Source organism: Pleurodeles waltl, chromosome 3_2 (genome assembly GCF_031143425.1).
Source record: "Pleurodeles waltl isolate 20211129_DDA chromosome 3_2, aPleWal1.hap1.20221129, whole genome shotgun sequence".
Classification (NCBI taxonomy): Eukaryota; Metazoa; Chordata; class Amphibia; order Caudata; family Salamandridae; genus Pleurodeles; species Pleurodeles waltl.
Genome location: NC_090441.1, coordinates 2,721,305 through 2,865,483, shown reverse-complemented (window position 1 = coordinate 2,865,483; position 144,179 = coordinate 2,721,305).

Genomic DNA, 144,179 nt, shown 5'->3' with positions numbered 1-144,179 from the left:
GCTGCACCGCCGCGGGGATTCCGACCCCCCCTACCGCCATCCAGATCCCGGCGGTCGGACCGCCGAGATCCGGATGGCGGTAGGGGGGGTCGCGGGGCCCCTGGGGGCCCCTGCAGTGCCCATGCCACTGGCATGGGCATTGCAGGGGCCCCCGTAAGAGGGCCCCTACATGTATTTCACTGTCTGCTGCGCAGACAGTGAAATACGCGACGGGTGCAACTGCACCCGTCGCACAGCTTCCACTCCGCCGGCTCGATTCCGAGCCGGCTTCATCGTGGAAGCCTCTTTCCCGCTGGGCTGGCTGGCGGTCTGAAGGCGACCGCCCGCCAGCCCAGCGGGAAAGTCAGAATTACCGCCGCGGTCTTTCGACCGCGGAACGGTAACCTGACGGCGGGACTTTGGCGGGCGGCCTCCGCCGCCCGCCAAGGTCAGAATGAGGGCCATAGTCTGCATATGTATATATATATGTATGGGTGCTCCCGGAGTGTTAGCCCCCCCCTCCCAAACCGCGCGCACAGCAAAGTTAGACAATATTCACAGTGAGGAGGGATGAATTGTTCAAAAGATTCAGCAGCCACGGCATCCAGCAGAGCGGCTCTTGTAATGTCCCCCCTGCCTCCTGTCCGCTTGCCCCAGAGTTCGGGTAAGGGGGGGCGAGCTAGTTATTTGCGTTCACAGTGCATCAGCAGATCTGGGGGTAAAGTTCGGGCCCGAGCGTTTCTGTTATCGCGGAGTCTGAGCTAGCCGAGTCAGAGCTGGCCGCAGGGGGTCCCCCGGAGTACCCCAAACGAGTTCTGTGGTTTCTTTCAGCACTTTTGCCCTTTCCTCTGCTGCCTGTCTCTCCGTGGGTTGACCCTTGGGGGCGTCTCCTGGTACGCTTCCTCGATGAGGGGGTTAGCCATTCCTATCCTTCGTTCGTTCCCTGCTGGGATTATATTAGGCCTTTGGCATGCAGCCAGGTCCAGACATCTTCGGGGGAGGAAAATATGTGAGTGTGTTCTTCTGATATTACTCTCAATTTAGCAGGAAAAAGGAGAGCATATTTAATATTGTGCTCGCGGAGGCGTTGTTTAATTTTTACATAGGAGGTTCGTTGCTTCTGTACCTCCTGCGTAAAGTCTGGATAAGCATGAACCACTGAGCCTTCATGTCGAAATGGGCCTTTACTGCAGAATTGCTGCAGTATTAGGTCGCGGTCTCTGTAGTTTAAGAGTCTTGCTATCAGTGATCTGGGCGGCTGACCCGGCTGCGGCGGCCTCCCCGGGACTCTGTGCGCCCTTTCCACAGAGAAGAACTTTGATGGGGATCCATTCAGTACTTCTTTGATTAGCCATTGCTCTATGAATATTTCCGAGCTCTGTTCTGGTAGACTCTCAGGAAACCCTAGGAAGCGAACATTATTGCGCCGGGATCTGCTTTCTGCTTCTTCAGCTTGTCGCCATAGGGTCTTCACCTCTGCATCCAGACGCTGGATTTGTTTCTGATTATCTGAGACTATAGGATTTGTCGCGTTTAGTACATCTTCTGTCGACTTCACTCTCTCCGCCAGGTTGCGGTGGTCCACTCTAAGTAAATTCAGATCCTGTGATACTGTGTCTATTCTGAGTTCCAGCGAGGATTTAGGGGGCCAGGGTCGGCGGGAGCACCGCCAACAGGCCGGCGGTGCCCCGCAGGGCATTCTGACCGCGGCGGTTCGGCCGTGGTCAGAAGAGGCAAACCGGCGGTCTCCCGCCAGTTTACCGCTGCCCTTAGAATCCCCCATGGCGGCGCCATGGGGGATTCTGACACCCCCTACCGCCATCCTGTTCCTGGCGGTTCGCCCGCCAGGAACAGGATGGCGGTAGGGGGTGCCGCGGGGCCCCCGTAAGAGGGCCCCGAAAAGTATTTCAGTGTCTGCTAAGCAGACACTGAAATACGCGACGGGTGCAACTGCACCCGTCGCACCCCTGCAACTACGCCGGCTCAATTCTGAGCCGGCGTCCTCGTTGCAGGGGCATTTCCTCTGGGCCGGCGGGCGCTCTTTTGGAGAGCGCCTGCCGGCCCAGAGGAAATGTCTGAATGGCCGCCGCGGTCTTTTGACCGCGGTGCGGTCATTCAGCGGCGGTACCCTGGCGGATGGCCTCCGCCGTCCGCCAGGGTCAGAATGAGGCCCTTAGTGTCCATAATTTCCTGTAGCACTTTTTCAAATTTTGTAGAGTGGGCTTGGAGTGTGCTTTCCAGCGACTGTAGGGTTGGGATTAGCTGTTGGTCGCACGGCGCCGGACCAGGCGCATTTCGTTCCTGATTTTTTGCGGATTGGACTTTCCGGCCATGATTGTGACTATTGGACAGTACTAGCGATGTGGGGCAACGTTGTTTTGTGCTGCTTGGAAGTCCGGGTGCACTGGTGGCACGGGAGCACCCTCTGGTGTGTGGTTCCCCGCTGTAGCTCCGCCGGGCTTGCCCGAGCCCTCTCTTAGACGAGCCGGTCAGCGACAGCGCAGGACGAGGGCAGATGGGCAGGGGACCCTGCTACTGGTTATTAGCTGCTCTGGGATAGGAGTGTATATGACTACTCCTGCAGTGTGCCCGACCACCGACAGTCAAATTGAGTTTCGGGCAGCACAGGTGACCCCTTGCAGCCCACCCAAGACACTGTTCCCGTGCGTGTCCGTGGGCTCTGGCGGAGACTAAGAGGGGGGAGGCCGGATAAGGAGGCCGGCACAACAATGAAGATGGCGGGGCGGGGGGGGAGGCGAGCCCGGGCCCACCTGCCCGATCAGCCACCCGATCCGTGCAGCGTTATTGTTGCCCCCCGTTTTACGGGGGAGGATTTAACTTTTATATTATGCAGTGGGAGCGCCCTACAGGATGATTGCTGTAGGCCCGAGTCGGAGCTCGCCGATTAGGCGTCCGACGCGGCCGCCATTTTGGCTCCTCTCTACAACGTTGGGTAGTTCTAAGTATTTATTACTAACTGACAAAATGCTTTGTGTGCTATACGAGAGGGTATTACAATGTACATAAACCTTACATTTTAACAGAGCATGCACAGACCTAAACGTCTTGTAGACATACTGGACTCAATTTTGACACTGTAAAAAACTATCAGATCTCAGTTTATTTTTTAACAACATGAAAAGTGAATTGCTCCTTTTTTAACCTCGAAGTCTACCACACATCGAAGCTTTCTGCATGACTGATTCTACCTACCTCTGGCACTAGGAGTTCACACGTCTGTGACTATGCTGGAGGTCAAAAGGCAAATGAGCAATAAAGTGCCTTTTAAGTTTTGTTTTTATCTTGACACATTCGCTGTGCATTCAAGACAGAGTTCGAATGTCAGGCTGTGTCTCCTGAGATATTGTTGTTTGTATCTGTTAACCTCTTAGCTGCTGGGCCTTTCCCCCCCGTGCTGACCCCTTTTTTGGCTACTTGGGGTTGTTTGCGCTTAGGCCTTCATAACTTTTTGTCCACATAAGCTATCCATGCCAAATTTGCAGCCTTTTTTTCCAACATCCTAGGGATTCTAATGGTACCCAGAGTTTGTGGTTTCCCCTGGAGGAGACCAAGGATTTAGCCAAAATACAGTGACAATTTAGTTTTTTCCAAAAAAATGGGAAAAAAGGGCTGCCGAAGAAGGCTTGTGGTTTTTTCCCTGAAAATGGCATCAACAAAGGGTTTCTGGTGCTAAAATCACCATCTTCCCACCTTTCAGGAACAGGCATACTTGAATCAGAAAACCACATTTTTCAACACAATTTTGGCATTTTACTGGGACGTACCCCCTTTTTACTATTTTTGGTGCTTTCAGCCTCCTTCCAGTTAGTGACAGGAATGGGTGTGAAACCTGTGCTGGATCCCGGAAAGCTAAACATTTCTGAAAAGTAGACAAAATTCTGAATTCAGCAAGGGGTCATTTGTGTAAATCCTACAAGGTTTTCCTATAGAAAGTAACAGCTGAAATAAAAAAAAATATTGAAAGTGAGCTGAAAAAAACAGCAGTTTTTCTCCACTTTTTACTCTGTAACTTTTTCCTGCAATGTCAGATTTTTTAAAGCAATATACCGTTACGTGTGTTGGACTCTTCCGGCTGCGAGGATATATAGGGCTTGTAGGTTCATCAAGATCCCTAGGTACCCAGAGCCAATAAATGAGCTGCATCTTGCAATGGGATTTCATTCTATACCGGGTATACAGCAATTCATTTGCTGAAATATAAAGAGTGAAAAATAGGTATCAAGCAAACCTTTGTATTTCCAAAATGGGCATAAGATACGGTGTTGAGAAGCAGTGGTTATTTGCACATCTCTGAATTCCGGGGTGCCCATACTATCATGTGAATTACAGGCCATTTCTCAAATAGACGTCTTTTTTACACACTGTCTTACATTTGGAAGGAAAAAATGTAGAGAAAGACAAGGGGCAATAACACTTGTTTTGCTATTCTGTGTTCCCCCAAGTCTCCCGATAAAAATGGTACCTCACATGCGTGGGTAGGCCTAATGCTCGCGACAGGAAACGCAACATGGACACATCACATTTTTACATTGAAATCTGACGTGTTTTTTGCAAAGTGCCTAGCTGTAGATTTTGGCCTCTAGCTCAGCCGGCACCTAGGGAAACCTAGCAAACCTTGGCATTTTTGAAAACTAAACACCTAGGGGAATCCAAGATGAGGTGACTTGTGGTGCTCTGACCAGGTTCTGTTACCCAGAATCATTTGCAAACCTCAATATTTAGAAAAAAACATATTTTCCTCACATTTCGGTGACAGAAAGTTCTGGAATCTGAGAGGAGCCACAAATTTCCTTCCACCCAGCGTTTCCCCAAGTCTCCTGATAAAATTGATACCTCACTTGTGTGGGTAGGCCTAGCGCCCGCGACAGGAAATGCCCCAAAACACAACGTGGACACATCCCATTTATTGACAGAAAACAGAGGTGTTTTTTGCAGAGTCCCTACCTGTAGATTTTGGCCTCTAGCTCAGCCAGCATCTAGGGAAATCTACCAAACCTGTGCACTTTTGAAAACTAGAGACCTAGGGGAATCCAAGATGGGGTGGCTTGTGGGGCTCTGACCAGGTTCTGTTACCCAGAATCCTTTGCAAACCTCAAAATTTGGCCCCAAAAAAACTTTTCCTCACATTTCGGCAACAGAAAGTTCTGGAATCTGACAGGAGTCATACATTTCCTTCCACCCAGCGTTCCCCCAAGTCTCCCGATAAAAATGGTACCTCACTTGCATGGGTAGGCCTAGTGCCCACGAATGGAAATGGCCCAAAACACAACGTGGACACATCACATTTTTTCACAGAAAACAGAGGTGTTTATTGCAAAGTGCCTACCTGTAGATTTTGGCCTCTAGCTCAGCCGGCACCTAGGGAAACCTACCAAACCTGTGCATTTTTTAAAACTAGAGACCTAAGGGAATCCAAGATGGGGTGACTTGTAGGGCTCTGACCAGGTTCTGTTACCCAGAATCCTTTGCAAACCTCAAAATGTGGCTAAAAAAACACATTTTCCTCACATTTCGGTGACAGAAAGTTCTGGAATCTGACAGGAGCCACAAATTTCCTTCCACCCAGCGTTCCCCCTAGTCTCCCGATAAAAATGGTACCTCACTTGTGTGGGTAGGCCTGGTGCCCGCGACAGGAATAGATCACACAACGGTCAATGTTGGTCCTTACATGAGGCAGCTGTTGACCCTGGGGTGCTCCATTCCTGACACAGGCACTAGGTGTAGGCTCTCAAATGGGGTAGTGTTTTTATCAGGACAGGTGAGGAATCACTGGGTTGTAGGAATTTTGTGGATCCCAGCATATTCCTGTAGTTTGTGTGACCGAAATGCGAGAAAAATAGAGTTTTTATTCAACATTTCAGCTTTGCAGGGTATTCTGGGTAAGAAAACTTTGTGGAATCCACACAAGTCACACCTCTGTGGACTCCCCCGAATGTCTAGTTTCCAGAAATGTTTGGGTTTAGTGTGTTTCTCTATATGGCCGCCGAACCCAGGACCAAAAACACAGGTGCCTGCCTTACAAAACCAGTTTGTTTTGCGATAGATAATTTTGATGTCTCCACAATACGATTTGGGCGGTGGACTTTGGGGCTGAACTAAATTGGGGAGCTCCCAAGAGAGCACTCTCTCTCTCTGCTTGCCGCCGCATTCACCTGTTCTCTGGGTTGGGCTAACCCACTATTACCCCGTTGCACAGACTGCTTGCGAAGGGACAGCAGGACTGTCCTCATCACCTCCCTCATAATTTACTGGAATTGAAGTTATTGAATGGGACTCCTCCGACTGAAAAATCACTCCCAGAGTCTGCGCCATTGTCCTATCCCTCAGATGCTGTCTCAGTATCTGATGTCTCAGTCTCTGATCCTATGTCAGAGCTGTCCTCTATAACCCGAGTGATGGCAGCAGTCATCCATCAAGATGCCATCTCTGCTATTGGCTAAACTGTTGCTCTAAAACACTAGCCTACGTAGACAGTCACAAAATTGATGATGTGTGTGAGATACGTGCAACAGTAGAGGCCACCTTACCTGCGCTTCTTCCCTCAATCAGCACGTTCTTTCAAGACACTCAAAAAACACCTTGTCACATACCATTCGTCACAGTCTTTAGCACCTCCTGCGCCCAGTCCAACAATCATTATTGGTGCTCCCACTCCCTCCTCCTCGGATTCCCTCATTACCACCCAGCAAAAGTGCCCTTCATCTCTCCATAGCCGCCCTCCACCCCGCACATACATTTCATTTGTATTATAGCGCAGGTAATAGCTGACTTTACTAATGTACTCAGCTATTTACATAAAATACAGATTTGCTCTTTGCAGTAGGCATATAAACCTTCTGCGCTTCTTTGTGGCACTAAGCCACTAGACAAGTCTGACCCTTTTGTAGCAGAAACATAATCACAATACTTACTTGACATTTTTATTGCTGCCTAAAAGCTACAGTTGAAAAGCGTCAGTTGAAGTATATGCATTGCTTTGAAGACGCAAGCTGCAACTGCAAGACAACTGGTGGCAAATATATATATATATATATATATATATATATATATATATATAACTTTTATATGTGGGTCTGGTTTTCCTGGGGGCCGATCGCAGCCCCCAGGGAAACCACACACGTATTGACAAAAGTGATATATATATATATATATATATGCAAAAAACAAAGGAGAACTCTGGGAAGTTCCCAATTTTAGGTGGAGAGCTGCTCTAGTAAGGAGCACCCTGCAACACCAGCGACACTCTAGATTTGCTCACCTCAAATGTCTGCTTATCTAGCAAAGTCTTTAGGCATAGGATTAGCACAGTGCTATCCTCGCCGAGCTAGATAGTGACAAAGTCTTTTGCCATTTGTACAGCAAAATCTTTAAGCATAGGATTGACATAGTGTCATCCTTGCCGAGCTGTAAAATGACAAAAGCCATTTACCACTCCAGGCACAGTATTACAGCTTTGGACTGGTCAAATACCATCCAAGCCAACCTGGAATGAGTAAAGCAACCCCTGACACGTGTTTCGCTCTCATTTGAGCTCTTCAGAGGAGTATAGCTTTGTCCAGACACAAGGGAGCACCCAGTATAAGTCAAACCAAAACCCTTTCAGGGATAGAGCGACGCATAAATTATGCAAAAAACAAAGGAGAACTCTGGGAAGTTCCCAATTTTAGGTGGAGAGCTGCTCTAGTAAGAAGCACCCTGCAACACCAGCGACACTCTAGATTTGCTCACCTCAAATATTTCTCTCTCTATATATATATATATCTACATAGATATATCTATAGATAGATCTATATATATATATATATACATATATCTATATCTATCTATAGATCTATCTATGGATATATCCATGTAGATAGATATATCTACATAGATATATATATATATAGATCTATATATATATATATACATATATATATATATATATATATATATATATATATATATATATATATATATATATATATGTATATACAGTATATATATAGATCTATATTTTTTTTAGTTGTTGTTTGGTTTCCTTGGGGGCCAAAATGTTTTTTTTTTTTAAATATGCCCCCGGGGGGGGAGGCGGCCTGTTTTCCGAGGGGGCCGACCCCCCCAAGTGAAATCCCTGGTGTCTAGTGGTGTTTCCTGGCCCGAGCTCGCAGTTGTGCTGCGATCTGGGGCCAGGAAACACTTTCAGGAAGGCCTCGTGAGAAAGGGGAGACTCTCCCCTTTCTTAGGAGGCCTTCCCGAACGTGGGGAAAGCCGTTTGTGGCCGTTTCCCCCATCGGAGCAGGAAGCGGGCACAAGACCGCTTCCTGCTCCGATGGGGAAATCCACAAAGTGACGACGTCACAAAGGTGGCGAATGGTAGGCGGGGGGTGACACGGAAGAGCTTCCGTGTCTCCCGGGGAACAAAAAAAAAACAAATCCTCGGGTGCAACGCACCCGAGGATTTATTAACCCCCTCCCTGGTGTCGGCCACTGTTGTGACCCGCACCAGGGAGGTAGTGCGGGCATTGGCCAGTGGACGACGCCCGCATCCAAGGGGTTAAAAGAGAGGTTGTTGTTTACTTATTTTTCTCTGACTACAAAATGAGAGGATTTTGTAAAGTGAACTACGCAGCAATTTTGCCAGGTGCAGGGAGTGTAGAAGGAAAGGCTGCATGGTGTAATTTTTGTAACACACATCAAAATTGAAATACCTGTAACTAAACCATACAAATTTACCAGAAGACATCAGCAGTTGGGAAAGCACAACACTCACCTTTTTGTAATTCTGAAGTGTGGTGGAAACAAAGATTTAATAGGATCAAAACAAATCAATACACTTGGTGATGTGCAAAATAAATATTCACTGAAACACAATTTCCACACATTATCGTTTGTGTGCTAAATAGTTTTATCACTAAAACTGTATGCCTTTGCAAATTATGTGGTAATGTCAGTGAGAGTGGGTTGTCTGTAAATGACAGTGCACTATGACACCGTGCTTTAGTGATATATTTGTAACAGTGTGCTCTAAGACGTACAAACAACTCTGAAAATTGTTCTAGCACCGCTGGTGCACAACAATGGCAAAAATGTAATGTGTGCATGAGCTCTTGTTGCCACACTTCTTTTCAATTATCCTTTTTCTACGCAGGTTTTGAAGGAAGAAGAGTGCTGCAACTTAAATAGAATTTGCTCAAATAGCTTGTGTGCACATTGCAGCTTTTACATCAGTATTAAATGTTAACAACCAAGTGCTGAAAAGTACTAATCTTCATTGATGAAGATATGTACAAAATACTGTGCTACGATTGATAATTCACACGTCATAATAATAGGACCTGCTGAAAATAGAGCAGGGACACATTCAGAGGACTTTCAAAAAGAACCTAAACTGCACAGTGATATAATCGAAAGCAATAAAGAAATTATGTGCACTGACATAACAAGCAGCAGTTAGAAGAACCACCCGTCATGCTCCTTTTATCAACAACACTTATAGTATCTCTACAAAGGGGGGATCTTAGTCAAATACATTTTATAGCACTTGCTACCTTAACCGAGCCTGCTCCTAATGTTTACAGTTGAGAGACTAAAAGAAAGAGGACATTGTGAGGCCTAAGATTCTATTTCATTCCAACTCAATAATCAACTTACTTCCTTTACATAATTTACTCACTGGAAGTAGTGATAACAAGCAGAGAAGGGTTAGCCCAGGGTACCGTAGTTGGATCGGGACTAAGATACAGCATAACTCGATACTGCTAAACCTGTGTGTTCTATAACCTAGGGACATCATTTAGAGGGCAGTATGGAATAAAATCCTCAAATTAACACAACAACTCACACACCACAACATGTACTTCTCTGCTCCGCCTACATCAAACTTACATCCACCTGTCCTCTGAAATCCCACCCTGTTGGCATCAATGTGGCCCTTGGCTACAAGACCATACTATTTGGCCCCTGGGAAAATGTTTGTGAGTACCCATGGTATACAGCATCACTAAAAACCATTAGCAAAACCAGTAGGTCCCAAAGGTGAGACCTATAGGCTTTGCTAATGCTTGTTAGTGTTCCCTGATGGGCAGGCCTTAGGCTCCAGCTGTGTTCATTATGAGCTCCAGCTGCTCTGAGCCAGGACACAACTTGAACAAAGGCGGTTGACCTTCCTTTCGGGAGGAAGCTGCTGGTTCTCACTGTGATGCACGCAGAGAATGTTCACTGGCGCCTCTGCTGCAGGTCCTTATCTGCATATTTCTTCGAGATGCAATCGCTCAGATGTGTTGGGATCAGCCAGTATCCCACATCCAGCTCAGTGATAGCTGTGGGATGCAGAATATAGCTGGATGTCATGTAAATCGAGCACTGGTAACACCAGAATCCTTTAAATGTGCTTTATGCCTGTGAAGTATTTTGAACAGGCGCATAATAACGCCTGCTGTACAAACCAGCACTCTCTGTGCTGCAACATTTGTTGCCTTCATCCCAGCAACAATGAGGTTAGCCACACAGTCACACGTCAGCACCATAATGATGAAAGAGCTTTGTTTAGTGCTGAATTGCATCACAGGGGTAGAGCTAAGCTGACATTAACACGTAACATAGGCCCTCTTTACAACCTTTGCGGTTTGTGTAAAAGTGGCGGTAATACCGCCAACAGGCTGGTAGTAATTACTGCCAAAATATGACCATGGCGGATAGATCTCCGATAGACAGCCACTTTACCATAACGACTGCCAGGGGGGAAACAACAGGCACCACGGCGGTAGCCGCCTACAGCCAGGCAGAAGTCACTGTTCCACCCACCATATTATGACATGCCAATCAGCCACCTTTTCTGGGGAGGTACCAACGACATCAAAAGCCTGGCAGAAACACTACACAGAAGTGAAAGGACTCACTATTGGCGACACAGGGAACAACCACGCCGCCATGAAGCCCGAGCTGCATGTCTTCCCCATGGTCTTCTACATACTGCTCCACCACGAACACCAACGACGGCGAAGACGACGATGGTGAATACAGCTGCGTAGCACACAAGGGAGGGAGGGAGGAAAACGACAGTGACACACACACGCACCACACACACCCGACATACACACCCCATACACACAACCAGAAGCACAAGAAAACAAGTTATTCCCCCTAAATCGGCTAAATAATGCAAGGACAAAACAAATATACTAAAGTGAGTGTAATAAGATCAACACAGTATAAATAATAATGTAGCCAATGTAACAGATATTTACAAATGTACAGTTCAAGGGACACTGCCCAATCCTCAGTTTGCGTGGGCAACCTGGCCACAGGCCAAAGTCCAAGGCCACACTTGTCATCTGCATCAACACAGAGAGAACACTGCAGGGGCATCATTTGGTAAATAGGCAGGCACCTCAGGGGGACGGGGGTGGCACCTCAGCTGAGAGATGAAACAAGACCACTGGTTCTGGAGGGGGAAACATGCCCTGTGCATGGTCCTGGGGAGTGCAAGGCCACAGGCTCTTGAGTGGGTGATTTGCCCACATGCTCTGGAGGGGGCAACATGCCCTGTGCTTGGCCTGAGGGAGTGCATGCCCACAGTTTCTCAAGTGGTTGATTTGCCCACATTCTCTGGAGGGGGCAACATAACCTGTGCTTGGTCGGGGTAGTGCAAGCCCACAGTAAAAAACGTCACACTTGTATAGCGCACTACTCACCCGTTAGGGTCTCAAGGCGCTGTACACATACCGCTGTGGGACCCCTCCTGGCTTTTCCCTGTGAGGCGCCCACTCCTGGGCAACCTCCAGGATGAAGCCAGGCATCCAAGTGCTGTCAGGGACGTTGTGGAGATTAAGCAAGCTATTGCCCAGAGTTACAGAGTGGGACCCATTAATTAGATTAGGCATTGAGGCGAGAATTATGTGGTCCAAGGGAATTGAGCCCAAGACCCGCTGAGGAGGGAATTGAACCCTGGTCCCAGACCAGATCTCTGCATCAGAGGTCTGCCGCGCTAACCATTTTGCCACACTACTCCAGTCTGTTGAGTGGGTGATTTGCCCACATGCTCTGGAGGGGGCAACATGCCCTGTGCTTGGTCCTGGGAGTGCAAGGCCACAGTCTCTCAAGTGGGTGATTTGCCCACATGCTCTGGAGGGGGCATTGTGCCCTGTGCTCTTGATCCTGGGGAGGCTGGGGCAGGTGGGTGTCTTACCCACTGGTTCTGGAGGGGGCATTGTGCCCTGTGCTCTTGATCCTGGGGAGGCTGGGGTAGGTGGGGGTCTTACCCACTGGTTCTGGAGGGGGCATCGTGCCCTTGCTCTTGATCCTGGGGAGTGCAAGGTCACAGTCTCCCAGGTGGGTGTCATACCCACTGGTTTTGCAGGGGGCAGCACTCACAGCAACCCATGGAGGTAGGATAACATACCGTCCGCCGGTGGTGACGGCTGCTCACTGAAGGTGGCGGTGCTGGTGCTACTGGAGGGGGGAGGCTCCTGCCCATCCCATGCAGCCTCGGACGGCTGCCTACTGGAGATGGCGGTGCTGGTGCTGCTGGTGGGGGGAGGCTCCTGCCCATCACAGTTCCTGCCCCAGGCCCCTTGCCCTTTCTGCCTGATGGTGCTGGCTCCTTGCTCTTCCTGGCCGCTGGGGCAGGCTTTTTAGTCTTCCTGGCAGCAGCTGGGCCAGGCTCCTTAATCTTCCTGGCAGCAGCTGGGGCGGACTCCTTAGTCTTCCTGGCAGCAGCTGGGGCAGGCTCCTTTTCCTTCAGGCTGCCTGGTGCAGGCTCCTTAACCATAAGGACATCCACCCTGGATCCTTTCCCACCACGAGTGGGTATGGTGACGACTGGGCCCATGGACTGGGTGACTGAGGTGCTTGGCTGGGTTTTTGCCACCCTGGCCAGACGTGCATGACAGGGGGGGGGGAGAGGTAGGGAAGAGGTCAAGTTGGGCAAGGAAAAGCTTTTTAGGGACATTGGGGTGGGAAGAGGGAGAAGTAATGGGAGCGGATGAAGAGGGAGTGGTAGTTGGAGGTGTCTGTCTGCTGCTTTTGGGTGCAGGTGCATGGCCTGTATGCTGTTGTGAGGTGGATGGCTGTTGGGTGGCTGAGTGTTTGCATTTGTGTACCTTGGGGGGGGCAGACACAGTGGGAGAGGACACAGGGGATGTGTGCATGGCTGTTGTGGAGGTGTCTGCCAGTGTGGTGTGTGTTCTGCTAGGTGTGGTGGTGATGCTGGTAGTGGATGATGGTGTAGTGCATGCAGGGTTGAGTATTGACAGAACTGGGAAGGAGGTAGAGGAGGAGGAGGAGGAGGGGGACACAGTGGAAATTGTGGATGTTGGTATGTCTGCATCTGGATGGTGTTTGTGTGAGTGCCTGTGGGATAAAGTATGGTGCTTGTGTTTGCCTGAACCACTCTTGTGTGTTGGGTTGTGTGCATGCTCGTCTGCCCTAGTGCTTGGGATAGGTTGGGTTTGAGGAGTATGGGATTGGGAAGAGGAAGGTGGAGGGGGAGGGTGGAAACAGGAACAATGGCTGCCATCAGAGAGGAGGCCAGAGCCTGGATTGATCGCTGTTGGGCCGCCAATCGAGTGTGAATGCCCTCCAGGAATGCAGTAGTCTGTTGCATCTGGGCTGCCAGCCCCTGGATGGCATTCACAATTGTTGACTGCCCTACAGAGATGGATCTCAGGAGGTCAATAGCCTCCTCACTCAGGGCAGCAGGGCTCACTAGGGCAGGGCATGAGGTGCCTGGGGCGAAGGAGAGGCCCACCCTCCTGGGCAACTTGATGAGGGGCTGCTGGGAGGGCGGTGCTGGTAAGGGGGTTGGTGGCTGTACCTGTAGCTGGGGTGGTCACAGAGGTGTCCGCCACCACCAGGGAGCTTCCATCGGAGGAGGTATCTGTATCTGAACTGTCCCCTCCAGTCTCCGCTGTGGTGCTCCCCTCGCCCTCCATCCCACTGGTGCCCTAAGCGTTGGTGGATTCTGCCTCCTGGGTCCTGTGGGATGCAGCTCCCTCCGTCGCCTCTGCACCAGATGATGCTAATGCACATACGGACAGGGTGACAAAACAAGGAGGGGGGGAAGAGACAAAGGATACACTTGGTCAATGGCTGCACCAATACTACCGTTGGCGTACACAGCACCCTCACACACAGGGAACAGCCCTACGCACTATGCATTGCACTACCAGTGATATTGCTAGCCACCAAGGCATGGGGAGGGGCACACACCGCCAAATGCAGTACACCAGGGACCCACGCAGCCCTGACCAGTAGTGGATGCCTATGAGCTAGGTAGCTAAATTTGCCCTTCTGCACCCTAACCACCAGGGGACCTACGCTGCAATGTCAGGCCTGGCCTAAGGGCACCCACTGACACACATCCACCACCCAGATACCTCACCACCAGGCGTTAGTAGTAATGATGGGCTCTGTACTCACCCCCTTGTGGCTGCTGTGATGCCCTCAAGCGCCCATCCAGCTCAGGATAGGCCACCCCAGTACGCGAGCCATCAGGGGGGTCAGGGTTTGACAGGCACCCCTTCCTCATTGGGAGGCCATCCCCAGCTGGGCCTCCGCCGTCTTCCGGGCCCAACGTCTCAGGTCCTCCCACCGTTTCTAACAGTGGGCATTCCCCCTGCTGTAGACCCCTAGGGTCCGCACCTTCTTGGCGATGGTACGCCATATACCCTTCTTTTGATGGGCGCTGACCTGCAGAGGCAATACACACAGGAAAATAGTATTAGTCAGACAGTCCTGCCTGTTACACTTATGGCCCACCATATCCCTTCAAATCACCATTTGCACACACATGGCCCAGCACACAACCAATTCACTGCCCAGAGGACATCCACCCACCCCCCTTACATGAGGCCTTCACACACACCACCCCTTGCATTCATGCTACATGCATCATGCCCACAGTGTACCCACCTGTTGGTCTGGAGGCCCATACAGCAGTCCGAACTGAGGTAGGACCCCATCCACCAGGCTCTCCAACTCCGCCAAAGTGAAGGCAGGGGCCCTTTTCCCAGTCACACAGGCCATGGAAGGTTCCAGACACAGGTCACAGAAGTACATGCAGTGTAGGTCCTCTCCTGTTGAAGGTCAGATAGCAAGTGAGGAATCAGATAGAAAATGGCGGTCACGTCCGTGGAGGTGCATACCGTCACCGCCGGCGTAGATCACCATTGGCCACTGTAACCCATAGGGCCCAATGTTACCCAATGAGGAGTTGCACGGCGGTTCCCGACCGCCTCCCGCAACAGCATCCACCGTCAGCAGAATTACTTCAATTCCACCTGTTCCTCCACACAGTACAAGCGGACACCATTTCAGGGGTGGGGGGGCAAGCCCTGGATAATTGCTGCTTCACTGTCTACATTTGGACATACTGGACAATTCACACTGACCCATTACAAATTAACAGCATGCAATGTTCTGTTGTAGCCCGATTGTTCATTTTGTGACCGGCTCCCCACTCTTTTGCCCCATAGATTGCTACCGCTGCAGATGAATAGGAGACGGAGACATACCCCCGTGTACAGACCCCTGGTGAACTTGGCTACACTGGAGGACAGGCACATTATCCTCACCAATAGACTGGACAGGGCCACAATTACAGAGCTATGTGTCCAATTGGAGCCTGACCTGATATCTGCTATCTGTCTGCCCACTGTGATCCCCCCTCTTGTGCAAGTTCTACCTGTGCTCCATTTCCTGGAAAATGGTTCTTTCCAAGTGACAGTGGGCTTGACAGCTGGAATGTCACAGCCAATGTTCTCAATTGTGCTGACACGAGTGTTGGCTGCCCTGATTAAACACATGTGCATCTACATTGTATTTCCCCAGGTGGAAGATTTGGCCACAGTGAAGGCCGACTTCTATGCAATGGGACATAACGCCAACATAATAGGGGCGATTAATGGTACACATATTGCATTTGTCCCTCCGTCAAAATAAACAAGTGTACAGAAATCATAAGAGTTTCCACTCTATGAATGTACAGATGGTGTGCTTGGCGGACTAGTACATCTCCCACGTCAATGCTGAGTATCCTGGTTCAGTGCATGATGCCTTTGTCCTGAGGAATAGCAGCATTCCAAATGTGATGGGCCAACTACAGTGGCTAATAGGTGAGCCCTGGTCCCCATCCAGTATATGTTGGTGTATGGGTATGGTGTGGACCAAATGGGATAGTGTGTGGCTAAATGTAGTCCTTCAATATTTGCAGGTGACTCTGGTTACCCCAACCTATCTTGGCTGCTGACCCCTGTGAGGAATGCCAGGACAAGGGCAGAACGTTACAATGAGGCACATGGGCGAACCAGAAGAATTATAGAACTTACCTTTGGCCTCCTGAAGGCCAGGTTCCGGTGCCTACATCTAACAGGTGGATCCCTGAGCTACTCAGCCAAGAAGGTCTGCCAAATAATAGTGGCATGCTGCATGCTGCACAACCTTGCCCTGAGACACCATGGGGGTCAACTCTGGCGGGCGGCGGAGGCCGCCCGCCAGAGTTCCCCCCTCCGAAATACCGCTCCGCGGTCGAAAGACCGCGTAGGGTATTCTACGTTTTTCCCTGGGCTGGCGGGCGGTCGCCAAAAGACCGCCTGCCAGCCCAGGGAAAAACTCCCTTCCCACGAGGATGCCGGCTCGTAATCGAGCCGGCGGAGTGGGAAGGTGCGACGGGTGCTGTTGCACCCGTCGCGTATTTCACTGTCTGCCAAGCAGACAGTGAAATACTTGTAGGGGCCCTCTTACGGGGGCCCCTGCAGTGCCCATGCCAGTGGCATGGGCACTGCAGGGGCCCCCAGGGGCCCCGCGACCCCCCCTACCGCCATCCGGTTCCCGGCGGGCGGACCGCCGGGAACTGGATGGCGGTAGGGGGGGTCGGAATCCCCTCGGCGGCGCAGCTAGCTGCGCCGCCTTGGAGGATTCCAAAGGGCGGCGGTACACTGGCGGGAGACCGCCAGTGTTGCCGGTCCGACAGCGGCTTTACCGCCGCGGTCGGAATGCCCTTGGGAGCACCGCCGGCCTGTCAGCGGTGCTCCCGCGGTCCTCCAACCCGGCGGTCATTGACCGCCAGGGTTGGAATGACCCCCCCATGTGCCTTTTCTGTAGGAAGAGGAGGCTGGAGATGCCCGTGTGGAAGCAGTAGACCGTGTGGACATTGAGGATGAGGAGGCTGAGGATGAGGACAACAGAACAGCAGTCATCAGACAGTACTTCCAATGACACACAGGTAAGACAGTGTTACTTCACATTTCATTGTAATTATTTTTTATATCTGTGGCACTGGCATGCTGTTATTTCCCACCTCTATGCCCACTTTCATTACCCTTTGGCAATTCATTTTACAGATGTTGGTGCCTCACAATAGTTCCTGGTCTGAACACTGCAGCCAGCTACAGGTCATTAACATATGCTCATTTACTGTACAGTTGGATTGCATTGTTTGAACCTGGTAAAAATAATACATATTTGGAAAATGTGACATACTCCAAACGTCTATTTTTTCTAGGGGTGTTTATTTTAGTGCTAAGTAAAAGAGGGGCAAGTGCAATTGGCTGGGGTGTTAACGGAGGAAAGTCCAGGGTATTGTTCCAGTCTATTTGTAGCACAGATGCATTGTCCAAAGGGATATAGGAAGGGGAGCAATAGCAGTTCAAGGTGGACAGGGTGACAGAGTGGGACACAAGGGTGACAATTAGGAGAGTCTCATTTCCTGGCGGGGGTCTTGTCAATAGTCTCTGGCTTCAGTCTGGATCGCAGGGAACATTTGCGGGGTGGTTCTCCTTCTGCAGGCGGAGGGGTGCTGGTGGCCTGTTGGTCCTGTGGCGGGGCCTCCTGTCCACTAGCGGTAGCGGAGGTGGAAGGCAGTTCAGATGTGTGGCTAGTGGCAAGGACCCGCTGTTGTGTGACTGCCTCCCTCATAATATTGGCCATGTCTGCCAGCACCCCTGCTATGGAGACCAGGGTGTTGTTGATGGCCTGCACGTCTTCCCTGATCCCTGCTACTGTCCGTCCTGCAGCCGCCTGTTCTCCTGCACATTGTCCAGGATCTGGCCCATTGTGTCCTGGGAATGTTGATATGCTCCCAGAATCTCATAGAGTGCCTCCTGGAGAGTCGGTTCCCTGGGCCTGTCCTCCCCCTGGCGCACAGCAGTCCTCCCAGTGTCCCTTTTGGCCTGTGCCTCTGTCCCCTGAACCGTGTGCCCACTGCCACTGACCCCAGGTCCCTGATTGTCTTGGTTATGAGGTGCTGCCTGGGGTTCCTGTAGAGGTGGACACACTGCTGATTGACGTGTCCTAGGGACAGAGGTATGGGTACGCTGGGTGGGGGCTGATGGTTTCCTGATGGTGGAGGCTCTATGGTGGTGTGTGACTGGGCCTGGGTAACCGGCTGTCCTGAGGTCCCTGATGGGCCACATAGGTAATCCAGATCCTGAAGACCAGAGCTGCTGTCATCACTGTGGTCCTCTTCTGTTGGGGGACTGGATATTGCTGGCACCTCCTCTCTGCTGACATTGGCTGGGGTACCTGGGGGGATGTAAATGCTGTGTTATTGTTTCTGTGTCTGACATATTGTGCATCCATGGCTTGCCCTCTTTGGTTGTATTTGCCCTGGCAGTTTTCACTTGTGTACGTTGGTATGTGGTGGGATAGCTGATTCCCTGTAGTGTGCATGCTTTAGTGATAGGTGTCCATGCAGGGCTGTGAGTGGTGTCCTTGCATTGGTAGAGCATCCAGGGCTTGGCATTGGGATGAGTGAGATGTGATGGTGGGGTGTGTGGGAAGTGGTGGTGTGTTGGAAGTGAGGGTGAGGGTATGTGATAGCATGCAGGTAGGGAGGTAGTAACAGTATAGAGTTGACTTACCAGAGTCCAGTCCTCCTCCTACTCCAGCCAGGCCCTAAGGATGCATGATTGCCAAGACTTTCTCCTCCCATGTTGTTAGTTGTGGGGTAGGAGGTGGGGGTCCACCGCCAGTCCTCTGTATAACGAGTTGGTGTCTTGCTGCAATGGCACGTACCTTCCACCGTAGGTCATCCCTTCTTCTTGGGTGCTGTCCGACGGCATTGACCCTTTCCATGATTCTCCGCCATAGTTCCATCTTCCTAGCTATCGATATCTGCTGCACCTGTGCTCCAAATAGCTGTGGCTCTACCCTGATGATTTCCTCCACCAGGACCCTTAGCTCCTCCTCTGAGAATCGGGGGTGTCTTTGTGGTGCCATGGGTGTTGTGTGAGTTGTGTAGGTGAGGGTGATGTGTTGGGGTGTGTGATTTGGGGTGCGTGGGTGGTGTATAGGTGTAAGCAGTGTGTGGCTCTGGATTTGTCTGTGGTCGTGGTGTCTGTCTCATGCCAATGTTTTGTAGTCGTAAAGGGTTGTGGGTAATGTGGGTGTGTGTTTTATAGTGCTGTGGGTGTGTGTGTGTGTATGGATGTCAGGTGTAGGTGTTGTTTGAATTGTCCAATGTGGAGTTGTTTTGTTTGTGTGTGTGTATTTTGAGCGCAGCGGTATGTACCGCCAATGGTTTACTGCCATTCAATGTCCGCCGTGGTGATTCGTGGGTCATAATATGATAGGCGTAGTTCTGTTGGCGTAACAGTGTGGGTTTTGATACTGCCAGTTTATCACTGACCTTTGGGCTGGCGAATTGTGTCTGTGGCTGAATAGTGAAGGATTGGTGTATGTGTGTCATAATATGGTGAATGGATATCCGCGGTGGTGGCGGTAAGTGGGATTTACCGCCAATGTCATAATGAGGGCCATAGTGTTAGTGGTGCAAGATACAGGAGGGCTCACGGGCATGGTCGCGGTTATCCTGTACATAGATTCCAAATTTAAAGAGGTGTCGTTTTGTCTGGTACGAATCTCCATCCAGATTTGGTATCTCATGCCAGCACCGGTCTGCAGCCGACCTCACTTCAGGCCCTTCTTTCACCTTCACTGTGTACCAGTGAACCAGATGAAGGACTGTTAATAAACAGTACATCCAGGTCATTCCTCCCAGTCATTACTTATGATGTGAATCCCACACACAAACACAGACAGCAAACATCAAGAAATGCTGAAAATGTGAGCTCCCACCTACCCTAGACTGGTTACCATAAAAGGGCTGCCATTCCCAGTATCCCCTGCTTGTTTCCTGCCTAGACTGAAACCAGGAAGCAGGGAACAGAGGTCCCTTCTGGGATCAGGCTCCATCCTGATCGCTGGATGGGCCTTCCCTGCTGAAGTCCGGAGAAGGCTGTTGTCTATTCAGGTACTAGAGGTCGCAGGAGAACTGTGAAATAGATCCATGGCTGGGCAGACAAGAGTTATTAAAGGTAACTTACCATCATAGCTACCAGCTCACAGTAAATGAAGATGCAGTTGTAGAGATGCTTTCTTCCATTTATGAGAGTGGGAGAAGTGTTCGTACTTAACATTTGTGCAGCAGCGAGTAGAGTGCCACACCTGTGCTGCCTTTCGTTTTCGGACAGGAATACAGATGAAAGATTTGTGAGTCTCTGGGTTCTGTATAAGCAGAGCCTTACAGATGACATCCAAGTGTTGGATGTCATCCTTTGAAAAAGGAAGGATCGTTGCAGGAGAAATAAGTTGAAATTTGTGCCAAGGTTCTATCCTTCAGAAGTCATGGACACCAAGTTGTGTTACGTCATCCTGATTGACTTAGTTGTTGTCAGTCTTGTTGGAGGAACCTCAATATCTGAAGAAAATATTCTGAAGAATTCAACGGATACAAGTGATGATTTAGCCTTGAAAAAATGTATGCAGGTTCTCATCTTACAATAATACTCTGCATCTATAGTGCTTGTACCACACAATCATTAATACCAGATTTCAAGACATTGTCAGAAGCAGTTTAATATGGTATCAAATGCTCTGGGATGGAACACCAGATTGAACTTCTTTCTGCCATATCATTTGATGGGACAAGATCCTCAGCTTTGGCTAGTGGGACATCAGTAGGAGCTACAAGAAATTTAGCAATTGAAGGATTGGAATAGGGATACAGCCCAGAGATCCACAGCGTTACCAGTGCCCTTGATCGCGCTACCCTTTCTGGTTCTGAGCTTGAGTATAAAGTGCAAAGTATATTCAAAGAAACATTCCTAATACTTCAGATGCCAGCAATCTAAATCTCTTGGCTCTTATAAGCATATGTCTTCTTTTAGAAAACCATCAAGAAGGCAACAATAACCAGGGCATTTTCAAAATCCCAAGGAAAGAACTGATACTCCAATAAGGAGAAACAAGTTTTTCCTGAGATGCCAGCTCCCAGGCAGACATTGGTCCTAAACTGCCAATTGGCTATCATATTCTGTGTTTTCTACAGGAATGGAACATTCAACTTCAATGTCTGGGTGATGAGGACAGGTCAGAAGGGCTCTAGAACGCAATTTCTGTCACAGGATACAGGGGCCATACCTGCTCCCTGGCTGAAATGCCCATCAGGAAAGAGTCAATCAAGTGGGAGATAGATAGCAGGTGGAAAACAAATGGTAATCACTGTTACTATATCAGCAATAGGGAAATAATCTTCCTGGTTCAAGGACAAGTATGGCAAAGAGTAATGAAGATTACAGGTAAGTAATCCGACCACTCTTTCTCTTTATATTGTATTGGTATTCTTTGCCCTATTTCGATGAATCAAAATGCAGGTAGAGAATAGACTGCAATTCTCCATCGCCGTAGCAGCCAGTGTGACAGGAGATGGCAGTAAAGAGAGGGCAGGGCACAGGAGAACATGGTCCAAGACTGACCATCTCTCTCCTCAGCTCGCTGTCAGAGGTCCTCCCTCTGGAGTGTCTCAACCTCTCAGGCGGCCCACAGTGAGAGCTCCTAGCCCCCGCATCATCGGGCTGGAGCCCAAGATAAGGTGATCATGAGAAAGGGTGATTGGAGGGTGGAATGAAAAAGAAAGAGAGCAACACACAGCTTTGCTTTGGGGTTTGATACCTTCAATATCAAGTAACTTTGTGTTTAGAATGTTTGTAAGTTGATGTGTACTTCTTTTTGAAATGTTGAAATATCAAATTTATTGGAGTATACTTTACAACTTGAACTACAAATTAAAGATCAGTTCCTTCAGCATCTCTCTCAATCTCTCTTTCCGAGGAAAGGTTCTATTTGCGTGAGTTGTTATATAATAAACCTAACACAGCTATTACCAGGTAACATGATTGTCTACTGCTTGGCATTGCTACAAATTGACGTGTTTATTATTTATCTGTGTGCCCATGCCTACGCTCTGTAGCAATGTATGTGAAACTCAGAGAGATATCATATAAAGAGTCTTATTTCAGCAGTAAGTAGGCTCTTGTGGCATCCTGTCAGCCATGAGTATGTATCTTTATCATACCACAGAAAGGGCAGAGGAGGAGATCCATTGTCAAATGGCATTCCTACTTAAAAGTAAAATTAGCTGCAGAATGCAACATGCAGTTTCAGAAGTCTGGATCCACCTAAGAGCAAAAGACACTTGCAGACTACATCCAAAAATACAAGAAACAGAAAATAAAATCACTTTCTTGTTTTCCTCCTTTCAGAAGTAAATGATATTCCTTTTGTAGTCATTTTTAAACATTTCCTTGAGAAGAGCTGTGCAGTGCAAAGGGCACAGCCGGTGGGGCAGGTGGTGACATGAAGTAGGGGGCAACTTGCACCACCACCAAAAGCGTACAGGTAGAGAACTCTTCTATTTACCAAGAAGCACAGGCAAGAAGTTGAGGAATTAATCCAAAAACGCACAACATCTTCTCCAGCTCTAGAGCTGGGACACAGCTTCCCGAGCTCCTGGAAAGACCTGTAACCAATGAGCCAGTTGTGTTGACCATCGAAGCACCCTCCTCTGCCCATGCCTCCGGGAAGTGCCTGTATTCCTATGCTTTCTCTGAAACTTACCAGAGAAATCCCCCTGAATATTCTAGGACAGGATTATTTACTAGTGCTATTCCAGTATTTGAATATTTGAGTAAAGTGTTACTGTTCTTTAAGCAAATAAGAAGATTTAAAATACATGCATAACAGTGTGCATGCTTAAAACACATTGGCATGTGTATCAGAGGTTATGGGTACTGGCAAATGGAGAGCCAAAATAGGCAAAACACCTGATCCCTGGCACAATGCCCACACCAAGGTTAAGGCTGTGGAGGGGCTACAATGATTAGGAGAGTCGACCTCTGGGCAATGACATAGGCCCTGATTTAGATCTTGGCGGTAATGGTCCCACTGTCGATTTTCCATCCATCTACTAGGCGGTCTGCCAGCTTTATTTAGATGTTGGCGGGTCCATAGACTAACGACTGCTGACAAACCACTGCCATTGCCATGAATCACCACCTGCATCACTGGCGCTATAGGCAAAAGCATCTGGTAGTGGGAATTCAGCCACTTTTACCACTGAGCCAATCATAATGTGCCTTCCCGCCAATGCAAATTTAGCGACTAAACCTCCACACCTGAGTTGGCGAACTGGGAGGGATAAAGGGACGAAACTCACCATCTTCCAAGTTTTCTAATTTCCTGCTGCCATGAACCTGGTCATACAAGTCCTGCCATTGCTGCTGCTCCTGGACCAAGATGAAAATCAATCCTGTTGTCGCCAGAACAGAAGGTAAGTCAATGTATTACCTGTCATACTTGGAATTGCTGGAATACAGTAGCACAGGATTCACAAATGTTTATCAAATACTCACAAGTAAGAGTACAGTGATGTGCAAAGCATATGTCTGCAATGTTGTAGTTACTAAAATGTTTGAAAACACCTCGATATATCAGAAACACTCACCAATTTGTTACTAACCGCCTTCATAGCAATGGACTGTTACCCAAAAAGTCACATCAATCCCAACTCAAAATGTGTCAATACAGGTGTGTGCAATAACTTTCCCTAAACTATCATATCATAAACATAAACAGTATACCTAATAGGAAATACAGAAATCCATGATAATGTAGCAATTGCACGACAAAATATTGCAAGTGGGTGTACAAAGAATATACACCTAATGTTAACTCTAAACTGCAAACATGTCAGATATGTATGAAGGGCACGTGTTCCATTGGTTTGTGCAATTTATGACAAACAATATATGTAATTTAAATTTAAACTGTCAGGTACCCTTTGTAATGCATGGTTGTATTTTCTAGACACACCACGTTTAAATAAACAAACCTGCATCTTCTAGTCATAAAAACAGAAACACATATAGGGCCTGATTCTAACTTTGGAGGACGGTGTTAAACCGTCCCAAAAGTGGCGGATATACCACCTACCGTATTACGAGTTCCATAGGATATAATGGACTCGTAATACGGTAGGTGGTATATCCGCCACTTTTGGGACGGTTTAACACCGTCCTCCAAAGTTAGAATCAGGCCCATAATGTTGGTGTAAGTGTCCAGTAACATGATGAAGGCTTGCACCAAAATGAACATGTCTGTCACAAGTACACAACACTAATGCTTGCATTCCAAAGATATCTAACCTGTGCTTGACACTGTTATAAATGAGAGTATGTGCATGGCACACACATTAGCAGAAATAACATCATTAGAAAACAATTACTAACAATCCAAAATTAAGGCAGGACTAAGGTAATCAAAATTACATTAATTTTAATATTAGAATGACATACTTCTCTTATTGTATCTAATTTTATTATCAACAAGTAATGTCAAAATTGTCCCCAATTGGACATGTGGGCTTCAGACCCTGAATGTGCCTCCTAATTTCACTGTCAGGTACAACCTCTTCAGGAAGGGGCTATTGGGCAGAGAGTGGGCACCTCAATGATAATACTTTTTAGGGGGGAGGGTCCTTGGGCTTGGGAGCGGTGGGTTTGGGAGTGGTGAGTTTGGGTTTGGCAGGGGTGGGTTGGGATTTGGAAGGGGTGGGTTTGGGTTTGGAAGGGGTGGTTGGGAAGTAGAAGAGGTGGGTTGGAGTGTTTAAGGGGTGGAAAGATGTTTAGGGGTGGATTGACGTCTGGGAGGGATGGTTTGGGATGTGGAAGGGGTGGGTTGAGGTGTGGAAGGGGTGGAAAGATGTTTAGGAGGGGTGGTTTGGGATGCGGAAGGGGTCAGGGCAAAAAGAAGGACTTCCTTGAGAAAATGGGTAGGGTTGTTGGCAGGGAGATCAAGTTGGGAGTTGAGGGAGTGATAGTGTCTGATGTGCATGTGTCTGTTGATGGTGCTGGTGGGTCTGGTGTATGTAGTATACATGTTGGTTTGTGCCTCTTCCTGGGTGTCTGTTGCATGGGTGAGTGTGGGTGTTTGTGTACCGTGTGTGTAGTGTGCAATGTATGTGGATGGGTGTGCTGTGGAGTTGCTGTGTGTGGTGCCTGTGGATGTGCTGCTGCATGTGTGTGGTGGTTGGTGTGTCTGTTTGTGTCATGGTGGGTGTCATGTCTGCAGGTGTGTTAGTGGAGGGTGTGGATGTTTTGTCATTGAGGGTGTCATGTCTGCAGGTGTCGTGGTGGATATGGATATTTGTGTCATGGTTGATGTCATGTCTGCAGGTGTGTTGGGTGTCATTGTTCGCGGTGGGTGTGGTGTCAGTGGGTTTGTTTGTGTGGAGTCTGTATAAGTGTGTGTGTGTGTCTGTGTTTCTTGCTCTGTCTGTGTGTGGTTGTGCTGCTTTTCTGTGTGTGTTTCAGTGGGTGCGTGAAAATGTCTGTGTGTGTGTGTGTGCTTTGGATAGGGCTGAGAAGAGGGATTTGGGATGGGGAAGTGGTGGGAGTTGGGACAGGAGGTTGGGATGAGTGGGAGGCTGAGGTGAATGAGGAGGCCAGACCCTGAATGACCTCTGTAAGCAAGAATGGCACCTTGAATGCCATCCAGGTAGGTTAGCCTGTGTGTCATCTGTCCACTAAGCCCCTGGATGGCATTCAGTAGTGCAGTCTGTTCTACAGAGATAGCCTGTAATAGTTCAATAGCCTCCTCATTAAGTGCAGCCTGGGAGACAGGGGAAGGGGGGAAGTGCCCGCAGCAAAGGTGATGCCACCCCTTCTAGGGACATGGCTACGGCCAACTGGGGGGGGAGTAAGACAGAGGGTGGAGATGTCATACTAGGGTCCACCACCACCAGGGACTGGTCTTTTATGGAGGCCTCCAAAGATTATGTTGAGTCACTGGTGGCCTCCGTGGCAGTCCCCTCACCCTTCGTGGCACTGGGCCCCTCTGTATCAGTGGTGTCTGCACTAGTACCACAGTGCCTAGCTTATTTCCCGCCGACATGGCCACTGTCATCTTCGCCTTGCCCAGAAGATGCACAAAAAACAGATACAACAGCTTGAGTGTATCTTTGTAAAAAGAATGGAACATGAATTTTGCTCACAAAACATTTGCCAAGTCTATATATTAAACTAGCTTCAAGGACCCCAAACTTGGCTTCTTTATCATCAGTATCTCATACATGTGGGGAAGAATTCCACAAACCATTTGCTTACAGTCTAGAAATTCCCAATGCTAGCTCCCATATCATTTATGCCTTTTGCCTCTCATTCACTTTTACTTCTCTGCATTGCAAATGGCTTCAAGAGTATGAGTAAATACATAGGTCTGGATACATTCCTAATCCACTTCAGTACAGAGCAAAAACATATCCACATTCCCAAAAGAGTCATGTTTTGCGTCTGATATTGACTCATCATGATGTGCCCTTCCATCTGCAAATGTTCTTTTAAGTATCACTTTCTCACTATCATTGATTTCTCATCTGGACATAAGTAATGACACTTAAATGTCATTTGAGAACGTGTACCTCTTTCACCAATGTGGACACATTCCTGTATGTTTCATTCAATACAGTTTGGCACAATAATTCATGTTGGTTAACACAGACTGGCTTACATGCACATTTGTGAAGGACTAAGGCTTTATGACAATCTGCTACTGTCTACATGAATTGACTTGGATCTTGCTGTGAAAACACATTTCTAACATATGTCAGATAATGAATGATGCCATTGTACACGTTTCTAGTCCTTTTGGAGCAGATGCTCATGATCATATTGTCATTGTACCAACTTATCAATGTAAAAACTGAAACTTCAACTGTATCATAAGTGGATACTATGCTATGTAAGCAGTAATAGGGCCAACATTACCTACTCAGATTAGTGATAGAGCATCACCCCTGACACAATCTTCAAATGGGGCATTTTGGTACAGATGTCCCTCATAACATGAAGAAAATGCAGGTATTCCTTTTTCGCATGCAGACATGTGCCTGCTCAAAACAGTATGTGGCCTGTGACAAGGAAGCTAGTGAAAACCTTTAGCACATAACAATGCACCAAGCACAGCATCAAACACCGTCTGAAAAACCTACACCTCCGGAAATTCTTGTCTGTGTTAGATGTGTGCCAACCGTCATGTTAATGCCAAACAACATTGCTGTAAATTAAAAAGGTTAAACAACAACAAGAGTTACATTAAAAAAACCATCCTCTTGGTCCTGCTATTGGGCCTACAACTGCCCATCAACCTCCAGGGAGGCCAGCGCAAGGATGCGGGCCATCATGGGGGTCAGGCTGCAGCGCACACGCTTGCCTCGTTGATAGGCCTGGCCAAGCTAAACTTGGGCTGACTTTCTGGTTCAGTGTTGAATGCCCCTACACGTCTTCCTGCAATGCAGGCTATGCCACTTATGGACCCCCAGGGTCTGCATCTTCTTTGCGATGGCCTTCCATATGTTCCACTTTTGATGGGCATTGACCTGTATGGCTAAGAAAAATAATCAATAAAAGAGGTTTTGAGTGATTGTTTGTCTGGAGTGGTGTGACACAAGTCTGTTGCATCTCTCACATGCATTCCCAAAACAGTCAGTACATATTTTATTCAAACATTTCAAATTCCCTTGGAAATACTAATTGCCAGTGATCTGTTGATTACCCTCAACACTTTCTATATCTTCGTGTTACCAATCCTGGCTACAAACATCATCTAGGCCAGGGCTAGGAAACCTTTCCTGCAGTGAGAGGCAATCCTGCTTAGATCAAATCATTGGGAGACCCTAAAGGCCAAGCAACTTGTACATTATTTGCACATAACCCCATGCAGAGCTACATTGGCTTCATGCCTAATTTTCAAAGAGCCAGATACTATGGTTTGCACCACATACAGTGACTAAGGGCAGTATGGAAGGGCTGCCATGTGTCAGTGAGAGCATGGTTGGGTGATGCATGAACATCTGTTGTTATTCATGGGACACACTTGTATGGATGATTGAGAGCCTGTATCATTCAGACTTAAAGCGCAGGAAATACCTATCCCCATATGTGGCACAATGACATGTTTGAAACACACAGATGCTCTTATTTCTAATTATGGAATATAATTTCACTTGACAGAGCAGCATCAGACAACTCCACAACTTTGAAGATTGTTCATGCCCTTTACATTTCACTCTGTTCGACGTGGGCTGTACGTTTTCACTTATAATAGTGATACAGTGTCCAGTAGGGGGCCTGCATTTTGTCTAATGAAATCTGGAATTGTGAGTAACATGAACTGAAAAATTAGCTTACTCCTTAGGTGACTTTTCATTTCAATGTACAGACATTTCTAACATTGTCAAACAACATTCTGTACCCAGCTAATTCATTCAGTTCAGTACACTCCAATAATAACATTTCACTCATGAACAAAAAGGGACAAATTAGCCTGTGTACAAAGGAGGAAAAAGCCACTTTAACAAACATTTCCACTTACACCTGTACCTGTTGCTCATGGTTTTTATACAGCTGGCTTTACAGGGACAGCACCAACTCCTCAGGGGAGAGGGCAGGCGCCCCATCACCTGGCTCCCAGAGGTTGGTAACAACAGCAAAAGTCGAGGAGGTGTGGTTGGCTGAAGTGTTAGGAGGCAAGTGAGATTTCCTCCAGATGCTGCATTTCCAAGATCTCAAGATGTGGCCAATGTGAAGGGAGAATTTTATGGTTTGGATGGCCTACCACATGTGGCTAGAGACGTTGATGGCACACCTGTTGCCTTGGTGCCACCACACGCCAGGGAACAGGTCTACCACAATCGGAAGAATTTCTATTCCATCAATCTGCAACTTGTCTGCTTATTGTATTTATAAATCTCAAGTGTGTGTGCCCACTTTCCAGGGTCAACACATTATTCAGAGCAGCACCATACCCTTGCAAATGTCACAACTTAGACCTGAGAGGACCTGGCTTGTTGGTAAGTACAATATGACTTGAGGATCATTTGCCTTTATCCTTGTTTAAGAATGTACAATGGCTTGATATGATTTTAATCTATCAATGTATTGCTTCCATGTAGGAGACTCAGCGTATCCTAACTGACCATGGCTGTTGACATCGCTGAGGAATCCAACAACACCAGGGGAGATCTGCTTCAGTGAGGCCGATTGAAGAGCACGGAGGTAAGTGGAGCTGGATTTTGGACTCCTGAAGGTCAGATTTAGGTGTCTAAACAAGACCGTTGGAGCCCTCCTCTACTCACCCGATAAAATGTGCCAAATCACAGCTGACTGCTGCATGCTGCATGCTGCACTACATCACCCTGCAATGGAACATTCCAATCATCGCAGAGGATGGAGACCATGAAGAGCCACCAAATTAAGATGTTAAAAAGCCTAATGAAGATGACAGTTGTGAAGAGGAAGGAATTGACTTACGTCAAGTAGTCATTGATCACTTCTTCACCTGAGTGGAAGTGTACGAAGCCTTACATATTGTGACATTCAATGTCAGAACAACTTGTGACATACTGAACATATCAGTCCATGATGGTAATTACTTAGGAATGGTCCTTTCAGGAAAGTCCAGTGCAAAGATGTTTGTGGATCAAAGGTTCCCTACATTGACTACTGTATTTATTGACATAGATTAACTTTGCTTGTGCTAAAGTGTTCTCCTAGCTTATCATTTGAGTCAAATTTATTATTGTTAATCTTCCCTTGTTATTCTGCTTTAGGGTCCTTTACCATGTCATCTTTATTTGGACATTTCAAAGCTGTGACATTTGCAGTGATATGTTGCTGTTGGAAAGTACAAAGGGGACATGGGTTGATCCTGGGACAGACACCCACTTTGGGCGGACAGATCTTGTACAGAGACAACTTGCACTGTGATTGAATAGAAGTTCTTGAGATTGTATCATACATGTTTTCTGTTGGATGTTGCCACCAAGGCAATATGTGTTGCATAACTTGCTCTAACCACATGTATATGTCAAGCCACAGTACACTGGTCTCCCTTCACACTGGCTAAATCTTAAATTTGGGTTCAGTGTAGGAAGCTGTTGATGTTTCTCTACATAGTTGAAAGCACTATTTTAGAACACTACTGAATGGTGTTTGTGACATTGCACAAGATACTGCCACCGTGTCCTGAAAGGGTCATGTGGCCTCAATGTATGTCACTGCCATGATGTAGGTTACTGATGTAAAATTCCTATTGTGAGGGCAGGATGCCTGGCTCAAAATGAGGTCATGAATCAATCATAGTTTGCCCATTTAATCTGATTTTATGAAATATTCCCTTTCTTCCATGGTATCAAGGTTCTGGAGTGTCACCTTCTAAATGGCACAGACTGTTTGGCTTCTGCATGGTTTGTGAAAATTATTTTTGATTTTAGCATAGACTTGTTAAATACAAGTGTATGACACCAATACATTGTGAATTTGATTTGTTATGTTTGAATTAAATGGATAACACAGTACCTATTTGTCATATCTAATTCTTCTTTGGAACTAAGTGATGGCAGAAGACAGACAGGACAAAGGAAATACCACAATAAATACAATGTGTCAGTAGCATGTATTTTCATGAAGGAAAATGTGTCACTGAAATAGTCCACAGAGTGAATGGTAGATACACACTGGAGAAAATTAGGATGACCGTCCCCTTTGGCAAGTGAGGGGTAGGTGTAGGGATTGGGGTGTGTGGACAAGTCTCCTGTTGTAACATGGCCTCCCTGTCTGTGGCTGACATAGGTGTATAGCTGTAGAAGGACAAAGGCAGGGGCTGAGGGCCCCGGAAAAGCCCTGCACATAGGTTTGTAGATGTAAAAAAGGACCCTAGTTAGGGAACTCATTTTGTCGTTGTGATTACGTATTTATAATATGAGTTCCCTCTGGACCGGCTTAATGTCCTGGAGCTCTGTTATGGACTGGCTCATCATGTCTTGGTACTGTTGTAGTGCTCCCAAGACTCAGTCAAATGTGGCCTGGGTGACAATGATTCCAGTGGCCTCACTTTGCTGGCCCACAGATTCCCTCCCACGACCCCTGTAGGAGGCTGGCCTGGTTTGTAGTGGGTACCAGGTCCAGTTATCCCTTATTAGTGAAATGTAGGCAGTGTTCTTGCAGCTTAGGCTGTCTAGAGGTAGCTGTGGCAAAGCAGTTTAGGCTGAACTAGGAGACATGCAAAGCTCCTGCAATACTACTATAGTTACACAGTACTTATACACAATAGAAGACAATACTCAGTGTTACCAAAAATAAAGGTACTTTATTTTAGTGACACAAGGCCAAAAATATCTTAGAGGTAATACTCCTTCTGGAGGTAAGTATTATACACAATATACAGACTAGTAACAAAAATCAGGTAAGTAAACAGTCATAGAATAGTGCAAACAGTAGAAAATACAATAGATTGCAATGGGCCTACGGGCAACACAAACTATATACTAAGAAAGTGGAATGCAAATCACAAATTCCCCCCTAGGCAAGTGTAGTGTGTAGAGGGGCGCTGGGTGTGTAAGAAAACACCAAAGGTAAGTAAAGTACCCCACCCCAGAGCCCAGGAAAGCAGGAGAAAAGTACAGCAAGTTTCCTCAGGACACTCTACAAGTCGTGAGAAGAGATTTTGCAATTGCAAGAACTAAGCAAGACTGCAAGCAACAAATGATGGATTCCTGGACCTGAAGACCTGTGGAGAGAGGTGACCAAGTCCAGAACTCGAAGAAGAGTACAGGAAGGACAGGAGCCCCTGCCAACCTAGAAGATGGTGCAAAAGTAGATTGTCCGGTAAGAAGAAGAGTACAGAAGAGCACCAAAGAAGATGGCTGCAGGTTCCTGCTTGGTGCAGGTGATGTCCCACGTCAAGTTGTTGGATGCAGGCTGTTTGTATCGCTGGATTCCACCAACAAGCCTTGGTTCACGCAAGTACGCAGTTTGCATCAAAATGGAGCTGCCTGAACCCAGGAGGGACCGGGGGTCTCAACTCAGACTGAGGAGACAGAGGGGGCTCTCAGCACTTCAGAGAGCCCAGAGAAGACCAGGCAGAACCCATGGGGGTCCCAGGACATGGAGACAAAGAAGATGCAAAGTGCGGTCATCGCAGCACAACAAAGGAAGGTCCCTCGCTGCCGGAGAACAACTCAGCCAGTTGTGCTTCACAGGATGGAGTGCTGGGGACCTGGGCTACACTGTGCACAAAGGATTCTTGGAAGAAGTGCACAGAAGCCCAAGAAGCTGGAGATGACACGGTGCAAAGGGATACTGTCGCAGCATGGGAAGGCAAGCTCTTACCTCCACCAAATTAGGACAGCTGGAACTTAGGACAGTCTGGGTCACGTTGGTCCACCACCTTTGTTCCAGGGAGCATGCTCGTCGTCAGGAGAGGAGTCCCAGAGTACCGGTTGTTGTCACAGAAGGGTGCCTGCAGAAGCAGGGAAGTGACTCTGTCACTCCACGGGAGATTCCTTCGGTTCTTCTGGTGCATAATGAAGACAGGCAGTCCTCAGAGCGTGCACACCTTGGAAACTGTTACAAATGCTGGCTGGAGCTGAAGTTGCAGGTCCCAGGAGTTGTCCTGGATACTTTGTTGCAGTTACAGCTTTTCCTGGAGCAGTCTGCGGTTGATCCGATGGTCAGAAGCTGAAGCAGAGGATGCAGAGGGTTCCTGGAGGAGTCTTGTAAGCTGAATCTGAGGAAACACCCAGAGGAGAGACCCTAAATAGCCCTGAGAGGGGAATTGGCTACCTACCCAGGTACGCACCTATCAGGAGGGGTCTCTGATGTCACCTGCTGGCACTGGCCACTCAGAGGTCTCCAGAGTGTCCCCACACCTTGGAATCCAAGATGGCTACGCCAGTGACAAACTGGCTGAGCTCTGGGCACCAACCCTGGGGTGGTGATGGGACAGGGGAGTGGTCACTCCCCTTTCCTTTGGCCAGTTGCATGCCAGAGCAGGGACTAGGGGTCCCAGAACTGGTGTAAACTGGCTTATGCAAGGAGGGCACCTTCTGTGCCCTTCAAAGCATTTCTAGAGGCTCTGGGAGGCTACCCCTCCCAAGCCTGTAACACCTATTTCCAAAGCGAGAGGGTGTAACACCCTCCTCCCAAAGGAAGTGCATTGTTCTGCCTCCTGGGATTGAGCTTCTCAGTCCCCAGGAGGGCAGAAACCTGCCTGTGAGGTGGCAGCAGCTGGGGCTGCAGTGGAAACCTGAGAGAGCTGGTTTGGCAGTACTGGGGGTCCATGGTGGAGCCCCCAGGGTGCATGGGATTGGCCCACCAATACCAGATTTGGAATGGGGGACAATTCCATGATCTTAAACACCTCACATGACCATACTGGCACACATAGTGGCTGGGAGTTACCATTATGAAGCTACATATATGTATTGACATATATGTAGTGCACGCGTGCAATGGTATCCCCACACTCACGAAGTCCAGGGAATTGGCCCTGGACAACGTGGGGGCATCTTTGCTAGTGCAAGGGTGCCCTCACACTTAGTAACTTTGCGCCTAGCCTTCAGTAAATGAAGGTGAGACATATAGGTGACTTATAAGTTACTTAAGTGCAGTGAAAATGGCTGTAAAATAGTGCATGTACTATTCCATTCGGGCTGCAGTGACAGTCCTGAAGAAATGTTTATCTGAGCTCCTTATGGGTGGCAAAAGAAATGCTGCAGCCCATAAGGATCTCCTGGAACCCCAATGCCCTGAGGACCTAGGTACCATATACAAGGGACTTATAAGGGGGATCCAGTGTGACAATCAGAATTGGAATATAAGTCACTAAACTGTAGAGACAAATTTGGTAAGTAGAGAGAACATAAGCACTGGAGCTCTGGTTAGCAGAACTTTAGTGACACAGTTAAGCGTACTAACAACAAGCACATAAGCCACAAACTATGAGCCCTGGGGTCCTGGCTAGCAGGATCCCAGTGAGGCAGGCAAAACACACTGACAAATAGGGTTTTAACTATGAGCACTGGGGTCCTGGCTAGCAGGATCCTAGTGAGACAGTAAAAACACACTGACAAACACTCACAAACAGGCCAAAAGTAGGGGTAACCATGCTAGAAAGAGACTACTTTCTCACAACCCCTACCCCCAATAGCCTGTGCCCTGGAGGCAGCGTGCTCCATCCCACAGGGTCCTGGCACAACTGAAGGTGGTGTTGGTGTTGTCGCAACAGCAGCCAGGACTGGGGGGGGGCACACAATTGGAGTTAAGTTCCTCTGTACACAGGAAGTGAAGGTATCCTGGGACTGAGTTGTGGTTGCAGCTGGGGTGTGAGGAGTAGGTGTGGGCCGAGTGTGACTCACTGGTGCTATCTGCCTAGATATACCAGATGGACCAGGCAGCTATCTAATATCCTGACTTGCAGGAGTGGAGTTTTCACCAAAGGCTTGATCCTGGTCTGGAGTGGAGGTGTCTTCCGTAGCAGAAGGAGGTCCACTGGTCCTGGGTGATGGACATGAAAAGAATACAGACAATATGAAATTAAAATCTGGATTGTTCCTCAAATGTGTCTCAGCTACAAATAAGCCAACCTAAAATTGTAAATTAACATTAATATTAAGATTGGGTTTTTGTGTGCTTTACATTATTTTACACATGCTGGCTGATTTACACAGATGTAAACTGCAGTAATAATGTTGAAGAGATGTCCTGAAATGCAAAAGGGTATTTATGAAGTGTACATTACATGTACCAGACATTCAACCCAACACAGTAGTGATGAGATTTGAGTATTAAACCATTCCAAGGTCAAGCAGGCTTAAAACATTATGGCCCTCATTCTGACCTTGGCGGGCGGCGGAGGCCGCCCGCCAAAGTCCCGCCGTCAGGTTACCGTTCCGCGGTCGAAAGACCGCGGCGGTAATTCTGACATTCCCGCTGGGCTGGCGGGCGGCCGCCTTCAGGCCGCCCGCCAGCCCAGCGGGAAAGAGGCTTCCACGATGAAGCCGGCTCGGAATCGAGCCGGCGGAGTGAAAGCTGTGCGACGGGTGCAGTTGCACCCGTCGCGTATTTCACTGTCTGCGCAGCAGACAGTGAAATACATTTAGGGGCCCTCTTACGGGGGCCCCTGCAGTGCCCATGCCAGTGGCATGGGCACTGCAGGGGCCCCCAGGGGCCCCGCGACCCCCCCCTACCGCCATCCGGTTCCCGGCGGGCGGACCGCCGGGAACTGGATGGCGGTAGGGGGGGTCGGAATCCCCTCGGCAGCGCAGCTAGCTGCGCCGCCTTGGAGGATTCCAATGGGCGGCGGTACACTGGCGGGTGACCGCCAGTGTTGCCGGTCCGACCGCGGCTTTACCGCCGCGGTCGGAATGCCCATTGGAGCACCGCCGGCCTGTCGGCGGTGCTCCCGCGGTCCTCCAACCCGGTGGTCATGGACCGCCAGGGTTGGAATGACCACCTATATACACTGTAGTACAACTTAAGGGCAATAATGGTATTGGTCATCATATGGACACTGCAAAGTAAATTGTGTGTTGATGCTACTTCTATTTAGCATGCCACGTACCATGGTATCAAATCTTGGAATACACAGACTATGAATTATGTGAGCAATTACATTAATTCAATGTAGTAAAAAGAAGGTGTTAGCATGCTTGGTGAATACAACTGACATTTGCATACATAGCATGACATGGTGACTGACAAATGCACAACATTTTGACATGTGTGCATATGTGGAAATAAAGGGAGATGGAGCAACATTATATTGCACTATTGTGTTGCAGATACAAAAACAAGGCATCATGGCAGTTGTAGTAATCTGTTAACACCATTGACAATACTTGCTAAAAAGTGGTATACACTTCCCTACTCCAGTGATCATAGTGGAGATGAACACACATTTACAACATGTACACACATATGGGTATAATGTGAATAGGTGAAAATACCACTTACAAGCACTGTACCTGCATGTGGAAATGGACGGAGTTTCTAACCTGTTTTCTGGAGTACACCAACATACATTGAGAGAAAGCAAGGGACCAGGCTACTGTAGGGGATGATCCATGGGGAACAACACACAATCTGACAAAGCATATTGCTCATTGTCAATACAAAAGATACAATCATGATGCTAGTACTTGGGATGTAACAATATTTTGTGGACTCAAGTTTAGATATATATGTTTTGGTAGGGTGCTGAAACATTCAGAACAACTCACTTAAGGGCAAACACTCCATTTGTGATTGATGAGACATTGCTAAGTGCAACTTACCAGTCTCCACTCCACCAAGGATTCCAGTCAAGCATTCAGGATGTAGAATCTGCAAATCATTCTCCTCTCAGGGAAAAAGTTGTAAATGGGTTGGGGAACCACTACCAGTCCTCTGGGCCTCTGGGTGACACTTGGAGGCCAGGGAATGGACTGTCCCCTGCAGGTCATTCCACCTATTCCTAATTTCCTCCTGTGTGTACAGTTTGTTAGCTACAGCATTCACTCTGTTGACTATTCTGGTCCACATTTCCCTTTCCTGAGATATGATTGTATTTTGTAATTGTGATCCAAACAATTGTGGCTCTACTCTAATAATTTCATCCACAATGACAGACAATTCTCACCCTGTGAAACGTGGATTCCCCCTCCCTGCCATAGTGAATACATGAAAAACATTGGTGCCCCAAAAATCCAAAAATTAATAGTGACAAAATGCACAGAGGGAGATAAACATAGAGGAAAAAAACGTGCTCTTTAGTGGCAATTTCTGCTTCAAAATGCTCTGTTGTAGTGGAATGTAATGGCAAAGTACCATGATTTGCAATGGGGTGTGTTTTATATTGTGTTTTGCAGGTGTTCACAATTATCCAATATATATATATATATATATATATATCAGGTGTGGGTTGCTTACTTCCAACCAATAGCCACTGCCATGGTACAATGCTGAATGGGTTCTGCGGCGGACTCCCACCATCATGAAACCACCGCTGATACACAGTCAGCATGGCTGTGTTATCTAAATATGGCCACAGGATCACACCATCAGGATGGAGACTGAGTGCTCACCACCAGCATTGAAGTGCACTGTGTCATCCATGGGATACAGCTGGCGCAACAGAGTACACTCAATTGACGCTGATTGCACCTAACCGCCATCGATCTAAATACAGTGGGTGGCCTGCCATCAGCTTGATGGAGTACTTGGGACCGCCGCCACAGCGGTTTGGCAGTATTACAGCCAAGATCTAAATCAGGCCCACAGTCTGGTATTGGGCCTTGTCATTACCACCACACAAATAAACCCTGATGCAGTGATTTCCCCCCCACTAATTCTTAGTCCCAATATGGTGCCACAACTTGGTACAATTGCCTGTCTGATCTTCCACTGGTTCATAATCCATAAGCATCTATATTTATAGGACATGGTACTTACAACAGCAAGACAATACAACACACCAACCCAGACCTTACAGTCAAATGTAGTCAGGTCGCCATAGTAATAGTGCACATTAGGGCAGTTACAGGGGGAGCCAGAGCAGGACCAATGCTGGGAGATGATGCTCTTTGACACTGCCTGTATAACCAAAGCAGCTTAGAGAAGACAGGGAGCTCTTTGTTCGTTCCTGTGATCTATGCACACAGGCACCCTTGTGCTGTGGGTCTTATTGATTATATACCTAGCACATACACCATGTCACCAAAGAGCCTAGGAATAAAGGTGTCCATGAAACCTGCTTTGCAGAGAAACAGTGGGAGAGATAAGCCAAAAGACCCCTGCTTGTCCAGTTTGCCCTCCATCTATACAAAGGGCCTATTGCTTTGAGGCCAATGACCTCTAAGTCATTACTATGGCTAAGGGCAAACTGGGAGGGGTTCGTGCACAAGGTATCTAAACCAGAGGGCCGGGCAAGGAAGCATGCAGTTATCTGCAGTGGCACAAAAATTCTAACAGCAGTAATCCTCTGGAACTAATGGTCAAGCTGTTAGATGATGCATAAGGCGTAACAAAACTAAGGACTAGGGGAGTACTTCAGATCCACAATTTGGATGACATAATTGCAACAAAGTTTGCTTCAGCAAAAAAATAAAAATTGGTATTAGTTCAATTGTGTGATTATAGAAGTTAGTCCCATGCGCTGGACAGATCAATATTTAATTCAATTTTATGCTAATGCCTATCAGAAAGAATTTGAATAACATGGTTTATTTCTTTTCTCCATGCCAGGATGTATAGGTCAAAGGTATCTACTTTATCTCTGAAAAGTCTGCAATAACATTACTAGTGTTACAAGGCTATCCCCTTACCAATACTTATTTTCAATGTGTATAACCACCACCTGATAGTGCTAATTAATTCCTTTGGCTATAAAGCTTATATAGCTTTAGTTCTCCAACATCTATTCATGCTTGTTTAAAGGTGGTTACCACTGGACGGATTTAGATTTCTTAAATAGTAAACGTTTTTGGGAAAAGCAATATCCCAGCAAAACAGAATGTTGGATTGTAAGTAGGGGACACCTCCTATCCCAACATTGAAAGTAAAATCTCTAGGGGTTATGACTGATAGAGATTTATCATTGTGTCCCATTGCGTCACTATTCATTTCTTGTGTAGCTCTGGATTTTGCATGTTACGTCTCCTTCAATGGGTCACTTCTTATCTTCCAAAGAAATTGCATCCATTAGTTGTTTCTGTGTATCGACAGCTCATGACTACTGCAGTAGCCTACTTGGAAGCCTTCTGCAGATCTTAGCATAAAGATAAAAGAGTCCAATGAAAAACTTTTTGCCTGCTGTTCTCTACCAACAAATATGATCACATGCTTGAGACTCAGACTCCCAATAAGCCAAATAGTTCATTTTACGTGCCTGTGTCTCATATATAAAGCATATTACACCACAAATTCTTGTTCAAGTTTAATTCAACATTATATACAAGTGTGTCTCATCAAATCTGAGAGACAATGACTACTTCAGATGCCAGTAATTAATAAGAAAACAATAGGAGGGCAAATCTTTCAGATTTCTGAAAGCAAGACTTTGGAATAACCTTCCATTAACTCCAAGACAGATTTCACAACTCATCACTTTTAGAAAGGCACTTTGTTTACGCTATATTATCAGATAATCTAAAGATAAAGCACCTACACAGGATTGGAAGCTTTGTTGTCCTCAAGAACATATGAGAAAATGTGCCAACCATGGATTAGATAAACCTTCTTCCGCCTCATCTACGACATGGTTCTTCAGCACCATAACAATACTGGAGATGTGTTCCTCACAGTCCAACATGGTATACTAGAATGACGGACTAAGTATGGAGGGAGGTCCAAGTATGATCCCCAACACATCTCAGAAAGAGGAATTCCTCTATCTACCAAAAGAGATCCAACACACAGCTGATCAGCACAAATACCTGAAGGCAATGCAACAACAGGGAAGGGAAAGTCAAGGTTATAGTTTGAGCTTATCCACCAAATGAAGCCACATTAGTGGCCACCAGATATCCCACATACATCAACCACTTCAGGTGAACCACACCACACCACAAGAGGAGCCAAAATATTACAGGACTGGAAACCAAAAAACTGAAAAAGACAAAAACAGAAGGCAAGCCTTTTCCACCTGAGCTCCCAAAATCTACAACAGCATCCCTTTCAGCATCAGAGCCACCCAGGTCAAGCTGCATTTCAGAATGAAGCTAAAGACCTGCCTCTTCATACAACATAATATCTCCGTCCATGCAGGGGTGAAAATGAAGACCTAGGAACAGCAGCAGTCCGCAGTCCCTGTTTAAATACAGGGCACACACATAGTGGCTGGGACTTGCATTCCTACCATTCCTAGCATGTTTTGAGAGCTCCTGTTGCATTGAGGAATACAGGGTAATAATACATTCCACAAGCTACAATACATATTTTCTAAGTATAGGTGACACATAACATGTTGTGTACACAGGCTCCGATCCATTTATAATATCTTGGGGGCTTACCTAATTCCAGTCGTTGGAACTAGGTGATGCCAGTGTCACTCCCAAGGTCAAATCAAGGGAGTGGGGTAGTGTTGAAGCACATCATATGATGGGTTGCATGCCTCGGCCTTGATACCCTAAGGAGGAGAAGGGTGTGTGTAGTGTTCATGCATTCAAGATATTAGAGAATCCCACTGCGCATGTTTATGGTGTTCTAGTGTTATTCTTCGCTTACGATTTGTTAATGTACTCCTCCCATATTGATCCATCCGAGCCTCTCCCACACCTCTGCCTACTCGCTATCATAACGTCTGCTTTGGCTTATTTGTGCAAATCCCGTAACCAGGTATTCATCTCCGGTAGAAAGCCTGGCCTTCCATGACTTGCAATGCATCTCTTCAACAACAGGAGGACAAAATCTATGAACCTGCACAAGTATTTATTGCTTTTTGATCTCAACCTTAAGCCCTGTAAATACAGTTCTGGCATATTGGACATTGTCTGACCCACCAGTTCAGACACCGTATTTGTCAATGCTCCTACATGTGATGCAGTCCCGGGCAAGCCCATACCATAAGACAGAAGCCAGCATCAATTTGGTGGCAGCTTAGGCATTCGGACAGTGCTCCTACAAACATACAGTGTAGGCACTTCGAAGTCAGATAGGTTTGGTGCAGATCATTAAATGGTGCATATTGGATTCTCGGCTTCAGAGATATCACTTTGCCTGACCGACAATTTTGTGCCATTGTTCCCCTGAAATTCCATGTCCCACATCTATTTTTCCATTTGTCTATGGGCAGCAAGTGGTTGTTGTAATTGTGTTTGTTTAGTGAATGGGCTTTCCTGCCCATGCAGTGAGACAATATCCCAAGTAAGGGTGCTGATGTGGCCACTTCCGCCGGTCTCTGAACCTAATGAGTACACAATGCATGTTGTATTGCGTTGAATGTTAAAAAGTGCAGGGTCTCTATATGAAATGTGGCATGCATAGTTTGAATCATATGTAAGCTACCATCTGACCATAAGTCTCCTGCCTGTTTTACTCCAGCCTCACTCCAGGTTTTCATGTTGTGCACCATTATACTGCCCACAATTCTAGGGCGTATGGCGGTACAGAGTCCGGCACCTGTATGTCTTTTTGCCAACATCTTCTGGCTATTAGCTGGGACTCCAGAAGAAGAGCAGAGGAGCGAGACGGCAGGCGGTGGCGACGGGAACAGGTTTTTTTTTTTATTATTTTTTTATTTCCCTCATCCCTCCCCTTGAGATTTGCAGCCGCTGTGTAATTCTCAAACTTGATTGCAATGTTATGAGCAAACTTGCTAACGGTCCTTTATGCAATGCTGTCATTGATAATATTTCCTACCAGGTCATGGCAGATTCGGGGTCACCCAAAACAATTTTAAGAGATACCACATTTTATGAACACTGGGGCAAAAACCATTCCATTGTTACCTTCAGATGTGAATCCCAAAGCATTTGGGGAGAAGGTCATCAACATGATAGGTTATTTTTTGTCAAAAATACAATGTTTAGGTAGGGAAACTCCTAGGAAAATGTATGGGGCCATGAAAGGTAAGAATATTAGAGGATGGCAAGACCTTGCAAGAATGGGCTTGTATCTGGTACCAGGTATCTGACACACCGGTGGTGGCAGGTGACCTAAACTTATGTGGGTTGTGACAGAAGTTCAGTGGATTAAATGTTGTCTGAGTTTCCTACACTGTTTAGTAATCAAGTGGGCATGGTGAAGAGATTTCAACATTACGTCAGATTGGTACCTCGTGCACAACCTGTTGCACACAAGGTCCGCCTGGTTCCTATAAGTGTTACAGAAGAGTTACAATCTTTGTGCTCACATGGCATCAGACAGCCAACTGATTCTGCACAGTTGGTGGCTCCCACTGTCGTGGCACAAACACATCTGGAGAGATTAGACTTTGTGCTGAGCTCTAAATAGAAATATTATTGTGCACTGTCACCCAATGCCCAAATTTCATGAGCTGCTAGCAAATTTAGGAAGTGCAAGATGGTTTTCTATAATAGATTTAAGATTGGCCTATCATTAGGTGTCGTTATCAACTGACTCTCAAGAACAAACAACATTTGTTATGCCATTTGGTGCTTTTAATTTTCTATGGCTACCTATCGGGTTGGCATCAGCTGCCAGTGTCTTCTAGAAATTAATGGACAGTTTATTTCAAGGGTGTCAAAGGGATATAGGCATACCAGGATGATATCCTAATTTTTGTGGAAAGTCTAGATGAGCATAATAAAATCTTGAAAGACACATTATCCATCTTAGCACAAAAAGGTATGACCATTAAAGCTGACAAGTGTAAGTTTGTCACTAGGGAGTAGGAATATTGGGACACACTGTATCTGATGCTGACATAAGACATGAATTCTCAGTTGTAAAAGCAATCAAAGATACGGAAGCACCAACAGATAAAGACACTTTATGATCTTAATTAGGATTAGCACATTTTGTAACCAATTATGCTTTAACTATTGAACATCTGTGTGTTTTACTTAGAAAGGGTCAAAGGTTTGAATGGACAGATGAGCAGGAAAGAGCATTTGTTAGGGTCAAAGAATAAATTGTTACAGCTACAGCTTTTAGCACCCTTCATGACGACTGCAAGTCCATCATAACAGGTGATTCAAGGATTCATGGGTTATGTGCTGTTTTGAGTCAGATGGTGGCCGGTCAAGAACAAACTGCAGCCTTTGCATCTAGAGCATTAAAACAGTTTCAATGTCAATGTAGCGTAATAGAGCGTGAAGCACTACCATGTGCGGGGACAGTGCATACATTTAAAATGTATATTTAGGTAAGAAAGTTTGCATTGCATACGGATCACAAATCTTTGGTTTACATCTTCACCAAATATGACAAAAATAACATGTCATCCAGACTTACAAGATTGGGTTCAAAATTACAGGAGTACGATTTTACAATAAAACAAATTCCTGGATGGAAAAACGTCTGGGCTGATTGTGTGTCATGCATGCCTTTGGAAGATGATGATGGTGATTTTCTCATAGATGACCTAGAGTGTGTGTGGCGCTCGTGGGTGCTATATCTGAATGTCAGCCAGCTATTACTGAAAACTATTGGGTGGTGGCTCAGTCTAAGGATCAGTCAGTATTAAAGGTAATTGAGTATATTACACATGAGTGGCCAAATGTCAGGTGCTTAAATGGAGATTTGAAAATTCTATCACAAGTGGCAGAGGATTTGTCAGTGGTGGATGGCATGGTGCTCCATGGTGATCGGTTTGTTCTATCAGTTACATTATGTCACTTGGTCATAGAAAAATTTCACTAGGGACACTTCGGCACCACAAAGACGTGTATGAAAGTAAAACAACGCTATTGGTGGCCAGTCATGGACAGTCAGGTTAAAAGTCTGGTGAGTAAGTGTTCTGAGAGTTTAATTTCGGACAAGCACTGGAAAGATATTCAAACACCTTTACATCCCACTCGTTTGCTAGATGCAGCATGGGAAAAATAGGTTTAAATGTTTCAGGATCTTATGCAACGTTACCTATTAGTATCAGGTACTTAATTCTAGCTGTTGACTCTGTTTCAAAGTGGATGTATTACGAATTCGTGGAGAACCCTGATACTAATGCAACTGTTGACTTTTCAGGGTGTATATTTTTATTAGAAGGTGCACCAAAATTCATTGTCACCGACAATGGCACACATTTTATATCAGAACGTATGTGCAAATTTGTATCCAATCATGACATCAAACACTTGAGAGTTGCACTATAATCACCTTCCTCCAACCGTTTGCTTGAGTGTGGTAACAGAATGATAAAAGGATGTGTACAAACTACCATTGCTTCAAGATTAGATGGAAGTAATTTTATTAAACATAAAGTGTGGAGTCACAACACAACACCACATTGTACTACAGGAGTCATACCTTTTTCGTTGTTAGGAGGTAGGGATTTTCACACATCTTTGTTTCCATCTTGGTTGATGGAAAAGATTAAAGACAATAAACATGAAAATATGGATATAGGAAAGATGACATGTAAGGTAATTGAAAAAAAAGCAAGTCTTTGACCATACACATAAATCAACTAATGTGTACTTATCTATAGGAGATTGGCTTTTGACTCTTTCCATCTTTGCTAGCCTGAAATTCTCAATCTCACGAGATGGAGTTTCCTTGTTTACATACAGATTTTATGACTGCATTTGCTGATCTCCCAGCCTTCCCAATCACTGTTCTTAAATGTGAATTCTTGGAACTTTTTTTTCTGGTATTGAGGTGAGCTCCTCCCACTCAGCATTTGGAAATGCATAAAGGGCAGTCAACTCCAACTACCCTCAGAGGTCCATCTGATCTTTTGACTCAGAGAAGAGTGTGATAATCAAATTCATCAATCCCAAACATTTCACATTAATATTAATCAAAACTTCAACAGGGAGACAGAAACTTTTAAGCATCATGACCTGTGTGTCCATAAAGCACCACACTAATTTAGTTCAAATTGTAAAACTTTATATCCCTATAACCACAATGTTAAGGTCACATAAATGGTGTGTAGAACTAAATTGTATAGATAAAGAAAGATCATAGGTTGTCCAAAACTCCTAAAGAACCCTAATCTAAATAAAGCTATAACTATCAAACATTCTAACAAAACAGCACACAATAATAATGAAATGATTTGAGCAATAGTAACAGATTTCAAAGTGTGAGCAGAAGAATCTAACATAATCACATTCATATAAAACGAATCAATCTATGAGCTGGGTCATACTTATAACTGTCAAGAATTTGGATTGGCATGTGCGGGACGGGCTGACACATACAACAAAAAGCAAAAAGCAAAAGACGACCAAAATAATTTAGAAAATCATCTGACTATGTAGCTACCTAAAATTGTGGCTATGTGCCTAAATACCTGTAAAAGAAAATGAAAGCATCAAATAATACCTCTTCTTAAATGACAACAGCCAGCAAGATTTCGTCAACAGAACAGGACATCATCAGGACATCAGCAGACTGATTCAAAGGTATGCAACACAATTAATTCAGTTGGTAACATTAACTGCAGTTCCCAGGAAGAATAGGACAATTGCAGCAGTTCCCACCCTATAATACATTAACTTCATAATAAGACAACATTAGGAACACATCACCTTATATTCAAGGTCATCTACTCTCCTTCCCAGACCCTAATACAATAGCAGATTCACTGACCCATGAACTAGCTGAGGAAAGAATTCAGGTCAAAGGGAGAATGATGAGAAAGCAATTTAATACAGCACAGCAAAAACGAACCAAAGGCTCAACTTACTAAGGCTGTTAATTTATTACATTGAAATCTGCATAATCTAGGCCTACTGCGTAATTTGCAATATAATTCAATTATGCATATTAAATTAATTTATAAATAAAACATTACTGTTGAATATTGTTAGGTCTAATATAGATATACAATTTTAAACAAAATCGTTTTGTTTTAGTACATGTTACAATCTTCACGTGAATCAATATAAATGCATCTTTGAACTAATGATCATTTTAAATTATTCCTATAAGTTCAATCATTACTGGTAATCATTTCCGTTAATAATTTCATGATTAGTCCATTCAAATGAATACATGACACTTAGGCCCTCATTCTGACCTTGGCGGGCGGCGGAGGCCGCCCGCCAAAGTCCCGCCGTCAGATTACCGTTCCGCGGTCGAAAGACCGCGGCGGTAATTCTGACTTTCCCGCTGGGCTGGCGGGCGGTCGCCTTCAGACCGCCCGCCAGCCCAGCGGGAAAGAGGCTTCCACGATGAAGCCGGCTCGGAATCGAGCCGGCGGAGTGGAAGCTGTGCGACGGGTGCAGTTGCACCCGTCGCGTATTTCACTGTCTGCGCAGCAGACAGTGAAATACATGTAGGGGCCCTCTTACGGGGGCCCCTGCAATGCCCATGCCAGTGGCATGGGCACTGCAGGGGCCCCCAGGGGCCCCGCGACCCCCCCTACCGCCATCCGGATCCCGGCGGTCCGACCGCCGGGATCTGGATGGCGGTAGGGGGGGTCGGAATCCCCGCGGCGGTGCAGCAAGCTGCGCCGCCGCGGAGGATTCAATGGGGCGGCGGTACACTGGCGGGACCCCGCCAGTGGTGCCGGTCCGACCGCGGCTTTACCGCCGCGGTCGGAATCCCCATTGGAGCACCGCCGGCCTGTCGGCGGTGCTCCCGCGGTCCTCCGCCCTGGCGGTCAAAGACCGCCAGGGTCAGAATGACCACCTTAATACTGTTACACACCGTGTTCAAAGTCGCAAAAGGACTCTTCTCACTTACAATGAGACAGATAAAAGCCTAGTTCTTTGATACGCATAGGTCTAGGTCTACAGAAATCTTCAAATCTCCTCAAGTCTTGATAATATCTGCTTCTCATGCTTTCCATTTCAACTGTCTCCCTCCTCTGTCTATTCTTTTTTCTCAGATTTTTCAGGATTGTATATGCTCTGCAATATCCAAGTGCACATATAATGCACACAGCCACAAATAGTCATAGTTTCAGTGTCATTCTTACAAACCCTTGTCTAAGGTTTCCAAACCAATTTCCCACTTTTGAGAACCCTTCTGCTATGTTTTCCCAAACTTTTGTCTGTTTCAGGTCAATTAAAGTCTTAAGACTAATAAGATTATTGATGTAGTTTTTTTATCTCCTCACTATTATCCGGTATGAAGGTACAACAGTGTTGTGCCTTCAAAACTCAGCAGACTCTTCCCTCTTTTGCTAAGAGGATGTCTAAAGCAAGATGGTTCTGAAGAACCAAGGAAGAACCATAGATCTTATTGCTACCATTTTCGTTTCCATCAGGAGCATTGCACCTGCCTAATCAGTTGAAATTTTTTCTACAATAATTAATGGCTTCCTTATTTTAATGTCATTCAAGATCACTCCCACTGATGGAATGATAGATCCAAATATATCTCCTGCAATTTCAGCAGCACTAGCACCCCTTTTTGGTCTCTACTTCCCCTTTCCAGTTAGGCTCATCAAGGTTGCCAACTTGATAAATTTTAGGAAACACTACTCTGAAATAACAAGTACCATACAAGCCTTTTGGCAAATGATAACAGGCATTTTTACCAGAAATGTAATAAACACACGGCATTGCAGGATCTTGTCCATTTAACATGAAATTCCACATGCTCATAAACAGGAACACATGTCTGCATTCACTCATTCCCACACAATTGTTATCATTCATTGATTGAGTCCTATATACACACAGTTTCCCTACAAGTTGATGATCTAAAGCTAAGCATCCTTGTGTATCTGTTGTGCTGTATGTGAAATCCTTTCTGTGATCACGTGTAACTAAACCCTTTTCTATCCTTTCCTTAATTACTTTTCTCCTGTCATCAGCTTGATTGAGGAAGTTTTTCTCCACTTGTGTGAGTAGGCATGTTAAATTATTCTTATGGTCATAAGGGGTTCCAAAGGTTAATGTAGGCTCCAAGAAACCACCTACAACATTTATTTTCCTAGTTTTAGCAATGCTGCTCAGGTATTGGTTAATTTGCACAAAAGGGAAAACAATCAAAATTAGAATACAAATATTGGATGTACTCCTGGTTGTAAAGACATGTTAATAAGACACTTCAACTAATCCCACATGTCAATGGCAAGCTATGGTAAGTAATCCCTTCCTGCACTGATGAAGGAATTTGGGTACACACATAACATCCTCTTGCATCCATTGTTTCCACATACTCATACAACAAACTATAATACACATTAGAAGACAGATCTCCCTCTGTACTGTCTAAATGTAAAAGTCTTTCATCTTTATAAAATGTATCTAGCTCAGAAAGTGTGGTTTCCTGTATGGGAACAGGTGTGGTTACAATCTTTTCTTTAACGGAAACACTCAAACCGACAATCAATAATATGCTCACAATCACAAACACAATGACTATAGTAATTCACACACACTTACATTAATTGTGGTTACCTTGTTTGGGATTCATGGCCTATATGGAATCAAAAAGGAAAAAAAAAAGAAAAGAAAAGGGAAAAACTTTAAGGATAAGCAGGACAGCCAAGAGCAAAACAAAATAGTCTTTAAAATTGTTTGCACGTATGTACAGAAGCTTTCATCCTCTGAAATTGTCATAAAGTTCTAGTTAACAACGCTGTCAAAAACATTTCACAGAATGTCTTTTAATAGATAACAGTTTGGTGGTCACCTATTAATACTTCCAGTGTATAAGGTCTTTCTTGATCAATTGGAGGTGTAACTTCAAAACTCAGTTCAAGTGCGATCTTAAGTTCCAAAATGTTTAGCTGTATTCTCACGGTTAAAACAAAAGGCCATGAATTTGTGTTCCCATTCACTTGCTGCAAGGTAAGTCCATTCAGGTGATGAGTATCTACAACTCGCCACTCTCTTCCTTTTTGATTTTTCGACCAGCACTGATTTCTCCTTCGCTCAGATCTGTTCCTTCCGCTGCTTCCACTATACTTGATAGTACATCAGAAACTTGTTCAAGTGCAGGTGTGGGTTATTTGTCTCCTTTCACAGGTTTTTCTATTGGTGCAACTGGACTTACAGCACTCCTTGGTCTGGGAGGAATCAGATGACATAGGTGGTTATTATGAACATGGCGGTCTGGTCCACCACGCCGGGGGTGGCGGTCATTACTGCCAATGGTATGGCGGCCCAGACCGCCATATTCTGAACATAGTAGTGAACTGGCTGCAAAGCAGTCAGTTCACTACCACCCACTGCCAGGCCACAGTCCACCGCCGGGCCAACTGTGAGCACACTCAGCCCAACGGTGGAGGCAGGCCAGGCGATGGGATTATGATCCCTATTCCACCAGGAATTCTTGGCAAATTACTCCGCCAGGGAATCCCTGGCGGAATGCATACGGGTGACAGAAATAATCATTCCTGTCACCTGTATGTGACATGCCTGGCCCCTCCCCCCTTCCCACTACACCTACCCAGCCCCCCAAGCCCCTAGTACAGCCCCCTCCCCAACCCCCGAACCTCAAAAACCGATCCCCCAACCCTCCACCCCGAAAAACCCAATGCAGGTCCCCCCACCCAACCCTCACCATCCCCCACCCTCCACCCCTACATACAGGTCCCCCCAAACCCCCACATTCACCCATTCATGGACATGCACACATGCATACATGCACCCAGACACACATCCCCCCATAGACACCCACGCACACCCCCATGCACCCACACACTCACACACACACCCTCCCTCCTTCCCTCTCAGACAGCACTTACCTTATCCGTCATGCTGCTCCGGGAGGGAACAGGCTCCCTGGATGCTGGTCAGCCACCATCGCCGCCTCTCCATACACCTCCACGCCTAAAACTGCTTCAGAATAGGCGTGGCGGTGTAGGGAGTGACGTGGTGGTGAGGGTGGAGCAGCATCCAACCCCCACCCACGACCACCAGCATGGCACATGGTGGGCCTCCCCGCCATCAATGGCTGTAAGCCAACATGCGCCATTTTTTGACGGGATGCCGGCTGCCAACACTGGCGGTCTTTTGTTGATCGCCGGCACGGTTGGCGCTGGGGCATCCCGCCATGTTCCCAATGAGGGCCTTTGTCTTTGACTTTGACTTGGTTCACCTGCATCTTTGACCACTTCAGAAGGAGTCAACAGGCTTTGACTTGTCTCACCTCCAGTCTCAGCAGCTTCAGGAAGTGACAGTTGACTCTGCTCACCTTCCCACTCAATTGCTTCAGAGAAAGCTGTTCGATCTTGGCTGGGCTCTCCTGCAATTTCAGCTGTCACTGAAGTACCTGGATCTTCACCAGTTTGCACAAGTTCTGCTGTGGTCACTTGCTCTGTCCCTTCTATCTGAGCTTCTTGAATCCCCACGCTTTCAGCTGGTGCTTTCAGAGGGACCAGCTCTTCATCATCCAAAGGACAAGGCACTTTATGAGTATGGCTCACATGGATACAATTCTGAAGACCAGCACACTTCACAGCTGTTGTTGTTACCAAGATTACCTGGTAGGGTTCCTTCCACTTTGGTTCAAGGCAAGACACCTGAAAGTGCATTTTCACAACCACCCAGTCTCCAGCTCTTAGGCTGTGACACTGCTCCTGAGTGGGTGGCACAGTTGCAGCTTCAATCTGACGAGACAAAGAGCGAACCATATCAACTAGTCCTTTGCAACAGTCCAGCACTGCAGCAATCATCTGTTATGCTCACAAATGCATTTGCTGGTACAGCTGGCAGTCTAATCGCTCTTCCATTTAATATTTCATGCGGGGACAGACCTGTTTTCCTATCAGAGGTACTACACATGCTCATCAAGGGCAACTCATCTGGCCATTTTAACTTTGTGGATGCACACACCTTTGCCAACCGTGCTTTCAAAGTACCGTTCATTTGCTCCACCAATCCAGATGCTTCTGGTTTGTAACTGCAATGAAGTCTCTGCTCAATGTTTAAGGCTGCACATAGCACTTTTCTGACCTCATTGCTAAAGTGAGAGCATCTGTCTGATTCCAAAGAGGTCGAGAATCCAAAACAAGGTATTAATTCTATGAGCAGCAGCTTAGCTACAATAAGGCTTTCAATTCTATGTGTAGGGTAAGCCTCTATCCAGTGAGAAAAGATACATACCACAACCAAAACATTTTAAACCATTACATGCAGGCCTCTCAATACAATCAAGTTGCATTCTGTTAAATGGACCTCCTGACCTATCTATATAGCTAAAATTAACCACCATTCTCTCTCCCACATTTATTTGTTGACATGTTATACCTCTATGGCAAACTTCCTCTCCAACCTGTCTGAATCTTGGATTGAACCATGACTGTTTAAAAGTTTGAACCATTGCATCTCTGCTAAGGTGAGTCTGACCATGATAGTATCTTGCCATTGGTGTCAATAGACAGTGTGGCAAAACAGTTTGCCCTTCATTTGAAATCCAGATTTTAACATCTTCCCTCTGGGCACAACCTACTTTAGCCCAACTCCTACGCTTCTCTTCTGGGGCTTCATCTTGTAACCTTTGAACCTCTTCACAAGTATCAACTACTGACAATAAGCAGCTTTGAGTTGTCCAGTACCAGTTCCATTGTTCCACTCTTCATTAAAGATGACACAGTGGAGGGTACAATATCTGGCGAGTTGGTTGGCATAGACATTGCCCAACTAGATATAATCATTAGTCCTTTTATGGGGAGCACATTTCACCACAGCTATTCTCTCGTGCAACTGTAAGGCTTTCAGTAAACCATAAATTTGTTCTTCATTTCAAATTGGTGAACCTGACAAGGTCATTAAGCCTCGCTGGGTTCATAACTGTCCAAAGTCATGCACAACACTAAATCCATATTAGTGGTCAGTGAAAATGATTTTTTTAAGCTGTGATGAAACACAGCAAGCTCTAGTAAGAGAAATCAGTTCAGCCACTGGTGTGGAGAAAACTCCTTGAAGCCAGGAAGCTTTAGCCACTCCTGAGATGGTACACACAGCATATCCAGCTCTCAGGGTTCCTGCACTGTCTCTCAAACAGGAGCAATCAACAAATACAACTTCATCATTCTCCTCTAGAGGGTTTGGTGTATAGTTCAGTGACATCAAGGCAGTCATGTTCCACTTCATTTACATCATTTGAATCACTAGCACTTGGTAACAATGTTGCTAGATTCAAAGCACTGCACCTTTTCAACGTGACATTGAGAGATCCAAGAATCAATAATTCATAAAGGGTCAAACGATCCGTGGTCAGGTATTGGATTTTGATGTGGGTTAAAAGCACCTCCACAGAGTGAGGGACAAAAACATCACAATTACTTCACTTTGGCTTATGCTGACACCAACCGCAGCCACATTTTTTAAGCAGCCGGGCAAAGCTACAGCAATGGTGTCCAAAGTGTCAGAAAAATATGCCACAGGATGATTCATGCTGCCATGTACCTGTGTCAAAACAGAAAGAGTACAGCCATCACATTCATGACATTACAATGAAAATGGCTTTGTGTAATCAGGCATTCCCATAGCCAGAGTTCTGCACAAACTCTCTCTCCACTCAGTGAAAACTTTCATGCATATTTTGTCAAAAAGGACTGGGTCAGTAATACCCCTATTTGTGTCAATCTTTGTAAGGGCTTGAAAATTACAGAACAATTGGGAATCCACTGGTGACAATAACTCACCATTCCTAAAAACATTCTGATGTCTCCCTGGGTGACTTGGGGATTCATTTGCATTATAGCTGAAACTTGTTCTGGGGACACTTTTTTTCTTGCATCCTTCCCTCTTTGGTGATCCAAGTACTTCACTTCTTTCTGACAGCACCGTAATTTAGTGGGGGAAACTTTATGCCCATTCTTGCCCAAGTGATTTAGGTAGGTAATGGCATCTTGCCTACAAGCCTCACACGTTTTTGCTGTAACCATTAGGTCATCAATGTATTGAAAACAAGTTGACTAAAAGGGCATTTGTAAAGGTTCTAGATTCTTTTTCAGGGTCTGATTGAAAATGGACGGTGATTCTGAATATCCTTGTGGAGTTCTACACCACGAATACACAGAGTGGCGGAATTTAAAAGGGAAAAGCATCTGACTTTGTTCATGCAGGGGCACTGAGAAAATGTCTTGAGACAAATCAATGACTGTGAACCAGTCAGCATCGTGAGTTATTTGAAACAAGATCACTGCTGGGTTGGGCACAACCAGGCAACATAATATCACAGTTTCATTCACCTTTCTCAGGTGTTAAACTATGCAATATTTTCCACTGGGCTTTCGCAGACCCAAAATTGGTGAGTTACACAGGCTGCTTATTACTTCCTTTAGGACTCCCTGTTTCAGAAAGTCTGAAATTATTGGAGTGATTCCTTCAATCACTTCAGGTGCCCTGTTATACTGTGGTGGTTTGGGGAAAACTGCATTTGGCTTAATGGCAACTTGGTCAACACCATGGATAAGTCAAATGTCTTTCCCCGATAGATCCCACACTTTTAGTGCCACGGTGTCTTGCAATTCACCAGGTAAATCTCTTATCGTGAATACAGGAATCAATTAATCAAGGGGGACATCTCACTGACTGGATTACAACTAATTGGACCACATAATTCTTCATCACCACTATTAGTTTGAATGGTTATCCCCTCATTTGAGCAGGTTATTGAGCATCTCAACTGACATAACAGATCTCTGTCTAACAGGCATACCAGAGTTGAGTCACAGACCACAAATCTATGCATTCCTTCAAAGGTTCCAATTTTGGATCAATTCTGTGATTATATCTATCAGGTGCAGACTTGCTACTCCTACTATCTGTACTGTTATTCCTGAAAGGGTCACATTTGGAACATCTGCAGTTCTGCCAGTAAAGTGAGTTGTTCCTGTCTCAACCAAGAATGAAACATTGTGACCCATAATAGTGACACTTAGGGACCAGTTTGATCAACTTCTAATAAGGCAGCCAACATACACTGTTCTTCACCTGAACTCTCACTCAGATATCCTTCACTCACTTCTTCATCACTATAACCAATCAACGGGCATTGTGTTATGAGTGGTGCATCTTGACTTGAAATGTGATTCACATTCTGCTGAGGAATCATTACCTGTTGCTGTGCCATCAGAGCTTGAGGTATTTGCAATTGCTGTGGAACCTGAAAATGCTGTTGGGGAATTTGGACCTGTTGCTGAAGAATTTGCATTTGCTATTGTGGAATCTGCATTTGGCCTGTCACATTCTGAGGATTCATGTTTGGAATACGAGTTCTCAGAGCTCTTTGATTTGGGAATGGATTAATGTCATTCATCTGCACAACAATGCCCTGGGCCAAATTATTCATGCCATTATAAGGACGCTCCCATCTCCAGTGTCCTATGTTGCCACACGCGTGACAAGGAAGCATTTTCTTCATCGACTCCACATCACCTGGGTGATCAACTCGACCTCCACGTCCTCTGCCTCTAGGCTGAGCCTGAGCATTTCCTTGCTGTTGCATCCCCTGCATTTCTGCTGCCTGAGCCATCTTAATCTGCATCCCCATTGCTTTCTCCTTCAGCCTCTTTTGTCTCATTTCAATCTCATTGCTACAGTACTTAGCAAATTGTGATACTTCATTAATCGGTTTTGCTTGCCAGCAAATCAAGTTATTTCTAATCATATTGCTGATTTACGGTCTCAATCATTGCACAAGCCTGAACACAAAATGAATCATATCTTTGAGCTCAATCGTATCTGTACCACTATAATGTTTAAATGCCAATAACAACCTCTCACAATAAGCATGTATGGACTCCTTCAGTTCCTGGGCTGTCCTGTCAATTCTATGCCAATCAATATCCTTAGGGGAAACTTTGTTTTTTAGAAATTCAGTCACTTTATAGTAGCTTTTCATCACCTCTTCAGACGGCGCACCTGTCACAGGGTCTCTTGGCGGTTCACAATTTGGCCAGTTAACACTCTGTTTGCACTCAATCCACAAGTCAACTGGTACCACAATCTCAAAAAGTGTATTTGGAACTTCCCACAAACACTTTGCAAGCTTCACAAATCTGTCTGTCTGTCGGTATCATTCCACTGGTTTCTCTCTCAGCCTCGGATACTCATTTGTAAATGGACCAAGGGACATGTATATAATTTCCTCTGGGTATTTCTCTTCTGGGCATCATTTTTATTGAACTCTCAGCTTGCTGAGCATCAGTAGAAGTACTATGCTGTTGTTTATTCTGATCTCTTTTCTTTGCCCATCTTATCTAACGCTCCCTATGTTTGAGTACTTTGAATTAATTCCTTAACGTGGATTTTCATGCCGGACGATCTCCTGTTTGCACTGCCTTTGGAATCAAATTCCAGTCTGTAACTTCTTTTAAGTGGTTTGAATTTTCCCAAATCCATTTAATATTTTTCAGCTAGATTTGACAATTTCTAATAGGCCTGTCCTTCCCTATTTGTCACATCCTTATACATGAAACGTAATTCACTTTCATTATATGAGTCTATTGTATCTATCTCAAGGGTTCCATCAATCATTTCTTTTAACTCTAATTTTAATCTTGCCAAATACAATGTCTTTCTCCCTCTGCAATATCTCCCATAGTCGATGCCCTGCTGAGGCTATCCAGCCAGTCAATTTATTGCTGTGTTGTTAATTCTCGTAAGCTACGATCATTATTGTTGGTTGGTTCGGGGCACACATTGTGGTGTATTACATGATGGTCTCATTATTTGCTCTGTAGTTATTGTGTCTGAATTCGGAGAAAATGGAGGACAAGTTATGTCAATTAATGGACCTGATTTGTCATAAGTCTGGTTCTCTGCAGATATGACTCTTGAAGTAGCATTGAGCCTCTCCATTTCTGCATTTGCTGCAAAAGGTGACTGAGCTGTTGATACCAGGTTTGGAGTCTGTGGTTCGTTCCCCCTATTTCCTTGGGCAAACAATGGAACCACTGGACTTATTGTCACAGGGACTGTCAATGCATCTGGTCCAGACAAAGCAGACTGATTTGATGGGTAGATCAATCCTGCACCTTGACCCGCAAATACTGAGATACAAGGCTCATGTGATGGAGTAACATTAACATTTTGTGGCGTGAGCATCACATAGGCATTGTTTGTCTTTGATTTACAATCTGCACTGGAGACACTGAATTAGGTGTAGACACCATTTGAGCCATTCCTGAACTTTGAACAATCTGTGGTGTAACGGGAACAGTAATGTTTTTTGCCAAACCAACTGTTGTAGCTGTAGGATGTATTGTAGGCTGAACAATTGTGGAGGTCCCAAACTGAGTTACAGGTGGAACCACAGACTACAATACGGGCTGTGCTATCGGCTAAATCAGAGCCATCTGTAATACTGTGATTGCTGGTACATTGGTAGTCACCCGCACTTGACTTTGTGTCACTGCACCTGCAGTGGAACTCAGAGCAACTCCTTAGCTTACTGGTTCAACTACCTGGTAAGGTGGGGGACGATCTCTCAAAAGCTGTGTTATGAATTCATCATCTGAATCACTGTCGTAACTTGCTTCCTTTTTGTGCTCATCTGGTTTCTGCTCTGAATTATCTGTAGTGCATTCCTTCGTTTTTGGTCTGACACTTTCCACACTCTCTTGAGCAATTGCAAGATACAGTTTCACACCCTGTACCATTTCTACTGTCCACATTCTCTGCTCCAGATCCCATCTAGACTCTGCTAGTGTCTTTTCTGCTTCAAATTTTAGACTCTCCTGTTGTCTTGCTACCAGTTCCCACATGATAAGTGCTTCAAATTGTGCAGGCCCTAAGGGGCTTCGACTCACATAGCATCCTCCTAAAATTTTCGAAAACAGTCATACTGAATGAACCATAACAAGGAAAAGCTTAAGAACCCTCCTTTTCTGTCAGTTTACACCATTGTTTAACCTGATGCATGCCGAAGGACCTCTCTCCTTAACTACTGTGCCTATAACTCCTTTCACAAGTTGTCTACAACCAATAGTTACTGAGGGTTGTCCACCAATCTGTGTGCGACTCTTTTCAATAACCGACCTATCCCAGCACGGACCAAATTATGTCATGCTCACTTCACTCAGCAGCTGACAAAGCCATAGGGCTTGTCTCTTATACACAATTCACACTACCGACTAAATACAAAATATCGCAAACACAAAACCAAACATGTCTACTTAAAACAGTTAGGACTCAAATGCTTTGAAAGCTGTATGGGCTACATTTCCGACTATGGCTTTCTCACAAACACAAATAGGACTTGACCTGCAAATCTCACTCTGACTGATATGGATCCTCCTTGTGCACTCAAGATTGACCTAATATCAGTCATACATTCATAGGAATATCTACTGATGTTGTCAACAGCGCCCAATTGACCAACACCTCACTGCAGACAACCAAGTGTCTCATACATTTGTACAAAACTCCAGAGTCTTAGGCCTCGCAGGGCCTGTCACCAACAACCATGTAGGCACTTTTTGAGCACAAAGCGTAACACTCACTTGGAGTACGCAGACTCCCCACTCTTTCAGAGTACTCACTCTCTGTAAACATCACTCACATTACACTTCATCGTAATTTAGCCAAAGCCTTATAAGAGCAAACCCTTCTCAGAACTCATACTGAACATTTGTAACGCCTTGCTGGAATTACATCAACCCCTAAACTCCAAACTGAACAACTTACAACTTGCTACCAGATGCTGAGGGTGTGTGACCTCCTCCTACTCAGGATTTAGAAACACGAAAAGGGCAGTCAACTCCAACTACCCTCAAAAGTTGATCTGATCTTTTGGCTCAAAGAGGAGTGTGATAATCAAATTTGTCAATCCCAAACATTTTACAATAATAATAATAATCAAAACCTCTATAGGGAATCAGAAACTTTTAAACACCATGACCTATGTGGCCATAAAGCACCACAACAATTTAATTTACATTTTAAAACTTTACCTCCCTATAACCACAATGCTAAGGTCACATAAATGGTGCTCAGAACTAAATTGTATAGATAAAGAAAGATCATAGGTTGTCCAAAATGTCTAAAGAACCTTAATCTAGTTAAAGCTATAACTATCAAACATTCTATCAAAACAGCACACAATAATAATGAAATGATTTGAGGAATAGTAATGGATTTCAAAGTGTGAGCAGATGAATTTAACATAATCACATTCATATAAAACTAATCAATCTAGGAGCTGGACCATCCTTATAACTGTCATGAATTTGGATTGGCATGTGCGGGTATGGGCTGGCACATGCAACAAAAAGCAAAAGTAGACAAAAATAATTTAGAAAATCATCTAACTATGGAGCTACCCAGAATTGTGGCTAGGTGCCTAAATATGTGTAAAAGAAAATGAAAGCATCAAATAAAACCTCTCCTTAAGCAACAACAGCCAGCAAGATGTTGTCAACAGAAGAGGACATCATCAGGACATCAGCAGACAGCTTCAAAGGTATGCAGACACAAACTGCTTTTAAACAGGGGCATCAGTTCAGAATAAGATGGAATTATGATTCACAGAACAGCATTATCAAAGGGCATTAATTAAAAAGGATGAATATTAGCTAAACATTCCTCTGAACATAGTTTGGACAGACAGAAACAGAGGATAGTTAAAGAATAACGCATCAGAATTTCAGAATGGGTAAAAGAGTCATAATTAATGGTCCTGAGGGCAAGAGCTGAAGTGTAATGGCTGAATCTTCTTCTTGGGAACTGAGTACCTAAAGTTCTAAAAGATATTATCTCTCTCTTCATTGGTCAACTTCCAAGGGCTCATGTGGATGAGATCATCAATAGCCAATCACAGCTTGTCGGTTCCAATTGCAACTTCTTCAAGTCTTCCCATATCTGGCGTCAGGACAATTTAATTGAATCAGTAATTCCGCTGATAACATACAATTAATTCAGTTGGTAACATTAACAGCAGTTCCTATGAAGAATAAGACAGTTTCAGCAGTTCCCACCCTACAATACAATAACTTCATAACAAAACAACATTAGGAACATACCACGTTACATTCAAGGTCATCTACTCTCCTTCCCAGCCCCTAATACAATAGCAGATTCACTAACCCCTGAACTAGCCGAGGAAAGAATTCAGGTCAAAGGGAGAATGATGAGACAGCAATTTAATACAGCACAGTGAAAACGCACCAAAGGCCTAACTCACTAAGGCTAATGCTAATTTATTATACTGAATTCGACATAATTCTAGGCCTATTGAGCACCTTGCAATATAATTCAATTATGCTTAATAAATTCATTTATTAACAAAATAAATTAATAAAATGTTACAGTTGAATATTATTAGGTCTAATATAGACATATAATTTTAAACAATGGCGTTTTGTTTCAGTACATGTTATAATCTTCACATGACTCAATATAAACGCATCTTTAAACTAATTATCATTTCAAATGATTCCAATAAGGTCAATCAATCAATCATTATTGCTAATCATTTCCGTTAATAATTTTATCATTAGTCTGGTCAAATGAAAACATGACACTCAATACTGTTACACACCGTTTTCAAAGTAGCGGACACCACAGCCATTACATTTTAAACGGGCACATTTCACAATTTCATTTCGGTTAGGCCTTTAAATACGTTGAGGTTAAGGTTAGCATATGCCTCCTTCTTTACATTTAAGTATTTTGTAAAATTAGAACTCTATCAGTAGTCAAAGTCAAATACAAATTTATTTGTATTCAGAAAATCCATAAAAATGATATACATCATAAAACATTTCTCCTAAATACACAGAATAAAAATCGATCTTACAAAAAGATAAAATATTGTAAACATAGCAGTTTAACCTAAACGCAGATATCAGCAGCACTTGTAAATCACATACACAAACCTTAAGCTAATCTATGTCTTGCAGCAGTTAACACAACCATAAAAAAATTTGATGGATACAAATAAACCTTTTCTGTGACTAATAGTTGCCAATACAAAAATGCAGGCCTCAACTGAGTAAATTGCTCAGTTAAAAAAGGCGTTTTATATATTTATGCCTAACAGAAGTATAAAAAGGGCATAACAGTACTACGTGCATAGTGTCTTTAATAGAGACCATATCACAATGACAATCTGGGAAATCAGAAGCTTTACACTACGTCCCTCCTGGGGCAATCAGCTGATGAAAAAGGTCCAGCCTAAAATAAGTAATCTTCATAAGCCACAGGGCATATCAATGGAAAGATACGGCTCAACGCCCGGAACAGTTTTTGTCATAGTAAATTTCGGAAAAGATACCTTTTGTACGGCAGAAGCTTCCCTCCCTGCAGCCACATTCTTAAGAAAAGCTTCCCTCAGCCAAGCAACATCCTGCTTAGTAATGCCCCTAAGATCTTAAAAAATCTCAGGCTTCCCCAAGGCTCTAAAGGTGTCCTTGACATAATTCAACCATACTATTTTTGCCATGCCATCTGGGTGAACGGAATCCTCAATGATTGACCTATTAGTTCAACCTTCCGCCAGATGGCTCACAACAACAAAAGTAAACACATGCAAATATAATCAACAATGAATCCCACTCCCAGCTCCTCATGAAAAATCTCTGTCACAGTGCCTTTCCCAACACCCAAAGGACCCCTTAAAATTTGTTTTCTGCAACCCCAAGGTATCTATGTTTGCATATCCCCATATTTCACAACCAAAAGTGGAGATGGGTTGACATTTGACATTATAAATCTCCAACATAGGTCTCAACGGTCTGTGGACTAATCGTAAAGACAATTCACAAACAGCAGCACAGGCCCTTATCTTTTTACCCATGTTTTTCTTGATTAGGGGCTACCAGTTAAGTTTTGAGTCCTGTAAGACCGCCAAATAGGTAAAAGTCTCAACCTTACTTAAAATTTCTCCTTGAACACAAAAAGTTGCACTTTTGTTGGGTTTTTTTAGATCCCAAAACCATCATGTGTGACTTTGTAAAATTAGTTATAAGATCCAGACCAGCCATAAAATTCACAAAACTATCTAAAAGCTTTTGCAGATTCTTGGCTGTGTGAGCAAATAAAACAGCGCAGTCTGCATATAAAAGCACTGGGAGGGGCCTCCCCCCTACTTTTGGCATGTCCAACCATGCCTTCAAAAGTGCACTCTCCAAATGATTATCATACAAAATAAAAAAGAAGGGGGCCAGGATACATCCCTGCTGAAGTCCACATTCAAGAAAAAAGTGCTTAGTGCATTCCTCATTAGTCCCATAGTAGTCAGAGGCCGTCAAGGCCCTGGTGGAAATCGCTCAAAAACATTATCTAAGTCACTTCCATGGAACCCAGCTCTGCCTAGAATTTCACTCTATTCACTTTATCAAATGCAGAGCTGAGGTACATGAAGGCAAAATGCAGTGAACCCCAATTTACCCTGATATACTAATTAACGATAAGGTGAAGATTAAAATTCTGTTTGAACGTTCCCAGGCCTGGGTGAAACCAATATTGAATATCAGATAAAATATTATTCTCTTCTTCAGATTGTGTTAATCTATTTAAAACAACCTTTCGGATTATCTTTGCCTAAACATCTATTAAGGAAATGGGCCTATAGCACGATGGGTCAATTCTATTGTCCTTCTTAAAGATTCGTACAATAATAGAATTACCCCACAAGGGGGGATAGCACAACTAGTACTAGCATTAACATAAAGGTTCAATATAGTGGCCCATAATTCAATTGGTGCCTTAAAACATCGCTAGGGACACCATTTGCTCCAGGTGCCTTACCCAATAGACTAGATCTAATAGCATCCCTAACTTCTTTCCGTGATAAAGTTATATGAGATTCCTGAAACAAAAGAGGTAAAGCAGAAATAGAGTCAGACCCATTTTATAGGTGGGAAAAGTGGGCCTTCCACACCTGGGCAGGGACTACAGCAGCCTGCTAGTTTATCTTATCATCCTTAAAAAGGAATAATTACCCACTTCCAAAATAGTGTGATTGATGTCTGACTGCTAGCCTCAAGCCCAACCTCCCATAATTCTTTTTTTAGCTCCAACCTCCTACTTTTTAGCACCTCTTCCTCGGTTGCTTTTTTAATGCAGAAAGAAGAGCTTTTTTTAGCCCGCGTACAGTTTACTATTAAACCAAGGACTGAGAGTAAAAGGAACCGACCAAACTGGCTTGGTCAGGGCTTCATTAATGTTCCTACAAATCTCAATCAGTATTTAGATGCTGTGCCAGACAACTATCATCACGTCATAGCTGGAAACATTTATTACCAGATCATTATCTTTACAGTACGTTCAAACACGAAAGCTCTCTATGTTACGAAATCTGAATTTTCTTAGCTGGTAACCACTGCAGTTCCGGTTAGGTGATGCAGTGATTTTCCCACCGCTGGACAGGCTGTGTGTTGATTTCAGCAGGCTGTGCGTCGATTTTTGCCGCACAAGGAGTTTCCTTGCAGAGATTAAGGGGGTCATTACAGCATTGGTGGTAAAAGTCACGGTAAAAGCCACTTACCGCCGTGCAGAAGACTGCCAACACACGGAATTCCGCCGCAGAATTCCGCCACGGTCATTATGACCCACAGCTCTGAATCTGCCAAAATCCAGACACCCACACAAGTCCGCCACACCAAAGGTCAGTGATAAACTGGCGATAGCAAAACCTCCACCGTCACGCCAACAGGAATACGCCCACACTATCACGACCCACGAATCCATGCGGCGGTCTTTCAACCGTGGTATTCCATTGGCGGTACACACCGCCGCGCTCAAAATACACACACATATACAAAACACATCCACAATGGACAATTCAAAATACACACACCTGATATACATACACACACCACTCCCACACATCCAATCCAATATAAAACACACACCCACACCACCCACAAACCCTTACGTCAACAATTGCGACAGAAGGCCAGAGAGAGACACCACCAGAAAGAACAATAGCATCCACAGGCCCCCTACACCATCACTCACACAACATCCAAGCACCTCACACAACACACCTCTGAATATCACCCCACACATCACAACACACACCACCACACACATCACCCACACCACCCCATGGCCCCGCAAAGACACCCCAGATTCTCTAAGGAGGAGCTCAGGGTCATGGTGGAGGAAATCATCCGGGTAGAGCCACAGCTATTCGGCTCACAGGTGCAGCACACCACCATAGCTAGGAAGATGGAGCTATGGCGAAGAATCGCGGACAGGGTCTACACAGTGGGACAGCACCCAAGAACACGGGATGACATCAGGAAGAGGTGGGATGACCTACGGGGGAAGGTGCGTTCCGTGGTCTCAAGACACCACCTTGCGGTTCAGAGGACTGGCGGCAGACCCCCACCTCCTCCCCCAGAACTCACTACATGGGAGGAGCAGAACTTGGCTATACTGCATCCTGAGGGCCTCGCAGGAGTAGCTGGAGGAATGGTAAGGCAAATCTTTCACTACTTCATCTCCCACCCACCTGCATGCTATCACATACCCCCACCCTCGCCCTCACCCCCATCACTCCAACTCCTCATGTATGTCCCAATATCACAAACCACACATCCCAAACCCAAGCCCTGCATGTAACACCAAAGCATGGACACCCATCACCAAAGCATGCCCACTGCACATGCCCATACACCCCCCTAAACCATTATCACACAAGGTCCTACATAGGAATGCAAGCACTGGGGTACAGGGTCACCCACCCATTGCACACAATGGCACACACAGATGCAATAATCATACCTTTACACCCCTGCAGGACCCCTACCCAACGTCACCGGACAGGAGGGTCCAGACATGTCCACTCCACCCACAGAAGAGGCCCACAGTGATGACAGCAGCTCTGTCCAAATTGGATCAATATGACCAGCCCAGCCCATCTGGGACCTCAGAACAGTCGGTTCCCCTCACACTGGCACAGGGCACTACAGAGCTACCCCCCTCTGGAAACACCAGCACAGCACCCACCCAGCGGGCCCATCCCTCTGTCCCCAGGACACGTCAATCAGCAGTGTGTCCACCACTATAGGGAACCCAGGCTAACCCACCACCCCAACAACACCAGGGACCTGAGGGCAGTGGCAGTGGGCACACGGTTCAGGGGACAGAGGCCCAGGAACACAGGGGACCTGGGAGGGCTGCTGTGCGACAGGGGAGGACAGGTCCAGGGAACCCACTCTCCACAAGGCCCTCTCCAACATCATGGGAGCCTACCACCATTCCCAGGAGACAATGGCAAAGGTACTGGCCAAGTTTCAGGAGACCCAGCGGCTGCAGGAGGAACAGTATCTGGGCTTCAGGGACGAACTAAAATCCATCGATTCCACCCTGGGCACCATTGTAGCGGTGCTGAAGGAACTCGTCAACACCAGGAGGCCACACTGTGGCACAACAAGGGGCCCCTGACACTACCCTGGACGATGAACTGCCCACCACCTCCACCGGCGCTAGAGGACAGGAGGCACCGCCACAGGACCACGACACCAGCACCCCACCCCCTGCAGATGGAGAACCACCCCGCAAGCGGTCCCTGAGATCCAGGACAAAGACAGAGAACAATGCCAAGACCCCTGCCAAGAAATGAGACCATCTTGAATGTCATCCTTCTGTCCCTCTTTGTCACCCTGTCCATACTTAAACTGCCCCAGCTCCACTTCCTATGCCCCTTTGGACAATGCACCTGTAAGACTAATAGACTGGACTCTGCCATGGACATTCCTCCACCATCACCCCTGAACATTTTACAACCCCTCCTCTATTTAGGACTTAAATAAACACCCTTAAATCACAAAACAATCTGGAGTCAGTCTGTGCTTTCACAATTGTGTATTTGCAATAATTGAGGGAAATAGCAATGTCCATTGTATTGTCAACATACCTATGACACACAGCTCTAGTCCATGCGGAAACAAAGCAGATGTCACACAGTGGGACCCACATCTGTGAAATCTGAAGGGAAAGTGACAACTCAGTGACCATACACTGGGTGAAAATGACAGACAGATGAGAGGTAGTAGAATTAAATCAGATGTAGCAGGCAGTGTTGTCTTCTTACCTGTGTCTCACTGGAAGTATTGGTGGATCACCGTGTTCCTGTTGTCTATGTCCTCTTCTTCTGCTTCCTCGTCTTCACTGTCCACAGGTTTCACAGCTGGCACAACACCTCCATCTGGACCATCCTCCTGCAGAAAAGGCACCTGTCGTCGCAAAGCCAAGTTGTGAAGCATACAGCAGGCCACGATGATCTGGCATACCTTCTTTGGTGAGTAGAATAGGGAAACACCTGTCATATGGAGGCACCGGAACCTGGCCTTCAGGAGGCCGAAGGTCCTCTCTATAATCCTCCTAGTTCGCCCATGGGCCTCATTGTAGCGTTCCTCTGCCCTTGTCCTGGGATTCCTCACAGGCGTCAGTAGCCATGACAGGTTGGGGTAACCAGAGTACCTGCAAATGGCGAGGGACAACTGTTAGACACACACTAACTTATAGGGACATCCCCCGTCCCAGACACCTATTCACACTGTATAGGGTCCATGTCCTCACCTAATAGCCACACACGGTGCCTCTGGAGTTGCCCCATCAAATAAGGGATGCTGCTATTCCTCAGAATGTAAGCGTCATGCACTGAGCCAGGAAATTTGGCATTCACATGGGAGATGTACTGGTCGGCCAAACACACCATCTGCACATTCATCGAATGGTAACTCTTCCGGTTTCTGTACACCTGTTCACTCCTGCGTGGGGGGGACCAAGGCCACATGTGTTCCATCAATGGCACCTATGATGTTGGGGATATGTCCCAGGGCATAGAAGTCACCTTTCACTGTAGGCAAATCCTCCACCTGAGGGAAAACGATGTAGCTCTGCATGTGTTTCAGCAGGGCAGACAACACTCTGGACAACATGTTGGAAAACATAGGCTGGGACATCCCTGATGCTACGGCCACTGTTGTTTGAAAAGACCCACTTGCTAGGAAATGGAGTACTGACAGCACCTGCACTAGAGTGGGATTCCTGTGGGATGGCGGATAGCTGACATCAGGTCTAGCTCCAACTGGGCATACAGTTCCAGGATTGTGGTACGATCAAGTCTGTAGGTGATGATCACATGTCGCTCCTCCATTCTCAACAGGTCCACCAGCGGTCTGTACACCGGAGGATGCCGCCATCTCCTCACCTGCCCCAGCGGATGTTGCCTATGGAGGAGAACAGCGAGCAGAGAGTCAACCAACTTTGAGGTACGTCAACACCACTTAATCCGAAAATGTTTGCAAATCGACATATGGCTGTATTAGTGTTTAAGCAAGGCCTAGATATGTGTGAGGCAGTACAAAATAATGCCGTGTGGGCCCCTGAAATGGCGGCTGCCTGACCTGTAAAGTGGGACAAGGGGATATGAGGTAACTGCGCTGGCGTTGTACACCGTCGCGGTAGGCGGTCGAAGACCGCGGCTCAATCCTGCATTGGTTAACATTGGACCCTATGGGTCCCAGGAGCCAATGACGATGTACGCCGGCGGTGACAGTACGCACCGCCGCGGACGTGACCGCCATTTTCTCTCTGTTCAATCACTTGATACCTGATCTTCGACAGGAGAGGACCTACACTGCAAGGGCTGCTGTGACCTCAGTCTGGAAGAGACAATGGCTCGTGTGTTTGGGGGAAGGCCCCCTGCCTTCCGCATGGAGGAGTTGGAGAAACTTGTGGATGGGGTCCTCCCCAGTACACGCTACTCTATGGTCCTCCAGACAAACAGGTGAGTACACTGTGAGCATGCTGTATGGGCAATGGCTGTTTGGAGTGGTGTGGATGAAAGATGGGAGGGGGAGAATGAGGCGTGCATGAAACGAAGGTGAGTGCATGTGCGTCATGGCAAAAGTAGGGGTGCGGGCCAATGACTGTGACGATGCGGACGGTTATATCTTCTCCTTTTCCCCTGTACTATTCCTGTAGGTCAGCGCCCACCAGAAGAAGGCTATTTGGTGTGCCATCGCCAAGGAAGTCCGGACCCTGGGTGTCTACCACAGACGGAGCACCCACTGCCGGAAAAGATGGGAGAACATTCGCCGCTGGAGCAAGAAGTCGGTGGAGGCCCAGCTTGGGATGGCCTCCCAACGTGGGAGGGGTGCCCGTCGCACCATGACCCCCCTGATGTTCCGGATCCTGGTGGTGGCGTACCTGGAGTTGGATGGGCGCTTGAGGGCATCACAGCAGCCACAAGTGGGTGAGTACACTCTCATTCAGCTGATTCAGCGTGCATTGTAGGTATCTGGGTGGGGGAGGTGGGCTGTGGGTTCCCCTAGGCCAGGGCGAGTTTAGTAGGCAAGGTCCCTTCTGAAGGCAGGCCCTGTGGCACCCCACCCCACCCCACCTGTGTACAGTGCCAACTACACCTAGTCAGGCTCCTGTGACATCCATGTGTGCAGCAATCGGGCATAGGCCTTGTAACCATGTCCCTGTGATTGATAAGGGAACTCCAAGTGCACTGCGTAGTGCAGGGGGCTTCTGTGTCTGTAGTGTCCGCCAACGGTAGCAGTATTGCATGCACTCAACATGTCTTTCTTCTTTCTTCCCCCCCCTTTTTGTGGTCTCCCTGTTTTTGTGTGCATTAGCATCATCAGGCGGAGGAGCAGTGGCACCGGAGCAGGAGGGAGCTGCATCCCACATGGCCCTGGAGGGCGACACAACAGAGTCTGAATTCACCAGTGGGACGGAGGGCGAGGGGAGCTGCACGGCGGGGACAGGAGCTGAGACCAGTGATACGGACTCCTCCTCTGATGGGAGCTCCCTCACGGTGGCGGGCCCATCTGGCCCCCCGCATCTACAGGTACAGCCGCCACCCCCCCCTACCAGCACCGCCCTCCCAGCAGCCCCTCAGCGTTTGCCCCGTGGCCGCTCACCCAGGAGGGTGGGCATTTCCTTCGCCCCAGGCACCTCAGCCCCTACCCCTGTCACCCCTCCTGCCCTCAGTGAGGAGGCCATTGACCTCCTCAGGTCCCTCACTGTTGGCAGTCTACCATTTTGAATGCCATCCAGGGTGTAGAGAGGCAGTTGCAACAAACCAATGCATACCTGGAGGGCATTCATTCTGGTCAGGCAGCCCAACAGCGAGCTTTTCAGACTCTGGCCTCAGCACTCATGGCAGCCATTGTCCCTGTCTCTAGCCTCCCCCCTCCAACTTCCTCCACCCAGACCCAAACCCCTGTACCTCAGCCTATCCCAAGCACACCATCAGACCAGCATGCACACACGTCAACACACAAGGGAAGCTCAGCAAACATAAACACCACACATCCCACAGGCACTCACGCAAGCATCATACACATGCAGACATAACAACATCCACTGCCTCCACTGTGTCCCCCTCCTCCTCGTCTCGCTCCTCCCTCCCTGCCTCATCTCCACTCACACCTGCATGCACTACATCGTCAGCCACTACCCCCATCACCAGCACACCCACCACCACACCCCGCTCACGTGCACTCACCACCCCCACTACTATTCACACATCCCCTGTGTCCTCTCCCAGTGTGTCTGTGAGCCCACCTCCCAAGGTACACAAACGCAGCCACACACCCACCCAACAGCCATCCACCTCACAACAGCCTCTAGCCCATGCACCTTCACCCAAAGTCAGCAAACGTATACCTCCTACAACCACTACCTCTTCCTCCACTCCCAAACCCCCTCCATCTACTCGTCCCAGTGTGCCCAAAACACTTTTCCTATCCAACCTTGACCTCTTTCCCTCACCTCCCCCACCCCTTCAGTCTCCTAGGGCCTGCGTCTCCAGGTCCCAACCCAGCACCTCAGCCACAACATCTGCGGGAAGAGTGGTGCCAGTAGTAACCGGCTTCTGGAGTGCGCCAGGCAGCAGGGCAGCCAGTGTGGCAAGGAGCCAGAGCACGGACAGTCCCCCACCTCAAAAGCATAAAAAGTTGGCCAGTCCCCGATAGGAGAGAGGAAAAAAATCTGCTGCCAAAGCCGCTCCCAGGGGTACGGTTGGGAGTGTGGAGACAGCTGCGCCAACATCCAAGGTGGGGAAGGGGCACAGTAAAACCGGCAAGTCTGGGAAAACCTGCACGGCGGACAAGACCGCAACAAGTACCGCTGCCAAGGACACCGCCGCCACCAGCACCGCTGCCAAGGACACTGCCGCCACCAGCACCGCTGCCAAGGACACGCCGCAAAAAGCACCGCTGAACAGGACACCGCCACAAAAAGCACCGCTGCCAAGGACACCGCCGCCACCAGCACCGCTGCCAAGGACACCGCCGCCACCAGCACTGCTGAACAGGACACCGCTGCAACAAGCACGCTGCCAAGGACACCGCCGCCGCCAGCACCGCTGAACAGGACACCACCGCAACAAGCACCGCAGGCCAGTGAGCGCCAAAGATTCTGACGCTACTGAGGCCGCCACAAGCAGGATGAAGCACTCTGGGCACAAAGCCCCCTCCAGAACCAGTGGAGAAACGCATCCACTACCTCAGTCCTTGGCAGGATGAAGCACTCTGGGCACAAAGCCCCCTCCAGAACCAGTGGAGAAAGGCATCCACTACCTCAGTCCTTGGCAGGATGAAGCACTCTGGGCACAAAGCCCCTTCCAGAACCAGTGGAGTGATCCATCCACTACCTCAGTCCTTGGCAGGATGAAGCACTCTGGGCACAAAGGTCACTCCAGAACCAGTGGAGAAAGGCATTCACTACCTCAATCCTTGGCAGGATGAAGCACTCTGGGCACCAAGCCCCCTCCAAAACCAGTGGAGTATCACATCCACTACCTCAGTCCTTGGCAGGATGAAGCACTCTGGGCACCAAGCCCCCCTCCAGAGCCAGTGGAGAAAGGCATCCACTACCTCACTCCTTGGCAGGAAGAAGCACTCTGGGCACAAAGCCCCCTCCAGAACCAGTGGAGAAAGGCATCCACTACCTCAGTCCTTAGCAGGATGAAGCACTCTGGGCACCAAGCCCCCTCCAGAACCAGTGGAGAGATCCATCCACTACCTCAGTCCTTGGCAGGATGGAGCACTCTGGGCACAAAGCCCCCTCCAGAACCAGTGGAGAAAGGCTTCCACTACCTCAGTCCTTGGCAGGATGAAGCACTCTGGGCACAAAGCCCCGCCAGAACCAGTGGAGAAAGGCATCCACTACCACAGTCCTTGGCAGGATGAAGCACTCTGGGCACAAAGCCTCCTCCAGAACCAGTGGAGACTGTTATCCACTTGAGAGACTGTGGCTTTGCACTCCCCAGGATGCAGCAGTGGGCAACCCATCCACTGTAGAGACTTGGGAGACACTTCCTCCACCCAGACCCAAACCCCTGTACCTCAGCCTATCCCAAACACCCTGATCAGTATAAGAGTTTTGGTCTAAAAGCATGAATATCATGTGTAAAGATCAAAGTGCCGAAAGATCATAAAAAAGGAAGTGCACGTCACTACAGACAAAGGGGTCCCTTTCTGCTATATTCACAGGGATTGTACTTAACTTTGATTGTCTGTAGTGACGTGCACTTCCTTTTTTATGATCTTTCGGCACTTTGATCTTTACACATGATATTCATGCTTTTAGACCAAAACTCTTATACTGATCAGGGTGTTTCCCTTTGTATTTATGGTTATACTGTATTGTAATTGGGTCATTTTGTTTTTTGTTTTTTCTCTCTGATGACTATCACACGAGTCACAATAGATCATGTATTTGTGTACCGCACTTTTGTAACTTTTTGAATTTGGTCCAATTTTCTGCTCCTATTATCGTTCTGTAACATATATATAGACACTACTCTATTCTATTTCAGCCCTGATGAAGTACTTAAGAGAGATACTTCTCAGAGGATGAAACACGTGTTGGCTGTTCCTATGGAGGATATCTGAACATTATGAATAAAATTGGACTTTGATACAAACACAAGTTGGTTGTCAATTTACGAAGGAGACTGGACATATGAGTAACTTCTAACTTGATATCACGAGTGCTATGACACCTGTTCTTACTTTACAGCAAAGCAGTCCAGGTGAGTCCTTTGGGCAGCCAGGCAGCTTCTCTTGGCAGGTTGCAGGTTCTGGTGCAGAGTGTCTGTCCCAAGAAGTGTCTGTTTTGGTAGGGTCAGGGACCCAGTTTATATACCCAAAAGTGCCTTTGAAGTGCGGGATACTTCAAAAAGTGGTTTTGAAGTGCGCAAGGCCCCCTTTTCAGTTCAACCCTGTCTGCCAGGGTCCTAGTAGGGGGTTTGGCAGTCCTTTGTGTGAGGGCAGGCCACTGTCCTTTGAAATGTAAGTGTTAGGCCCTCCACCCTTCCATCCCAGGAACAGCCATTCAGTATGCAGATTTGTGCAGGTGTGACTGAGCATCCTGTGTTTGTGGTTGTCTGGGTGAAATGCACAAGGGAGCTGTCAATCAGCCCAGACGTGCATTGGAGACATGCTGTAAGGCACAGGAGTATTTAAGTGCAGAGAAATGCTCACTTTCTCAAAGTTGCATTTCTAAAATAGTAATATACAATCCAACCTCACCAGTCAGCAGGATTTTGTATTACCATTCTGGCCATACTAAATATGACCTATGTACCCCTTTCTAATCAGAATCTACCACTCAAATAGTTTATGAGGGTAGCCCTAATCTTAGCCTATGAAAGGAGCAGGTCTCACAGCAGTGGAAAACAAATGTAGGAGTTTTCCACTACTAGGACATATAAAACACACATATATATGTCGTGCCTTCTACCTACAAGGCACACTGCCCTCTGGGTTACCTAGGGCCTACCTCAGGGGTGACTTCTCTGTAGAAAAAGGGGAGTTTAAGGCTTGGAAAGTACTTTTAAATGCAAAGTCGAAGTGGCAGTTAAACTGCACACACAGGTCTTGCAATGGCAGGCCTGAGACATGGTTAAGGGGCAACTTACGTGGGTGGCACAACCAGTGCTGTAGGCCCACTAGTAGCATTCAATCTACAGGCCATGGGCACATTACTAGGGACTTACAAGTAGCTCAAATATGCCAATTGGGTATGAACCAATGTTACCAAGTTTTAAGGGAGACAGCATATGCACTTTAGCACTGGTTAGCAGTGGTAAAGTGTGCATAGTCCTAAAACCAGCAAAAACAGTATCAAAAAGAAGAGGGAGGTGGGCAAAAAGTTGGGAGTGACCACCCTAAGTCTGTCAGGTCTAACAGTAACCACAATAAAAAGGACTTTAATATTATGATTGGTCCTTGGATGTTGTGGCAGGTCTTTTAGTTTGCTCAACAAAGGTTATTTATACTCCCTGAATGGACTTTCATTAATTCACCTGATGAAGTGGCTATTCAAGAAGGGTGACTTCAACCATTTGGACTTGGCTGAGGTCTGCTCATTCATAGCTATTTTCTTGCGGGTCTCCACCATCCATCAGAATTTAAGTCCTTCCAACCCAGTAGAGTTCTAATTTAGCATGACTACCTTAATAAAATTCAGATAACCAGATAACTATATGGCTCCCTTCTCTTCGAGGCATCAGTAGCCAGGCTTCTGAACCCTTTGTCTCCCACTCTGTAGAGGGAGGGGTCTAATTTCTCCAATTTCTGGCTTGATATCTTCCCATCTTCTCAGCTTCCCGCTGATCGTGCTCTGGGGATTAGTGGGGATATAAGTGTGCTTCCCCTATCCACTGGCACAAATTAAACACTGCATACAAAGACAATAAAACAAAAGCAGCACCACTTTTCCTGCACCCCTTAGCGCCCCCGAATGCCACCATGTGTTAAAATATGGCGCACCATGGTGATAGTTAGGGGGCTAGCGTCTGAATTTTTTATGCTATTCTGGCGCGTTGCAGGATTAGCATCAAAAATTCTGATGTTAATCCTGCAAAGCACCCAGAGACCCACTGGAAGCAATGGTAGCCTGCTTTTAATTAATGCATGCTCTGAGCAGGCATTAAAAGTGCCGAAAAAAATGGTGCATGGAAATCTCATACCTTATGCCTGGCGCAGGCATAATATAGAGCCAAGGATTACAAAGTGGCACAATCAATGCATTGTGCCACTTTGTAAATATGGCGCAACATTGTTGGCCTTCTAATGCCACATTAGTGTAAAAAAAATACGCTAATGTGGCGTTGGAACGGCGCTAGGGCTCTTAAATATGCCCCCAAATCTTTCCACTTCCAAACCCTTTAATCTCTGAAACCCAAACACACACACATATCACAGAAAAACACACACACACACTTCTCACAGAAACTAGACAAACCTAATAGAACAAAGTTTGGAAAACAAGAAAGCAAACAGGTAAGTCTACATAATGCCAGATAACAAGTACACTCAAACACAATACCGAGTCACTGTCAAGAATCCTAAACACAGGCAAATGATGACAGAGCTGGAAAGTAGCAGAGTCGGACCGGGTTTCAGAACGTAACATAACAGCCTGGTTTTTGTGAAAAACGGGATTCATTTGCTTTTCGACTGCCCTGGATATGAGGAAACATGAAACGTCTACTATGATGAATTCACCAGCAGAATAAATGACCTCACAGGGCTTGGAGATGAGTACAAGATCTACATTCTGCTGGGGAAACCCAAGGGCTGGCAGGAAAGGCGGCAGAACACTCATTAGCTTGCAACACTGGCAGAGCTACCAAAGACATTATGCAAAACAGTTGAAACATCTATAAAATTAAGCATTGGCAGAGCTTGCAAACCAATGAGTCACTCTAATAAAGCATTATTACATTGCACGATAATGTTGCGGGTGCGAGTGGGTATGTATAAGGTACGCGATGACACCACAGGCACACCCACAGGTCCATATTGCGATGAGTGGGCATTGGTGCAAAAGTGAAGCAAACGCTTTGCATACTTCTAGCTGATGACGTGAGCAAATGGAGCAAACGTCCTTTGAGTTATTCTACCACGTTAAGATTTTTTTGCAACAGGGAATAGAGGAAACAAACTTTGAATCTTTTGTGAAACTGTATGACACACCTAATGCCTATTTCTCACTCTGTTACCTCCTTGAAAGCATATTGGACAATCCCGCTTTCCCAACAATTACATTCAGCATAAAGGGAAAGCAACAGTAACTGCTGATCTACCATTATTATGTAACACCCACTAACTCCTACAACTTAAATGGAAATGTCCCCTTTTTGTAGAAATGGGAAGCCAAACACTCTGCAAAGAAGGAATCAGAAAAGGAGAGTTACATTTACAACTTCACCATAGAATGAGCCCTATAGTGAGTAGCACTCTATGGGTCGAGAGAATAAATCTAATACTTCACCACTTCAAAAAGGCACTGAAAGATATTCAGCTGTAGCTGCAATGTCCCCAATGATGTGACTGGGGTCACTTCTTAAACTGTTCCACACAAAACAATAAACAATTTATAGCATTCTCAACAAGAATTTTCAATTCTATTAAGGACACAGAGGCAAGGATTATGCCTCTCTTTCTTTACTTTTTATTTTCAGCAGCCAATCAAGTAAAAGGTTAATAACACTACATTTCCCATGAACACATCACATTCCCATGACCAACCACAGAGTCCCAGCCCTATATAATCCTTAAGCAGCAATATGGCTTCCTCTTTCTTTGCTCCAGTCCAACAAACAGTTAAACAGTAATCAGTTTCAGGCCCTCCGATGGCAGGCTCAAAGCAAGTGGAGCAAATCACGTGAAGCTCCAACAGGAGCCTGATCACTCCAGATCCAAGGACTCTGATGACTTCCAACTGCCACAGCAGATAGGATTATCCTCCAAAGAACTCAAAAGGCAGAAATGGATACTCCCAGATGTCCAGAACGTTGTAACCAAACGGGTCATTTCTCCTCATTCCCTAAGAAGGAATTAAAACACCAAAGCCGCAAACACTGGTCCAGAAAAGGACATAATTAAAACAATTACATAACGGTATCAGGGAGGGAAGAATACATCAATGAAATAAAAAATCAACACATCTGTATGTACAGAATTGAATGCAAATAAATAGGTGGGATAATCCTCACCTCCGTGTCCTTAATAGAATTGAAAATGTTTGTTTTGTCGCGAATGCCAGAAAATGTTTTATTCTATGTCATGATCAGAGGCTCTGATTATGCTTGTTTAAAGCTGAGGCACCACCACAGAAGCAACACCCACTATAGGTTTATAATAAAATGATTTAAACGTAGACTCTGATGACCAATCAGCTGCCTTCAAAATATCATCCAAATGAAAACCCAAAGCAAATTATTTTGAGGCCATGGCCCCTACAGCAGAGTGGGTGCCAAATCTGGAGGTTTCAATACCTACTTCACTCAAAAGCTATTGCATCCTTCTGGCCAAAGTAGTCGATGTAACCAAATGAAAAGGCTTTGGTAAGGCAATCAACAACTGTCCACCCATATCGGTATGAAATTCAGTGGTACTCACCTCGTACGCTTTCAAACAATTGACCACTCAATATTTAGAAATATTAGGAAAACCAGGATACAATACTGACAGAGAATTACATTTAGTTTTATATGAGATAGAAAAAGTTACTCCCTATGGAGAAAAAACTCTTCCCATCAGATCTAAAGCTCTTACATCAGACACAAGCTTACATGAAATGAAGCACAAGAACATGGTCAATTCAGCAGAAAGTTGCTTTCCTGACCAGGAATCCAAAAAACGCAAAACTACGTTAACATCCCATAATACAGAATATTTAGGTTGAGGGGGCTTGGCCATGGGAATACTGCTCAATAACTTGCACACTATGGGATGTTCCCCAAAGGGCCTACCCATGATAGGAAAGGGACCGCTGAAATGGCCAATCTAAAATTGATCACCGATCTGTATGCCATTCAGGAAATATCACTAACAACGCGGTCAATGCACCGATGTGCATTGACCATGCTGCTTTTACCAAGGATATGCTTTTACCACGCATGCGTTTACCACGCATATGCATGGTAAAGGTAGAGAGAGCAGTCGGGTGGAAGGAAGGAAGCAAGCAGGAAGGAGCAGCGACCAGAGGAGAGAGATAAGTGGGGGCTTGTGGTAGATTTTAGGACAGGGTGGGGGGATTGGAGTAGGTTTCAGGGCAGGGTAGGTTTTAGGGTTTAGGGCAGGGGGGTGGGATGGGGTAGTTTTTAGGACAGGGTGGGGTTGGTTTTAGAACAGGGGAAGGGTAGGTTTTAGGGTTTAGGAGAAAGGTAGGGTCGGGGTAGTTTTTAGGACAGGGTGGGGTAGGAATTAAGACTCAGGGTGGGGTGGGGATGGGGTAGTTTTTAGGACAAGGTGGGGTAGGTTTAAGGACAGGGTAGGTTTTAGGGTTTAGGGTGAAGGTGGGGGTCGGGGTAGTTTTTAGGACAGAGTGGGGTAGGTTTTAGGACAGGGTAGGGTAGGGTTTAGGGTGGGGCAGGGGGTCGAGGTGGTTTTTAGGACAGGACGGTGTAGGTTATAGGGTTTAGGGCAGGGGGCGGGTAGTTTTTAGGACAGGGCGGGGTAGGTTTTAGGACAGGGTAGGTTTTAGGGTTTAGGGCTGGGGGCCAGGGTAGCTTTTAGCAAGGGGTAGGTTTTAGGGTTTAGAGCGTGGTCAGGTCGTTTTTAGGACAGAGGGGGTAGGTTTTAGGACAGGCCAGAGTATGTTTTAGGGTTTAGGGTGGGGTGGGGGATCGGTGTAGTTTTTAGGACAGGGTGGGTTAGGTTTTAGGACAGGGAAGGTTTTAGGGTTTAAAGCGTGGTCAGGTAGTTTTTAGGACAGAGGGGGTAGGTTTTAGGACAGGGCAGGGTAGGTTTTAGGGTTCAGGTTGGGCTGGGGTAGTTTTTAGGACAGGACAGTGTAGGTTTTAGGGTTTAGGGCACGGGGTTGGGTAGTTTTTAGGACAGGGCGGGGTAGGTTTTAGGACAGGGTAGGTTTTAGGGTTTAGAGCGGGGTTGGGTAGTTTTTAGGACAGAGCGGGGTAGGTTTTAGGACAGGGCAGGGTAGGTTTTAGGGTTTAGGGTGGGGTGGTGTGGGGGATCGGGTCATTTTTAGGACAGGGTGTGGTAGGTTTTGGGATTCAGGGTGGGGCAGGGTGACTGGGTAGTTTTTAAGACAGGGTGGGTTAGGTTTTAGGACAGGGTAGGTTTTAGGGTTTAGAGTGGGGTCGGGTATTTTTAGGACAGAGCGGGGTAGGTTTTAGGGTTCAGGGTGGGGTACTTTTTAGAACAGGGCGGGGTAGGTTTTAGGACAGGATTTGGGTAGGTTTTAGGGTGAAGGTGGGGGTCGGGTAGTTTTTAGGACAGGATGGAGTAGGTTTTAGGACAGGGTAGGTTTTAGGGTTTAGAGTGGGGTTGGGTAGCTTTTAGGACAGAGCGGGGTAGGTTTTAGGACAGAGGCAGGGTAGGTTTCATTGTTTAGGGTGAAGGTGGGGTTGGGTAGTTTTTAGGACAGGGTGGGGTAGGGTAGGTTTTAGGACAGGGTAGGTTTTAGGATTTAGGGTGGGATGGGGGTTGGGGTAGTTTTTAGGACCGGACAGTGTAGGTTTTAGGGTAGGGGTTCGGGTAGTTTTTAGGACAGGGAGGGGTAGGTTTTAGGAGAGGGCAAGGTAGCTTTTAGGGTTTAGGGTGAAGGCAGGGGTTTGGGGTCGTTTTTAGAACAGGGCAGGGTAGGTTTTAGAGTTCAGGATGGGGGATCAGGTAGTTTTTAGGAAAGGGTGGGGTAGTTTTTAGGACAAGGTAGGTTTTAAGGCTAAGGGCTGGAGTGGCGGGGGCCAGGTAGTTTTTAGGATAGGGCAGGGTAGGTTTTAGGACAGGGTAGCTTTTAGGGTTCTGGGGGAGGTGGTGTGGTTTTTAGGACAGGGCAGGTTAGGTTTTAAGACAGCGAAGAGTTCAGGGTTTAGGGCAGGGGGTTGGGGTCGTTTTTAGGTCAGGGCGGGTTAGGTTTTAGGTTTTAAGGCGAGGGTGGGAGTTGTTTTTAGGGCAGGGAAGAGTAGTTTTTAGGCCAGGGTAGGTTTTACGGTTTACGGTAGGGGTAGTTTTTAGGGCAGATGTCATTTTTTGGCCAGGGTAGGTTTTAGAGTTTAGGGCAGGGTGGGGGGTCGGGGAGTTTTTAGAAAAGTTTGGGACAGGTTTCAGGACAGGGCAGGCTAAGCCAGGGGGTTAGGGCTCAGGGCAGGGGTTGGAAGGGGAAATTTTAAGGGCTTGGGCAGGTGGGGTATGATGTCAGATTTAGGGGGTATGGCGGGGGAGAATTTACCATGCATGTTACTTTACCAAACATGCTTTTACAACTAAATTCGTTGTAAAGGCATGCGTGGTAAAGGCATGTGTGGTAAAGACGCAGTCGTTGTAAAGACCACGTTGTAAAGGCATGAGTTGTAAACGCATTCGTTGTTCCATCATATATCCATGCCATTCCCACAGAGGCCAGAGAGGACAAAACATTTATGACCAAACTACAATCTGTTCAAATGGGATCTGTACTCCGTTCACAGCATCAATTACACCAACACCAGCGCCTCAAAGCGGATCCATAGCGTTTGTGAGTGCCTGAGGGCCAGGCTTGGGAGATGAAATCACTAGACTCTTGCAAAAGACCCAGGAGGCTCCATCTTTCCCAAAACGTCTCCAGGCCATTAGAGAGAGGTGTTCCGATAGGATCAGTGGATATGGTAGGCCCACTGGATCCAGAAGGCGGTTCCAACGAAAGGGAGTCAGAATGAGACAGGCACATATCATTCGAGCGACTCTGAACCGCAAAAGAGCCAGCTAGGAGTTCCAAGCAATTGATGTAGAGATTCAGCTCTGCTGTGGACCAACGGCCCAGGTGGAAATCGGGCCACACTAAGCTTCACAACCCCAGGGACTGGAATAGGACTCAATTATTATCTCTGGGGAATATCCAAATATTGCCCTGCCATTCCAGGCCTTCATGTGGTCTAACTACCAGGACATTTCTGCCCTCGCCTCCTCTGAAAGGGGAATCTGCTCTTAGCAAATGAGACTCTTCTGGAGGTGGTGACTCTTGAGTCTTTGAAGTGCACGATAATAAAGGGGACTGGGGAAAATGGCCTGAATCGATGAGGCCAATAGGCCCACAATGTGGCTATCGACCTCAAGGATACAGACTGTTTGTTCAACATTGACCTCAACTCTTCAGTTGGGACAGAATGGGATCCACTTGAAACCCCCAAAACTCTATCCATTGGGATGGCATCAGGATTGACTTCTGAGGGTTTATGACAAAACCCAGATCCTGAATAAGAAGAACTGGCCATTCTAGGTGGGTAAGGACCAACTAAGGACATGATTATAATGTCATCTAGAATGATGATTAGACAAATACTTCTTGCCCTCAGGAACTCTGCTATCATTTGCATCATTTTTGTGAAGCACCAAGTGGGAGGCGAGAGACCAAAGGGGAGGACTTTGTATTTGTAGCAACGCCCTTGCTAGAGGAATTGAAGAAAGAGCTGATGAGGCATAAAAATAGGGACGGTCAGGTAGGCGTCCTTCAAATGTATCCTGACCATCGAGGCCCCTTCCTGAAGTATATCTCTTAATAGATGGATGCCTTCTATCTTGAAGTGACAGTAGATGGCCCAACCATTGAATTCCTTCAGGTTTAGAATCAGATGAGACATACTACCCTTCTTTTCTATCAAGAAGATGTAGCCAAGGAAACCTTTTGGGGTGGATAAGACTCTCTATGGCGCCTTTGTGCAGGAGGCCTAGCACCTCTGAGGAGATTAACTCCTGATCTTGTAGGGAAAAAGAAATTGCAGGAGGAGGAAAGGGCTGCCCTTGGAAGCCAAACAACTTGTAACCCTGTACTGCCTTGAGAACCCAAGGGTCTTGAGTTAACTGCTACCAGTTGTGTAGAGCCAACCTGCTCCTGCTGCCCAGTATCACCTCTGAAAGCGGAATTATTCTGACCTCTGAAAGCGGAATTATTCTCACCTGTGGAACCAGACTCTTGGAAGGAGCCTGGTGACCCTCTTAATTTTACTTTCTGGAAATGATTCCGACCAACTTTGGGTGGAATTGACAGAAGGTGGAATTTGAAGAGGAATTGTGATATCCTCCTCTGCCTTGTTGTTAGAAGCCTCTTTGTGGGCCTTGATGGTAACCCCGGCCAAAGGCTCGCGCCCTGAATTGTGGAGCCCTGCAAAAATGTGGATGGAAGACCTTCTTTAGAGACCCTTGGATTTCATCCAGATTACTATAAAGTCACCACAAATGTTGACAATGTTTTGAGGAAGGACTTCCCAAACAACAGGACCTGACCTACGAGACCTGATTCAGAAGAAGCAAGGTCGGTCAGCTTTAGATCAAGTTCGAGAAGAATCGATTGGTGCCGTTCACTGGAGAAGTTCACATTTCCTAGAAGGCAAATTACCTTGGGGGCCCATCAGACCAAGATGTTGGAGTTGATAGGGGCCCCTGATTCTCCAGTGTGAGAGCCCAATTTGAGGATTTTCATCAGAGAACCTGAGACATCCAGCAATTTTGTCTTGGCATCCTAGCCAGGCTCGATGAATTCCCTTCTTGGGATCCTTAGAGACTTTTATCACATAAGTCACCAAAGTGGGATCTATCTCTGGAGACTCTGACTTTGCTAGGAAGATCTGGTGTATGGCACTCAGATCTCAGCTGAGATCTGACATCTTTGTCGAACCCCTGTCGGATATGAGCTTGCACATAATCTGCCACTTCAGTAGGTGGGAGTCACACAGTAGATCTAGGGTGAATTATACCCCCAAGTTCAAAGGTGAGGACCTTCGGAGTGGCACAAGTTTCTTTTGCGCTTGCTAGGGCCTGGATGCTCCCATGATATGAGCTCTGGGAATAAGAGGATGAGCTAGAGTCATCCTGTTGATTCATATTCATGTGGCCAGAAGGTGCACTATAGTTGTGATCCTTTGCTAGCGATTGAGCCAATTCCTCAAATACTGCAAGATAGGGACCCTTAGTGATCTTGGCATTCACTTTGGCCTAGGAAGCTGAAGGTTTGTCCCCACTGCGTACAGGAGGGGATGGAATCTATCCTTGCTGATCTTAGAACTCATACAAGTGTCGTTTTAGGAGCTGAATGGCCATAACGAGGGCTAAATTCACACAGTGTTGCATCCCAGCTTTGACAGCATACACCAGGATCTGCTCCAAAGACCCCAAAGGGTCATCATAGTAGTAACCATCCAAGTGTTCATCCTCATATTCAGACATGTTCACAGGCTGCAAAGCAGAGTTTTCAATCTCAGGCAGTAAGGACCAAAATCTGGAAAGGCAGAGCCAATCTAATCAAGGAGCCAATAAGAGGGAGCATGCCAAGAGAAACCCCAAGGCAGGTTAAGAGGAAGCCCAAAAGTGGTTTATTAGAATTAGGTAAAATGTTGAAGGAGAACCTGCCAAAATACTCTAGGCAAAGCCTGCATGATTATTGCAACCCTTGGATGTCCAGAAATACACCAAGGCATAAAAGGGGAGTCAAAGGGAAAAGGCAGGGGCCAGAGACCCTCACACGTGTCTTTCCATGTGCTAATTATCCCTTCACTCGCTAGAATCGGGCAAATGGGATTTCGCCTATGTGTGCGAAAGCCCCAAGCAAAGCAATAGAAAGAGGACAGTGTGATGAGCGGTCATGCGTCCTAACCCCTTTTTCCCGCTCCACTGAGGTAAATAAGCAAGGGCGCCAAGCCGCCCCGCTGGGAGGACAAATGCTCCCTCTTCGATCATCCGGGCGCAGCGCTTCACTCGCCTAAACTGAATATAAATATGAGAATTACAAATTTGCTATTAGAAAATCTCAGTCATGCATAACCAAACACATGAAATTCTCCATGCAAATCACAAACTTTGAACAAATAGCCACAAATAAGACTATCAGTAAACATGCTGTTAACATAAAGAAATGCACTAAACATGCACTGCTCTTAGCTGGCTGCGAAGCAGCAGAGAAAAAGGAAGCTGTATTGCTGCATAAGGATTATACAGGGCTGGGTCTCTATGGTTGGTCATGGGACTGTGATGTGTTCATGTAAAATGTAGTGTTATTAAACTTTTAATTGATCGGCTGCTGAAAAATAAAAAGTAAAGAAAAAGAACCATAATCAGAGCCTCCCGTCCTGACATAGAATCTTGCTATCTTTCGCCCCCTGTGAAGCACACAGAAAAAAAACAGGCTTTTAACCATTAAAAGATGACACCCAGAGGAAATTCAACTGAAGCTGCCACTTCGCAAATTCATGTGACCGGGATCCCCCACCTATTTTAACAAGATACTGGCTGATGCAATTGCTAACTATTATATCATTAATCAGGTATCATAAATAAGGCTGCTCTCATCCATCCCTTAACTATGCTTTATCCTGTAGGGGCTGGGAGCCTGTGCAGGCTCAGCTGGAGAGAGCCTACTGCACAAGTGTGTTTGGCCAGCCCAAGACGGTCGGCCAAACACACATGCGCTTTGAGGGAAAGTGCTGTGTACTCCCCCTCACTGCTTGTCATCCCTGTGGCCCCACCCCTTTATCAAACAAAACGATAATAAACATGGTTTATTACAGTTTCATTTGTTAAAGATTTTGCAGCTTCTGCTGCTGGCGGGAGGCGACGCTCCTACACCCTAACGGAGGAGCCGCTCCTGGGTATTGTGTCTGCTGAAGAAGAGAGACTCTCTTTCCAGGGGTGCAGGGCTGCAGTGTGTGCTGGCATACAGTTGTTACACTTACCTGCTGTCCTTTACTTGCAGTTTGCTGGTGCTCATTGTACTGGCATCGCACTTGTAGTAGGCAGCCCCATGGACATCATTTAGGGGTCGCCAGAGGTCGCATTTGCAACCCTTGGGCTTTTCCTTGTGACCCCTGGCATTTTTCTGCGACTCCTGGCCTTTGTACTGACCAAGATGCACCAGGAGACGATCTATTTCCAGGGTGCACTTCTCCTTTTAAAAGAAGAGCGTTTTGGCTTAGATTACTGAGACTGTAAACAGTTGAACTGCTTACTGTTACAAGTTGCCCGGTGATAGAGCAATCCACCTTCCAGGCCCGGGTTCACAGAAGCTTCACTGCAATGTGGACATTAGGGAGGATACTGGGCCAATGTGTCAAATTAGTGGAAATCAACTAGGAACAAAATAGTTTCATGGAACAGGCAATGATGAAATAGGGAGTCTTTGTAGGTAACATTTCAAAATGTCACATTTTCTGAAAGCAAGAAAGAGAGAGGGAATGAATTATAATTAAGTCAGTGGCATATTGTATGTAATTCTTGGCATAAGTAGGTTCTAGCCACTGACAACCAGGGGATCGTGGCAGCCTCTACACATTTCAAAACAAATAAAGTAAACTCCTGAGTAGCATCAAGCTATATTGATTTGGCACACCATTGGCTTTTGAGCCAATTTGTGTAAAATCTGACCCCATTTTTTCAACATTTTGTCAGGGGAGAATACCCCTGAGCCTTCCTATCGGAAGTACAGAAGAATAATTGAAGCTTGCACTACTACCGCCAAAGCTGTTCCTGATCTTTGTGCCTCTCGGCCATAGTTGTTCTTTTTCATGTAGTGCTGAGGCGAGCATTGTGGGCAGTAATTGGATGCTAGGGGCTGTAATTATGCATCATAGAATAGCCATCTGGTAAATGATGGCTGCCCCAAGGTATGAGATGGCTTCATCCCTGATACGATGCAGCCCTGTTGAAATGTGTGTAATAACTAACTTCCTCGATCACTTTTTTATTTTACCATCCCTGGTGTTAATTTTGCTCTGGTGATTTTTGGTGATGTCACTACCTTTGATGTCACCAGGATCACAAGACATCACTTCCTGTAATGCTACCAGGGTTGATGATATGTGATGTCGCTAACTACGACATTGTTACAGTTCAAAGGGCATGTGATGTCACTTCCGCTACCCTTGGCATTTTGGAGAATTGACGTCCCTGGGCAGCTCCAGCAAAGCAGAGGCTCTGTTGGGGCTCTGTGGTTTGCTGCAAGGCCTTCTGTTGACTGTCTGATCCTGGGGTTCCTCGACAGCTGAGTTTCTCTCCCCCCCCCCTCCCCTGCATTGAGTCCAGCAGGCTGGTCAGTGCCATTTTTTACGATAGTTTGCCTGGGACACAAATCTCTGTGAGTCACCCCACACCAACACAAGTAAGCACTGGAGTGCTGGTGATATTTTTTTATCTAGCAGGGCCCCCTGCTGGGCGGAAGAAATATTTGTTTGGCGTTGGGGAGTGTGGCTGGTGAGGAAAAACAAAGCTTCTGCGTCAGTGTCTGTTCTGGCTGCAGGTCAATCCAACAATGCATGGTCATGCAGTGGGACGTGCGTTTTGCCGGCGGCAACAGACAAAGCCGTTATCTCTACGCTCTCTGCTGACAGAAGAGACTGTTTGGTGAGCTCAATAACAATGCCAGGCGGGGCAGCTCGGCTTGATTGAACTGATTATAACTCTCCCAGCTCACTACCCTGCCCAACAAATGTGATGATGTGTGAAGTCCCAGTAAATAACTGAACAAGAGAGATACGGCCCTTGTTGTGAGACAAGGCATGCAGCTCTCCTCGTGGTAGCACAGCGCTCTCTCACAGCATGCTTGCTGCATAAATGAAGCTCCTTCAAGAGCATCCAATGTGGGCTGGTCCCTGCTGACACCTGCTCTAAAATGTGTTAGTCTAACCCCTGATACATGGCCCTTGGCAGGGCTGTCTACTAGAATAGATTAGTAAACAGAGAGGGTGCCAAGTGTCCACATCCCTGATAAACTATGACAGGGGCAATATCTATTTCTAAAAACAATGTGTCCTGACAATATGTAGATCATGAAATACCTTTCTTGAAAAAACACTAGCAGAATGATAGCCCGCGTTTGGCTGTGCCCATAGTGCCTGGAATGCTGAGTATGGGAAGTGTGCACACAACTTAACACTATGTGGATGTGGCATAGTGACTCAGTCTAAATGGTCACATGTCAATGCCAGACTTTATATAAATGCCTGTCTTTGTACATTTATATGTTGCTTATTTTACCAGTTCACTGGTGTAGGAGCACGTGTTCCCAAAATTCGGGGTATTCGAAGAGGTTTTTCTAGCCACACGTTCTAAATTGAAGTAGTTGACATAGTTAGTAACACCAGGAATTAAGCTGCTTAAGAAGATAGCAGGGTAACATATAAAGGTCATGAAGAAATGCCAATTGACACAGCCGGGAAGCATAGCATGAAACATGTAGAGCAAACAAAGGACCAAAGAATAACTGATGTTCAATTGGCCAGCACCTGTTTGTAATCTTGCCATAGATCACCATCAGATAATGAAATCAGCACATATTAGACATTTATAGGCAATTTTAACTTACCTCACTATACTCACTACCCTCATCATAAACCATAAGGGCTGGAAAAGGATCTCTACCAAGGAGCAAAGAGTACTACTTCAGTTACTCATAAATGCCTTTTTGAAGGGCCCACTGGGCATTGCACCTCCTGCCCTTCGTGGAGCACGATTCAATGATGAAGCATGCCACCTTGGTGGGCGACGATCTGTGCATCCTGAATGGCTATGCCTAGTGATATCTGTAAAACATAAATCATTAGGAACACTTCTTCCTGTTCCCTAATCTTAATGTAGCTAAGATAACCTCTGGGAATGTTACATTGTTCGGTAACTATGTTCAGGAAGTGACCAAGAAAGGTAAGGGAAGCCAAGGTAGACAATGGAATTGAGTTAATTATAATTAATAAATCAATGCTGATTCACAAACTCAGGAGGCACAGATCTAGCTGTGTGTGCTATGACTTTAATCTATTTGGCCCAGATATAAGCCTCGGGCTGTCATATGCCATGCAGAAGGCAAGGTATTCATGAATTAATTTTGGAAGTAAGCTTTACTAAAGTAAATTGTTGAGAGTTTTTTGGTTTACCCCATCATAGCGTTGTGTGTTTTTTAACTTTAAGCCATGCTGCTCAGCAGGAGAAGCCACTAAAGTCAGTCAGTCAGAGTGAGTCACACACCAACGGTTGTTTCCGCCTGAAGCCCGTAGGCCTTGTAGTGATTCCACAAAGTGTGCAATATTTATTTTCCTTTTAGTTCAAACCCACCCTCTGAGAGGGTCCAATCCCTTCAGCAGTGGTGGCCACTTGTCAACGGGTGTGGTGGGGCGTGGGGTATTAAAAAAAAAAAAAAAAAAAGTACCTTTATGTTGGGAGAGACAGTTCCATCTCTCCTTCTTCCTCTGACTCCAGGAAGCACAAGGCTTCCAGACTCCCCTCCAATCACAACGCTGCTGTCAACGCATGACAGCAGCATTGTGATTGGTCTGAGCACCTTGCTTCGGCGCTAAGATATAGAGTAAGGCCCTGTGCACTTTCTCCTCCTGGCTGTTCAATACAGCCGGGCGAAGAAATGCAAAGTGTGCATGACTGTTTGGCCGGCCCAACACGGCCAACCAAAACATCATGCGCACTTATGTGCACACAGCCCTCCTCCAGCCCAGCTCAGCCCCGCCCTGCCCTAACCCTGGCTCCCGAGGAAAAATAAAATTATAATATTGTTACAATAGTATAATTTTTTTCCCTTTAAACCACTGCACAAAGCAGTGGGGCGACAGCCGCCGCTACCCTTTACCCTTTCCTCTAGACTTTGCATGCCTCCAAAGGCAGTTTACTGCACAGCCTTTCTCAAGATCACTGCTAAAATCATCACCAACGGCACTCACTTTTTACAGAAGGAGCAGATTAGTTTCCAGCCCGTCCCAGCTCTAAGCACTGCTTAGTTTCTGCCAGTCGTTGCAGGTAATGAGAATTAGGACTCATTTTTAGAGACTGGGGCTTGTTTTTCACCATCAAACTTTGACTCAGAGAAAGAGCAAGAAAGGTAGAAAAAGGAGAACAAAGGAGAAAGAGGAAGATCGGAAAATAGTTACAAAGAAAGAAAGCAGACAAAAATAATTTCTATTTAATCCTGCTCGCGGAATCCATGGGGTCTCACATGGATTCATGATTTTTCTCTCTCTCACCTTCTTCGTTCTGTACACTGAACCTCTGACCACTATTCTAAATCATTTCAACTCCTCTTACCATCTTTCCTCTGTTGAAATACAACTTTACCTGAAAGCGTCCTCGCTTGATGACATAGTCCAAGTGGATCACACCTTAAAGCACATAGAATCCTGGCTATCCCTCAAACACCTAAATCTAAACTTGGGGGTAGGTTTACAAACATTTTGTGCTGGGTTAGCATCACAAAAGTGACGTTAACCAGAGCAAAATGTTTTTTTCCTAATTTACTTTCCACTTTTTTTGCACTGGAAAGTACCCTAAATGCAACACAAACCAGCGCAAAGCACCGCTAAGGTGGCCTTATATGGGTGGGACAAGGGTGTTCTCATGCAATCAAATGTCTTTTGATGCAAACCCCTATTTACAGACAAAAGTAGACAGGGTTTTGCTTCAAATGTTAAAACCATTTGCAAGGAGGCATTAAAAGGAGAAAAGATTTTATTTCTTTTTGGGATTTCCAACTTTGCTTGCGTGCTACACTCTGCAGCACACATACATAGTAGGAAAGGTTTTAAAGTGTGTTTAAGCATAGTATTTTGTACTGGAAGCGTACCCTTCCAGTACAAAACCTATGATAGACCGACACACACACTTGCACTATGGTGCATAGGTGTATGTGTGGTGCATGGAAGCTGAAATCTGCACTGCCGCTAGGAAAAGGGGAAGAGAGAGTCATATCTCTGTAGATATGGTGTTCTCCCTCTCCCTCCCTGTCAGGCAACACAGCACAGCATTTTTGGCTGCTGCGCTGCGTTCCATGACTGTTTTGAAAACCTGGGCCTTAGAATTCCTCCTCATCCGCCCGCCCCCTCACAGTCCATGTAGGAAAATGGCTCCTTGTTGCAGTTACCCTCCCCCCCCACTTTTTGCCTGATATTGATGCTGACTTGACTGATCCTGCTAACCAGGCCCAAGCACCAGTGTTCTTTCACTAAAAATGTTCCAGTGCTTCATACCTCCCCCCTGCAGGAACTGTAACATCTAGCAGTGAACCTCAAAGGCTCAGGCTTCGTGTTACAATGCCCCAGGTCACTCCAGCTAGTGGAGATGCCCATCCCTCGCACACAGCCCCCACTTTTGGCGGCAAGTCTGGGAAGATAAAGAGAAAAACAAGGAGGAGTCACCTTCTCAAAAAGGTCCACCCCTAAGGTGACCAGAGCTGAAGTGACCCCCTCCTTGGAAAATTCTCCATCTTGTTTTGGAGAATTCAGCCCAATAGGAATAGGGATGTGCCCCCCCTCCCCAAAGGGAGGAGGCACAAGGAGGGTATAGCCACCCTCAGGGACCCTACTGCCCTACAGCCCTAAACACTCCCCTAAATTTAGTATTTAGGGCCGACCCTGAACCCAGGATTTCAGATTTCCTGACGACCTACAAAGAAGAAGGAATGCTGACCTGAAAGCCCCGCAAAGACGACAGAGACAACAACTGACTTGGCCCCAGCCCTACCGGCCTATCTCCCAATTCAAAGAACCTGCAACAGCGACGCATCCAGTGGGACCAGCGACCTCTGCTGACTCAGAGGACTGCCCTGCAACCGAAAGGACCAAGAAACTCCTGTGGACAGCGCCTCTGTCTAATCTACAAAGAAGAAACCATCTTTAAAGGGACTTCAGCCTCACTCCAGAAGCGTGAGTCTCCGACACTCTGCACCCAACACCCCCGGCTTGTATCCAGAGAAACCAACACTGCAGCGAGGACCCCCAGGCAACTCCCACGACGTGGACACCCTGAGATGACCTCCCTGCACCCCCACTGCAAAGCCTGCAGAAAGAATCCAGAGGCTCCCCCTGCCCGGTAACAAGGAACCCAATGCGTATATTAAGCACTGCATCCGCAGCCCCCATGCCTAAGGGAAACCTACTACCGGTGCAGGAGTGACCAGCAGGCAGCCCTCATTGTTGCCCAGTCAGTGGCTGGCCTGAGAAGCCCCCCTGTGACCTGCCTGCATCGCCAGAGTGACCCCCGGGTCCCTCCATTGCTTTCAACTGTAAACACAACACCTATTTTGCACACTGCACCCGGCCGCCCCTGTGCTGTTGAGGGTGTATTTTGTGTGCCTGTTTGTGAACCCTCCATTGCCCTACAAAACCCCCCTGGTCTGCTTCCCGAGAACGCAGGTACTTACCTGCCAGCAGACTGGAACCGGAGCACCCCTAGCCCCCATAGGCGCCTATGTTATTTGGGACCTACTTTGACCAATGCACCTGACCGGTCCTGTGTTGCTGGTGCTGTGTGTTTGGGGTTGACTTGAACACCCAACGGTGGGCTGCCTATGCCCCAGAGACTGAATTTGTAAGTGCTTTACTTACCTGCTAAACTAGCTTGTACCTGCCTCCCCCAACTGTTGATTTTTGCAATGTCCACTTTTAAAATAGCTTATTGACTTTTTGGACAAAACTGTGTACATTACTGTTATAATTGAAAGTTCCGTATTTACCTATGCCAAGTACCTTACAAGTTATGTACTTACTTGAATTCTGAATCTTGTGGTTCTAAAATAAATTAAGAAAATAATATTTTTCTATATAAATGCCTATAGGCCTGGAGTTACATCTTTGAGTGTGTGTTCTCATTTATTGCCTGTGTGTGTACATCAAACGCTTAACACTACCCTCTGATAAGCCTACTGCTTGACCACACTACCACAAATAGAGCATTAGTATTATCTATTTTTGCCACTATCAACCTCTAAGGGGAACCCTTGGACTCTGTGAGACTTTGAGATAGTATATACAGAGCCAGCTTCCTACAGTCCTTCTCTGGTACAAAAGTATCTTGATTCCATCAGTGTTCTAAGCTGTAACCTGAAAATCATTTATTGTACCAAATCACTTGGAATCAGTAATCACAAATATCTGAATCTGCAATCTCGTATAAATGCCTCCACTAGAAGTTGCCAGTACTGGCCCAAACTCCTCCAAACCATCAAGTCCTTCATTCCAGAAATATACTTTAAAAACAAATTATAATTGCTAGTCATATCCATGGTTGGTCCATGGAAACATGCTAGTCATAGGTATCCCCAAAACTCATCTGGCGCCTAAGAAAGCCACGCTGAAGTCAGCGTCATGATTGATCTCTGGACTCGGTGTTTTGACCACATCACAGAGGTATTGATCTCACTAAACTGGTTCTCAGTAAAAGTACAAAGCCTCCTTAAATTAGCCTGTAGCTCACTGTATATTGCCCTGCTTTTTAGTAGGACCTTGAGTTGTACCTTTCTGTATTTTATTATCCCCTAGTGCTCATTATAAAGGCCCCCGGGATTCTACAGCGGCCTCCTGAGAAAAACTTGGGGCCACTGCATTTATAATTTTCGCAAATTAAGTACTAGCTAGGAAAGGAAAGCAGAAACAGTGCCAGCATGTATCTCTAAATGTACTAAACCAGGTATAGTAAAGGAAGGCAGTATGTTGGTCAGGTGAACCCTGGTGAAAGGTTTGGGGAAGGAGAGGGGTTCTTAAAAACTAAGGACCATATTTACAAGCGGCCTGCACTGCTGGTGCATCACTTTTTCTGACACACTGGCGGTGCAGGCTGCTGACTCATATCTACAAGGCCACGCAAAGTGAATTTGCATGGCTTTTCATGGCCTTGTAGGTATGGAATAAGGCAACGCAATGCAACGCAAGCTGCTAAGTTGCCTTACTTTGCGCCAGGGAGGCGTTTCCGTGGGTGTTGCATAAGAGTTCCCAAGCAGCACCCATGGATTTTGACACATCCCAAATTTACAAGGTTTTGAAACTTGGGAATGCGTCAAAAGCCTATGCTACCCCAGGGGTGGCGTAAAAGTGATGCAACCGGGAGAAATATCATTATTTTTCCCTGTTTTTTCATCTTTCTATGTGTGCTGCATTCATAAAGGGAGAGGTTAAGAACCCGCAAGAGTAAGATAAAGGGAGTGCCTGGTAGTGGATTAAAGACTACTAGCCTTGGTATTCTGTGCACCAACATTTAATTGCACCAGGTGCGGGCTTCTGAGCAGGGCCTTGGGCACCGGCACAAATTAAGCACTGGAACTGGGTAGAAGTGCCAGTCAGTGACCCGCCGTTACTACACCTGGTTGACTTTTGGCAAGGCGGTGGTACAAGTAGTAAGTGTCATTTCTGCCTTAGCTTTATTTTAGTCACCCTAATGAAGCATTAGCAAGTGGTCTCTGCTGAAGTAGTGAGCCAGAGGCTTCATAGGCAAATGAGGGAGCGGCGATAGTTCCTCTTACATGCAGTCATGCAGCTATACTAAGCGAGAAACAAGCATTGAGCCTCAGATGCAGCCTCCCAACCAAAGATTTGACCAGTGAGGCTTATGGCCCATTTGCCCCTCTAAAGAAGCAGGAAAAGCATGCACTAGCATAGGCATTTTGCAAAAATGTCAGGATCAAGCTAAATCACTATCATCTGTTAAACAGACAAAAAGGGGCAAGATAGTATTAAGGCAAAAGTTTATAATATTCAGTATGGCAGAAAACAATGAGATGGTGAGGTGTCATTTCCCACAGAGGAGTTGGGAGAGAGAGTTCACATCACCAAATACCCTCTCTCATGCCATTCCTGCCAATAACAAGTTACTTGCTTCACTGCATTTCCTGGCCACTGGATTATTTCAGAGGACTAATGACATCACAGTGGGGACTTTGTATGTCAGGCACAATATTGCCATGCCACCATCCATGCAGGACAAGCAATGTAGGCACAGCACCTTATGTTGTGGACCATCTCCTGTATGTGTTTTATACATTGGATGGCACAAGTGTGACATCACAGGCACGAATCTGAGGATCGAGCCAAAGTAACTGCATTAGGGTGGGGGAAGCATGCTTGAACTTCCCTTGGTTACTCAGCATTCCTGTTGCGGCACAGAATACAGTCTTGAGTGGCTTCAGGGAAGAATCACACCAACTAGTTACCGAGCTTGACATTAAGATCGATCCACCCAGACCATAGCAGAAGCAGGCAGTCTGTGCTTTTTAGGTTTTTAGCTAACACATTTTGGTTTCACTATAATTATATAAACAATACAGTTACTTTTAGGGCCTTTGAGCCAGCTCTCTGCATCCATTGGTCTTTTTTTGTATCATTCACATTTAAATTTCGCCAACAGCAGCATACATGCAGCAAGGGGCAATGAGTCAGCCCATTTAAGCAATTGGCTAACTTAACTGTGAGTGATGTTATGCTGCCCTTTCACAAGGAGCACTGCTATAGTAATGTGTGCTTTATGGGGACAAAAAATGATTGCTTTTAGCCAGTTTTCTTTTTTAGATTGATGTGGGCCTAACAGCTTCCCCAAGAATAATGTTTTCCAAAAGCTATGACAAAACATAACAAGCATTGAGAAAGCCAAAATGTTAGCAGCCTCACCAGACCGGTTGGCTTTGCCAATGCTTGTTTTAATTGGTACTTCAATGACATACATAAGTCAATGTGAAAGTCCAGGCCCATATTTACAAAGACTTAGCATCTATTTGTGTTACTTTTTTAACGCCAACCTGGCGCAAAGTGTTGGGTTGATATTTACAATTCAAGGCAAATAATGATTTGGGTTGGATTTGACCCAAAGTAATGCAAAGTAGCGCCATGTGCTGTCTGCTTCGCTCTACTTTGCATCAAGGGAGCATTCCATGGGTGGTGCAAGGTTATACCCATGCACCCGCTGATTGATTATGACGCAAATCCCTATAAAAAAAGAATTGTAGACAAAGATTTGCACCAAAATCCTGTGCCTCACTGAGGCAGGCGTAAAAAAGAGAAATATTTTCCTCTTTGAAAGTTTGGTGCATTCTACAGCACACACACAAACGGGCTAATACCTTAAAGCATGTTTTTTGTGCAGTAAGGTACCTCTTGTTCCACAAAAACTATGCTGACCACAACCCTTTCACTATGCGTTGGTGCATGGGAGCCAAAAGTGCGTCTTGACAGGGAGAGAGCAGAACAGCCCCACATCTTCGCAGATATTGTGCTGTGCTGCTGTGCCCCGTTCATGCAACACAGCACAACAACTTTACTTGCTGCACTGCTTTGTGTGACTTCTTCGTAAATCTGCCCTCAAATTATTTGGCATCTGGGGAGAGGCAAGGCAAGAAGCTTTCCAAATTCACATCTTCATGCATGCCTAGACCTGAGGATGGAGTTTGCCACCATTCACCATGCCTTCCAGCCAGCAACAGTTTCAGCACAGCAGCAGCGTGGAGACTATGCCTCTCATTACAACCCTTGGGGTTGGTGGTAAAGTGGCGGTAAAACCGCCAACAGGCCGTCAGTAAAAAAAATTGAATTATGACCATGGCGGAAACCGCCAACATATATAGCCCACTTTAACACTCCGACCGCCACGGCAGTACAAACAAACAGCATGGCGGTCACCGGCAACAGACAGGCGGAAGACAATGTACCACCCACACTATTATGAGAGGCCAATCCGCCACCTTTTCCGGGGCGGATTCAACGCGAACAAAAACACGGCGGAAACAGGACTTGGAAGGGGAAACACTCACCTCTACACAACCCATGAGGAACCAGGACGCCATGGAGCCTGAACTCCAAATCCTCCCTGCAATTGTTTTCCTGCTCCTCTACCAGGAGCACGAACGACGTCAGTGACGGCCACGATGAGTACTGCACCTAAAACACAGGGGAGTGGGGAGGTAAAAGAGAGTGACACACACACGCAACACCCCCCCCACAACAACATACACACCAATACATGCTGCAACATTAAATTTACACCCCCCAACTCCTCCTGGAAGAACACAAGGACAAAAGGAAATGATTGTAACCATTGTAATCAAGATTTATCCATTAGTCAAAAATGTATATACACTATAAACAATTATGTACACCAAGAATTCAAGTCCGGGTACTGCACCTATATAGTCCGTGGACCACTGGGCCCAAAATGCATGGGCGAGGCCCACACTCGATACCCGACCAAAACGGAGAGAACACTGCAGGGGCATCAGATCAAAGTAAAACAGGCCCCTCAGGGGGAAGGGAATGGGGGGCACCTCAGCCGGATGAGTGCACGACACCAGCTTCACGAGGGGGCTCCATGCCCATTGATGTATCCTGGGGAGTGCAAAGCCACAGTCTCTCAAGTCTCTCCAGTGGGTGCTTTGCCCACTGCTTTATCCTGGGGAGTGCAAAGCCACAGTATCTCAAGTCTCTACAGTGGATGGTTTGCCCACTGCTTTATCCTGGGGAGTGCAAAGCCACAGTCTCTCAAGTCTCTCCAGTGGGTGCTTTGCCCATTGCTTTATCCTGGGGAGTGCAAATCCACAGTCTCTCAAGTCTCTCCAGTGGGTGCTTTGACCACTGCTTTATACTGGGGAGTGCAAAGCCACAGTCTCTCAAGTCTCTCCAGTGGGTGGGTTGCCCACTGCTTTATCCTGGGGAGTGCAAAGCCACAGTCTCTCAAGTGGATAACAGTCTCCACTGGTTCTGGAGGGGTCTTTGTGCCCAGAGTGCTTTAACCTGCCAAGGACAGAGGTAGTGGATGTCTTTCTCCACTGGTTCTGGAGGGGGCTTTGTGCCCAGAGTGCTTCATCCTGCCAAGGACAGAGGTAGTGGATATCTTTCTCCACTGGTTCTGGAGGGAGCTTTGTGCCCAGAGTGCTTCATCCTGCCAAGGACTGAGGTAGTGGATGTGATACTCCACTGGTTCTGGAGGGGGCTTTGTGCCCAGAGTGCTTCATCCTGCCAAGGACAGAGGTAGTGGGTGTCTTTCTCCACTGGTTCTGGAGGGGGCTTTGTGACCAGAGTGCTTCATCCTGCCAAGGACAGAGGTAGTGGATGTCTTTCTCCACTGGTTCTGGAGGGGGCTGTGTGCCCAGAGTGCTTCATCCTGCCAAGGACTGAGGTAGTGGATGTGATACTCCACTGGTTCTGGAGGGGGCTTTGCGCCCAGAGTGCTTCATCCTGCCAAGGACTGAGGTAGTGGATGTGAATCTCCACTGACGGTGGTCCAACATGCAAGCTGCCCAGGCCCCTGGAACTGACCACCAGCCTCATACGAATGACCACTGGGGATGGCAGCCATGTCTGCTGTGGTGCCAGTGGCTCAGGATGTCATGGGGCCGCTGGCGGTGCTGGCGGCGGGATCAGTCGCAGCGGTGCTTGCGGCGGTCATTGTTGCGGTGGTTCTTGTGGCGGTCATTGTTGCGGTGGTGCTGGCGGCGGTCATTGTTGCGGCGGTGCTGGTGGCGGCCGCACTGACTGCCATGCTGGTGGCTGGCTCACTGACTGCCGTGCTGGCGGCGGTGTCAGTAGCGGCGGTGCTGGTGGGAGGCTCACTGACTGCGGTGCTGGCGGCGGTGTCAGTAGCGGCGGTGCTGGTGGCGGGCTCAATGACTGCGGTGTTGCTGAAGGGCACAGTGTCTGCGGTGCTGGTGAAGGGCTCAGTATCTGTGGTGTTGGCGGCGGTGCATGGGGCGGTACCGGTGGCGGTCTTGTCTGCCGTGCAGGTTGGAGGCGACATTGACTTGCCTTTCATTTTTAGGCCCTTCCCCACCTTGGATGGTGGCGCAGCTGTCTTGCCACTTCCAACAATTGTCTTGCCTGAGCCCTTGGTGGCAGGTGTTTTGGCCTTCTCCCTCCGGGATGTGGGCAACCTTTTCTGTTTAGGAGGCGGGGGAATGTCCTTGGCCTCACTCCTTGGGACACTGGCAGACCTGTTGCTTGGCGCACTCCAAAATCTGGCTATTGCTGGCACCACTGTGCCCGGTGATGTGGTGGCTGAGGTGCTGGGTTGGGACCTGGAAAGGTGGGCCCTAGGGGACGGACGGGGTGGGGAAGGTGAATGGAAGAGGTTGAGGTTTGACAGGAAAAGTTTTTTAGACACACTGGGAAGGGTAGATGGAGGGGGTTTGGGAGTGGAGGAAGAGGTAGTGGTTGTAGGAGGTGTTCGTTTGCTGACTTTGGGTGAAGGTGCATGAGCTGGAGGCTGTCGTGAGGTGGATGGCTGTTGGGTGGGTGTGTGCCTGCGTTTGTGTACTTTGGGAGGAGGGCTCACAGAGACACTGGGAGAGGACACAGGGGATGTGTGAATGGTAGTGGGGGCGGTGAGTGCACGTGAGCGGTGTGTGGTGATGGGCATGCTGGTGATGGAGGTAGTGGCTGAAGATGTAGTGCATGCAGGTGTGAGTGGAGACATGACAGGGAGGGAGGAGGGAGATGTGGAGGAGGGGGACACAGTGGAGGCAGTGGATGTTGGTATGTCTGCATGGGTATGATGCTTGTGGGAGTGCCTGTGGGATGTGTGGTGCTTATGTTTGCCAGAGCCACCCTTGTGTGTTGAGGTGTGTGCATGCTTGTCTGATGGTGTGCTTGGGATAGACTGAGGTACTGGGGATTGGGTCTGGGTGGAGGAAGTTGGAGGGGGAGGCTGGACACAGGGACAATGGTTGCCATCAGTGCTGAGGCCAGAGCCTGAAATGCTCGCTGTTGGGCTGCCTGACCAGTATGAATGCCCTACAAATATGCATTTGTCTGTTGCACCAGCCTCTTTACACCTTGGATGGCATTCAGAATGGTAGACTGCCCAACAGTGAGGGATCTCAGGAGGTCAATGGCCTCCTCACTGAGGGCAGCAGGGCTGACTGGGGCAGGGCCTGAGGTGCCTGGGGCGAAGGAGATGCCCACCCTCCTGGGTGAGCGGCCATGGGACACACGCTGAGGGGCTGCTGGGAGGGCGGGGCTGGTGGGGGGGGGTGGCAGTTGTACCTGTAGATGCGGTGGGCACAGAGGGGCCCACCACTGCAAGGGAACTCCCATCAGAGGAGGAGTCGGTGTCTCTGGTCTCTGCTCCTGTCCCCGTCGTGGAGCTCCCCTCACCCTCCGTACCACTGGTGACTTCTGACTCCGTTGTCTCGCCCTCCAGGGCCATGTGGGATGCAGCTCCCTCCTGCTCCGGTGGCACTGCTCCTCCGCCTGATGATGCTAATGCACACAAGAACAGGGAGACCACAAAAAGGGGTTGGAAGAAAGAAGAAAGACATGTTCAGTGCATGCAATACCACTTCGTTGGCGGACACTACAGACACAGCAGCCCTCTGCACTATGCCATGCACTTACAGTTCCCTAATTCATCACAGGGACATGGGGTACAAGGCCTATGCCCAATTGCTGCACACATGGAGGTCACAGAAGCCTGACCAGGTGTAGTTGGTTCTTACCACTGGTGGGGTTGGGGTGCCACTTAGCCTGCCTCACAAAGGGTCCTTGCCTACAAAGCTCGCCCTAGCCTAGGGGAACCCACTGCCCACCTCCCCCACCCAGACACCTCCAATGCGCGCAGAGTCAGATGGATATGACGGTACTCACCCTCTTGTGGCTGCTGTGATGCCCTCCAGCGCCCATCCAACTCTTGAAACACCACCGCCAGGATCCGGAACATCAGGGGGGTCATGGTGCGACGGGCACCCCTCCCACGTTGGGAGGCCATCCTCAGCTGGGCCTCCGCTGTCTTCTTGCTCCAGCGGCGAATATCCTCCCATCTTTTACAGCAGTGGGTGCTCCCTCTATGGTGGACCCCCAGGGTCCGCACGTCCTTGGCGATGGCACGCCAAATATCCTTCTTCTGGTGGGCGCTGACCTACAGGAATAGTACAGGGGAAAAAGAAAATCATTAACCGTCCGGACCGTCACAGTCATTGTCCCTCATTCTTACCCTTGCCCTGACGCACATACACACACCGTCCGATCATGCAGGCCTCATCCCCCCCGTATCTTCCATCCACACCACTCCAAACAGGCATTGCCCATACAGAATGCTCACAGTGTACTCACCTGTTTGTCTGGAGGACCGTAGAGTAGTGTGTACTGGGGAGGACCCCATCCACTAGTTTATCCAACTCCTCCGATGTGAAGGCAGGGGCCCTTTTCCCAGACACATGAGCCATCGTCGCTTCCAGACTAAGGTCACAGCAGCATTTGCAGTGTAGGTCCTCTCTTGTCGAAGATCAGGTATCAAGTGAGTGAACAGACAGAAAATGGCGGTCACGTCTGTGGCGGTGCGTACCATCACCGCCGGCGTACATCGTCATTGGCTCCTGGGACCCATAGGATCCAATGTTAAACAATGCAGGATTGCGCTGCGGTCTTCGACCGCCTACCGCGTCGGTGTACAACGCCAGACCAGTTACCTCGTATGCAAGGCATCAGGATTCAGCATCAAAGTTCAGAAAATGCAAAGTCTTTAAGAAATAAAGTTAGGCAGGTCTCTTGTCAAGACACACAAGAAATATTGACCTTTCAGCCAGCAAGAAAATGGGCAATGACGGTGTCTTCTCTCAGTGCAGTCTCATTAAATTACAACGACTAAAACTATGTCTCAAATCCCTATTGGTCAATGAATCGCATGTTCACACTTTGTCCAATAAAACTAAACCTCCAAATCTATGAATTCTATTACTCCGTTCACATGTCGTTGATTGGTTGTCCTGCAACGTCCTCATCATCCGGCTTGTCAGGTAACAATATTGTTGCATCTTCTACACCAGTCAGTATCTCCATTGTTCTCCTCCTGAGAAAGTCAGTCTCACACATTTTACACACAAAGGCCCTCATTACAACTTTGGCGGTCTTTACAAAAGACCGCCGAAGCTGCGGGTGCCAGTATACCGGTTTATCTGGCTTGCTATTATGATTTTTCCACTGGGCCAGTGGATGGTAACAGTGTTTCCATCTGCTGGCCCAGCGGAAAAGTCACATCAACATTGCAGCCAGCTCATAATAGAGCCGGCGGCAATGTTGATGTGCAGTGGGTGCAATAGCACCCATCGTGCATTTCACTGCCCAAAATTTGGGCAGTGAAATGCACGATGGGGCTGTGCGTGGGGGCCCCTGCACTGCCCATGCCAAGTGCATGGGCCCCCAGGGTCACCCCGTGCCCCCCTTACCGCCAGCCTTTCCATGGCAGTGTTTACCGCCGTGGACAAGCTGGCAGTTGGGGATTCTGCCTGACGGTATGTTGGAAGGGCCAGCGGTATGGCCGTGGCTAATGCGCCACGGTCATAATAGCTGGCAGAACACTGCCAGCCTGTTGGCGGTGTTACAGCCAGCCGCCAGGTTCGTAATAAGGCCCAAAATTTTACATTAGCAAGAACAGCATCTTCTAGCAGTCGATCCTCATGAGAAAACTTCTCAGCTACAATCACATTTAAACAATGCAATGGAAAATCACAGCTTAACTCTCTAGGACAGCCATTTGTTAAATGTTAAGAAATACAGCTTTGACATGAGGACTGGCAAGTAGGCCAAGACCTTCGCTAAGTTAAGGCCTACAACTAATAAAGCTAATACATAATGCATAACTCTTAATATGACATATTACTACATTAGTCAAACATATGCTCAACATTTCACAGTATTAGAATATTAACAAGTACACTTTGTGAACATTGGTGGCCACTCATCGTAATCACATTTTTAAATGCGTGAATTATTTTTTCTACGTTATTATATTTTCTACACAAAACCATTATTCAGAATACATGAACACTCATTAATAATCTTTATCAAAACACCTGCGCTAGCAGCTGCACGGCAGGCTGGGAGCCTGTGCCTGCGTGCAGTAACAACGTGGTTACGCTTCAGAATACACAAGTCCATTCCCCATTAGAAAGACTCTTCCATTGATCCCAGATGTTAATATTGCATAACGAGAAGACGCTCTTTACCTGGGCATATTTCTAGAGTAAATTGGAGAGGGCAACACAATATTTGAGGCACACTGTTCGCTTCTCTCTTCTGGTGCAGGAAACCGAAGAATGTGAAATGTCCTTGAGTAAAAGCAGATAAATGTTTAATGCACAGGAATAAAGCAAGTTAGAAGAAAACAAATAAGGCATAAATCATCTTTGATAGTTAGTGTACAAAAATTACATTTTAACCTTTAGTTTTCATTTGAGTTACTGAAAGATGCCATAAAATAATAATTTGTTTTGCAAATGCCATTTTTATATAATGTCTGTTTATTGATTTTATCATATTAAAGCAGCGCCATTGGATATTTAGTGAAATATGATTCACCCATGGTGCCAGTGCAAATAACGTTCAGGCATGTTGTTAATTGCTTAAATCAGATGTATTTCACAAGTTAGGGCAAGTGTTTGTAGGCAGTGAGGGGGTGCGTGCATTCAGCAATTATTGACAAAAACGTGAACCAGGCTGACATCACGCCATTACTCAAGGGATGAAAACTTGCATAGTTGTTATTAATAGGGGACAATAAAAGCAACTAACATTGTTAAGGCCACTTTTGAACACTGAGCGTCTGCACAGTGCAGTTTAATGGACCACAAAAGAAACATACCCATACTGCAGTCTATTGATAATGGAAAGTAATCAATGAAAATAATCACGCTTACACTAATTTTGCATTCCAACACTGCAGTTTCCTGGGATCAAACAAGATGTAACTGTTGACACAATTCGATTATAGAAATGAAACGGAGGTACTTCTTTCTAAGGAGTTTCAAAAGAAGAATTCAAGCAAGTAACTGTGACCTATGACTTTTCTCACTCAAACCCAAAGGTATTGCAGTACCCCTTGCCACTAGCAGGACAGAGCAGAAATTCAGTGATGTGCCCCACGGCTATGTCCTTATATGTATATTTAGTTATATTATTCTCATACATGTGATACACATTGTAAGTGAGATGAGTGCCCTGGGAGCCAGAACACCTGGGCACCTATGGCATCTGATATTGTTCACTGCTACAAACTTAGTGAAGCTGAAATAGAACCTACAGTTTAGAACTTACAGTTAATTTGGCTCGAAAATATTCAAGTTACAGTTAATTTGGCTCAAAAATATTCAATTTATGATTCTCAGGCTCATTTGTTGATGCATTTGTAAAAGGGAATTAATGCGTTAGTTTGTTGTTTTCCTCAAATATTATGATCAGAGCTATCAATTTTCAGATCTTTCTAATTTTTCTAGCAAATGGGGTTAAAAACATTTAAAGGATTTACCCTCAATCACTTAAAAATATCAATTGAGACTGTAAGTATTATTCTTGATGAAGTCAATTGTATTCTGTACCTGTCATGAATTCTTCTGAATAGGGAAGGTCTCTTTATCTGTACCTCAACATTACTATCTAGTCAAACTCAAACAGTGATGCCATAAGCACTGCTATCAAAAATATATTTTAGAGAGCCTTACTGAAGATTAATTCAGAGACCATGCAATGGGAAGTCTAGTATATTTTGTGGTAACTGGAAAAAAATTTCTTCTCCAGGTCTCACTTTAGCCATTATATCCACTTTAATTCACTCAGAAAGAGGAAATGTCATAGTGAAAGCGAACAGATTTGCACTATCTGAAGCCTGTCAACAAATATATTTAAATGAGTGTTCAACAAGATCCATCAATTCATCAGTGCTCACAACTATCTGTTCAGGTTTGTTCCATAGGACGAGTATGGCTGTGAACATAGACAGTCATCATTCATTACAATGGAGACATTGCTTCACATGTCTTCCCATAATATCAGGAAGCAAAATTTGCCAGGAAAAAATCAGGACAGGGAGGCACATGCCAGCCTCATATCATTTCAAAATATTTATTGGACAGGATGTTTAAACAATTACAATGTAAGCTTAAAATAGTTTTGTAAGTGGCTTGGTCTATACACACAAAAATGGGTAAACAAGTTAAGCACAGACACAGCCTTTTCATATCTTACTCATATCCTAATTGTTAGCACAAGCAGTAATACTATTACAACTTACATCGCAGACCCCACAGGGACAAGTTTCTAGTCCTCAACTACTGTTGGAACGTCTTGAGCGAAATTGCTATTTTAAGGGTAGGTATTTGCATAGAAGACAAGCTGTATGTTTATAAAAAAAGTTCCTAAAATGGATGTCAGTGTCTCCAGCTGAGGGCCAGTTTACAACTAAGACTAGGTATTTCTGTGTGTACAACAAAAAATATAGGCCAACCTATTTGCCCAAAGCTGATATTGCCCATGAGCAGTTTAAAGAGAGATGATTGAAGCACACCATATCCTTTGCAAAGTGTACAGTATGGATCAAGCCACCTTGGTGCTGTTCATCATCTCATCTGCTGAATCTTACACTGATGGACCATAGCAGAGAAGAAAAGCTGTTAAATGTTTTTTGAGTTGGAATAGACTGGTCTCACTCTATAGTTCCAAGATGAGAGGGTTCCAGATCTAGTCTTGCCAGATAAGGAAGAGATTGTCTCCTAAGAAGTTATTTTTAGGTTAGGATAGGCCATGTGGACACTGAAGGTGCTTTGAGTCCTATGGGGCAACAACGGATTAACATATCCACTAGGTGCATGAGTAGTTTGCCTTGTAATGTTTTATGAAGCAAGTACAAGGGTTTAAACAGTATTTTGGATACGAACTACAATGAGTAATGTGACCTATGAATTAAATGCAAGGTAGAGTTTCAGAAAGCTGCAGAGCAGGCACAATTTCACATTCTAGATATGTTGGAGTTTTTTGTAGACCTTGATAAAGCTAATTGGCAGTTTGGAGGTGGAAGTTGAACAAAAAAATCCCCACAAGAAATTAAAGTTGTGAATATGTGCTACCCTGGAAATCCTAGGAAATTTGGTGCACATGTATTCAACAGTGCACTATTTTTGCCCTTTATGTTTTTCTGGTTAAGCAACAGTGAAGTAGTCTTCTAATATTTGCAGGCCATGTTCAACCATGGTCTTTCTTTCTAATCACTAGTATGTCATCTTGAAATAGGTAGCATGAATTTATGCAGGTTAACAAGCAACCTCAGACACAGGGTTCCAAAAAAGCTTGCAGAACCATTATAAACAAATTAGGTTACTCCACATCTCCAACAAACACAACGTTGTACACTTGTGCTCCTTCTTTTCCACTGCTACAGCTGTCAACCATTTAGCTGATTTGATCATCTAAATGAACAGTTTACTTACCTTTGGTAACAATGTTTCTGATGGATACTCTATCTAACTACAGATCCATCACCTTTTCAATTTCAACAGGTGCCATACAGGATCCAGAACGTTTTGCATTGCAAATGCTCCTGGGTGCTGGCAGGGGACACCATCAGACTCCATGGTGACCCTTCTTCACCTCCAGAAGTGATGGTGCGGATATGTGTATAGGTGCCGCCATATTGTGACAGCATCAGTTTACCTGAGAATTCTTCTGCACCCTCAGAGGCAAAACACCTGTGACAAACTGGAAGAATGGCAGAGTGCAAAATCCAATATGGGACCTATTTAGATTCCTAAACGTTCCTAAAAGTTCACTCTGCTGAAGGATGGAGGGTAATGAGGAACCTACCGTATGATAGAGAATCCACAAGAAACTTGTTCCTGTGGTGGATACTTCTAACCAGAGATTCCAAAAATCTTTAATAGATACCAAAACAGTATCTCCCAAAAAGTGGAGGTTCTGAGGAGTGGACCTACACCAGAGAATCCTGCAGGGTCAAATTGGCAAAATGATATGCTCAAGAGCATTCTTTGATCATGCTCGTGCTCAACATGATCATGAGGGTAGGCTTTGAAAAACCAGTACACTTCACATTTCCGGGCTTATCTTTTTACAGTCCATAAATGTCATTGTAGAGGGTTTGCAGCAGAGACAAGACTGATGCAGAGGGAATTTGGTCTCACAGGGTGATGGACCACTCCATGATGCCTTCACTCCCTCACGCTTTGTTAAAGCCCCCTTTTCAGCAGTCTGTCTTCACTATTTACTTCAAAACACTGCCTGCTCAGTGGCTTACAGTAGCTGTGGAATGACAGTCCCTATGTCTTAAATGCTTTGCCTTTAAATCACTTTATTTAATGTAGTCAAAATATCAGTTCAGATAAATATAGCCCAGATAAAAAGACTGAACACCTGTAATTCTCCTTTCAGTGCTCTTTAATTCTTTCTTCACAATTACCACACAGCGTCTCCTGGTGGTGACAACACATTCTCCTCCCTATGCCTTGAAGACACTGCACTTCATCTGAACAGCTACTTGTGTCCTTGCAGGCTATTTACACTGGAGCCACGGCTCTCCACTCTCCTCAATGGACAGTCTCTCACTTTGTTTTTATGCTGAGCAGCTCCATAATAATTTGATAAGAAGCGGGATTGTGTGAAATTGGGTTTTCTCATCTCTTCTGTCATCTAGCCTGCTTAGACTGGCAACCATGGGTCTCACCTTGTGAAGGAGCACAGGTCTGTGGACCCTCCTTTGTTACTCTGGAGACTGGCACACGCACCTCTGGCTCCTCTGACTCTGACTGCAGAAAAGGCCTGTCTGACACACTGACTGCATACCCTGACCTGTTTGGATTTCTTCTAGCTTTGCACAGTACTTAGAGAGCTGGCATATCCTGCCTACACGCTGATTACAATTGGCCTATATAGTTTTCTGGCTGTCGCACAATGCCAAGGCCTGGTGTCTCTACCAATATTCTGCTCTCACACAAGTGAAGAACCCTACTTATTGTTATCAACCAAGGAAAGGGGAAAAGGCTAAGTTGGCCAGCCTGGAATTCAAACCAGCGAACTGCAAGTTAAATCAAAATTCAATCTACACCGGGGCTAGTTGTCATTCATTGGAGAGGTCCCCGCTGACAGTGCCCATCCGTAGCCTCACCAAAGTGGCTTTGGTAAAAGACTAATCAAGTTTCTTTAATCTGATCCGCAAAGACGCTATTGAAAGAACGAACATGCTTGGACAAAGTACGATCAGATGTGCTCTCATGTTTAAAGGCTGCGACCCTAACTCAATTTGTTGACTTCCCACTCATCAAGCAATCGCAGCAGCCAGTATCCACACTATTACCATTTGGGATCATGTTCTCATGGAGGTGGTGTTGGAGTGGGACGGTCCAAAACCTTCCTTTAGAAGATATTTTTTTCCTACAGCCCTCACTCGCAATCGTCTATTTAGAGATGAACAACGCAAATCCATTAGAGACTATTTCCAACTGAACAAACCTCAAGACTCTAATCCCACAACCACATCCGACACTTTTAAAGCAGTAATGAGGGGGAAATGTATTTCTCTGATGTCGACCCTTAACCAACAAAAGTCTGAGGAACGCCAAGCCTTAGAAGCTGAACTTCTCCTCACTGAGCATGCCCACAAGGTTTCTCCTAGGTTAGCTCTTCAAAGGAAGGTTACAGCACTGAGGGGAAAAATTAAAGCCATATATGATAACAGGGCAGAACTGCACTTACTATGCCTTTGGAAAATCATATATGAGCAGGGGAACAAGGTAGGAGCAGCACTAGCAAGACAATTGTGGGCTAAGCAGGAATAGGAATATAGTTTACAAAATAAAGGGGCGAAAGGGGAGATCCGGAACACAGAGGAGGGGAAGGCACAGGCATTTTGAGAAGTTTATGAACATTTCTATACCTCAGACTCAACCCTTGACAGTGAGCAAATGGCTTATTTGGGTGAGGTCAGGCTCCCACAGGTCTCTGCATCTCTTGGATTCCTTGGAGTCCCCTATAATGATGAAAGAGGTACGAACTGCCATAGAGTCTCTCGAGACCCACAAATTACCGGGTCCCGATGGATAAATGGCACAGTTCTACAAGGCATTTAGTGCTGACTTGACCCCTCCCATGACTGCTCACTTTAATCATTTCAAGCACCCCCTGGCAATGACCTCATCTATGGGTAAAGCTCTGATCACAGTACTACCAAAACCAGGGAAGAACCCCTTGTTGTGTGCCTCCTATAGACCAATAGCATTGTTTAATCTAGAGGCCAAATTATATACTTAGATCCTGGCCAACAAGCCGGAGGACATTTTGCCAGACTTGATTCACCCAGATCAATTAGGTTTTATTAAAGGTCGGCAAACCCATGATAACTTAGACGAGTAATGCACCTGTTCGAAAAGGTAACCAAAAAGAAAATACCAGAGGTATTATTGGCATTAGATGCAGAGAAGGCCTACGACTGGGTTGACTGGCCTTTCCTGTTTCATACCCTTTATAGATTTGGCTTTGGGGACCGATTTATTTCAATGATACGGGCAAATGACCAATGCCCATGCTCCAAGTAATAGTAAATCGGACAGTGTCAGACTATCTTCCCCTGGCACATGGTACACAACAGGGATATCCCTATAGCCACTACTATTTGCCCTCATCATTGAACCCTTAGCTGCCCAGATACAGGCAACCCCTACTACTCAAGGCCTGATTTTCGGCTCAGAGAAACATAAGGTTTCTCTTTCTGCAGATGACATCCTGCTCTCTCTGACATCCCCACAGACCTTGCTACCGGCCCTTCAATTAGAACTGAAGTGCTTTGAGATGGTTGCGGGGTTCCGGGTCAATTTACACACTTCTTAATTTGACGGTTGCCTCCCCTGCTATGGAAGATATATCTGTGGCCTCTCCCTTTCAGTGGGTGAAAAATACAATTATATATTTGGGGATTAAAATTACTCCTAGAGTGACTGACCTCTATATAGCTAACTTCCCCCTTTTACTTAGGCAACTGAAGGCAGACTTTAAAAAATGGGTCCCGGTGTATCTTTCTTGGTTGGGCCATATAAACGTTGTGAAAATGACGATACTCCGCATTTTATCGCTTTTTCAGGGACTACCAATAGACCAAGATAGGGAGTTCTCTACTGCAAGATCTGTGATTACGAGCTTCGTTTGGCAGAACCGAAGGGCGCGACTATCACATAAAAGTTTAACGCTACCTCAAAGAGCTGGTGGGCTCGCCCTTTCCAACCTCACTCTTTACTATCAAGCTGCGCAGCTATGGATTATTAAACACTGGATTCACATGGATAGAGCAGTAGTTGGCCACACACTATGGGATGACCGGCCCTGTAACACTTATTTGAGCACTCAGACTTGCACCACCCTAAATGTTTGGGATACCGTTAAAAATTCAGAAGAGTTGGGGTTGAAACCCTCCCCCTATACTCCGATGGCGAGAGGAGGGTTGCCTTACCATATCTGATTTATTACATGGGTGGGATATACTCACTTTTGAGCACTGCTGTTGTGATTTCCCCCCCCCTCAGAAATCTACTATTACAACCAACTCAAACACTGGGTATCACACTGGAATATGCGATTAGCTGCCTCTAGGGACTTGCTACCTATTGAGGAGTTTGTGGGGAGGCCTGGGAACACCAGGGTCGTATTTCATCCCTGTACTCCCTGATATACCATTCCTGCCACTCATGAATTTGTTCTCTTGGGCCTACGAGATGAATCCCTTAATCATCAGACATACGGGGCAGGTCAGTCTTGTGGCTTTGCCTGGGTGACGTTAACATGGCACTAGCATTGGCATGGAAAAAGCCCACGGTCTCCTCACTGTCAAAATGGCATGTATGACTTTGGCAAGCCCTTACTATGGAGCGCATGTCTGATATACTCAATGACACTAGGAATGGCTTTGATTATATTTGGGAGGCTTTGGTACAGTTCCTTTTACAGGGTCTTCCGAATTTCTCTTACCCTACTCACGTTAGAGCTTTGCATCTCTTCCTGGCCTAACCTCTACATTTCCCCAAGGTGATGTCGAGCTCCACATAACCACAATAAACACTATCCCTAAAGACTAGAAGGTATGATTCTCAGACAACAATAACTCTAGTTACACCATTCACTCAAATGTTTTCTTATTTAGTTTTTTTGTAATTATGTTTGTTATATATTCAAAAGTAATGCAATGATATGATAGTGAATTGGTATGGATAGTAAAGTTCTTTCACCTTGATCGCTAGATTGTATAGAGACCAATTTTATATGGCACTGAATTTGCTATTGGCTTATGTGAGTGATTGATAGGTCTCTGCAAATGGTACACAGATATCATGTATTGTTATAATTTATTTTGTTAAAAATGTAATAAAGAAAATTTGAGAAGAAAACGTCACCAGCTGCCACTTTCAATGGAATTACGAGGTCCCTGGTATCTCTACTGGGCTCTTGTTTTTCACCCAGACGTTTCAGCTGTCAAAAGCAGATTAAGGGGGTCTTTACAACATTGGGGGTAAAAGCCGCTTACCGCCGTGCAGAAGACCGCCAACACATTATGACCCACAGTTCGGAATCCGCCAAAATTCAGACACCCACACAAGTCCGCCACACCAAAGGTCAGTGATAAACTGGCGAAAACAAAACCTCCACTGTCACGCCAACAGAAATACGCCCACACTATCACGACTCACGAATCCACGTGGCGGTCTTTCAACCGCGGTATTCCATTGGCGTTACACACCGCCGCGCTCAAAACACACACACATATACAAAACACAGCCACATTGGACAATTCGAAATACATACACCTGATACACATACACACACCGGTCCCACACACCCAATACAATATAAAACACACACCCACATCACCCACAAACCCTTACGACCACAATTGCGATAGAAGGCCAGAGAGAGACACCACAATCTATAACCAGGCATCCACAGGCACACAACACCATCACCCACATAACATCCAAGCACCCCACACAACGCATCGCTAAATATCACCCCACATATCATAACACAGACCACCCCACACATCACCCACACCACCCCATGGCACGGCAAAGACACCCCAGGTTCTCTGAGGAGGAGCTCAAGGTCATGGTGGAGGAAATCATCCGGGTAGAGCCACAGCTATTCGGATCACAGGTGCAGCACACCTCCATAGCTAGGAAGATGGAGCTATGGCGCAGAATAGTGGACAGGGTCAACGCAGTGGGACAGCACCCAAGAAATAGGGATGACATCAGGAAGAGGTGGAACGACCTACGGGGAAGGTGTGTTCCGTTGTATCCAGACACCACCTTGCGGTACAGAGAACTGGCGGCGGACCCCCACCTCCTCCCCCACAACTAACAACATGGGAGAAGCAGGTCTTGGTGATTCTGCATCCTGAGGGCCTCGAGGGAGTAGCTGAAGGAATAGACTCTGGTAAGTCAAACCTTAACTACCTTATCCCCCACCGTACCTGCATGCTATCACATACCCCCACCCTCGCCCTCACCCCCATCACTCCAACTCCTCACACATGTCCCAATATCACTAACCATACATCCCAAACCCAAGCCCTGCATGCAACACCAAAGCATGGACACCCATCACCAAAGCATGGCCACTGCACATACCCACACACCCCCCTAAACCATTAACACACAAGGTCCCACACAGGAATGCAAGCACTGGGGTACACGGTCACCCACCCATTGCACACCATGGTACACACAGATGCAATAATCATGCTTTTACACCCCTGCAGGACCCCTACCCAACGTCACCGCACAGGAGGGTCCACACATGTCCACACCACCAACAGAAGAGGCCCACAGTGATGACAGCAGCTCTGTCCAATTGGATCTAGACGACCAGCCCGGCTCATCTGGGACCTCAGGATAGTCAGTTCCCCTCACACAGTCACAGGCCATCACAGAGCTTCCCCCCTCCGGAAACACCAACACAGCACCCACCCAGCAGGCCCATACCTCTGTCCCCAGGACACATCAATCAGCAGTGTGTCCACCACTACAGGGATCCCAAGCTAACCCACCACCCCAACAACAACAGGGACCTGGGGGCCGTGGCAATTGGCACACCGTTCAGGGGACAGAGGCCCAGGGAAACAGGGGAACTGGGAGGGCTGCTGTGCGACAGGGGGAAGACAGGCCCAGGGAACCCACTCTCCACAAGGCCCTCTCCAACATCATGGGAGCTTACCATCATTTCCAGGAGACGATGGCAACGGTACTGGCCAAGTTTCAGGAGACCCTGCGGCTGCAGGAGGAACAGTATTTGGGCTTCAGGGAGGCACTCAGATCCATCAACTCCACCCTGTGCACCATCGCAGGGGTGCTGAAGGAAGTCCCCAACACCAGGAGGGACACTGTGGCACAACAAAGGGCCCCTGACACTAGCCTGGACAATGAACTGCCCACCACCTCAGCCGGCGCTAGTGGACAGGAGGCACCGCCACAGGACCACCACACCAGCACCCCACCCCCTGCTGATGGAGAACCACCCCACAAACGGTCCCTGAGATCCAGGACAAAGACAGAGAACGATGCCAAGACCCCCGCCAAGAAATTAGACCGCCCTGAATGTCATCCTTTTGTCCCACCTTGTCACCCTGTCCATCCTCAAACTGCGCCAGCTCCACTTCCTATGCCCCTCTGGACAATGCACCTGTGAGACTGATAGACTGGACTCTGCGATGGACATTCCTCCACCATCACCCATCCCCATTTTACAGCACCCTCCAATATTGAGCACTGAAATAAACACCCTTAAGGCACAAAACAATCTGGAGTCTGTCTGTGATTTCAAATTAGTGTATTAGCAATTACAGTGACAAAATTCTCTTACAATGGTAATGTCAACATACCTATGTCACACAGCTCTTGTCCATGAGGAAACAAAGCAGATGTCACACAGTGGGACCCACATCTGTGAAATCGTAAGGGAAAGTGAAAACTCAGTGACCATACACTGGGTGAAAAGGACAGACAGTAGAGAGGTAGTAGTGTTAAATTACATGTAGTAGGCAGGTTTGTCTTCTTACCTGTGTCTCACTGGAAGTATTGCAGGATAACCGAGTTCCTGTTGTCGATGTCCTCTTCTTCTGCTTCCTCGTCTTCACTGTCCACAGGCTCCACAGCTGCCACAACACCTCCATCTGGTCCATCCCCCTGCAGAAAAGGCACCTGTCGTCGCAAAGCTAAGTTATGAAGCATACAGCAGGCCATGATGATCTGGCACACCTTCTTTGGTGAGTAGAATAGGGAACCACCTGTCATGTGGAGGCACCTGAACCTGGCCTTCAGGAGGCTGAAGGTCCTCTCTATAATCCTCCTAGTCACCCATGGGCCTCATTGTAGCGTTACTCTGCCCTTGTCCTGAGATTCCTCACTGGGGTCAGTAGCCATGACAGGTTGGGGTAACCAGAGTCACCTGAAAAAGGCGAGAGACAACTGTTAGACACACACTAACCTGTAGGGATATCCCCAGACAACTATTCCCACTGATTTGGTTCCCGGTGCTCACCTAATAGCCACACACGGTGCCTCTGGAGTTGCCCCATCACATAAGGGATGCTGCTATTCCGCAGGATGTAAGAAACATGCACTGAGCCAGTGAATTTGGCATTCACATGCGAGATGTACTGGTCTGCCAAACACACCATCTGCACATTCATCGAATGATAACTCTTCCGGTTTCTGTACACCTGTTCACTCCTGCGGGGGGTACCAAGGCCACATGTGCCCCATCAATGGCACCTATGATGTTGGGGATATGTCCCAGGGCATAGAGGTCACCTTTCACTGTAGGCAAATCCTCCACCTGAGGGAAAACGATGTAGCTCCACATGTGTTTCAGCAGGGCAGACAAAACTCTGGACAACACGTTGGAAAACATAGGCTGGAACATCCCTGATGCTATGGCCACTGTTGTTTGAAATGACCCACTTGCAAGGAAATGGAGTACTGACAGCACCTGCACTTGAGATGGGATTCCTGTGGGATGGCGGATAGCTGACATCAGGTCTGGCTCCAACTGGGCACACAGTTCCAGGATTGTGGCACGATCTAGCCTGTATGTGATGATTACATGTCTTTCCTCCATTGTCGACAGGTCCACCAGCGGTCTGTACACCTGAGGATGCCGCCATCTCCTCACATGTCCCAGCGGACGGTGCCTATGAAGGACAACAGCGAGCACAGAGTCAACCAATTCAGAGGTACGTACACACAGCTTACACAGAACACGATTCATAATCCGAAATAAGCATGTATGTGTGTTGAGGCAAGGCCTAGTTATGTGTGACGCAGTTAAAAATAGAGCCATGTGGGCCCCTGAAATGGCGGCTGCCTGACCTGAAAGTGGGACAATGGGATATGAGGTAACTGCGCTGGCGTTGTACACCGTCGCGGTAGGCAGTCGAAGACCGCGGCACAATTCTTCATTGGTTACCATTGGACCCTATGGGTCCCAGGAGCCAATGACGATGTACGCCGGCAGTGAAGGTACGCACCACCGCGGACGTGACTGCCATTTTCTGTCTGTTCAATCACTCGATACCTGATCTTCGACAGGAGAGGACCTACACTGCAGGTGCTGCTGTGACATCATTCTGGAAGAGACAATGGCTCGTGCGTCTGGGGAAAGGGCCCCTGCCTTCACATCGGAGGAGTTGGAGAAACTCGTGGATGAGGTCATCCCCCAGTACACGCTACTCTACGGTCCTCCAGACAAACAGGTAAGTACACTGGGAGCATGCTGTATGGGCTATGCCTGTGTGGAGTGGGGTGGATGAAAGATAGGGGGGGGAGAATGAGGCGTGCATGAAACGATGGTGAATGCATATGCCACATGGCAAGGGTAGGGATGTGGGCCAATGACTGTGCAGTTGGAAATAACTTCTCTTTTTCCTCTGTACAATTCCTGTAGGTCAGCGCCCACCAGAAGAAGGATATTTGGCGTGCCATCGCCAAGGACGTCCGGACCCTGGGGGTCTATCACAGACGGAGCACCCACTCCCATAAGAGATGGGAGGACATTCGCCGCTGGAGCAAGAAGACGGCGGAGGCCCAGCTGGGGATGGCCTCCCAACGTGGGAGGGGTGCCCGTCCCACCATGACCCCCCTGATGTTCAGGATCCTGGCGGTGGCGTACCCGGAGTTGGAAGGGTGCTTGAGGGGATCACAGCAGCAACAAGGGGGTGAGTACACTCTCATTTTGCTGATTCAGCGTGCAGTGGAGGTGTCTGGGTGGGGGAGGTGGACTGTGGGTTCCCCTAGGCCAGGGCGAGTGTGCTAGTTAGGTCTCCTTTTTCTGGCAGGCCCTGTGGCACCCCACCCCACCTGGGTACAGTGCCAACTACACCTAGTCAGGCTCCTGTCACATCCATGTGTGCAGATGTCGCCCATATCCTTGTAGGCCATGTCCCAGGGATTGAATAGTGGACCCCAAGTGCGCGGCGTAGTGCAGGGGCTTCTGTGTCTGTTGTGTCCACCAACTGTAGTGGTAATGCATGCACTCAACATGTCTTTCTTCTGTCGCCCCCCTTCCCTTTGTGTGGTCACCCTGTTCTTGTGTGCATTAGCATCATCAGGCGGTAGAGCAGTGGCACCGGAGAAGGAGGGAGCTGCATCCCACATGGCCCTGGAGGGCGACACTACGGAGTCGGATTTCACCAGTGGGACGTACGGCAAGGGGAGCTCCACGGCAGGTGTTGACACCAGTGGCACAGACTGGTCCTCTGATGGGAGCTCCCTTGTGGTGGCGGGCCCATCTGTGCCCCCCCCCATCTACAGGTACAGCCGCCACCCCCCGTCCAGCACCACCCTCCCAGCAGCCCCTCAGCCTTTGCCCCGTGCCCACCCACCCAGGAGGGTTGGCATCACCTTCGCCCCAGGCACCTCAGGCCCTGCCCCAGTCACCCCTGCTGCCCTCAGTGAGGAGGCCATTGACCTCCTCAGGTCCCTCACTGTTGGGCAGTCTACCATTTTGAATGCCATCCAGGGTGTAGAGAGGCAGTTGCAACAGGCAAATGCATTCCTGGATGGCATTCATTCAGGTCAGGCAGCCCTTCAGCGAGCTTTTCAGACTCTGGCCTCAGCACTGATGGCAGCCATTGTCCCTGTCTCTAGCCTCCCCCATACAACTTCCTCTACCCAGACCCACACCCCTGTACCTCAGCCTACCCCAAGCACACCATCAGACACCCCAACACACAAAGGAAGCTCAGGCAAACATGAGCCCCACACATCCCACAGGCACTCACGCAAACATCACACACATGCAGACATAGCAACATCCACTGCCTCCACTGTGTCCCCCTCCTCCTCGTCTCCCTCCTCCCTCCCAGTCTCGTCTCCACTCACGCCTGCATGCACTACATCTACAGCCACTTCTTCCATCACCACCACACCCCGCTCACGTGCAGTCACCACCCCCACTACAATTCACACATTCCCTGTGTCCTCTCCGAGTGTGTCTGTGACGCCACCTCCCAAGGTACACAAACGCAGGCACACAACCACCCAACAGCCATCCACCTCACAACAGCCTCCAGCACATGCACCTTCACCCAAAGTCACCAAACGTACACCTCCTACAACCTCTTCCTCCACTCCCAAACCCCCCTACAGCTACCCGTCCCAGTGTTCCCAATAAACTTTTCCCAGGCCCAGACAGGACCGCCAGCACCAGCCCCGCTGGCCCAGACAGTACCGCCAGCACCAGCCCCGCAGGCCCAGACAGGACCGCCAGCAGCAGCCCGCAGGCCCAGACAGGACCACCAGCAGCAGCCCCGCAGGCCCAGACAGGACCGCCAGCACCAGCCCCGCTGGCCCAGATAGGACCGCCAGCAGCTGAGTTGCTGCAATGGACACCGCCGTCTCAAGCACCGCTGCAATGGACACCGCCGCCACAAGCACCACAAGCACCGCTGCCAAGGACACCGCCACCACAACCACCGCTGCAAAGGACACCACCCCTACAAGCACTGCTGCAATGGCCACCGCCGCCACAAGCACCGCTGGCCCATGAGTGCCAAGAGCACTGACGCTACTGAGTCCGCCACGAGCAGGATGAAGCACTCTGGGCACAAAGCCCCCTCCAGAACCAGTGGAGATTTACATCCGCAACCTCAGTCCTTGGCAGGATGAAGCACTCTGGGCACAAAGCCACCTCCAGAACCAGTGGAGATTTACATCCACTACCTCAGTCTTTGGCAGGATGAAGCACTGTGGGCACAAAGCCCCCTTCAGAACCAGTGGAGACAGGCATCCACTACCTCAGTCCTTGGCAGGATGAAGCACTCTGGGCACAAAGCCCCCTCCAGAACCAGTGGAGACAGGCATCCACTACCTCTGTCCTTGGCAGGATTAAGCACTCTGGGCACAAAGCCCCCTCCAGAACCAGTGGAGACTGTTATCCACTTGAGAGACTGTGGCTTTACACTCCCCAGGATTGAACAGTGGGCAAACCACCCACTGTAGAGACTTGAGAGACTGTGGCTTTGCACTCCCCAGGATTGAACAGTGGGCAAACTACCCACTGTAGAGACTTGAGAGACTGTGGCTTTGCACTCCCCAGGATTGAACAGTGGCCAACCCACCCACTGTAGAGACTTGTGAGACTGTGGCTTTGCACTCCCCAGGATTGAACAGTGGTCAAACCACCCACTGTAGAGACTTGAGGGACTGTGGCTTTGCACTCCCCAGGATTGAACAGTGAGAAAACTGCCCACTGTAGAGACTTGAGAGACTGTGGCTTTGCACTCCCCAGGATTGAACAGTGGGCAACCCACCCACTGTAGAGACTTGTGAGAGTGTGGCTTTGCACTCCCCAGGACTGAACAGTGGGCAACCCACCCACTGTAGAGACTTGAGAGACTGTGGCTTTGCACTCCCCAGGATTGAACAGTGGGCAAACCACCCACTGTAGAGACTTGTGAGGCTGTGGCTTTGCACTCCCCAGGATTGAACAGTGAGTCTTGGATTTGGCGTCGTGCACTCATCCGGCTGAGGTGCCCCCCCCCCTTTCCCTTCCCCCTGAGGTGCCTGTTTTATTTCTATCTGATGCCCCTGCAGTGTTCTCTCCGTCATGTTCGGGTACCTTGTGTGGGCATCGCCCATGCAGTGTGGGCCCAGTGTTCCACAGACTTAAATGGAGCAATACCTGGACTTCTATTCTTAGTGTATATATTTGTTAATAGTGTATATATATTTTTGCGTACTGGATTTTAATAGATTACAATGGTTACACTCATTTCCTTTTGTCTTTGCATTCTTCTGGTTGGCTTGGGGTGTTGTCGTGTTGCGTGTGTGTGTCCCTGTTTTTTCCCTCCCCCCTCCCCTGTGTCGTAGGTGCAGTACTCACGTGGTCTTCGCCGCCGGCGTTCGTGCTCCTGGTAAAGGAGCAAGAAGATGAAAGCTGGGAATATGTGAAGCTCTGGTTCCATGGCGTCCTGGTTCCTCGTGGGGTGTGTAGAGGTGAGCGTTTTCCCTTCAAAGTCAGTTTCTGCCATGTTTTTGTTCACGGTGAATCCGCCCCGGAAAAGGGGCAGATTGGTAGGTTGTGCTACTGTGGGCGGTACATTGTCTTCCGCCTGTCTGTTGGCGGTGACTGCCAAGCTGTTTGTTTGTACCGCCGTGGCGGTCGGAGTGTTAAAGTGGCTGTCTATGTTTGCGGTTTCCGCCACGGTCGTAATTCCATTTTTTTTACCGCCGCTTTAACACCGACCGCCAGGGTTGTAATGACCACCTAAGTGTCTGGGTGGAATTTCAGGAACATTTAGGAATGCAGGAGCAGAGATTTTACTGATGAAATGTATAATTGATAATGTACTGATCACTGATGAACTAATGTGTGGAAACTGGTGAATTTTGTACATGGCCACCATCATTCATTTTGTTTTACTTAGGCTAACTTTAGTGGTCATAGAGTAATTTTTCAATTTCTCAATGCTTACTTAAAAGAGTGTGTTACTAGTTTATAGACATGTAGACAGCTACCTCTAGTGGGTTTTTGTTTTATGTCTTACAAGGTCAGATTTATTAGGTCACTGCTAAAGTTTCACTGTCCTATTGTTTAGAAAGTGTCACCAACGTGTGGTTTCTTCCTCGAGGATGGAAGTAGATGCAACAATGTTAGATGTTTTCTCCTGAACCTGAGATTCTGATGAGTTGCAACAATGGAGCCACAGATGAGACGGAAGAGAAGAAGAAATTGTTATACATTGAGTTTAGCTAATGATTTCGTCAATGAGAAATTGTCAAATGAGATTTAGGGCCAGATGTACAAAGCCGTTTGCATGTCGCAAACTGCGAAAAATGCAGTTTGCGGCATGCAAACGGCCGAACGCGATGCTCATTCCCAAACTGCGAGTCGGTAACAACTCGCAATTTGGGAATGCGACTCGCAAATAGGAAGGGATGTTCCCTTACTATTTGCGACCGCATCGCAATGCAGAGTTGCTTTGTGACCGCGAATGCGGTCGCAAATCAACTCGCAGTTACCACCAGTGTCACACTGGTGGTAACTCATTCGCAAAAGGGAAGGGGTCCCCTTGGGACCCCTTCCCCTTTGTGAATGACGAAAAAAACGAAACCAAATGGTTTCGGTTTAGTTTTCATTTTGCAGCTCGTTTTCCTTTAAGGAAAACGGGCTGCAAAATGAAAAAAAAACTGCTTTATTGAAAAAGCAGTCACAGACATGGAGGTCTGCTGACTACATCAGGCCACCATCCCTGTGAGTGCAGGGACTCGCTATGGGGTCGCAAACTGCGACCCACCTCATGAATATTGATGAGGTGGGTCTTTGCGACCCCATAGCGAGTCGCAGAAGGTGTCTGAGACACCTTTCTGCATCCAATTTTGCGAGTTGCAAATTGCGAGTCGGTCAGACTCGCAATTTGCAAGTCGCAAAATTGGAGTTTCCTACATCTGGCCCTAAGTGTACTATGAATGTGTAATTTTAGTTATCTAACCTTAGTTTTATTGGCTAAAAGTACAACACACCATGTCCTGACCAATCATGAGTTTTGTGAAAGTTAATAAAATGTTCTGTCACTTATCCTTGGGGGGTTCGTTGTTGGAGAGAGAGAAAGGAGAGAAGAGAGAGGCAGACCAGACCTCACAAGATTTTCTAGTGATATTTCAGTCATGTAGGCTTGGGGGATTTATAGATTGTTCCTTCTGATGGGTCCCCTTACTGAAGTGATCTTCCCGTTGTTATCCTATGGTTAATGTATAAATTGTGAATTGCTATAGGTTGTTTTACAGGTACCAGCTACAATTCATGAATTAATTGCTGCACAATAATGATATTATTTTTATTGTAACCTGAGTTAGTATGTTTTTCTAAATTAGTGTTTCTAAAACTTTTACATCAAGCCCAACTTGTTAATGCTAATTAGAGGTTACTGAGGGGTATTGTCCTTACACGCTCAGGATTCATATTGACGTTCTTTGATTTATTGCTTCAATGTATTTTATCTCACTGGTGCAGATTTTAGTGTTATTAAGTTGCGTCATAACACTTGAATTAATTTGTTTACTTCCTTTTATTAAACTCAGTTATATAAGGCATTCTAACCAGCCATTTATGATTCTTTCTGTGTATCATTTGTGTTCAAGAATTATTTTCGTGACTTTAGCATTGTTCATTTAGGGAAATCAATTTATCAACCTTCTTAATAAATTGGTGTGGTCATTGTAGTGTAAATAGATTATTGATTTCTTCTTTGTTGATGCTTATTATGACATGCACTATTGACATCCCCTCTAATCAATGTTATGTCGATTCATCGGCTTAAGGCGCGAGATCCGCTATTTAATCTGAGGTAATAGATAGGAATTCACTGTGCTACAGCAGTTTTTGGTAGCAGAGTTACGGTTATGTCATTATTGGATGATGTCATGGTGATGACATAGTTTGTGAAAGAATTATTTTGAAATAGTTTTACAATTTTTTTTCTTTTCTGAAATGTCTTACCCATCTGAGAAAATTAGTGGCTAGTTGCCTTAAGAGACTTTCCCCAGTTCTTGGAGATTCTCTAGGTTGAAAGGTATGTTCTTAGTGGTGTTTGATTAAAGGGAGTGACGTTAGAATATTTTGTGCTTGCATCGCTTGAGCTAATTTACAGATGATTGAGGTGTTCATGAGTTTAGAAGGAGTGGGCGTACTCCAATAGGTATGAGAGTAAGGAAGCAGCGTTCTTCATTTGAGTGTGGCACTTAGTGCAGGAAAAAATTGTCCATGTGATTGATGATAAGACAGACCTAAAGTGAGAGGTCTAAGACTCTGGAGTATATTAACAAGTGTAGTGAGACACTTGGTATATGTTGTAATTTGTCTATTTAGGAGACCGAACTGGCGTGGTTGGTAAGCCGAGTTTGTGAGATAATTTGTGTGATTGAAATTTACTGAGATTTGGTGAGTACTAAGTGCACTAGGACAATAATCCGATGATCAGTTGAGAAGTGAAATTTGCAGGTCGAATTTTGCTCACGAATGTGGGGAACTGTGAAAAAGTGTAACTGTGGATGAGAAAGCTAAAGGCGAAATTTGGAAGGTCCCTGAAGCGATTGTGTTACCCTACCTGTAGTAAATACACAAATTAGTTTTCTTATTTTTGGTCTAAGTTTTTGCTCGCGAACTTATATCGCATTGGTTTGGCGTGTTAGTTGTGTGAAAGTCAGACCGAAAGACCTTGTCAGCATCTCAGTGGTCACGCTGAGAGGGGAAGTGTGTATTAGTGTGAAGTGAGTTGTGCCATGCTGGGATAGGTTGGTTAGTAAGAAGGGTCGCGCACGGATTTGTCCATTAGTCCAATGTTTGTGTAGTGCGATTGGAAGGCGAGAGTGTCGAAGAGGATTGTGGGATTGAAGTCACTGTTTTTGATAGGTTATTTTTAAACGGATTTCGGTTTTTTTTTTAGATAGATTTTGTAAATTGTTTTTTCTGATTAAATTGTTTCTGAATACATTTTGTTGAAAATGACGTTTTTTAAAGCAGTGCCTTTAGAGGTGATGACTATATTCCGGCAAGAGAGGAAGACGTTTGTCTGCCAGAAAATACTCCAGTATATATCGTAATTAAGGAGAGGGGTACAGCAGTGTGCCTCTGGTTGAAACATTGGGTTAAGATCACAAAGAAAGTAAGGTTGTTTGGCTTTTCCAGAAAATGGTACATTTAATTTGAGGATTTTGGAGAATCTGAGGCAGAAAATGTACAATTTAAAACCTCCTCGGAAACCAGCTCAGGATGAAGCTTTAGCGATTTGGGAGCTAGTAGCTAAACAGCAACAAGCATTGAAATTCGAGAAAAGAATGAGGAGAGTAGAAAAGACACTAGCAGAAGATAGATGGGACGAGGAGCAGAAAGAGTAGAGACTAGCAACCCTACAGGGAATTAGACTATTTCCTGCAAGAACAAAAGATGATGAGGATGAGTCAAAAGATGAGAAGAAAAAGAAGAAGAGTTATTTAGTAAATAAAGAATTAAAATTAAAAGATTTGAAAAGAGTTATTGTTGTGATGTAGTTAGTACAGTATTGTTTATCACAATAGCAGTATAGTATTATTTTATTACATATTTATCTTCATATTAATGTAGATATGTGTTAGAGTAAACAATGTATAGGAATGGTATTTCCCTTGTGCCTTTTCCCCCCTGTGTTCTATTTGGGTTGATCGGAATGTTGGGAATGAGGCAAAGAGTAGGCTGTGAGGGGACGGAACGATTGGTGAGAAGACCTGTGGAGAGAAGAGGCAGTTGAAGCATTGGAGATGGAATAAAGTCTTATCTGATATTCCTTCAGACTTCTTTTATTATATCAGTTATGTTTAATGATGATGATTAATTGGATGAGGGTGAATTAGTTTCTGAGATTTTGCGAACTTATCCACCACCACATACAGGTGAAGGAGGTCAGGGAACTAGCAACAGTGGAACTAGCCACAGTGGAACTAGCAACAGTGGAACTAGCGGAAGTGGGATTAGTAATATGAGTCCTACTGCACCGTCCACATCAGGGGTATCACAGGATATTCTGAACAGCAAACGAGTTCAGATGCAGAGTAGTTTGAATGATTAATTGAACAATGGACAGCAGTTGGAGATAAACATTCCTGAGACTTACCTAGAGGCTCAGATTGTAATGACGACTACTAATTTAGTATTGTCTCCAGGTCAACCAGGGATGAATATAATTCAGAAAGAGCCTGTTTAAATACTGATTCCTCAAATGCAGAGGATGAGAACAATGCAAATAGAGAAAACTGGATCTTTTGCTAGTCCAGATGCAATTTCAGTACCTATTACGATGGGTCCGCTTATGCCACTATATGCCCAGAGTAATAAGGGTGGAGTGAGTTCTGTGGTCCAGTTTCAGAATGGAGTTTTGGAAAAATCGACTCCAAGGCAAGAACAAAATGTGAATGAGACTAGTTCTTTAATAGATTTGTCTCCTATTTGGAATTCTGGGATCAGATCCTGCAGTAATCAGGGGGAGAGACTATTGTCCCCACAGCAATGTGTGAGTACAGTGCAACAACAAAGTTCGAGTGCACAGTCAAATGAGATTTCTTTAAAAGGTCTATCTGCACAAGAAATAACCGAGTGGATAGGAGACCTAAGTAGTTCAAAGACCCTAGAAAGGCAAAATAGGGAGGAAGATTCAATAGACAGAGTGAGACTGTCGATGTAAGGAAATGAGCTTCTTGAAGGAACAATGGGTGTGAACAGACTCGAGTCATATACTGAAGCACAATTGAGATGCTTGTGTAAAATCATTACAAAAGGAGCATGAAAGGTACACCAGCAATTACAAGAAATAGCAGATGAGTATGACATCAATCTCACAAAATTGAAAAGCTTGAAGAGGAGTTATAGGTTAGATCTTGAAGAAGAAGATTTGGCACTCATGAGGTCTGCAAGGATGAAAACACATCTTAGGGAATTACTTGAAAGAGCCCAAGTTTGGAGAGCATTAGACAAATGGGAAGGCAGATGGGTCAAGAAAAGAGAAAGGGCAAAGAAAGGAGACGTGGCGCAGACAGGAGAATCAGTGAAAATGTTACTGATGAAAGAAACACCAGGAGGAACTTTTGTTCATGTACCCTGGAGTAGGAGTGATATCTCAAGTTTCACAAATGATTATCCAAGGTTGAGAGAGAAGCCAGTAGAATGGTACCAGCAGACAAATAGGTTTGTGAAGCTTGTGAAATGTCTGTAGGAAGAGCTGAATACTCTCTTTGATATTGCTGTTCCAGCAGATTTGTAGATTGAGTGTAAAAGAAGTGTGGATTGGCTGACAAGTGGGCCGCTAGAGATTTGAAAACAGGTGCACCATCTCCAGAAGTAATGAAATATTACTAAAAAGTTGTTGAGTTTCTGAAAACAAAAAAGTTTCACCGCAAAATATTGATTGGCAACGCATAGATAGAACAGCACAGGAAGCGAAAGAATCGATTTGTGCATATTATGAAAGGTTGTTGAAGGCATTTAACCCTTGCATTGGTACAGAGACAATTGAGAAACAGGACGTATCATTTTGTGTTTAGGTTTGTTGAAGGATTAAGACCAGAGATTAGCCAGATGATTAAGAATCATTTGATCTGTTGGCAAGCCAAATCAATTGATGAGGTGTTGCAGTATGGGAAATACTGTAGTGATGAAATTGAAATGAAGCAGAAAGCATTGAAGGAAAAAGCAATGGGGATGCAGATTAAGGCTGCACTGACGGGAATGCAGGGCAATTTTCAGCCGCAGTCGCAGGGAAATGGAATGTTTCAGGGTCAAGGCAGAGGTAGAGGTCGAGGTGGAATGATGCTTACAGTTGTCAATGAACATGTGGATTTGAATTCAGAGGTGATGCAGGATGAGCAACAAAGAAGAAGAGTGTTACAGTGCCCGTTGTTAAATCAAAGTTGTGTTGTGCAACAGGCAAATTGTGTCAATTCTTATCAGAGCATGAAAAGGACCTAGAGTGAGAGGTCAAAATCAGAATTTCCAGAATAATGTAAATACTATGCAGGGTTTTCAACTTTTGCAGCCGATGCAGCAGATTCAAAATGTACAACCATAGGTACAACAAGTACAAATGCCTCAGGTACAACAATTGTAGCCACAGGTGCAGATGCAGATGGTGCCTGCACAGCAAATTCACATACAGAGACAGGTTCAAGTGTTACAGGGTCCTATGGATCAACAACAGGTGATGCTTTCGCAGGTGGTCGAAATCAGAAATCAAATAAAAGTGAAAAAAACAGTTGATCAATTTCCTTTACACAGAGAGAATGAAATAAACGATGAATGGCTTTTGGATAGTTCAGATGAGGAGTAGTATGTGATGGCAGCATCATTAGAAGTGGATAATAAGGGTTCTTATGTAAAGGGTGAAGTATATGGTCATGAAGTTTGTTTTCTGGTTGATACGGGGGCTACACGTTCAACAGTAAGATCTGTAGAGGTTCCAGATATACCTTTATCAGAGAGAACCGTTCAGATTGTAGGAGTTGTGATCACACATTGATCAATGCTCTTACAGAACCAGTTTTTGTTAAAATTGGTCATTTTAAAGGTTTGCACAGATTTGTTGTTTGCGATTCCAGTCCAGTGTCACTACTGGGAAGAGATCTGCTGTGTAAAATAAATTGTTCGATTTCCTGTTCAATTAAAGGAATTAAGATTGAGACAAACAGTGTTGAGGAAGATTTAATGATTACTGCTGAAAATAAATGAGTGTCCAGAGAATTTCTTCTGATTAATTTTGATGAACCAGAAAATTAGGATAATTCAGTTGATTTGATTAACTTCTTTCCTATTTTTGAAATAAATGATCTTCCAGTCGATTTGCAGGAAAGGGTTAAGCCGAAAGTTTGGGATCTTTCAGGGAAATACATTGGCTTGATCAAGGGAGTTGAAGGAGTCAGAGTGGCAGTGAAAGAGAATGTGGTATTTCCACAAACGACACAATACCCGATGACAAATGAGGCAATTGAAGGAATAGGGCATTTGATAGAGCAGTTTTTGGAACAAGGAATTCTAAAAGAAGTGATGAGTAGCCCGTGTAATTCACCAATAATGGGTCTGAAAAAGCTGAGTGGGAAGATTCGTCTTGTCCTGTATTTGAGAAAAATAAATGATACTGTGGTTAAATGTTGTCCAGTGGTGTCAAACCCAGTGATTATGTTCCAGATTCCATGTGATAATGAGTGGTTTACTGTGGTAGATTTTTGGCAGGCATTTTTCTCCATGTCTCTTCATAAGGACAGTAGATATCTCTTTTGGTTTAAATTTCTGACCAGAGTCTATTGTTAGTGTAAAATTCCTCAGGGGTTTTCAGAGTCACCATTGATTTTCAATCATATTTTGAAAAAGAACCTGGAGTCATTGGTAATGCCTTACCAATTGACATTAGCGCAGTACTGTTAGACCTGACAGCGTTAGGGTGGTCACCCCTACCTTTTTGCCTGCCTCCCTCCACTTTTGAGATACTGTTTTGCTGGTTTTTAGACTCTGCACACTTTCCCACTGCTAACCAGTGCTAAAGTGCATATGCTCTCTCCCTTTAAACATGGTAACATTTGATCACACCCAATTGGGCCATTTAATTTACATATAAGTCCCTAGTAGAGTGCACTATAAGTGCCCAGGGCCTGTAGATTAAAAGCTACTAGTGGACCTGCAGCACTAATTGTGCCACCCACTCCAGTAGCTCCTTAACCTAGTCTCAGGCCTGCCATTGCAAGACCTGTGTGTGCAGTTTCACTGCCAATTAGACTTGGCATTTAAAAGTACTTGCCAAGCTTAAAACTCCCCTTTTTCTACATATAAGTCACCCCAAAGGTGTGCCCTAAGTAACCCCTAGGGCAGGGTGCTGTGTGGGTAAAAGGCAGGATGTGTACCTGTGTAGTTTACATGTCCTGGTAGTGTAAAACCCCTAAATTTGTTTTTACACTACTGTGAGACCTGCTCCCTTCATAGTCTAACATTGGGGCTGCCCTCATACATTGGTTGAGTGGTAGCTGCTGATCTGAAAGGAGTAGGAAGGTCATATTTAGTATGGCCAGAATGATAATACAAAATCCTGTTGACTGGTGAAGTTGGATTTAATATTTTAGAAATTACACTTTTAGAAACTGAGCATTTCTCTGCACGTAAATCTTTCTGTGCCTTACAATCCACGTCTGGCTGGGTTTAGTTGACAGCTCCTTGTGCATTCACTCAGACACACCCCAAACACAGGATACTCTGCCTCATTTGCATTCATCTGCATTTTGAATGGGTCTTCCTGGGCTGGGAGGGTGGAGGGTCTGCTCTCACACAAAGGAACGCCACACCCACTACTGGGACCCTGGCAGACAGGATTGAACTGAAAGGAGACCTGGTGCACTTCTAAGCCACTCTTTTAAGTCTCCCCCACTTCAAAGGCACATTTGGGTATAAAAACAGGGCCTCTGCCCTACCACCTCAGACACTTCCTGGAGAAGAAACCTGAACCAGAACCTGCACCCTGAGAAGAAGATCTGCTGGCTGTCTAAAGGACTCACCTGACTGCTTTCTGAAGAGGACTGCTGCCTTGCTGTTGCCCTGCTGTCTTGCTGCTCTCTTGCCTTGCTGCAAGGGCTTGAATAGAGCTTGTTTCCTGTTCCCTGAAGTCTCAGGACCAAAAAGACTTCTTCGCTGCAGCTGAAATCCCCGTGCACTGAAATTTCGACGCACGGCCTGCCAAGAATGACGCACAGCCTGCACCCAGTGAAAATTTCACCGCACACCGAGTCCAGAACGACCAAACCCCACTTCGCAAACAGAAGATCGACGCAGCGTCAGCGACTCAACCGGAAAGTCAACGCACAGCCCTACTGGATCGACGCAAGCTGACTCAGAACGGCGACACTCAACTTCCTGAGAGGAATTGACGCAGCTCCTGCCGTGCGGAAGAAAATTCCACGCTTCGCCTACCGGAATCGACGCAGCCGCTGTGACTTCGCTCCGCAAGCCCAGGATTCCACGCATCGTCCCCGGGGCATCTGAAAGCCCAAAGAGGATCCAAGTCTGCGCGCCAGAAATCGACGCAATGTCTTCCCCACGTGGAAAATAACGACGCAAGTCCGTGTGCGAAGGGTCGAAACCGACGCACACTCACCATTTTCCACGCATCTCCTCCTCTGAGGTCCCTTGTGAGGATTTTTCAACGCAAACCAGGTACTCTGCCCTGCAAGAGACACTTATTGTTTCTAGGAGAACTTAAGACATTTTTTATTGCTTTTACAGCAATCTTTTAACTCTAAAGACACTTGATATCACTTTCAGTGATATTCCTACATTTGCTTATTTCATCTTTAATCGTTTTGACCTGCATTTATTTAGATAAATATTGTATATTGTATATTTTTCCAAACACTGTGTGGTGTATTTCGGTGGTGTTATATTGTGGTATTGTGTGATTTATTGCAGAAATACTTTACACATTGCCTTCTAAGTTAAGCCTGACTGCTCAGTGCCAAGCTACCAGAGGGTGGGCACAGGATAAATTGGATTGTGTGTGACTTACCCTGACTAGAGTGAGGGTCCATGCTTGGACAGGGGGTAACCTGACAGCCAACTAAAGACGCCATTTCTAACACTGATGATCAGCGGTGAGGATAGGACTTTGTATTTGTATTTGTGCAGTGACATGCAGTATCTAAGTATTTCACTACTTACCCACAGTTGAAGGTCAACTTGATTTTTATCTCTTTCTGCAAATTCGTTTTTCCTGACACTTTTCTAAACCTAAATCCTCACTCAACATGTCTCAGGCTGGGTCTCAAGCAGGAGATTTTGACCCAGCCCTGTTGGAGACACATACTGTCAAACAGCTAAAAGGGTTCTGCAAGGAGATGTGTGTACCCACCCAAGGGGCCTCCAGAAAGGAGGACTTTCAAGTGGCGCTGAGGGCCTGGGCAGAAGCCCATTTAGAGGATGATGCTGAGGATGAGGAGCCAGAAGATGGCCCCTCAGAGGATTTCTTGCCATCAGTGGATGAAGTTACCACTGCAATTATGCCCCCTGCCAGACCAGGGAGCAATGTCTCTGATCAAGGCCTGACTGCAGAGGAAAGGAGAGAGGAGAGGGAGTTCCAATTGCAAATGGTAAGACTTGAAAATTGAGGCTCAACAGGAGGAAAGGAGGGCAGAGAGAGAAGCGCAAGCAGTTGAGAGAGCCTTGGCTGAAAATAAACTTTTGTTGGCTCATGAACTGAGTCTCAAGGAGGTGGATCTTAAGGCAAAGCAGTCTGAATCCAGCAGTAATGGTGGCAGCATACAGTCAGGACCTGCTGGAGAAAAGAAGGTTCGTATACCCTAAAATGTGGTATCCAGTTTTGTGGTGGGAGATGACATAGATAAATGGCTAGCTGCGTATGAAATTGCACTAAGGGCTCATGAGGTTCCTGAAGGGCAATGGGGTACAGCTATGTGGAGTTATGTGCCAGCACTGGGGAGGGACACACTTCTCACATTGGACACAAAGGATCAAAACACATATCCACTACAGAAAGCCAATTTACTTGACAAGTTTGGGCTGACCCCTGAGAAATACCGTCAGAGGTTCAGGGACAGCACCAAGCAGTCCACACAAACATGGGAAGATTTCTTTGACTTTTCCAGTAAGGCACTGAATGGATGGGTGCGGGCTGCAAAGTAGATGATTACACAGGATTGTATAATTTGATTCTGAGAGAGCATATGCTCAGTATTTGTTTTATCAAGTTGCGCCAGCACCTAGTAGACAGTAAGCTGACTGATCCCAGGAAGCTTGCTGAGGAGGCGGACCTCTGGACTAGCACCAGAGTGTCCAGAAAGATATCTGGGGGGGACACTCACAAAGGTGGTCAGGGTTCCCATCAGAAGAAAAAGGGGGAAGAAAAACTTAAAAACAAGGATTTCTCAAAAGGCCCCCAAACTAGTTCCCAAGGGAGTAGTGGTAACCAGTCCTGATCTGATTCCAAAAGGAGAGGTTTTACTGACCATAAGACAGGGAGGTTTGTACCCCAATGTGCAGAGTGCAATAAGTATGGGCACTCTGAGGGCGACTCCAAGTGTCCCAAGAGGCACAGCCCCTCAAAGGAGGGCAGACCCCTGGGTTGGCTAGCGTAGTGCTCAGGGAGGAGATGGTCCCAGACAGTTTTGGGGAGCAGACAGAGGTAACCCTAGTGTCCCTGGGGGATGCAGAGATGGTGCCAAAAACCCACATGCCTGCCAATACTTCCAAGTATAGGCAGTGGGTCACCATCAATGGGCAAAGGGTGGAGGCTCTGCGTGACACAGGAGCCAGCATGCCTACTGTCAAGGGTCAGCTGTTGTCAGCAGAGCAGGTCTTCCCAAATACATTCCACCAAGTCATATTCGCCGACAATCGTGAGAGCCACCTACCGGTAGCTCTGGTTCCCTTTGAGTGGAGGGGGTCTCTGGGACTTTAAAAGTAGCTGTGAGTCCTGCCATGCCTGTAGATTTTCTGGTAGGCAACGACCTTGAGCACACTACCTGGAAAGAGGTAGAGCTAAGGTCTTACTTGGAGATGTTAGGATTGCCTGAGTGGGTCTGCATGACCACACGGTCCATGGCTGCCCGGGAGGGAAGTCAAGGGTGTCTGGAGCCTGGAACAATGGCCCAGACAACTGTCAAGAGGAGGGGCAAGGGGAGCGGGAAACCGGTCCCAGAAGTTCCCGCAGTGGTTCACGGGGTTTCTGAGGAGGAGGCCCCCAAGCCAACTGGGGAAGACATTGCCGTCCTAGGTGACCTACCTGAGCTTGCTGGCTGGCAAGTTGAGGGTGGGCCCACCAGGGAGGAATTCTGCAAGCCGCAGAAAGAATGTCCCACTCTAGAGTGCATGAGGAAGCAAGCCTCAGCCCAGGCAGCAGATGAAGCCTCCGGTGATCACCACATATATTAGGGGAATGATCTCCTCTGCAGTGAGCCTAAGTTTCCGGCCACTGGGGGCGCGCATGCGCTGGTGGTCCCCCAGTGTTACCGAACCTTCCTACTGAGACTGGCTCACGACATTCCCCTGGCAGGACATTTTTAACAAGACAAGACCTTTGGCAGGCTTGTCACCCATTTCTATTGGCCCCGAATGAGGACAAACTCAGGTACGTTCTGTAGGTCCTGTCCTACCTGCCAGGCCAGTGGTAAAACAGGAAAAAGGGTTAAGGCCCCCCTGATTACACTTCCTGTCGTTGGCACCACCTTTGAAAGGGTGGGCATCGACATTGTTGGTCCTTTGGACCCCAAAACTTCCCTAGGCAACAGGTTCATCCTGGGTTTGGTGGACCATGCCACCCGTTACCCAGAGGCAATCCCTCTGAGAACCGTAACTGCACCGGTGGTGACCAGAACTCTGATGGGGATATTTACCTGTGTGGGATTCTCAAAGGAGATAGTGTCTGACAGAGGCACTAACTTCATGTCTGCATACATGAAGTCTATGTGGGATTCGTGTGGTGTAACCTACTAGTTCACCACACCCTATCACCCCCAATCTAATGGTCTTGTGGAGAGATTCAACAAGATTTTCAAAGGCATGATCACAGGCCTCCCTGAGGCCCTGAGGTGTAAGTGGGACGTCCTCTTACCATGCCTCCTCTTTGCTTACAGAGAGGTACCCCAGAAGGGGGAAGGTTCAGTCCCTTTGAGCTTCTCTATGGGTACCCTGTCAGGGAACCCTTAAGCATTGTCAAGGAGGGGTTGGAGAAAGCTCCAAAGGCACCCCCTCAGGATGTGGTCAGCTACATGCTGGCCCTCCGCAACCAGATGCACCGCTTCTGGAAAGCGGCCAAAACTAACCTTGAGGCCAGTCAAGAGGTAATGAAATGCTGGTATGACCAGAAGGCCACCCTGGTAGAGTTTCAACCTGGACAGAAAGTGTGGGTAATGGAGCCAGTAATGCCTAGAGCTCTCCAGGGCTGCTGGTCTGGCCCATTTGAAGTGAAGGAGCGGAAAGGGGAGGCCACTTACCTAGTGGACCTCCAATCCCCTAGGAACCCCCTAAGGGTGCTCCATGTCAACCGGCTGAAGCCTCACTTTGAGAGGTCTGAAGTCAACATGCTTCTGGTGACAGATTAGGGTATGGAGGAGGAGAGTGAACTTCTCCCCGACTTCCTCTCTGCCAAGGAAGGTGATGGATCAGTGGAGGGTGTCATCCTCTCTGACTCCCTGACCCTAGACCACAGAGGGAACTGCTACCAGTTACTGGAACAGTACTCCTCCCTGTTTTCTCTCACCCCTGGACTCACACATGTGTGTGTCATTGACATTGACACGGGAGACAGCCCCCCTGTAAAGAACAAAATTTACAGGTTGTCAGACAAGGTGAAGGCCAGCATCAAAGAGGAAGTCTCCAAGATGTTGGCTTTGGGTTTATTGAGAAGTCTAGTAGTCCCTGGGCTATCCCTGTGGTGCTGGTACCCAAGGCTGCTGCCCCCGGTGCCAAGCCAGAACTTTGGTTCTGCGTGGACTACCGGTCACATGGACTGCCGCTCACCCCATCCCCCGAGCTGATGAGCTCATAGACAGACTAGACGCTGCCAAATTCCTCAGTACTTTTGATCTCACATCAGGGTACTGGCAGATCGCCTTGATTGAGGGGGCTAAAGAGAGATCGGCATTTTCCACACCTGAGGGCCATTACCAATTCTGGGTGATGCCATTTGGGTTGAAAAATGCCCCTGCTACCTTCCAACGATTGGTTAACGGGGTCCTAGCTGGCAAGGATGCCTTCTGCGCAGCCTACCTGGACGACATTGCCGTCTACAGTTCCAGCTGGGAGGAACACCTGCTCCACCTCAAGGAGGTACTTCAGGCTCTGCAACAGGCAGGCTTGACAATCAAGGCCAGGAAGTGCCAGATTGGGCAGGGTTCTGTGGTGTACTTGGGACACCTAGTAGGTGGTGGCAAGATCCACTCTAGTTCAAGATTGAAACTATCAAGGCCTGGCAACCACCTAGACCCCAAACCGAGGTGAGAGTCTTCTTAGGCCTCTCTGGATACTACCGCAGATTTGTCAAGGGCTATGGAACCATGGTGACACCCTTGACAGAATTCACATCCAAAAAGCAACCTAGGCTGGTGAATTGGACAGAGGCTTGTCAGAAAGCCTTTGACTCCCTGAAGGAAGCCATGTGCACGGCCCCCGTGATCCTGACTACTCCAAAGAATTTATCGTGCAGACAGACGCTTCAGAGCATGGCATAGGGGTGGTCCTAGCACAGCTCAATGAGGAGGGCCTAGACCAACCAGTAGTCTTTATTAGCAGAAGACTATTACCACGGGAACAGAGGTGGAGTGCTATTGAAAGAGAAGCATTTGCTGTGGTCTGGGCACTGAAGAAGCTGAGACCATTCCTGTTTGGGACTCACTTCCGGGTTCAGACAGACCACAGGCCCCTCACATGGCTAATGCAGATGAGGGCTGAGAATCCTAAATTCTTGAGGTGGTCCATTTCCCTACAGGGTATGGACTTTACGGTGGAGCATCGCCCAGGGATTGATCACGCCAACGCTGATGGTCTCTCCAGATACGCCTTAGCGATGAGAGCTCCCAGGAGGTTGGGTAGCTCTCCCCACTTTCAGCTGGGGGGGCCATATGTTAGACCTGACAGCCTTAGGGTGGTCACCCCTAACCTTTTGCCTGCCTCCCTTCACTTTTGAGATAATGTTTTTGCTGGTTTTAGACTCTGCATACTTTCCCACTGCTAACCAGTGCTAAAGTGCATATGCTCTCTCCCTTTAAACATGGTAACATTGGATCACATCCAATTGGGCTATTTAATTTACTTATAAGTCCCTAGTAGAGTGCACTATATGTGCCCAGGGCCTGTAGATTAAAAGCTATAAATGGACCTGCAGCACTGATTGTGCCACCCACTTCAGTAGCCGCATAACCTAGTCTCAGGCCTGCCATTGCAAGGCCTGTGTGTGCAGTTTCACTGCCAATTCGACTTGGCATTTAAAAGTACTTGCCAAGCCTAAAACACCCCTTTTTCTACATATGTCACCCTTAAGGTGTGCCCTAGGTAACCCCTAGGGCAGGGTGTTGTGTGGGTAAAAGGCAGGACATGTACCCGTGTAGTTGGCATGTCCTGGTAGTGTAAAACTCCTAAATTTATTTTTACACTACTGTGAGGCCTGCTCCCTTCATAGGCTAACATTGGGGCTGCCCTCATACATTGTTTGAGTGGTAGCTGCTGATCTGAAAGGAGTAGGAAGGTCATATTTAGTATGGCCAGAATGGTAATACAAAATCCTGCTGAGTGGTGAAGTTGGATTTATTATTACTATTTTAGAAATGCTACTTTTAGAAAGTGAGCATTTCTCTGCACTTAAATCTTTCTGTGCCTTACAATCCACGTCTGGCTGGGTTTAGTTGACCGCTCCTTGTGCATTCACTCAGACACCCCCCAAACACAGGATACTCTGCCTCACTTGCGTACATCTGCATTTTGAATGGGTCTTCCTGGGCTGGGAGGGTGGAGGGCCTACTCTCACACAAAGGACTACCACACCCCCTACTGGGACCCTGGCAGACAGGATTGAACTGAAAGGGGACCTGGTGCACTTCTAAGCCACTCTTTGAAGTCTCCCCCACTTCAAAGGCACATTTGGGTATAAAAACAGGGCCTCTGCCCTACCACCTCAGACACTTCCTGGAGAAGAAAACTGAACCAGAACCTGCACCGTGACAAGAAGAACTGCCGGCTGCCTAAAGGACTCACCTGACTGCTTTCTGAAGAGGACTGCTGCCTTGCTGTTGCCCTGCTGTCTTGCTGCAGAAGTGCTCTCCAAGGGCTTGGATAGAGCTTGCATCCTGTTCCCTGAAGTCTCAGGACCAAAAAGACTTCTCTCCTGTAGCTGAAATCCCCGTGTGGCGAAATTTCAACGCACGGGCCGCCAAGAACGACGCACAGCTCCCGGGGAAAATTTCACCGCACACCGAGTCCGGAACGACGCAGCCGGACTTCGCAAACAGAAGATCGACGCGAGCGGAAAGTCAATGCACAGCCCTACTGGATCGACGCAAGCCGACTCAGAATGCCTACACCCGAATTCCTGAGAGGAATCGATGTAGTGCCTGCCGTGCAGAAGAAAATTCCACGCATTGCCTATCGGAATTGACGCAGCCGCTGTGACTCCGTTCCGCAAGCCCAGGATTCCACGCATCGTCCCCGGGGCGTCTGAAAACCCCACAACCCAAAGAGGATCCAAGTCCGCGCACCAGAAATCAACGCAACATCTTCCCCGCGTGGAAAATACCAACGCAACTCCGTGTGCGAAGGGGCGAAACCGACGCACACTCACCATTTTCCAACCATCTCCTCCCCTGCGGTCCCTTGAGCGGATTTTTCAACGCAAACCAGGTACTTTTCCCTGCAAGAGACACTTGTTGTTTCTAGGAGAACTCAAGACACTTTTTATTGCTTTTACAGTAATCTTTTAACTCTAAAGACACTTGATATCACTTTTAGTGATATTCCTACATTTGCTTATTTCATCTTTAATTGTTTTGACCTGCATTTATTCAGATAACTAATATATATTTTTCTAAACACTGTGTGGTGTATTTCTGTGGTGTTCTATTGTGGTATTGTATGATTTATTGCACAAATACTTTACACATTGCCTTGTAAGTTAAGCCTGACTGCTCAGTGTCAAGCTACCAGAGGGTGGACACAGGATAAATTGGATTGTGTGTTACTTACCCTGATTAGAGTGAGGGTCCTTGCTTGGACATGGGGTAACCTGACTGCTAACCAAATACCCTATTTCTAACAGGTACATAGATGATCTATTGATTGCATCAAAGACAAAGGAAGGGTGCAAAGAGGATACCATTGCATTGTTGAATTTTTGGGAGATAATGGTCACAAGGTGTCTTCTATGAAATCACCGTATTGTCAAAAAGAGGTGAAATATTTGGGTCATTTGATTGAGAAAAGATCCAGGAGAATTTTGAGAAAAAGAGTAGCGACAATTGTGAAAATGAAAATACCAAGTACTCAGAAAGAAATGAGGATGTTTCTGGAATGGTAGGATATTGTTGTCAGTGGATCCCGAATTTTTCAGCTATTTCGAGACCTTTGCAAAAGCTGACACAAAATGATGCTTCAGATCCCATAATGATGGATGAGGAATGTATGAAAGCATTTACTGAGTTGAAAGAGAGTTTGTGTCAAGCTCCAGCTTTAGGTATGCCTGATTACACACAACGTTTTCTGTTGTTTTGTCATGAACGAGATGGATGTTCCTTATCTGTTTTGACACAGACACATGGTGGTGTCAATCGACCAGTAGCATATTTTTCAGCTACTTTGGATCCAGTCACAGCAGCCTTACCGGGTTGTTTGCGAGCAGTTGTAGCAAAAGAGCAGAGTATAACTCAAAGAGAGAATATTGTGATGGGTTATCCTCTGACAGTAATGGTGCCTCATTCAATAGAAATTCTGTTGACACGATCAACAACGCAATACTTGACCAATGCAAGACTGACATGTTATGAAACAGTGATTCTAGGGGCATGTAATGCAACAATTAGGAGTTGTACAGTGCTTAACCCAGCAACATTATTTCAGTTGAAAGAATTGATTCAGATCAAATGGGTGACATTGAACATGATTGTTTAGAAGTTACAGAATTGTGCACAAAACCAAGGGCAGATATTAAAGACACCTGCCTAGAAGACAATGATCAAATCATCTTTGTTGATGGTTCCTGCTTGAGAGATAACATGGGTACACTGAGAGCAGGATATGCAGTATGCACAATTACTGGCATATTAGAAGTGTTATGGCTTAAAGGAATGTTTTCTGCTCAGATTGCAGAATTGGTGGCTCTTACTAGAGCATGCCAAATTTCAGAGCAGATGAAGGTGACAATCTATACTGATAGGCAGTATGGATTCGGCATTGTGCATGATTTTGGTCAGATTTGGTCACAGAGAGGTTTCCTAACTTCATCGGGTACACCTGTGAGACATTGTGAGAGAATACATGAATTGTTACAAGCTGTTTAGAAACCTGAGAAAATTGCTGTGGACAGGATTATGTGACTTTGGGAAATGCGTATGCAGATCAAGTTTCAAAATCCTGTGCCTTAAATAGTATCTCTTTCAATGGAAAGTGGGAACTGATGCCTGAAAATGATGATGTGTATAAACATTTTATGATGCAAATGTTTGAGACTTTGGAAGAGTTAACAGCTACACAAAACAATGGTCCAGAAGAACAGAGAGATTGAGTGAAACAACATTATATACAAAAGGGAAGATGATATTTATGTGACAGCGGAAGGAAAGGTAGTTCTGCCAAATAGTTTGCTGACACAGATGGCCAGATACTACCATGGGCAAGCACACAAAGGGAGAGATGCAATGATCAGGAGTTTTAAACAGTTTTGGTTCAATCCAAAATTTAGACAAGCTGCTGAAGTAGTTTGCCATAGATGCATTGCCTGCCAGCAGATGAATGATGGCTCAGGAACAGTTGTCAACATGGAATATAGGTATGACAGGAGGTCCATTCAGCAGGATGCAATTGGATTTTATTGAGATGCCTGTGTGTGCTGGTTTGAAATATGTGTTGGTGATTGAGTGCATTTTTAGTCATTGGATTGAGGCTTATCCTACTAGGAGAAATGATAGCCTTACAGTGGCTAAGTTACTTGTCAGAGAGTTGATTCCACGTTTCGGTTTCCATGTCTCTTTAGAATCAGATAGAGGAAGTCACTTCAACAATGAAGTGATAAAGTTACTATTTTTAGCTTCAAACATTCAGCAGAAGCTACATTGTAGTTACCTCCCAGAAGCTTCAGGACTTGTAGAGCAGTTGAATGGAACTCTAAAGTCCCGACTGGTAAAGGTGTGTGCATCAACAAACTTGAAATGGCCAGATGCTTTGCCTTTGGTTCTAATGTCAAAGAAGTACTCCTGACAAGAAGACTGGCTTGTCCCCTCACGAGATTCTGGAGGGGAGAGCAATGAGATTACCAGTAATACCTGCAAATACACTTGCAAATATTACAGAAGACATGGTGCTAGATTGATGCAAAGGCTTAGCTGCTGTGGTCCGATCTTTTTCTCATCAGGTGGAAGCCACAACAGTTCAACAATCCCAAGGTCAAGGTCACAACTTGAGAGCTGGTGATTTGGTCATCATACGAAAGCACGTGAGGAAGTCATGTTTGGAACCACGGTGGAAGGGGGCCTGCCAGATCATCCTTGTGACAATGACAGCTGAGAAGTGTGCAGGTTTGCAGGAAGGTGAATAATCCAACAGAACAAGAAGAGGAGCTGTTGAGATTACCGGCAGCTAACAACATTCCAAGTCAAGAGCAAGGAAGAGAGGAACTGGAGAAGATTCCTGAGAATGTTCAAGATGTACCTACTCCTATGACGGATGAAAAAGAGAAAAGTTTGGAGGAAAGTGAATCCTCTACAAGTGGAGTAGTGGGAAAATCGGCACAAGAAGAAAGAGAAATACCGGTTGAGAGAAGTTTTGATCAGAGGAGGGTGTCCTCAGAAGAAAGTGATCAGAGACGACCGAGTGAGAGAAAATCTGCTCAGAGGAGTGTATCCTCGATGGCAGGTGGTTTGACATACCAAACTGAAAAAGTGACTCACTCCATTGGATCTGACTCTTCCGGAACGAGTTGCGGTAACGTCAGAAGAAAAGAGTTCAGGCTCGAGTTCAAATTCAATTTTGAAAAAGTTGCTGACAAGAAAGTCACTGAAAGGTGATAATTGGCCAGAGAAAAGTTCAAAAGGAGAAAAGGTAAATATAGTTCCGCCAATTCAGGAGGAAAGAGAAGTAGGTGAAAGTGAAAGTTGTAAAAGACCAAAAAGGAATAGAGTTGCAAGCAGGAGATAGTCTGGTCCAGAACGGGCCTTTGTAACTACAAATGAATGGCAAGAAGAATTTTTGAGTTATTGAAAGACAATGAAAATTTTTATTTTGGCATGTGAAGAACAACAGTGTATGATTGGGAAAAAGCTGAAATAGAAAGAAAAATTGAAAAGTCGTCCTTAAAAGAGACATTGATGACTGATTTTGACAAACTGAGATACTGATTTTGACAAGCTGCTATACCGGATTTGACAAGAAGATTGTCCTGTGTAAATGAACATTTGAAAAATAAAGAAAAAAAAAACTTAGGAGGGGTTTGGGAAAAATGTTTGAACAGTTTTTTTTCTGATTCTTCAAAGACCATGAGAAATTTTAGTAATCAAAACAGTGGAATCAGCCATTGCAAATGTATAGCTATTGGTTTGACAGTAGTGAGTGTGTTAATAAGCTGCTTGTTGTTATTTGTAGATGTGATTGTTTATGAGATGACTGTAGAGACTGACAATTCTTTGGAGACTTCTACTACATCACTAACAAAAGATAAGTTTAGAATAGATGTCAAATACTTACATGAAGAGAAAGAGCTTTCTTCTCATGTTTTCTTTTTTTTTAAATTTATTTTTATTCAGAAAAGAAAGAGAAATAGTTGTAATCATACACAGTTTTGCCCGTAACATGAGACAAAAAAAAAGGTTACATAGTCTAGTTGAGCTAAAGAAACAGAATTTCCATTATGTCAGAAGAGCAGAATTTTAACCTAACCTTAAATTAATGGGCCAGGATCCATTCTCGAAATTGTCCCCATATTACTTTCCCTTTTCTCCTGGCCAATCTCCCCTTCCGTTCACACAATGCAACTTCTAGATAATACACGGACAATAGTTTACCCAACCACTGCTGCCACGATGGAGGTCGTGGGTTCAACCATGCGGAGGAGATGCATAATCTATACACCGCCATGGCGAGAAAAATAAAAGCTCTGTGGCATTCCCTCGTTTCCTCAGCAACCCCCAAGACCATGATCTCAGGGGTGAGATCCAGTTCATATCCCATTACTCCTTTTAACACAAATTGAATACCTTCTTTCAATGCCATCAATTCCCCGCAAGTGGCAAACATATGAACGATGTCTGCTCCAAAAACCCCACATCTTGGGCAGTTTATCCCTTGTGATCCACCCCACTTAACGAGATGAGCTGGTGTGTAATACAAATCTAACACCGTCTTATAATGTTGTGCTTGTAATGAGGAAGAAAGTAACATGGTATGTCCCAATTCTAATGATTTAAAAAAATTAATGCTTCCATCTGCCAGCTTACCCTTCCACCTCTCACTATACTTCTCCAAATCATCAGGCTTTTGTGCCATCAGTGACGAGTAGATTAATTTAATTGTTATATTAGGTTTTTCCAACATATCCTTGAGCAGAAGATCACTTCTAAATCCCTGCGCCCCCCGTTTTTTTACTCAGAAAATCTTGTATCTGTAAATATTTGAAAAAATCCCTTTGCTCGAGACCAAACTGTTCTTGAAGACTCTTAAACGTCTTAACCCCAAGATCATCAAAAAAGTCTCCTAACCTTTCTATGCCTAAAGAAGCCCATTTTACTGCATGATTATCCTTAAATATTTCGGGGAGCGACGGGTTGTTATTTATTATAGTATAATAATTGAATCTTTCCAGACCATTCTTCTTCCGCTATAATCGCCAACATCGATAGGCCGCCTCTAGTACCTCATATTGTACTTTCTTGTAGTACCCAGGTTCATGAAAAGTTAACAAACATTCATTCGCTGTTGATCCTACAAGCAGCTCATAGATGTTTGGACAATACTCTGCTTCAGTCTTATCTATCTTTCCCCCCCATAGTGGACGCATAAACTGAAAAGCTGCTGCAAATTGATATAATTTAATATTTGGTAAGGACCACCCCCCTTTTCCCGAGGTAGAGACATAAATGTACCCGCTCTTCTGCACTTACCATATGCCCATATGAATTTCATAACTAACCGATCCATCTCCTCAAACCGAGCATTTGTAAAGCCCAATGGAATAGCACGGAAAATATACAGCAAGTTAGGGAGGAGAATCATTTTAACCATATTGCACCTCCCCATTATAGTCTTATGTAAATTATTCCATCTATTCATATCATATTTGGATTTCGCCAGTATCGGGTCCAGATTCAAGTTAACAATTTCTCCTACTCTTGGGGTAATGTCGATACCCAAATATACTGCATGGTCAACCCTCTGGTTATCCTGGGTGCTTGCATATCGATTAATCAGCAGTTGTGTTTTTGCTCTATTTAACAGATAACCAGAAAACATCCCAAATTTACTCGTCACCTCTTCAATTTCCTTCAATGCTAGATCTGGGTTAGAAGTTACAATGGCTATATCATCCGCATATGCTAAGACTTTTGTATCCCATCCAAACCTACATACAGACGGTATCATATTATTCCCTTCTAACTGTCTGAGCAGGGGATCTATATAGATAGCAAACAACAGTGGGGAGCATGGACACCCCTGTCTAGTACCCCGCTCCACTTGAATACACCCGGATTGCCCTCACATTAGCTGTATTCTCACCCCGGTGACCTATACATAGCTTTTATTGCTAGAATACATTTCTTCCCAAAACCATAAGTTTCCATGACCTGCCACAGATACTTCCAATTTACCCGATCAAACGCTTTCTCTGTATCTAACAATGCGACTGCCATAGGTTCCTCCGCAACTTCTGTAGCATCGAAGTGCGTAATGACTCTCCGGATATGTTCGGTAGTGTCTCTACCCGGGACAAACCCATGTTGTCTAGGTATTACCAATTTCTTGATCACCAAAAAGCGGCAAGTATTTTTTAATAGATTTTAGCATCGCTATTAATCAATGTGATTGGCCTGTATGAGCCCGGGTTCTGCGGAGCCTACCCTTTCTTCAAAAAGACCACTATATTGGCCATATCCCAAGATGGCAGGGTTTTACTACCATTCTGCACCTGAGTAAATAGCTCCATCGTCAGAGGGAACAGTAGTGTTTTAAACGTTTTATAAAACTCTAGGGGGATCGCATCAGGACCGGAAGCTTTCCCGGTGGCAAGATCACTCAATGCCTTGTCTAATTCTGAACTGTCAATATGTCGCTCCAAATACAGATAATCTTCATCTGACAGTTTACTGATCTTAATAGAGCTTAGAAATTCCAGCATCTCTGCCTCTGTAAACGTAGATGTAGCGTTGTATAGCTCCGTGTAATACCTCTGAAACACCTCCCTAATCCCATCCGCATCTACTACTATTTCTCCTTGCTGATCCCTGATCTCTCTGATGACCCCAGCTGCTATTTTACGGCATGCCCTTACAGCCAGCAGGTGCCCGGATCTTTCTCTGAACTCGTACACTTCAGAGCATTGCGCCAAATATTTTTCTGCTATTCTTTTTGCCGTAGCCTCATTTATTGCTGCTTTTGCTATAGCGATCTGCTCCTGAATGTTATTTATATCCTCCCCCTTTCTATAGCTATAATCAACTGCCTTTCTACCTCTCTGAGCTTCATATGTGAGTCCTTAATTTTAGTTTGAGTGCTTTTTTGTTTCCTAAGGCTTAAGCTAAGGGTTTCCCCACATACTCCTGCTTTTAAAGTGTCCCAGACCATTTCTAACGGGCCGACCCCTGATTAATCTCCATGAATTCAACTATCCAGCCTCTCATGTGGTCACAATATTCAGGATCTTTAAGAAGCCCTCTTTCAAAGGTCCACCTCCTGACCTTATGCTCAAGAAAATCTAAATCCAAGTCCAATACTAATGGGTTATGATCTGATATAAATCGTAGAAATAGTTCCATACTAGCATGCGCTAACAACTCAGGGGATGTCAAAAAGAAATCAAGCCGGGCCAGCTTCGCATGAGGGGCCGAAAAGTAAGTATATCCGGGATCTGGCTCACATAGCTTTACCCAGGCATCCACCAATCCTAGCTCTTCCTGAAGACCAACCATTGCATTAAATACTCGAGGCTTGCACCCCTGATGTTTCTTAGCTACGGGTGCTAATAGATCGTGCAATCCATCTTAGGAGCCATTAAAATTAAAATCCCCGCAGAGGATATATGGGGGGGGGGCAACCTGCTCGCTCTACTACCAGGAAGTCCATTACAACCAGGTCATCAGTCACTACCCCATATATAGAGCATAGAGTAAAGCATCCATTCCCATAGTGACATTCTACAATCGCCCACCTTCCATTCCTGTCGGCCTTCTATCTGGCAAATTTTAGTCTATTGCTCTGATCCAATATTTCCACCCCTTTAGTTTTAACATCTTGTTCTGAGCAGACTATAATTCTCATACCAAGTGACCCTAGAATTCTACTATTCTTGTATTCCACATGTGTCTCCTGTAGAGAGTAGATATCAGCCCTAAGAGTTTTTAAGTCTTCTGTAACTTTTCTCCTTTTTTGGGGATCATTTAATCCACACATGTTAATTGATGCTATTCGAAGTCTAATCATTTTCTATTCTTTTTTTTCCTCCCTCTAGTTGCTCTTCTGCCTGACTGAATAATATCTTGAATATTCTTCCATTCTCTGTTTCCTCCCTTACCCTTGTGCCTCTTGCAAGTCTCTTTATCCCTTCCTTTCCCATTTTTTGTTCCCCCATTCACCCTCCTCCTGTGCCCATCCTCCCTCCCCTTCTCTGAACCCCTCCCCCCCACTCCATCCCCACCTGGTCTGGTCGGGCCTCCTTCTCCCTACCAGCTATCCCCCCCAATTGAGCAATCAGACCACCACTGGCCTGAGTGGTGGTGTCGCACAAGTGTGTGCCGCCCACCCACCCCCGAACTACCATATTAGTTTTGCTTGTCCACCCCCTAGATCACATGACCCGGAGTCTCCTCCCTCATTTTTGAACATCCTTCAGCCCCATTAAATACTCCTTTGCCTGAACTTCTGATGTAAATACTCTTATTTTACCATTCATCACTGTTTTAAGCGGGCAGTGGCCAACAGATAAGCCTTGCCTCCCTTCTCCTGAAATGGTTTGATCAACTGTCGAAGCTGCCATCTTCGCTCAACAGTGGCATGGCAAAAATCTGGTCGGGTAAAGAAAGTTATCCCTTCCTCACTGCGTGGAGCATTTGGACGTGCTTTATCAAATATGGCCTGTCGTAACAGATAATTTCCAAAAAAGACTAAGACTACTCTAGGGTATTTGGGTTCTGCTAGATGCCCTCCCTCTCTTCGAGCCACCTGGACCCTATGAGCACGCTGAATGTCGATTTCCCAATCCCAATTAACCAGTTCTGGAAAGGCCCCCGGAGAAGCTTAATCATATAGGCACGGATATCAGTCCCTTCCACCCCTTCATTAATGCCAAAAAAGCGCAAGTTATTTCTTCTCTGTTGATTCTCATGATCTTCTAACTTCCACATTACATCAGTCAGTTGCCCCTCTTGTGTTACACATTGTTCTCTTAGGGCCTCAAGATCAGCCTCAACCGCTGCTGTCCTTTCCTCTATTGTATTCAGCTTAGCTTCGATTTCGGTACATGATTTTGCGACTTTACAGACTGTTCCTTGGAGGCGGTTAGTGGCGACCCTTGCGTGGCCACTTTCTATCCTTGCTTCTGTTTAAAGTTCTTTAATTGAATTATATATTGATTGCAGCATCCCGGATTCACTACTAGCAATACATGTGCTGCTCGCCAGATCACCTGCATTTCCCTCTGAATTATTGTTAGCTTTTTGTTGACCATTTACAATGGGTATATCTGTTAGTCTAATACCTCAATAATCCCATTTGAGTGTCTTACTGTCAGCAAACATAGAAGATTCGATGCCCTTACTAGGGCCAGTCCGCTTTTTTGTATGTCTACGATGTCGCTGCTGCTGCCGCACTGTAGGTTCTTTACTTGGTGATTTGTCCCCCGTCTCGGAGGACATACTACTACCAGTTTTATTTAGATCCTGCTCGCTACTGGGGATGTCAGATTCCTCTGTTAAAGAATACAATTTATCCCCACCATCTTTGGCCCAGTCCGTGTGTTTTAGGCTCCTTTCAATTTCCTTATCTCCTGCCATCGATTTTGATGATACGTATTGCCAGCCCTCAGTACTCAGTGTAGTGGTTATAATGGTTGTAATGGTTGTATCGTCCAAGTCCCCCACTGCTCCTCTCTCAGCTGAGATCTCAGACCGTTGTGCTGAGTGTCCAATTCCTTTGATAGGGGATCCGTCCCTCTTCTCCTTTGTCCCCACACCACTGTCCAGAATATCGGTCTGTGAAACCCTTCTGAGAGGTTTACAAATTTCGATGGGAGCTCCCTCCGTATTCGTTCCCATGGGTACCACCTCTATCTCAGACTGACTGTTTGCTGGAGGGAGCAAGGTGTGTTCAGTGTACTTTTCTTGTGCTTCTGCAGCAAGATAAGATATGATTGTGGGCTGGGCTTTACCGTTTCCCCTAACTTCCATAGGGGGAGTAATACCATCATCATTCTTAGAGTCCTTAACAGTTCTGGTTGTGTTTTTCCTCCTCAATTTGGCTGCTGTCAAGATAGGGCGTCTGACTGCCCCAGTTGAATCTCCTTTGTCCTTCCCTATCCGCGTTCTCTTGTTCCCCTCAGAATTATCGCCTGAGTACCGGGCAGCTTTCTGCGCCATATTAATTTTCAGGGTGCTAGGAAAAGTTTTAATCAATTCTACTAGACCTTCTGTAACTGTTATCAGAGTCTGTAGTACCTCCTTTACAACCGACTTCGCGATCTGGTAAGGCGTGCGAGGGTGACCAGCTGTACTTAGCTGTATGGAAAGTATCATTAGTGCTCCCCCACTATAACTGTCTAAAATACTTGTTTTAGCATTTGGTAGGCATTAAAGCTGGGCGGAGTCCACCCCGCCATGAAAAATTCGCCTGCAGCTGCTTTTTCAAAAACGACCAAAGAAAGGAAAAAGGTTATGATGAAAAAAAAAATGCACAATGTCCAGCTTTTTCCTAGTTGCAGGCCTCTTAACAAACACTTTAACCATTTAGTGCGCTTCTAAGGCTACCTCAAATGTCTTAATGACTTCTTATACTATTTTCATCCATTCATGAGCCTGGTGTTTTTATTAGGCACTACACGTCCAGCTATGACCCCCTTTGTTTCCTCCTCTTACTTGTTTATGTTCTTTTTTTGATGATAGAGCCAAGCGGCGGTAGTGCTGAAGCCGGCTACCAGGGGAGAGGGCTCGCTCAATCCCCCGATGCAGCTGATGATTGCTCCGTCGCTGCTGGGCCCTGTCCAATCCTCATGACCCCCGAGGCCAACTCCACCGTTTACCTCCATCAGGGTGATTCAGGGTGGTTCCGATTAGGAAAGAAGGCGCGATACTCAGGGGAGCGGCTTTTCCCTCAGCCGCTCCGCGTTCCGCCCCCTACGATCTGCAGCCTGCTAGCGTTCGGTTCAAGATGGTCCCGATTAGGAAGGAAGGTCGGGGGGATGCGCGACACCCAGGGGAGCGGCTTTCCAACAGCCGCTCCGCGTTCCGCGCCCAGCGATCTGCAGCCTGCTGGCGTTCGGCTCACGGTGGTTCCGATTAGGGAGGAAAACCGGGGGGACGCGCTTTTCCTCAGCCGCTCCGCACTCTGCGGTCTGCAGTCTGCCGGTGTTCGGGCGGGGCAAACAGCCTCAGTTAACGCGGCGTCCATCTTGCTCTCCTCTTCTCATGTTTATCTATTGCTTATTGCGTAAGTATGTTGAGGTAATGGACGCAAAAGATTGTTATGTCTGCACGCAGATCCTGACTTCGGTGGAAGAAGGAACAACTTATCATAGTCTACCTGTGACTTATGTTATAAGTTGCCGTCTTTTACTAACGTGTTTCTATAACCAAGAGTATATCTAATATTTATTTTCTAACTTTGACGTTGAGTTTTCATTTGTGCCTGTCATTGGTTATTTGAATAAAAGGATAATAATATAGTCATTATAAGAGATTTCTTTGAGCCTACTTTAACCTTTGGTACTGCTTTTGCTCATAGAAACAATTTAACCTGTTTACTAACACCTGTAGAGAAGAATGTTTTAGATAACACAGAAGATAGGAAACAAGAAATAAAGGCTAGGGTAAATAAGGGAATGATTAGTCATAGACCTGGAATTGATTATGCTTATACTGACATTACTAAACAAGGAAAATTAAAACTGGATGCTGAGCATGTAGGAAA